Source organism: Eschrichtius robustus, chromosome 7, assembly GCF_028021215.1.
Source record: "Eschrichtius robustus isolate mEscRob2 chromosome 7, mEscRob2.pri, whole genome shotgun sequence".
Lineage (NCBI taxonomy): Eukaryota > Metazoa > Chordata > Mammalia > Artiodactyla > Eschrichtiidae > Eschrichtius > Eschrichtius robustus.
In genome coordinates, this window is record NC_090830.1 from 3847830 (window position 1) to 3991061 (window position 143232).

At 44.0% G+C, this 143232-nt stretch overlaps 1 protein-coding gene across 1 annotated transcript; it reads left to right on the forward strand.

Moving 5' to 3' along the window:
* The first annotated feature begins 4822 nt into the window (after positions 1-4822).
* CCDC6 (coiled-coil domain containing 6) lies at positions 4823-114048 on the forward strand. The gene is made up of 9 exons (XM_068547496.1): positions 4823-5378; positions 60003-60152; positions 76294-76422; positions 91975-92078; positions 94014-94174; positions 98841-98997; positions 101886-101986; positions 112315-112439; positions 113516-114048. Exons 1-9 carry the CDS (start codon positions 5070-5072, stop codon positions 113708-113710), a joined length of 1431 nt encoding a protein of 476 aa, XP_068403597.1. The 5' UTR covers positions 4823-5069; the 3' UTR covers positions 113711-114048.
* Positions 114049-143232: the final 29184 nt, after the last annotated feature.

Sequence of the window (143232 nt, forward strand, 5' to 3'; positions counted from 1 at the left end):
TTGTTTATTCTCATTGTTGTATATTATTTCATTGCATGAATATAACAGGATTTATATTGTAGGTGGACATTTGGTTTGTTTCCAGCTTTCCTCTTTGCTTTTGGAGCCTGGGATTTCCCTTTCTTTCTTTCAAGCTCTGCTGTGTATTTAGTAGGATTTAAAAAGCATTTCCTGCTCTGCAGTTCTGTATGATCTGTGTCAAGACATGTTTTAGGTTTTGCAGACTGCCAAATTTTCAGACGTGTAAGTCATATATTTCATTTTTTGTTGAAAATCTTGATTCTCACTTGATTTACTGATGACAGTTCTTTAGACTGCTGTTGGTAGAAATGGTTTTGATTCCTGTAAACAAATAATGAGTAAACACAAGTGGGAGGGTAGAGATGAGATATGTAATTAATCTTGTAGTCTGTATCTCTTGCTGGGGTTGGATACTGCATATGCAAGGGTAGTTAAATGTTAATAAGTGTAAATATTGAAAAGGCATGTTAAAGAAATGGGTGATTGAAGACAAACAATAGTATGAAGTGTGAAGTGTGGATGTGACTGTTTGGGTCCAGGATCTCCTGGCTAGTTGACACTGGGAATTGGTTCGTGTTTTTTTTTTTTCCTGTAGCACCATGCGGCTTGTGGGATCTTAGTTCCCCGACCAGGGACTGAACCTGGGCCCTTGGCGGTGAGAGCACAGAGTCCTAACCACTGGACCGCCAGGGAATTCCCAGACACTGGGAATCTGAAATGAGAGGGAGCCTCTCTTAATGGCTCAGTGGTATGTTATCAATATGTTGCCTGAAGAGCCACTCCAAAGTGGGCTTGCTTTTGCCCTGCAAAAGTAATTGTTCTACTAGATCAGTGGTTCCCAACTTTGGGCAATTTTGCAACTTCTGGAGACACTTGGTTGGCACGCTATTGGTGTCTAGTGGGTAGAGGCTGGGAATGCTGGTAAACATCTTACAATGCACAGGACAGCCCCTCCACCCATGCCCCCAGTGAAGAATTTTCCAGTGGACCTAGAGATGATCATACTAAGTGAAGTAAGCCAGATGAAAAAAGACAAATATCATATGATATCACTTATATGTAGAATCTGAAGAAAAAAAAAAGATACAAATGAACTTATTTACGAAACAGAAATAGACTCACAGACATAGGAAACAAATTTATGGTAACTAAAGGGGAAGGTGGGGAGGGAGAAATTAGGAGGATGGGATTAACATATACACATTAGCATATGTAAAATAGATAACAAACAAGGACCTACTGTAGAGCATAGCACAGGGAACTATACTCAGTATTTTGTAATAACCCATATGGGAAAAGAATCTGAAAGAGAATATATATATATATATATATATACATATATATATATATATATATATATATATATATATATATATATATATATAACTGAATCACTGTGCTGTATACCTGAAAGTAACATGACATTGTAAATCAACTATACTTCAATTTAAAAAAAAAAAAAAAAAAGAATTTTCCAGCTCCAAATGTTAATAGTGCTGAGGGTGAGAAACTCTGCACCAGACTTAGGGACTAGACTTAGCCTCTAAATCAAGATATATTTAAATAAACACTATCAGGGCTTCCCTGGTGGCACAGTGGTTGAGAATCTGCCTGCCGATGCAGGGGACACGGGTTCGAGCCCTGGTCTGGGAAGATCCCACATGCCGCGGAGCAACTAGGCCCGTGAGCCACAACTACTGAGCCCGCGTCTGGAGCTTGTGCTCCGCAACAAGAGAGGCGGCGACAGTGAGAGGCCCGCGCACCGCGATGAAGAGTGGCCCCCGCTTGCCGCAACTAGAGAAAGCCCTCGCACAGAAACGAAGACCCAGCACAGCCAAAAATAAATAAATAAATAAATAAAATGTGGAACTCACACACACAAAAAACAAAACTATCAATTACCTTTCAAGAAATGATAGCACCTCAGTGGCACATTCTATGATTCTATCCAAATTCTGATAGTCTGTGATAACCATCTCATACTTGGCTCAGTCCAATTCATTTTAAAACTATAATGGTGGGTTCTGCAACCACCAAATCCATTCAGAGTTTGAATGAAATCACTTGTATCTCACACTAATGTAATTAGATACGTACAGCAATTTATTTATAGCCATTAAAAATTAAACAACAAAAGTCGCCTATGATTTATGCCCTTATTTTGACTTTGTTATTGAAAGTTCCAAGACCATGGAGTAAATCAGCTGCACAAATGGCATCAGCTGCACAAATGTGCTTTGTAATTAGACTATAGGTATTCTTTTTCTTTGTTGTCATATTTTTGCAGCTTGAATTTAGGACAAAAGAAAATTTTGTTATTTCTCCAATGGAAGTGACGATCTAAATTTGTCTCTTCTTCCTCCAGGCAACACAGACTACCATTTACTCTTCTGATTCATTTCCCCTGGAAAGCTGAGAAGAAGTTTTATAATGATATTATTGGTTTTGTAACTAGTGTTTTCATTGTAATGCTATAACTGAACCAGTGTTGTGATAAATGGTCTGTTTATAAGGGGAACCACTTTTACAAGAAGTAGAAAATTAGACACGCTTCTGCTTTGCAATAACAATAAAAAAACCACAGTGAAAAAATATTCTCCAGTTTATTCCCATCTGTATCAGCAGGGAAGCTTTAGAAGATGGCTTTCTCCCTAAAGTCTTCTAAACACAGTTACTGCCTGTGAGTACCATGTCAAAATGCTGTTTTCCTCCAAATCCTGTTCAAGACCAATCCATTTTAAGTTACCATAACCATGGGCCCTTTAAGAAAGTCAGGCACTTTAAACCCCACCCCTCCGCTGACTTGTAGCAGTAGGTCCTCTTTCTGAGGCAGTTGGTGATAAAGCTGAGAGTCAACTTGCCCCCTGCTTTGCCTGGGAGGAATGTTTCTAAGTAAGCTTGAAAAGTGGAAGCTTTAAGATACTGTGGGATAGGGAACAATGGAAACTTGTGAAGTACGGAAGCCAGACTGGCTCTTAAGATTCTATCACGGTGCTGGATAAAGTGGAAAGAATGCTGTTAAGTCTGAGTTTCGCCTTGTGGCACCGCTCCCTGCTAGCATTGCTCCTCCATTTCACCCAGCAAGTGAGTTTTCCAGAAGCCGTTTCCAATTTAACGAGCTGCTTGTCTCATGTAGCAGATCCCCAAAAGGAAAAGTCAGCGAGAGGAGTCAGTTTCAGTGAAAATTAAACTGGATCACTTCTAACAGAATTATTTACATTGGTTGTATGCTTCTGAAGAGTAAAGCCAGCTCTCTATTTTTTTTTTTTTTTTTTTGTTCCTGCTACAGCAACAGTGACTAAGTTCAGAAGTCCTCTAGTACTAAACTAAAAAATAATTAGGAGAAATTTGGGGTTTAATTGCAGTTGGCATTTTGGAGCTGTCTGCTAGAAGCAGCCATCTTGGTAGAAGACGATGTCATTTGGAACTCTTGGAGGTTTCAGTTTACTCCCGGTACCAGTTCTCATTAGCCATTGAATAACAGTGTAATCATTAAGTCAAGTTTAGGTTTAAAGATAATGGAGGAGTTGGAATAAAAATCATTAAAGCCACTTCTTTACCCTTCCTAACACTTTATAAACTTTCCCCAGAGTTCAAAGCAATAGAAAAAATTTTACACTTTTTTTTTCCTATTTTTTGTTTCCATGTGTTTGTTCTTCCGTTGGCTAAGCTTGGATAATAAAACTAGTCTGGTCAGTTTCATTTTCTGATTTTTATACATAAGTGAAAGCTGTTTTGTGTCAACCTTGTAAAGTGTTTAGAATCATCTCACCTGCTGGGCCAATTTCCTGTAAGCCTTTGTTTGGGAGGGGAGAGGGGAAATACAACTTTTGATTTTGAATTTCTTATGCTTTTCAAAACTAGAACCCTGAATTAGACCACAGTAGCATAATTACTGTTTTATTTTTGACCTACTAAACTTTCCTAGAAGTGGGCAAAATGATCGTAAAGAATGATGGTTATGTTGTATTCCCACTTAATTACCACTATTAGTATAGCCGAATGCTCTGTCTGCAGTTACTTTGGAAAATTGGCATTTAAAAGAGATGTTTTAATCCACAGAAAGTGTTTCTCTTTTTTTCTTTTGGGATTAGATTAATGTTACTGTCTTAATCCTATTGCGCGACAGGTCCTGGCATTGTCTGCAAGATACAGAGAAAAAAAAAGTTGCACCTTGTTTAAACAATTGAGCGCAGTGTGGTTTACGAGATTATGAGGAGGAGTAATGAGGGCGGTGTGTCTCTTCTGCAAATTTTTTCTTAACGAGGTTAACCTGTGGCTGCTGTCGCCTCGCCCTCCTCGGCTCCTTGCAGGGTAACTTTCTGTTCTGTGAGCGCTATCCGAAGCTTCCCAGGCAAGCTCACGGAGATCAAACTAAAAGAGCTGCGTGTATGTCTGAAACAGACAGAGGGAGACAGGAGCACACACTGTCGGCGGAAGATGGGGCCACGGGCTCGGCCGGGGCTGGATGCCGGAGCCGGGCTGACCTTTCCACGTGTCCCCAGCACCTGCGAGGCTAGTGGGGCGTTAGGTTTCCTTCTCCCAGGAGCGGGCCCGAGCCCGGAAGAGGCTGGGCGGCCTCGGGCTTAGGTCAGGGGGCTGGGAGGCCCACCTTCGGAACACTCGTGGCCGGCGAGCGGCTGGTGCGTAGGCTGGCCTGGCCTTCCCGCCCCGGCCGGGCCCGCGCTTCCCCAGCCGGCCGGCGCACGCCAGGAGGAGGGCGGCGGCGGCGGCTGCGGGCGGGTCTCGGAGCTTTCGGCCGGCTTTGCAGGGCGGCCTAGCGAGCGCGCCAGGCCTGGCTGGAGCGAGCCCCAGTGCAATACTGCCCGAGCCCGGGCGGGGTCTCTGTTCTCTGGCAGAGGAGGTCCCTTGGCAGCGGGAAGCTCCCTCTCTTTCTCTCGCAGCCGCTCCGAGTCTGCGCCCTGCTGCCAGGCTCCCAGCTCGGCGCTCCCCTGTGCTCGCCCGGCGCCCACTCATTCGCAGCCCAGCCTTCGCCGCCGCCGCCTCCCTGCTCCTCCTCCTCGTCGTCTCCCCAGCCCGCCGCGGCCATGGCGGACAGCGCCAGCGAGAGCGACACGGACGGGGCGGGGGGCAACAGCGGCAGCTCGGCCGCCATGCAGTCGTCTTGCTCGTCGACCTCGGGCGCCGGCAGCGGCGGTGGCGGCGGGGGAGGCGGCGGCGGTGGGAAGTCGGGGGGCATTGTCATCTCGCCGTTCCGCCTGGAGGAGCTCACCAACCGCCTGGCCTCGCTGCAGCAGGAGAACAAGGTGCTCAAGATCGAGCTGGAGACCTACAAACTCAAGTGCAAGGCGCTGCAGGAGGAGAACCGCGACCTGCGCAAAGCCAGCGTGACCATCGTGAGTGTCCCCCAGGGGCGCGCCGCAGCGCCGACCTCCGCCCGCCCCCGGGAGACGCTGCACCCAGACCCGGGCGGCCCCCGGGCTCCCCGAGGCTCCCGAGGACCCGCAGAGAGCACGCTCCCTGCCAAGCCCCGCCGGCCCCGGAGGGTGGGGGAGAGGGAGGTGTCCCTTCGGGGCCGCGCGGGTCTGCTCTTCCCGGGGTCCAGGGCCCTCGCGGGGTGCGGGGGGAGGCTGCTGGAACCACCACCCGCGTTTCCTTGTCGCCTCTGGGGAGGAGGCCCCTCCCGGGCGGAGCTGGAGGCTGGCGGCGTGGCTGGGGAGGCGGGGTGGGACTTTTTTCAGTCCTAGTTTGCTTGAGGGGTGCGTGCAGAACCCGGGAGCCCTAGGCAGAGGGAGAGTGAGGAAGCCGGGGCCTGTTCCGGGGGCCTGCGTTGGGGTTCGGGGGGTGCGCAGCTGGGCTGGGCACTTCGCTGGCATCAGGACGGCGCTATAGCTGGATCGCCCGGGGAGGGGGCGGGAGAGAGTGGCCGGGAATCCGGGAAGTGGAGTTTTTCTGGCCAGGATCGAGAGGGAAGGGCGGGTACCGGAGCTGATGCGCCCACCTCCGTCGGAAGCCCTTTCCTTGGGTGGGGGGTGGCGGCGGCGGTGTACAGCCGGGAGAATGCAGCATCTTATACCGGCCTGGACTGAGTGAAGGCTACGAAGCCTGAACCGGCCGAAACCTGGGTGAAGGGGATCGACTGACTCCCTCGCTGAGCACGATGTACGTGTGTTTGCTTCATTGGTGGTGGAGTGTCTAGGGATATTTTGCTTCGGAGTCCAGATACTTGACGGGAGAACGGGCTCTGTTCTGTTTCCACCTGGCCTCCAGAGGCGCCCCCGAAGAGGGGAAGATTAGGGGTGTAGGTCTCCCTTTTAGTGTAGCAGGCCTTTAGAAAGGCCACTATTAGCTATGATGAAGCGAAACATAACTGGAAAAGTACACTGTGTGCTCTCACCTACCATCCCTGCCAGCTAGCTGCATCATTAACTTGCAGGATCCCCATACAGACAGCCCTGTTGAGATCAAAACAGATTCCCAGCCAGGAGGAGAGAGGAAAGTGTCAAGAAACCAAGGGGATAAATTGCCATTGCTGCTGCACAATAGCTGATTAGGCTGAACCTTCAGATGGAGAAAAAGGCGTGAACTTGGGGACAGATCAAAGATCACAACCCTGGAAAGGAAATGGGGCAAGTTTAGGATGCCCCTGTGCCAGGAAAAAGTCTTCAGTGGAGGAGGGAGTGTGTGTATGCCCCGCCCCCCCCCAGTGCTAGCTCACACTTGGGAACTGGATGGCATTGTGAATTTGCTTAGAAAGCAGGTTTTCACCCCACTTTAAGTGTGATGGGCAGCCTAAATAGAAATTGGTTGTTGAGAAAGACACTCCGCATGCTCAAATCCAGCCCTGGTGAATGGCATTGGAGCCATATTCATGTGTCTGCAGACTGTGAAGTTCTTGAAGTGCTCTTTCGGTAGGAAGGGGGAGGAATTTGCAGAGGCAGCCACTTCCAAGCCTCTTGAGTAGCTTTCTTGGCTGAGAGAGATGTCTATGGTGAGTGGGGGTTTGAGAAGAGGGGGAAGCTGGTGGAAGCAATTTAGTTAAGGTTGGAGTGAGTAAATGAGAGGGTTCGTTGGTCTCTTGGAGAATGTGAACCACCAAAAGCAGTAACACTTACACGAAACAGAATCTCTGGCTTCTTGCGTACTGTGAGCAGTTCAGGCTGTTTTTGTTTGGGAGGTAGGATAAGGGGGGTGGAGAGACTAGGAAAGGGTTATCTGTTTGACACCTGGCCATATTAAAAAGTAGGTCTGTAAATTGTACACCACACGTTGGCTTTGCATGGACAAACATGTTCATTCCTGGTGTGTAAGATCAGAGGCCTCTGAATACTTGGCGTGAAGAGCGTGGTGGCTTCCTTGGCACTTCCCTCAACTAAAACTGACATTTCACTAAATACGCCTTGTGAAATGTTCTGTGGCCTCACTGAGTCAAATTTTAAAATTGTTTTAGATGACAGCCTATACGTACCAGAAGTCTCTCCGTGCTTCTTTAATCTCTGATTAATATATTCAGGGAAACAAATAAAGTGCTTGTGGTTTCCTGAGTTCCCTAGTACTTGGCAGGTGTTACTAAGGCAAATGCAGGGGAGAGATTCCTTTAAGCTTTTGAGAATTTTGTTAGAGTTAACTGACCTAGGACACAGATTGTGTTTGGTGGGTTTGACCTCTAGGGTGTGTAATTTGCGAGGAGAAATGTGTGCGACCACATGAAGTGGGTCTGTGGATGTAAGGATTCCATTGAAAAACGCTGTCATAGTCTATGTCAAGGTTAAGCTGCACAGCCTCTGACAACGCTAACTGAAATATAGCCCTTGCTGGTAGCTGCCCAGGAAGTTTTTTGACAAGGTCTAGATATTCAATTAAGTGACGGCTTTGCTAGATTTTTCACTATGTAGTTTATTTGAAGGGAAGATGGTACCAGAAGCCTATTACTACTTGCCTTCATGGCTCTTACTAGTTCCTCTAATTGTGATATTAACTTTCATGTTTTGAGCACAAAAGGCGATTATGGATGTCTTTTGATTTCCTTGAACGTATTCAGGAAGGTACCTTGCTAATCAGCCACACCCTGGGAAGACAGCAGCGTGCTTTTTTTAAAACTGTTTTTTAGAGTAGTTTTAGGTTTGCAGAAAACTGAAGCAGAGGGTGCAGAGATTCCCCCAATATTCCCTCCCCTTCCTCCCATCGTCCATTATCAGCATCCCCCATGTGAGTGGTACATTTGTTACAATCAATGACCCAACATTGAAACATCTTAATCACCCGAAGTCTGTAGTTTACATTAGGGTTCACTCTTGGTGTTGTACATTCCATGGGTCTGGGCAAGTGTAAAATGACATGTAGCACCGTAATAGTATATAGAGCAGATCCAGTGCCCTAAAAATCCCCTGTGCTCTGCTTTTTCATCCGTCCCTAACCCCTGGCCACCACTGATCTTTTTACTGTCTCCATAGTTTTGTCTTTTCCAGAAAGTCATATAGTTGGAATCATATAGTCTGTAGCCTTTTCACATTGACTTCTTTCACTTAGTAATATGCATTTAAGTTTCCTCCATGTTTTTTCATGGCTTGATAGCTCATTTCTTTTTGGTGTTGAATAATATTCCATTGTTTGGCTGTACCACAGCTTACTTATCCATTTACCTACTGAAGGACTTGGTTGCTTCCAAGTTTTGGCGATTATTAATGAAGCTGCAGTAAACATCTGTGTGCAAGTTTTTGGGTGGACAGAAGGTTTCAGCTCATTTGGGTAAATACTAAGGAGCACAATTACTGGATGGTATGGTGAGAGTGTTTTTATTTTGTTAAGAAACCGCCAGACAGGGCTTCCCTGGTGGCGCAGTGGTTGAGAATCTGCCTGCCAATGCAGGGGACACGGGTTCGAGCCCTGGTCTGGGAAGATCCCGCGGAGCAACTAGGCCCGTGAGCCACAACTACTGAGCCTGCGCATCTGGAGCCTGTGCTCCGCAACACGAGAGGCCGCGACAGTGAGAGGCCCGCGCACCGCGATGAAGAGTGGCCCCCGCTCGCCGCAACTAGAGAAAGCCCTCGCACAGAAACGAAGACCCAACACAGCCAAAAATAAATAAATAAATAAAATAGGTTGCAGTTTCTCTCGGTCTCAGATTACGTTAAAAAAAAAAAAAAAGAAAGAAACGGCCAGACAGTCTTTTTGAAGTGGCTGTAGCATTTTGCATTCCCACCAGCAATGAATGAGAGTTCCTGTTGCTCCACATCCTTGCTAGCACTCGGTGTTGTCTGTTTTGGATTTTGTCCATTCTAATAGGTGTGTAGTAATAGCTCATTATTGTGCCCGCTTTTTTTAAGCCAAGTCCAAAGACCAGTAGAAGTTCTTAACCAGTGGTCTTTTCTGTCTCTTTTGGTATGTAGGCGTTTATTCTGGTCAAGCTACCCATTTATTAAAGGACTCGTTTCATGGGTCTGTGTTCTCCGCATCTGTATGATAGAGGTAAACATCATCCGTGGGGAAGAACCAACTGTATGAGGCCCTTCATCCATGTCTGCAAGTGTCTGGTGTTACCACTTGCCCCCGGTGTGTTTTCTTTGGGTTAGAGGTGGAATGGAATGTTTTGAGTGATTATCTGATTTCTCCCAGTAAATCAGCAGTGGAACCAGACTGCTTATTATCGATCATAATTTCTTCTTTGGAGTGGAGAAAATAAACAACAAATGCTCAGTCACACTGTTGAGTAGCTTTTAGATGTTAGGCTAAGTCTGTCTGGCTTGTCCTGTGGGTTAAAGTGTAATCGGAGACTATCTGACTCAGTGTAGTGAGATGTGTCCAGGGGTCGCGGTCTCTGAGAAGATGAGGAAATGCAATTGTGGGCAGTAGTTGAATGGCTTCTAAGTTCTGGACTAGTTTCTCAGGGTATAAGCAGGGTCTCATACTTGGCGTGGCTAGTTCTCTAGTTCTCTAAGGTGTGTTTGCTATACCACTTCAGGCCTTCGCCATGTGTTTGGTTAGAAAATAAAGACCTATGATAAATCACTAGAATTTAGTTGTCTTTTTCTATCTATAAAATTAGTCTTTCATTATAGAAGTTTAGGGAAGTAGAGGAATACAAAGGCATTTTGAAGTTATAGTAGAAAAACATGTTGGTACGGCATGATTAGAAAACCTGGCTATTTTAAACATCAACAGTATAATGATTTCATTAACCAGTAAAAGCGACCGTATAGTTAATATTGTGGATTTTGGATTATTTGTTCTGGAAGCCTAATACATTATTTTCCATTTTTTAAGACTTTGTTTTGGCAGACTCTATGAAGCTATCAGATCAACATTGCCCTTATAAAAAGGTGTAGTGTGTGTCATTTTTTTTTTCCTGCTTTAAAACTTTTTTTCTTAGATTCTTATGGTAACACCCAACTTTAGACACAACTCTGGGAAAAGCATGACCTCACAGTTAGGTCTAATTATACACAAATCCAGTCTTCTTAAAGAGGCTATTCTTAGATTTCTTCTGTGTGTTTCATATAATCTCTTTGTATTTGATTAAAAAAAAAATCCCCACAAAACCGTAGAGGACAGTTGTGACAGTCTTTTCTAGTGCTTTTATTTATTTTGCTGAGGATGGGGAATAGTTCAGAGAATCACCAGTATCTAGTTTGTGGTGACTCTTGTTCAAGACCAGAGACACTGGTCTGAAGCAGAAATCCAAGTTGGCTGTTGCCTGCTCACAGATTTTCAGTGGCTTCCATTGCCCTCTGGATCCAGGTAAACTTTCTGTGGTTTACCAGGCTCTGTGTGCTCTGGCCCCTGCTTGCTTCACAGACACACCCTTCACATTCTCAAAACTCTCTCTCTGCTGAACTGCTGGTTCCTGGAATTTCAGTAGCTTTCTCTGGCTTCTCTAGGATGTACCTCCTGCCCTTAAATGTCCTTTCCTGCTCCTTCACCTAGTAAATGCAAGTAGACTATACTTTCTCCCTGACCCCAGCGTGCGCTAGTGCTGCCTGTTTGCTAGCTACACGCTGGGTTAGGTGCCCATTCATGAGACTGCCCCCCTCTCCAGGCTCCCAACACATAGGTCTCCCCTTTGGGAGATGGGAGATGTGTTCATTCCTTCAGGAGCAGACTTTGCCTTGTTCACTTCCGTTCCTCAGTGCTTGGCATGCAGTAGACACTCAAGGGGATGTTGGGTTGACCGCAGAGGCATCGGGTGATGAGGTATTTTGTTTTGTTTTGTTTTTTACTGGGCAAGGGCACCAAGGCTGTCTCCTGACCTTGTGCTCATAGAGCCGCTCTCCTACCTGCATCCGGAACAACAGCAAACGGCATCTTCACCATCGTTGGATGGATGAATAGATACATTGTATACTTTGGCAGAACACTACAATCAGTGAGTGTCCCAAGCCTTTGCCTTCTAACTATGGATGATGTTGTAGGCTACCTTGTAGCATATACCTAGGCGTTCATGATACATTTCACCTCTAAAAGGGGACAAAGTGTCTTTGGGTTCACCTTTCCAAGGGCTTTGCTGGAAGCGTTCAGATTTGCCACCTCAGTTTTGGTGATGGTGGCAGGTCACTGCAGGCGTTTCTTATAACCTTATTTAATGTTGAAATGCCCCACAGCGGCTTCTGGGAAACAAGCATGGCCATCAAGGGCGGGGAGGCATCAGGGCAGGTACCAGGCACCTGAATCTCCACACTGGGGAAGTTGCTGCAAACAGGATGGGGAGACTTGCTGAATTCTTGTGGACTTCCGCATGAGGCTTGCAGAGTGGAGTTTGGGGGGTCGATAGAGTGTCACACCCAGTGTGTACTTGCATTCTTTTTTTTTTTTTTCCTCTTCTTTTTCCTCAAATTATGCCTTGCAGCGTATACACCTAGAAATGCTAATCTGAGCTTTTAGACTCACACAGCCAGGTTGAGCAAGGAGTAACAGTCATCTTCCTTGTTCCCTCAGTGGGTAGGCATTTCATTTTGTTTTCAATCACCGTGCAGTTGCTTTTAGATTGATTGATCATCAAAGCTGGCGGAGTAAATGTTCACAGGTTCAGGGTGTTCTTTCTTGGTGGTGGTTGAAATTTTCTTGACAGGGGAACGAATGTTCTGGAAAATATTTCTAATCATCAGGATCTTGGAGTGGGGTTAACTTGCAGACTCTTCCTATTTTCCTTCCGCAAGGCTGTCAGATTTTCTTATCTTTGATGCTTCTCAAGCCCACAGCTGTGGATTTTATCCCAGTGCTCCTACCAGTAAATTGCAAATGTCACACTGTGTAGGCCTTCTCTTTTAGGGAGAGTATTAAACAAAGGGTTAATAGTTTGATGGTTATTTAGAATGAACTCACCTCCTTACTTATTATTAGTCCCTAGAGCCGATGCATGGGGTGCAGTTTGGTGATTAAAATTCATTGTAATACTCGTTTAATGCTGGGAAATTTTCACCTCTTCAGTAAGGCACAGAATGGTGTGTGATAAATACAGCCTGAAATAGGATTCAACCTACAAGTACTTGGGAACTGCCTACTGTGTGCCAAATACTCTGAAATACCCAGAAGGAATGTAAGGGCTTCTCCAGCAGGATTGCACTTGACTTGTGTTCGGCTTGGCCCCAGCTGGGTGCTGTAGGGAATTCAGAGCGGAGGCAATGGCCCTTCCCTCTCCAGCACTTTGCAGCCCAGAGAGTTGTGAAGTGCAGAAATAACCAACATACAAGTGGAAACAAGAAAGGTAGTTCAGGCAGACTGGTGCCAGGGTTCCAGGGAGGGCTGGCTTACCTTCCACCTTCCAAAATGAAGTTCATCTAATACGGTGAATACATCTAAGGGAAACAATGTGTCATATTCACTCACAGTTTAATTAGCTTGGAGTTTATTTTTATTTTGTAAGGCAGAGATGGGGAGAGCTGTTGCTCAATTTGTCTGTCCAGGTGGCACCGAAAGGCTTTTTGTTTGTTTTTAATTTTCTTTGTATGTGGTGATGATTGAAAAGAAATGTCATTGATGTTTTTAATTTCATAATTTACATCTGCCTGTAGATCAAAATTATGTAGGTGGTTTTTTCATCTGTTCCTGTTACACTCTGGGGCCCACCCACTTTCCTTACATGGAAATTGTTGGATGGACCAAATTTCTTAAGTCTTTAATGGGAAACTGTGTTTACATTAAAGTTAATTAGAGATACTAGTTTATGGACAATTTCAAACTCCAGTTTTTTAGAAAAGCGGTGTTGATTGATGGTATAATCTTCCATGCATCTGTTCCAAATCAAACCAGCCTCTGTGGGTGCCAGGTTTGTGTCACCAGTGAGCTGGTTAATACCCTCCAGGGCGTCTCAGCGCACTTGGGATCAAATGAGGCCATTCGGTACTGAGGAGCAGAGTTGGAATATTCAGCCAGACAGACGTAGGTCATAATTCAAAAAAGTTTTCCATAGAAGGAAAGAGGAAAGTGAAAGAATGAAAACAACATGGAGTATGGGTGAGCTAAGGAAAGTTCTTAGAAATCTAGTACCTGCATTAAACCCTTCATGTGTTTCTTTCTTTAGTGAACAGTCTTGTGCAGTCAAGGTTTTTGAGACTGAATTAGAAGGGCTAAAATAGTCTTGAGAGAAAAATTATTTAGTGTTTAATTATAGGAAGAGCTTCTCAACTCATGAAATTATTTGCATGTAAGCAGTGGGTATTTTTTTTTCAATTATCCCAATATACCAACTCAAATAATAACTTTTATTCTATTGAGATTTTTGGTTTTGTTTGGGGTTTTTTTTTTTTTTTTTTTTTGGTTCTTCACTAGGCAGGCCTTAATTTATCTAAACAAAGACATTTGCTAAGAGTCAAAACATTGTGTCTCTGCTTCGTTTAGTAGCTCCTGATTATAGAAACACAAAAATTTGAGAAAAAAAATCGGCTAGATGATTTTAACGTCTTTGCTAATCAAAGAATACAGTTTTGAGTATATGTGCCATAAAGCAGAGGTTTGGACTTCTTTAGGTCCAAATCACTACCTGGTAAGGTGCCATGTCCTTTGAAAAATATATTAAGTATTTCACATCATTTTAAACCTTGAGTGCGTGTAGCTTATTATTGAGAAATGCCCTAAGTACCCAGAGAAGAGGGCCAGTGACTTTTTTTTTTTTTTTTTTTTGGTAATTTTTCTTTTTTTTGCTGGTAATATATACATGACATAAAAGTTACCCTTTTAACCATTTTTAAGTGTACAATTCAGTGGCGTTAGTTATATTCACAGTGTTGTGCAACCATCACTACTATCTCTCTCCAGGACTTTTTCATCATCCCAAGCAGAAACTCTGTTTACAATAAACAGTAGCTCTCCATTTCTCCTTTACCTCCAGCTCCTGGTAACCTCTATTTCTAGTGACTTTAAAATTTGTGTATTTTTTATAGGAAAAATTTAGTCTGATCTACAAAAGCGGCTAGCTGCTTTTTCTTGTCTTGGTGTTGAAGTTGTGAATTAGGACCCAAAGCATTTTAATTAAAGTGCTGTTGATATCTTGCTCCGACTTCAATTTTTATTGCCTGTTGGCTATCCCACATCTGGTTCTTTTCTGTCATTCAGCAAACATATGGCACCCCAGCTCTGGGCTCCGCACCATTGCTCTGAATTTGCCTTTAGAGTGAGCACCCAGATGTGGAGAACCTGGGGAGGGACTAACCCACAGTGAAAGCTTGTCCTCTGGGAAAGAGAAAGGACTGGGAAAGGAAAGAAACCTTGTAGTAGATGATGGTTGCCCTTTTTTTTTTTTTTTTTAATGAAATGTCTCATGTTTAATTTCCTTGATGGCATTTCGAATAAACCATAATTTAAGGAAGTCTGAAAAAGAAAAAAAAGCTTGAGATTCTTCCTTACCAGCATTGCTCTACTTGCAAGTCGTTTTGTGCTGCTGTGACGACAGCTAATGTTTACCCAGTGCTTTTACTATGGCAAAGGTGCTGTCGGGAGGGCTTGCATATATCCTCTCATTTAATCTGCACCACTGATGGGTAGCCTGCAAATTTGCAAATTTAGGCCCAGAGAGGTTATGTAACTTGCCTGAAGACCCAAGGCTATGGGGGGGGGGCTGGAATTTGAACTCTCAGTCTGGCCTCAGAGTTTAAGCACAAGGCTACCCATAAATTATGAACAGTTTTATTTTTTTCCTGTTGGGGGCGTTTTCCTCTTGGTTGTTCCCACACTGTTGTATTCCTTCATTTAGAGTAGTGAGGGCTGCCGCATTAGCACAGCAAATTCCCAGGATGCCAACCTAGGCCTCAGGGAGTGTATCCAGGGTAGCAGACTCCCTGCTTTGGAAAAGAAACAATGATAAAGAGGGTGCCTTCAGTGGGTAGGGGGGCAGTTTGCGAGCACCTTTCTGGCTGTCTTGCCCTCCAGTATTGGGCCTTGGTCTGTTCCATCCCTGACCCTGTCTAATGTACCCCAGTAAGTGCCACCTCTGCTGATAGCTCAGCCATCTGGGCGCCTCTCCCCCCTCCTCTCCCCCCACCCCATCCCAGGTTGGAAGAAGTCTCTCTGTACTTCTGTTATAACCTCTACTTAAAAATAGTCTGACTAGCACAGTAAGAGTGGATTGTTTTTCAAGCACTGTATTGATCACCTGCTGTATGCCAGGCAGTGTGCCACAGATAGCAGCTGGGAGGAGACTGCACTCGGAGCTGGTGGAGGGCCCCTGACTTAGGCCGGGAGTGGGAACCACAGGCAAGGAGGGCTTTCCCTCTCTCGGGAGGTGATGCTGAAGCTAAAAGCTGAAGGATAAATGGAAGTTCGTCTAGGTGTGGGCAGGGGTGGTGGCCGGAGGAGGCATTCCATGACTGTGGGGAAAGAAAGGAAACTGGGGAGCAGAGCAGGGCCGGCGTGGGCTCTTTTCCTGGGTCGCATGCAGGGGCTAATAACAGAAGCGGGCAGGGAGGGGGGAACAGTAGGAGCGTTTCTGCATTTTCATAATCTGCTCTGGCTGCTTAGTGCAGACATTGGTGTTTTCCTTCTAAACTACTGGGAGACAGGTACTTTGTCATTTGTCATCTATAAGATGATCTGTCTTATTCCATGATAATAATAGCCACGTATTATGGTCTCACTCTGTGCCCGGTGCATATCTGAACACCTTACTTTCAGGGACTCACTTCATTCTCATAGCAACGTTTTGCTGTCTCTGTGTCCCAGGATTTGAACTGGGCAGTCCGATGGTACCTTGGTCGGCGCATTAAACCCTGCCATTTGAAGCATCATTTGCATTTCTCCACAGCCTTAGCACAGCAGCTGCTCAGTAAAGTTTGTGGAACTTATTTTGCGGGGTGCCCAGGTTTACTTCATTCATTCATTCATTTATGGCTGCGTTGGGTCTTTGTTGCTGCACACGGGCTTTCTCTAGTTGCGGCGAGCGGGGGCTACTCTTCATTGTGGTGTGCGGGCTTCTCATTGTGGTGGCTTCTCTTGTTGCGGAGCACAGGCTCTAGGAGTGCAGGCTTCAGTAGTTGTGGCTCGTGGGCTCAGTAGTTGTGGCTCACGGGCTTCAGTAGTTGTGGCTCGTGGGCTCTAGAGCCCAGGCTCAGTAGTTGTGGCGCACGGGCTTAGTTGCTTCGCGGCATGTGGGATCTTCCCGGACCAGGGCTCGAACTTGTGTCCCCTGCATTGGCAGGCGGACTCCCAACCACTGCACCACCAGGGAAGTCCCCCAGGTTTACTTCTTATAAACTCTAATGGAGTTAAACATACAGTAAAGTACCCAAGCTTTGAATGTACAAATTTATGGAAAAGTGCTCAATGAGTTTACAAATGAATTCACCAGTGTAAAATCATTACCCCGATCAAAATGCATGCTGGTATCAGCACCCCCCGAAGTTCCCTTGTGCTCTGTTCCACTCATCACCCCTCCAGAAGTAACCTTGTTCTGACTTCTATCACTATAGATTAATTTTGCTTCTTTCTGAACTTCATATGATAAGTGACTTTATACAGAATGTATTTTGTATGTGCGTAAATTCTTTGATTTCTTATCCTAGTTCCTACACTGACGAATTAGTCAGCATCCGTGTTACCTGCAGCGGTGGTTCTTTGCCACTGCTATGCAGTATTCCACTGTGTGAGTATCTGTGGAATTGTTTTCCATTTAGCTCTGCCCCCTGGGTAGCCCCACCCACTTCCCTAGTGTTGATCACTGGGCACTGGGAGGGGACACAGGCCCTGAAGAACGTGTCTCCCAGTTAGTTGAGGTTCTAGCTACCTTGCTAGTTATGTTATGCTGCCCTCAGAGCCTTTGAGCCTTGGTGGACTTACTTGGTTAAACCAGAGTCTTTAGGGTTAGTACCTGTCTTGCTTCCACCCACTGTCGTTATGAGGATCAGAGGAAACAGTGCACATCAAAGTGTTTTGGTCATTTGTGAATTATTATTCTTGTAGAAAATGATATTAAAGATGATTAGTAACACCCCCCGCCCAAACACACTTTCTCTTGTTCTCCAAAATGTGTTTCAAGATCAAAACTGTTCTTGTTAATCCCATATATAACATGATGGTGCAAAGCAGTGTCCGGCAAGCTGAGAGGCGACGGTTTGAGGCAGCAAGAACCAAGCTCTGCAGAGACCTCAGGCTGGGGAGCTCTGCAGCCTGGCTTCTCAGGGCCTGTGTTTTTCTGGCACTTGGGGCTGCCTGGGAACTCGGCCAATTTCCTAGGGTTTGGTGAGTCAGGATGAAGCCAGCCTGTGTGGCCGTGTAAAAGTAACAGGACAGCAGGAGGCAAACGCGTTTCCTAAAAGATCCATTTTTTCTTATAGGCCAGTTGTCGGGCTCCTTCCATTATTTCATGAAAAAAGACCCAGCGCGTGCCTTTGCCCGGTTTTCTGCCTTTAGCGCTGTGGGCAGCAGGCAGTCGTCCTGCTTCTCTGTCGTGTGACTTTTGACCCTGTTTCATGGGGATGTGGGTTCTAGAGGGTGCACTTTGATGGCTGAGACACGAATGCCACTCCTGCTTAGCGGCTGGTCTGAAGAACAGAAAGCAAAACAGGACTCTTTGAAACTGCCCAACTTTGCAGGCTTGCAGTGCCCACGTGCTGGAGGGACCGCCCGGCCTGTGAGCCCTGAGTGGGTCTGTGGAGGCCAGCAGTTTGTTCGCTGGGGACTCCTCAAGGGACTGGTTTTCTTTCTGTTGCCTCTGGCTCTCTCTCTAGCAGTAGAAATGGTAGCCTGGGGACTTCGTGAAGGTTGAAGGAGCGTGCTTTTCACCAGGGCACCGTTGGGGTTTTACTGTCCTGCTATGAAGGCTTTTGGTGTGATGAGAGGGGGCAAGGAGGACAGACAGACAGGCAGGCAGTCGGTGTAATTCAGGGACTCAGCTGGCATTGTCAGTAAACGAGTTGCAGTAAGCCGTCTGGGACCCAGGAATGCCCGTCCCGCCTTCGCTGTCATCTGTCTGCTCTAGCCAAGGCCGTTAGGGTCTTCTGGTTTCTCCCTGCCTTGCTCTTGGGCTACTTGGAGCGCCTGCCCATCGAACCCTTTGAGGTGAGGGAGAGAGCAGCACTGATCACTTGAACGCCTGATTTGTTTGGTTCTTCCTTGACCCCGTGCCTTGCAGCTCTGGGTCCTTGGTACCTGATGGGTGACGTGAAAAGGCACCTGGAATCCACCCGTCAGCCCACACGCGGAAGCCAGTAGGCTGTGCTGATTTTCATGAGTACATTCTTTCTCTTGTTCTCCAATTCCCGTGGGTTCCACCGCTCACATTTTTTGTTCTTAGGCTTTGACGTGTTGTAGATGAGCATTCTCCGTGAGGCCGTCTGTGTGAATCATCCCTTCTTTCCTTTTATTCATTAACTCCTTTCTGTTTTTCCACCCCTGGGTTCTTGGAGAGAACTTGGTGTAATGGAGAGAGACGCGGAAACCAGGTAGGGGTGCCAGATTCGGCAAAAACAAACCCAGCATGAGGAGGTGCACTTAAATTCCAGGGAAACAATGAATAGTTTTTTAGTGTCTGTACGTCCCCACTGTGGCATGGAACATACGTGTGCTAAAAAATTATTCGTTGTTTATTTGAAATGCGGATTTAACTGGGCATCCTCTATTTTATCTGGCAATCCTAAAACCCATAGGACTTAAAAAATAAACAAACAAACAACTCAGTTCTGCTCCTGCCTCCCTCTGTGATCATATGGCCTCTTACCTGACCCCTAAGCCACTGTGCCTTCTCTAAAAAGGGCTCATGCTGTCTTAGCTCTCAGGTTTGGGGGATAACTGATGAGACTCACAGAAGCCCTCAGGACGCATTCAGTATCTTCCTTTTCTGTCTTTATGTGGTGATGGTGGATTTGCTTCTTGCCCTTCCTTTTCCTCCTCTCCTCCTCTGTGAAGCCAGCCCACACTGTCATCTCCTTTAGTGTGGCTCCTTTTTTTTTTTTTTTTTTTTTGGCTACACGGAGTGGCTTGCAGGATCTTAGCTCCCCGACCAGGGATGGAACCCATGCCCCCTGCAGTGGAAGCGCGGAGTCTTAACCACTGGACCGCCAGGGAAGTCCCTAGTGTGGCTCTTCGGGGTCTTCTCGGGGCGTCACCTCCTCTTCTTCCTCAAGCTGCTCTCAGTTTGCTTTCACTTTTTCTGTCCTTCCTCCACCAGCTTCCTTATTTCTTCCTCCCTGCAAGCTGTCTTTGACTGTATGTCTCCCTTTATTTGGCCACATGTTACCAGCCCTCTTGTTTCATTTCTCCTTTCCTTCTGAGCCTGCAGTGGCACAGGGAGAACAGGGCCTTTCAGCCTCTCGCTGTAGGGCCAGGCACAGATCACAAATACTTTTGGGGCCCCTGTCTTCTCCTCGGTTCACTGAGAAGGCTTGTTGAGAATTCAGGGATTGCAAACGGGCAGGCTGCTTTTGGCCCACAGTTGAGTGGTTTGGCTTCAGAGTTTGGAAAGCCCTTGGAAAGAGAGGTCTTAGGACAGGAAAGGCACGGATGCTCTCGTTTGCCTTGGGCATCATCTCTCAGCTTCACAGGCTGGTTCATTTTGCATCCTGCTGGCAGTCGGGTTTGAATCCCCGGAGCTATGTTTCAGGTAATGGCTAATGAAGCCAGCATGCACTGTTTCTTTGAGCTCTTGAAACTAAACCACAGAGCACAGTTGGTGCAGATTTACAGATCGAGAGAGCCGAAGTACAGAGAGGTTACCTTGCCAGAGTCATTGGATTGGCAGCCCGGCTCTGCAGCCCCCATTCTTAACCACCGTGTTGTATTTCTGTGACCACTTGCAGCTGTGAGGTTCCGTGAAATTCCTTGTAGGAGTTCAGAGTAGAGCAAAGTTTGTCTTTTACATTCATAATCTTAAGTCCTTGTCCTGTCGTCTGGGCAGTTGCTCTATATTCTTGGGTAGTGAATCCTTAGACTCAGTTTCCCCTCAAGGCTCCTTCTTTCCCTTTGTTACCTGAAAACTGGGTTTGCCTCTTGGTGGGTTTCGGGCCAAAAGACACAACCAAGCCAAAGAGCGGGAGAAGGAAGGATTTATTACTTGCGGCAAGTAAGGAGGACACCGGGGATCTTTCCCCAAAGCAGTGTCTCCCCAACAGCAAAATTGGGGTTAGGGTTAGGGTTAGCTGAGGGTACATGCATATTCGTGAAGTGGCTTGAGCAGAGACTTCAGCATAGAATTGGGGCAAAGTTTGACAGAGTCCAAGCTTTAGCTTATTGAAGTCACGAGGGTCAGAAAAGGTCAGTATCATTCCATCCCCCACCTGGGTGGGGACCTTTGTCCCTGCGGGACTCAAAGATAAGTATCAGATTATATATCCCTTGAGGAGGAAGTAGGACTCTGTTTTATTGCTCAGCTGTTGTTTCCGGGCTGCTTTTCCTTTGTTTCTGTGTTCCCTCACTTCCCTTAAGATCGTTAATTACTGAGACCTGTTCAAGGGCAAGCACTGTGGCTAGGCTTTGATCACAGGATGGCTTAGGCCCAAAATGGCTTCCCTTATGTCAAGAAAGCCACGCCTGGTTCTCTTTCTCCAGGGACCCCCTACCCTATCTGCTTCCACCGTAAAGATGTTTCCAAAAGTTTTCTCTTCCTGCGGCCTGCCTCTAGCTCTTAGAGATGATCAAGTATCCTTGGCGTTCATTTAACTCAGTTTAGTTTTTGGACACCTACTAAGTGCCGGCTGTATGCTTGAGATGTCCTTTTAGGAGCAAGGCAGGGCATCCAGAGCTCAAGAAGACTTTGTGAAGGAGCTCGGAGGCTGCTAGGAGACAGGTGAGAAAGCAGTGACCACAGCATGGTTGAAGGAAGATGGAACCCATTTAGGGTTCACACAGGAAAACAGACCCTGCAGAGTAGGAGGGGGAGAATTTAATCCCGGGAGTTGGTTATCGCAATGATAGAGTCGCTGAGAATACAACTCACCGGGAGGTGCAGTGAGACAGGCCAGGGGTTTGGAGTAGCAGGACAGCCCTCCCATACCTCCTCCTCCAGAGGGCAAAGGGTAGAGGTGGTGTTATCAGAGCCCAGGGCAGGGGTCACTCAGGGAGAGGGCTGGAGCCATGGGGGCCTTGAGACAGGAATGCTGCCCAAGGTGGAGAGGAGAGGGGAGAAACACCCCCACCCTCCCTCCTTCCACCCTTCCAGCCTCTGGCCTGTGCTTCTCATTGGCTGAATTGGCTGGAAGATCTCCGATTTCAGGGAACAGGGAGATGCAGCCTGCAGAGGTTCCCCCTCCCCCGCTGAGCAGGAGAAGGGCAGGCAGTGCAGGGCTCTTGCGCCAGACACACCCAGGACTGGCTCGGGCAGAAATGAAAATGGAGTGAGTGGCGTCGGCCTGGGGGCCTGGGTGGTCGCTGAACGCTTCACAGATAACAGAATGTTGGAGGACTTGTAGGTTTTCATGGCGAAGGGCATTCCAGGGAGGAGGACCTGCAGGGACCAAGGCACAGCAGCCGGAAACAGCGGGCTCCCCTTGCCGCATCGCAGGTGCCTCCAAATGGCTGAATTGGTACCTGCGGTCTTGTTCTGTCCCTCTTTCTTCTGCCTCAGAAGCCCCTTTCCCAGAGTGCTTTCTCTTGTCCGTGTTCTCATTTATGGCTGAAGTGAGTTCCCACGGGGGAGGCGGAGTGGGGAGCTCTGCACCTTGCTCCCTCCTTCACAGAGCACGTGTCCTCTCACGGTGCTCAACAGCTGGGGTGCCTCCCAGCCCAGAAAGCAGTTTATGGCCAATGCCAGTTACATATGGTGCCTGGGACCCTTCCCGCCCCAGGGCTCTGATGAGGGTGCTGATGCCTTGGGACGAGACAGAGCTGCTCACATGAGTGACTTTTAGCGGCTTGTCCCCTAGCCCCGAACGTCTGGCACTCGATCGCGCTGTTAGAATCCATTTCTCACTTTCGCCTGCTGTGAAATCTGTTTTTATGACGATGGAGGATTTTGTTTAAACTTTTTTTATGATGGAAATTTTCAAGCGTGCACAAAAGTGGAGTGAATGTACAAACCGCTTAGCTTCACCAGTGATCAACAGATGGTCAGTCTTGAAGCGGTTTCACCCAGAAATGGTTCAGTTTGCATCTCTGATAAGGATTTTATAACCACCATACCATTATCACGTTTAAAAAAAAACAGTGGTATTTACTGTAGTAAATTTGTGTTTGAAAGGTAAACAGCAGAGGCTTTTCTGGAATTAAATGTGTTATCCTTGCGTGCTCTCTGCTGTTATGCTTTACCCCTGTGCCCTGAGGCACAGATGGAAATCTCTTCCTCGCCAGTGTGCTGACCCAAGGCTCTGGGACCTCTTACCTGCTGCCCTGTTTCCCAGTCATGCTAGATCCGCCTGTCCTCAGGAAAGTATGCAGACTGGCTTCCCAGCCCCCACGGCACACAGCGGTCCGAGTCTCAGGTCACCACCTTGTGCATGTAGGGCGGGACTCGTGGCGTCTGCAGCTCTGCTGCGAGGAAATCCCCTTTGCAGTCTACCCTGGAAGCCGGGAAGTGTCTGCTGAGCTTCCTGGAGGAATCATGCCATAGCAAGGTGGGCAGGCATCTAGAAAGTCTGGCGCAGTGTTGTGTGTGAAGCCACGCCGGGCTCGAGAGCAGCAGACAGGAAGCTATGGGCAGCGTGTGCAGACAGGTGGCTTCTGGACAGGTAGAAAATGAGCATCTTTGCGCAGAATCTCCAGCTGTGAAATCTGCAGCTTGTGCAACATCCACAGAATGGTTTCGACTCACCTATTTCACTGGAATCTCACAGCAAGTCTGTGGGGGAGGTAGTGGGAACCTCACCTGGAAAACAAAGGATCTGGGGCTCAGGTGAAACGCTCAGGGAGGAGTACTGGTAAATGGGACAGTGGGCTTGCAAGGTAAGGACCTGACTCCCAGGCCAGGATGCTTTCCACCTGGCTAGCTCTTCAGCAGAAAAGGAAAAGAAGGGACTGGTCGTTCCACACTTAGAAACAAGGGGGACTGACTGTAGCTTTGACGGTAATGCATGAAGGAGAGTGAGGTGACAGGTAGCAAGTGTCCTTTTACCGGAAGTTATCCAGATCCTTGCCAGACCTCTGCCAGGTGGGGCCAGTCCATGTGGGTAATGAAGCCTCACGGGGGTTGGGGCAGGACGGCCAGGCCTTTGACTTCTGTGAGTCTAGGAAAAGAAACGGTGCGCGGTCCAGCTGTTGAAATGACCTCCAAGGGACGGTCCGGATTATTTGACTTTGCTCTCGTTTGCCTGTGTCAGCTAGTGTTTAAAGTGGGCCACTGGCTTGGGGGCTTGGGCCTTTGGTTACTTCTGGAGCCGTTGCTCTTTGTGGGAATAATTTGACCTCTGTAGGCAGTAGCCTTTCACCTTTCACTGTGTGGTTCCTGGACTTCGCTCTCCATCTGAATCCCCTGGAGAACTTCAGAAGTCATGATACCTGGTGTCACGTCCTTCAAATTCTGGGGACAGGAGCCAGGCATTAGTTTTTTTTTTTCTTTTTTTAAAGGTTCCTAGGTAATACATTTTTGAGTACATATTAATCTCACCTGAGGCTAGAGAAAAACTACTGCCCCTTTAAACTGTTCTTCTGTGGTTTTTTTCCCATTAGTTATTTTTCCCCAGCTTTATTGAGATATAGGTGACATAAAACATTGTGTAGGTTGGAGGTGTTGATTTGATAGACTCTTATATTGGAAAATGATTAACTACTATAGCATCAGCTAACCACCTGCATTGCGTCAGTCATGTAATTACCTAAAATGTTCTTTTATTTTTTAATTGCGTTTTCTGAATAGCAGAGGCAGCTCATGATATGCTTTCTCCTTCCCTTTTACACAAAAGGTGGTGTAAATGATTCTTTGTTCTGTGCCTCTCCCACTTAATTATATTTTGGAGATTTTTTGGTAACGGTCCACTGATTGCTTCCTCATTCTTTTTTACAGTTGCATAGTGATCCGTTGTATGGCTGGGTGTTACCATTGGGCATCTCATTTGTTTTCAGTCTTTGGTCTCACAATGTTACTGTAACCTTGAACATGGACAATTTTGTCTGTGGGTGAGTATATCGAAGGGGATACTTTGCATTTGTTAACGCTTACCTAGCGCATATTACGTACTGGCTATTCTTTTAAACCATTTCCTTCTATTGGCTCAATCCTCACATTAGTCTGTGAGGTAGCCAGTATTATTACCTCTGTTTTACAGATGAGGAAACTGAGGCTTAGAGAGACTTGGGTGATTTGCCCAAAGTTAACACCCCAGAGAGTGGCAGAGCCGGAATTCACACCTAGTCAGGCTGATGCCAGAGGAGTCCCTGCACTCTGAGATATACTGCCTTTCTGGGTAAATTCCCAGACATGTCACTGTGGGGTCAGATGCCCTATGCATGGGTAATCTGAATAGATGTTACCAAATTGCCCTCCACAGGGCTTGTACTGATTTATTTATGCTTCCATGTGCAGGATGTGAGAGAGAGTATGTGTGACCTCCTACCACGTTTTTATCAAACTTGGATTTTGCCAGTCTGGTAAGATCAAAAATGTCAAGTTGATGTAGTCTCTCAAGGGGTTGGGTAAGCATCTCTTCATATGTGTGTAAGAGCATTTGGATTTCCTTTTCTGTCAATGCCTAGTTCATAGTTTTCTCATTTGTCTTTTGGGACGTTGGTCTTTCTCTTACCCATTTTTCTCAGCACTCTCCATATTACAGAGAATTGCCCTTTTTTCTAATTTTGATTTGCAAAAACATTTCCCACTTGTCATTTATCTTTTGACTTGGCTTTAGTGTTTTTTTGTTTTTAAAGCCACAGTGAAATTTCTTTATGCTTTCTTAATGCCATTTATAATCTACAGGAATTACTGTTATGATAAAACTGGGTATTTACACTTTTGAAAAAAAAACGTAGGACAGACTTCTGTTGCAATTTTGTTTCAATGGTAAACAATGCATTTAAGAGAGACTCAGAAGAAATCATAGAAGTAAAGATGCTAGATACTCTTTTAAGTTGCATTAAACTTCTTGAATTCATAGCTGAATAATAGAGGCACGTCTCCTGGTGTCTTTCCCCCTCATCTTTGTCTGCAGTATCACTTTATATTTCATATAAGATCTTGAATTAGGATAAATCCCCTCCTGTGAGGAACTGATCAATTCCTGAATTATGTGCATTTTGGATATTATTACTGTAGCCTTTTCCGCTCTCCAGAACCTTCTTAAATGACCTTCCATTTAATTGGCATTATTTCTCTCTCCTGGTCAGTTTCAGACTGTTTATCTGGTGGTTTTATTTTACTCTGCAGTATTTTCCATTTCCCCTGCTTAAAGAAAGGTTTGAAGCTCTGGACGTTAAATTTAATTATCTTCCATATTGACCAATTAACCAGTCATCTTTGTTCATCTTTCAAATATTTCTGAGGATATTGTGTGTGCCAGCTGCTGTGCTAGGGTTTAGGGGACAGTCCCTGCATCTCGGAGCTTATATTCTAAGGGGGGGGACAGGGTGGGTAGGAGGGAATAGACATCAGACAACTGATTTCAAGTTACAGAATTAAAATTGTGATAGATGCTTTGAAAGATATGCATGTGGTTCTCAGAGGATATGATGGGGGAACTGAACTAGTCTGGGGCAGCCCGGGAGAGCTCCCCAGAGACGCCATGTAGGCTGCCATCATCTGAAAGGTGAGTAAAAGTTAGCCACGCAGAGGATTGGTAAAACACGTTCTGGGCCAAGATAACAGGCCATGCAAAAATCCTGAAAGCAACAGAAGCATGGCAAGTTTTGAGGAACTGAAAGATGTGGTCAGAGTACGATCTGGATGTGGCCTGAGGAAGGATCTGGAAGTAGGTGGGGCCACTTTTGACAGGGGCGGTAGTCTATCTTCTGACACTACCGAGTATTCCTTTGCGTAAACCTTGAACCCTTAGTGAAATCTGTAAGATGTCCATTTGAAGGGAAGAGACCTACTCGTTAGCTTTGTCTCTGGCTGTCTTCGAATTTCTGAGCTGAGAATACCTTAAGTGTTGCTTATTGCTAGTCTGATGTTCACTTTTACAGAACACAGACTAGGGAAATCAAATGGCACGAGTCCACGCTTTTAGCCAGTGTCAGAACTTGAACCTTGGTCTCCTGGTTTGTAGACGGTGTTCTTTGTACTTTGCACTTCCTCTTCCCTCAGAGAATATGTGTTCTAAAAATGGAAGTGTCTTTTGATGTGTAGTTTTTCCCTGATTTGTATGAGAACTCTTACGAAGGTATAAAAATTAAATCATTTAAGAATTTTGTTGAGTAACATTTATTAAAAACACCACACAGGGAATTCTCTGGCGGTCCAATGGTTAGGACGCAGCACTTTCACTGCTGAGGGCCTGGGTTTGGTCCCTGGTCGGGGAAATAAGATCCCACAAGCCGCATGGCGCGGCCAAAAAAAAAACAAAAACAAAACAAAACAACCCCCCCCCCCACACCATACAAAAGGGAAGAGAATGTCTTCTAGAAGGTGGGATCTGCTGAGACCACTTCCGTGCCTCTAATCCTACAGCTTCTGTACACCCTTTAGTATCTAGAGCATCTAATTCAAGGAGCAATGCTGGCATGTATGTCTTTTAAATTAGGAATAGGTGTTTATTCCAGTGTCTGTGCCAATCTAGAACATTCTTCAGATGAATAAATTTGGCCGGCAAAAGTGGCATTTAAATCCATCCCTTTTTAGTTTTTCTTTAGGATGTGTTTTTGCCAATAGTCTTCCTGTTTCAAAACCCGTATGTGGCAAAAAGATTTACTGCTTGTTAAGCAAACCTCCACTTGGCTGGAGGATTGAAGAAGGAATAAAGATGGGAGGACTGCTGATATATAGTAAATGTGTCCAAAAATGGGTTTCTCCCTTCCTCGCCCTTGGTTCACACTTTACTCTGTGCCCGTTTGAAGTTGAAAGATGAGTAGCCCGCTCTGGGCTTTCTTTGTACGAGGGAAGAAAAAAAGGGAAGTGGTCGAGGGTTATGATCTTTCTACATCTGTTAGAGTCTTAGATCCTTAGGTGGTGGAGGGCTCTTCCCTGTCCTCAGTGGGATTTCTTGGCATCTTACTAATGAGTTGAGGAGTCCTGCAACCTGTATCTGGGTGAGTCAAAGCCTCGAGACCTTCCCTTACTGGAGCCTGTACATTTCTGTGCTGTGGTTGTCTCTCTAATGTCTCAGGTACACATTTTAGATCTTGGCTGCTTATGTGAGCGATGGAAAGGAAACCTGGAAGAAAAGGTGGATTCAGTGGTATTACCAATGAGGTGGGTGGGCCAGAGGGGAGGTTAAAGTGAGTGGGGAGGAACAGTAAATCTTAGGGTCTTAGATAGGCAGGGATCAGATGTAGGAAGGCTCCCTCCTGCCTGGATCAGCTGCCTGGGGAGATGACTGGAGAAGAATCAGGTTATTTAGGGGGTGGTCTGGTCGGCAGAGGGCACCAGGAACCTGAACAGGGCTTGCTCAGCAAGGTGGTAAGGTAGAGAGCTGCTCTTCTGTGTTTTCTGCCCAAGGTTGTCACATCTCTGCTTGCTGGTGGGTTTCAGTCTATAGATGAAGACAGTCAGGAAAGTTCTACTGGCATTTTCCCATTCTGTATTCTGTGTTCTTTCTTAACGCCCTTCCATCATTAAATATTATTAACTGTTTCTGTTTTGCCCCCAGCGCTGAGCCCTCTACTGCTATTTACTTTGCAGAGATCATCTGGGACTCCTCTTTCACGGATAAAAAATGCATAGGCTCCATGTTAAAACTGAAAAAACGAATAGTTTTATATTTTTAGGAAAGGTAGGTTTAAAAAATTACGTAATTGGTGCCTTTGGAATTCAAGCCACACAAATATGAAAGTTAGGTCTCTCTTGTCCTGGACCCTGGTTTGTCCTCATAGCCATAGCCGCTGTCACTAGTTTCTTAGGCAGTTTCTTAAGGGTTTTTTCTGGATATATTTTATGCAGATGCACTTGTGGGCCTCTGTTGTCCCCCTTAAAACATACACAGAAATGGGAGCTCATTGTGCATGCTGTTCTGGCTCTTGCTTTTTTCACTTAGCAGTATATGTCATGAGTTCATTCCTGTCGGGCCTAGAGCTGCCTCATTCTGTAAAGGGCCCCCTATAAAGTACTTCGTGAAATGGGATTCCATGAAATGGGAGCTCTCTATTTTTGTAACTCTTTCTCTATTAATTGTTTCCAGTCTTTTGCTTTTTACAGACAAAGCCAAAGTAAACATTCGTTTTTTGTTTTTGACACCTGCAGCAACTATTTATTTATTTATTTGGCCGCACTGCACAGCTTGTGGGATCTTAGTTCCCCAACCAGGGATTAAACCCGGGTCCACAGCAGTGAAAGCCCTAGTCTTAACCACTGGACCGCCAGGAAATTCCCTACAGTAAACATTCTTTAAAAAAAATTTTAGCATAAAACTTAGTGATAGTTGGTGAGGATTATCTATGGGATAAATATCTAAGAGTGGAATTACGGGTTTCAAAGTATATGTGTTCTTAATGTTCTTGTTTATATTCACGTGGGCGGTATTGAGTCATGTTTTGCTTATTGTCATCTCTCTCTGCACTTGTAATCCTTTCTTCTTTTTACTCTCTTGTCTGTTTCGGCCTTTTCTTTATCCCTTAGGTGGAAATATTTTTTATTCTTTATCGAGTTTTGGAGGCATTGGCTTTCCTTAGAAATAACTGCCATGTTGTTTACCCTCCTACCTGCCCCTGAACTTAGTCAACTTTCTTAGCTTTGAAAACTCCTTTCGTCTGCATGTTGATAACTTAGAAGTCAGTGAGAGAACAAAGGTACATGGCTTTTATGACCAAACTCTCCTTTTACTAAGAATCTGAATTGGTAGATGTTGGGAGTTCAAAACTGTTTTTGGAGTACCACTAAGACCTGTCACTAGCATGGCCCACTCCCTCAGGTGACAGAAGGAGGTGATGGTCTTTGTAAGATGCTAGGAAGTGTTAGGAAATTCGTTCGGAGTTTGGGGCTCTCCGTTGAGGGTTTTGAACTCTGACAACAACACATCAAACTTTACCTGGTGTGCGCTGTGTACAAAGTTCAGTTTCGTAAAACAGGTTCTGTCCTGATCTCCATCAGTTCACTAACATGGTAGGAATCTTAGCCCCATGTTCTCAAAGATATTTTAGGGAGTTTTAGAGTAAAGTGGATTTCCCCATTAAGTACATAATCAATTGAATTCACTCCAATTTATGTAAGTTGAACTGATAAAAGGAACACAAGCTTTTAATATTATGGTTCAGTTGGACAGGATATATAATTTGAGCAACGTTGCAATAAAACTTACTAATTAGTTAATGATAGTTTTCCTGTCATTGACTCGTGCTTACATGGGTTCAGTTGATAGAATAGGAAAGTGCAAAGAGAAGGAAAAGGACAGCCTGGATTTCTAAATACAGAGCTGCGCAGGTGGTGGCTCCCATGGAAGGGACTAGCACAGCTTCTGGTGTCACTTGTGACAGCTGGGTCATTGGCTACCTCTGAGTGTGTCTTAGTTTTTGAACCTTTCATCCTTTGCAAGGTGTTGATGCCATCCTCTCACTTGGAGGTCACAAAAGGGCGCGTTCATTTCCCTTCCTGGTTTCCGGTCCTCCAACTTCACTGTCATGTTTCCTTCATCGCTAAACTTTAGTCTTTTGCAGAACTGATGTGCTTTGCAGAACTGGAGAGACACATGGTGTTTGAACTCAAAGACTAGGATCCTGAAGGCATCGCTAGTACAGAGAAATGGAGAGAGAAAGAGCGCCGTGGGCAGCGAACCCAGCTGATACTAACTTGAGATGACCCTTCAGAATCCCTGTTACTCACTGTACTTTGGGGGTAACAGTATATCCCTTTTTTTTTTTTTCCTACTGAGTTAAATATTTTTTTCACTTAAAATGTAGACAGGTCAGGGGATTGATTCCCTGGCGGTCCAGTGGTTAAGACTTGGTGCTTTCACTGCTGTGGGCCCAGGTTCAGTCTCTGGTCGGGGAGCTAAGATCCCGCAAGCTGTGTGGCGCAGTGCGGCTGAAAAAAAAAGAACGTAGACAGATCAGTACAGCAAAGACCCTTATACTCCTCACCTAAACTCACCAATTTTAACATCATTCGATTCCATCACATACATCTCTCCCTTCCTCTCTCTGTCTCTGTCTCCTTTTGCCCAACCCTCTGAAAGTCAGTCTCAGATATCAGGCCACTTCATTCCTAAGTACTCAGTGTGCATCTCCCAGGAGCGGGACATGAGAGTGAGAATATTTTTGAGGCTGCCATCCACCCTGTCCCACAGTGTCCCCATTATGGGAACTCACAGAAGAAATTGTTTTCTTAGGTCTTAATACCAAGTAAAGCTCCTCAGCTTTTGGGCAACACAAACTGCTAGGCTGCTAGGACACTCAGAACTAGATTTTCAAAATGCATGGGACCTGTTGATTAGCACCTCTGTAACTTTTAGCTTTATTTGGCTATTAGACTTTTTTCCCCCCTGTGACCATTCATACGTCTTTCCCTTTTAAAATCTTATATATTTATGCAGAGAACCCCCATCAACTTGAGAATGAATTGATGTATAAAAATTAACTCGGGAATTCCCTGGCGGTCCAGTGGTTAGGACTCAGCGCTTTCACTGCTGAGGACCCGGGTTCAATCCCTGGTTGGGGAACTAAGATCCTGCAAGCCACGCAGTGAGGCCCCCAAAAAATTAACTCAGAGTGAATCTGAAATTGCAGTGTGCCCTCCGCTGACCCTTCAGAGAGGAGCAGGGCATCATTATCCAGCCTTCTCATGCTCCTTCTGGGTCATCAAGACAAAGCAGGTGGAATTCCCCCCACCTAAAGTCCCACTACTTTCTTTTTCCTTTTGAATATACTGCCTCGATGCTCATCTTAAGGGCATTCTCATCTTAAGTCTGACAGGACGTGTCACACTCCGGCGCACGCCCGCCTCTCAGAGAAATCCCCAGGTCTCACGGTCTCTTTGGGAGCGCTCTGCCCACTCAGACCTTGGGTGACTTCGGTACCATCGGCCCCTGACCCTGGTGGGAAGTGAGCGCCCTTTTGATGGTTACGTCTGTGAGAACAAAGTGAAGACAGTGGGAAGGGTCTGGATTGAATGGTACAGACAGTGCTGTGGGGTTTTGAGACAGGATGGGTATTACCTGAATTAGCAGAGGACGTGGAGGTGGTCAGAAGGCACCAGGGGCTGGAGGAGGAGCCTGGTGAGACCTGCTGAACAGGACGAGAAGCCCAGGTCGGTGGAGGAGGAGATAAAGGGAGTGCGGATGGGGTCAGACGTCAGTCTGCTCTGTGCCGTCTCCTCGGATCATGCCGGAGATGACCACTCCTCCCCGAGGTGTAGGGAGGGGACCCTGGGTGGAGACAGGATGTTGGGATATCCAGTTGGTGGAATCACCATGTTGTGAGCACTAGTTACCAGGCTATGTACAAGTGTTATGTCATGTAGCCCTCAGAGGAACCCCGTGAAGTTTAAGCAGTTCTCCTCATTTACCGACGGAAAAGTTTAGGCTCAGAGAGTTTTAAGAAACTGGCCTTAAATGTGGACCTGTGTTACCTCCAGATTCTCAGTTAACTGGAGGCTGCCCTGTGCCATGCTGCTACTTCATCCCCTACCCCCCCCCTTTTTAAAAATATATTCATTTATCTGGCTGTTCCGGGTCTTAGTTGCATCAAGTGGGATCTTCGTTGCAGCATGAGGGATCTTTTTTAGTTGTGACATGCGGACTTCTTAGTTGCGGCATGCGGACTGTTAGTTGTGGCATGCAGGATCTAGTTCCCCGACCAGGGAACGAACCTGGGCCCCCTGCATTGGGAGCGCGGAGTCTTAACCACTGGACCACCAGGGAAGTCCCCCACGCCTATTTTTTAAACTTATTTTGAAGTATAACTTAAGTAATTTACACATATGCTAAACTTATGGCTGGATGAATTTTCACAGATTGAAGGCACTTGTATAACTTGCACCTGATCAAGATACAGGAGAAACGCCCTGGACCCTGCTTTCCTCCCTTCAGTCACTATCACTCCGAGAGTTACCACTGGCCTGAGTTTGAACTCTATCTAACTGGAATGTTACAGTATATATTCTTTAGTGTTTGACTTTCTCCCAACATTATGTCTGTGAAGATTCATCCATGTTATTGCCCTCTTCCTTTTTGAGATTGGGTCTTGGGACTTAGAGTATCTAGAAAAGCCATTTATACTCCAGGGCTATACAATTCCCTTAGTATACAGTTAGAACTTTCAAAACTTGTAAATTTGGAAAATGTAGTCAATTAGGTGTCACCACAGTTTGCTGTCCTTTGAACTTTAGAAGAAAAAGCTTTCTGGATCTTCAGGGTCCTTGGTGTAAAGGTTTCCCTGTATATTCAGGGAAATGCCTTTTGGTATTTTTAAAAGAACGAAGTAAAAATCTTGATGCATTCAGGGGTCTCCGTCAGAGACATTTTCTCTTACAGAGGGCATGTGCTTTTATGCAATAGCTAGGATCCTGAAAAGTTTGTTTGTAAATGAAATAAAATTTGGTTTTATCAAACGGTAAGCATTATGTGGGATCTTGATGGGAGAAGAAATTAGAAATCTGCAAAGTGAAAGTTGTGCCCTTTTACAAAAGACCACCAGGAACACACCTGTCGCTGAACAAACTGAGTATATTCCTCACTGCAGTGAAGAACATTGGCTGGAGTAAGAGTGGGTAGAAAGCATATCTACTCTAGGATTTGGGCTTGGGTTGGCTCATCTTGGGAGGGTCTGCAAAAGCACAGGTTCCTTCTAGATTGGGTGTTTCCAAAAAGCGGGGACAGTTCTCTGATGGGGTATCTCAATAAATCTTATCTAGAGCGAGGGCAGAGTAGAGTCAGATGAAAGCTGTAACTGGTTAATTGGTAAAGAAGCAGCAGTCACTGATTTTAGCTGAGAGAGGGGATGTTAGGTATTTTGTGGGTTTCACAGTGATCTTGTTTTGTCTCATCTTGTCGTGGTCTCAGAGTGACCGTGTTTTGACGTGGACCTTCTGTGAGATTGTTTATGTCCTACGGGAGAACATCACGGCTTAGCTGTGTCACATCACTTGGTAATGTTGAGCTTTAGGGGTTAGCCTTGGATCAGCTCCTGGATATCAGGGGCTGCTGCTGTTTGTTTTGTTTTGTTTTTCCTTTCTTTCTCAGGGAAAACTTCCAGGCTTTTGTTTCCCATAAATCTACACTTTATGAGTGTTCTTAAAATAGGATTGACCTTTAGTAGATACCTATGCCTTAAGATACTAAATAAGAATTCCAAACAGAAAGTATATTTAGAACATGACCCTTTAGATCCTTGTTTCCAGGCTTCTTAAGTGACTGGGTTGCCCCGTGTGGACTGGTTTTCAGTGGTTTTAGGTAATCCTTGTGAAGTCACATGGGCCTTTGGCAATTGCTCATTCACGCCAGACCCTTCTCTCCTTACCTGTTGAGTGAGGGTAATTATAACAGTGACCCCAATTTTTTTTTTAATACATTTATTTATTTATTTTTGGCTGTGTTGGGTCTTCACTGCTGTGCGTGGGCTTTCTCTAGTGGTGAGCGGAGCGGGGGCTACTCTTCGTTGTGGTGTGCAAGCTTCTCATTGCGGTGGCTTCTCTTGTTGTGGAGCACGGGCTCTAGGCACGCAGGCTTCAGTAGTTGTGGCAGGCGGGCTCAGTAGTTGTGGCTCACGGGCTCCAGAGCACGGGCTCAGTAGTTGTGGCGCACGGGCTCAGCTGCTCCGTGGCATGTGGGATCTTCCTAGACCAGGGCTCGAACCCGTGTCCCCTGCATTGGCAGGCGGATTCTTAACCACTGCGCCCCCCAGGGAAGCCCAGTGACCCAGATTTTTTAATGGCCTCTTGTGATCTAATGGTTCGATCTCAGGACGAGATGATACCTGCTAATTCACATCGCACTTGCTTCCAGAAGGGATTCGAGGTGGACAAGGTGATATGCATTCCCCTTTGAGCAGTCCAACCTCATCTGGTACCTGTTTTTTCTTTCCTTTCCCTCCCCTCATGGCCTGGCCTAAATGAGCAGTCACAGTTGTGAGACAACTCTTTGCCCACAAAGAAAAAAAATGTCTCTGAAAGCGGCGGGGGGTCGGGAGTGGTTCTTCACCTAAGCAAGCTACATCTAAGGATGCCCCAGGGAGGTGCTGAAATACCTCTTGACTGCGTTAAAACCTTTTTCATAATTTTTTTTTTACTTTTTAAAAATTGAGGTGTATTTGTTTTACAGTATTATATATTTCAGGTGTACAGCATAGTGGGTCACAATTTCTAAAGGTTATACTCCATTTTTAGCTGTTATAAAATATTGGCTGGGGGCTTCCCTGGTGGCGCAGTGGTTGAGAGTCCGCCTGCCAGTGCAGGGAACACGGGTTTGATTCCTGGTCCGGGAGGATCCCACATGCCGCGCAGCAACTAGGCTCCTGCTGCCACAGCTGCTGAGCCTGTGCTCTGGAGTCCGTGAGCCACAACTACTGAGACCACATGCTGCAACTGCTGAAGCCCACGCGCCTAGAGCCCGTGCTCTGCAGCAAGAGAGGCCACCGCAATGGGGGGCCCACGCACTGCAGTGAAGAGTGGCCCCCGCTTGCCGCAATTAGAGAAAGCCCGCGCGCAGCAACACAGACCCAACACAGCCAAAATAAATAAATAAAATAAACAAATAAAATATTGGCTGTATTCCCTGTGCTGTGTCATATATCCTCGTAGCTTATTTATTTTACACATTGTAGTTTGTGTCTCTTACTCCCCTGCCCCTCACTTGGCCCTCCCTCTGCCCTCCCCCCCCACTAGTAACCACTAGTTGGTTCTCTGTATGTGTTCTCCCTCATTGCTTTCTAAAGTAGGGTGTGATCGGAGGGCTCGCATTGGGCTGGCCCAAAAGTTCGTTCGGGTTTTTCTGTAAGATGTTATGGAAAATCCCGAACGAACTTTTGGGCCAACCCAGTACTTTGGTGAGCCCTGCATTCTGGTCGCTTATGAAGAGTTAGGGGCTTGTGTGTCACATGCGGGTCACCTTAGACTCCTGCCCTTTTCACAGGGGCCGGGGATGGGGCTTGATCACATGCTTTTCTAATTTTCTTGTCTGACAGAGCATTTAACCTTCTGATTTCTGGCCCCTCCTTTTTGCTGCTTGTAAACGTAGCCTTCTTTGTGAGCTGCAGCTGTGTATGAATTCTCATCCGGTTTCGTGGACCGGGATGGGAAACTGGCTAGTGAGAGTGGTGTTTTACCTTGCATCATCCAGCCTGACGATACTTAAGGAAAGGAAGGGAAAAGGATGAAGAGAGGAGGGTTTGGAGCAATTGAATAAGAGCTTCAAGCCAATGCAAGGAGGTGAAAGAAACAAGAGAGGAGCTAGAAAGTAGATATTTTGGGGGTTGTATAGCACTTTTTGTGCATGTTTCGATGTACTGTCTAATTTCATTTTTGTCTAAATCTATGGCTACTTATCCCATTGAAATACCTTGAAATGGCATCTAAATTCATAAATACCCAGCTTTAGTTACGTACGCTGTTTTCTGATTTTTTAATCTCTGTATTCCTGTGTGAATAACTCTATTTTGATTCTTATAACTGTATAGTAGTTTTTACTCTGCCCTGCGGCCAGTTCTGACACATTGTTTTCAGTATTGTCCCGGCTGTGATGACTTCCGCCTCCGTGTCTCGGCCCTTAAGTCCTGTGGAGGTTTTAGTTTGGGGAGAATTAACATCTTAAAAAAGAAAACCATAATTCAAAAAGAGTCATGTACCAAAATGTTCATTGCAGCTCTATTTACAATAGCCAGGACATGGAAGCAACCTAAATGTCCATCAACAGATGAATGGATAAAGAAGATGTGGCACATATATACAATGGAATATTACTCAGCCATAAAAAGAAATGAAATGGAGGTATTTGTAATGAGGTGGATGGAGTTAGAGTCTGTCATACAGAGTGAAGTAAGTCAGAAAGAGAAAAACAAATACAGTATGCTAACACATATATACGGAATCTAAGGAAAAAAAAAAAAAAAGCCATGAAGAACCTAGTGGCAAGACGGGAATAAAGACACAGACCTACTAGAGAATGGACTTGAGGATATGGGGAGGGGGTGGGGTGAGATGTGACAGGGTAAGAGAGTGTCATGGACATATATACACTACCAAATGTAAAATAGATAACTAGCGGGAAGCAGCCACATAGCACAGGGAGATCAGCTCGGTGCTTTGTGACCACCTAGAGGGGTGGGATGGGGAGGGTGGGAGGGAGGGAGATGCAAGAGGGAAGAGATATGGGAACATACTGTATGTGTATAACTGATTCACTTTATTATAAAGCAGAAGCTAACACACCATTGTAAGGCAATTATACTTCAATAAAGATGTTTAAAAAAAAAAATCTCCTGTTTATCCATTGATTGAGGTTCGTATTTCTTTATTTTAACCCTCTAGTGAGGCTTTTAAAACTACTCTCCTTCATGTAGGTTCTGTGGGCTCTCTATCTTTTTTTCTTGTATCTTGTTCTTGCCATTATGAATAGGAATTTTTCTGTTTTACTTTCTCATATTTAGGCATGATTATTGTGTATGTGTGTTTTTAATATATTGCTTGGCTTCTGGTTATGTTACTCAACAATTATTGGTTGGTTCCCTTAGACTTTCTAGGTGGATGACATCTGGAATGACAGACTTGTGTTCCCTCCTTTCTAGCGTCTTCTCATCCCTTACCGTAGAATCAGGTCATACGTTTAATTTAACATGTTCAGCTATTTATACCTAGTAAACAGAAGAGAGTACTAATTTAAACAGTGTTGGCCTCTCTCTCTTATTCCGTGAGCGTTTGTAGGCCCTGGGTCCGTCTCTCCTTGCCTTGGTTGGCTACTGCTGTTTCCTTGTACCTTTCCACTGGTGCGTGTGTTTTTTTTGGTTTTGGTTTTTCGTTTTAAAGCAGAACAGGATGCCCTACCCCTATCCCAACCATATCATAATCAAAGGAAAACTGACTTTATGCTGTTTCCCACTTACAAGCTGACCTTGAAAGCTAACCCAAACATAAGAAGCCCCTCCACCATATTTCCTGTTGATTGCGTTAAGATGTTCTGTATGGCGTTGAATAATATTGATGAGAGCAGGTGTCCTTCTCTTGTTCCCAGCTTTAATGGGAATGCTTCTAGAGCTTTATTCATAAAGATGTTGTCTGACGAAAGCATTTGGTAGAAGCCTGGACATAGGGTTTTGCTTTGTTTTGTTTGCTGTCACGAGTGAGCAGAGTTTTTGGCAAATGTTTTGCATCTGTTAATATCTTAAAAATCTTAATGTAATGAAATACAATAATACATCATCTCATGTTGAACTATCCACTTACTCTTGAGATCAACCTTACTAAGTAATATTTTTAATTTTAATACATTGCTGCATTCATATTCATTCCGCTAATATTTTAGTCAAGATTTCTATACATATATTATGCAAAAGTGGCCTTTGGATTTTGTGTTGTACAGGTTGGGAAGCAAGGTCACTTTTGGGTAGCTTTCCTTGATTTATTTATTTATTTTAATATTTATATAACATGGCAGTTATCTTTATCTTAACAATTTGGTGGAACTTACTGTAAAAAAAAAAACCTCTGGCATGGTATCTTTTCTAGATAGGGAAGGCTTTCTAAAGTGTCAGAAGCTTTCGTGGTAGGAGAATAGTGGTGGCGAGTAACCTATTCAGTGGGGCAGCTGGGCACGTCACACATCAGTGATGATGCTTTTTAAAAAATGACAGGTGTGTCCGCACATTCTTGTCTGTGTGCATGCATGTCACTCACACACATGGCTTGGCATTGTGAAATCGCTCCTCAAGGCTTTTTTAGCAACCACTATTTTTTCAGGATTGCAGAACTTACTTTAGTGTTTTGGTATGAGTAAATAGTACCAAATTATATCCACATATCAATGTTCTTTGCATAATTATCAGACACATTCGGAATGCCATTTGGCAGGTCTGGAGTGGTCAGCGCTTTTGGTTTGGTCAGTTTCAGCCAGTTCAGTGCCTATGTAGGTCTTAAAATATCAAATTGAGTATAGGGGTTTCTGCCCTCACATGATCTGTGTGTTCCTGAAAAATGTTGCATTCTGCAAAATCACACACTACAAACATCAGAGCTTGAGGGAACACCAGTGTTGAGGCAGACCACTCACTACATGATGTTGTAACTGGAGAACTAACCACGTGGGTTTTGGTAACTTGGGAGATACAGCTTGGACTTGTGGAGTAGTTTTCAGTAGATCAGCAACTTTCAAATGAGCTGCCAATGCTTGCTGTTCCCACTGTGTGGTCAGATAGAGAGATAAAAAAGTTCTTTGTCCTTGAAGTTCACCTGGACAAGAATCTTTGAACTTCTATAGTTTACTAACCCCTTGCATGTTCTTCGTCACCCCTTATAAAGAGTTTGTCCATCCCATTCCTTCCCTGGTTCAGTCATGAAGGAAGCTGTCACAGTCAACCTAGATGAGCAGATCTCCACCAGATTTTAAGTATTTTTTTCTGGAAGGTAAATAATTATTTATTGCAGAAACTTTGAAAAACAGGTTCACTGTACAAAGACTGTGTCATCAGTGCCATCCCTCAAAAGCCCCTCTATTGCTCTGGTTTGTGTGCTTCTATCATTTCTAATGCATCCGAGGGTTGGTGTGGATCTTTCCAGCAAGCAGAATTGGGATCGTGTTGTTCATCCCACCCTGTTCTTTTCCTATTGAATGCATGTGACAATCGTTGCTTGTTCTTAATTATGGCAGCATAATTATTCCATCGTTAGAATAAACTAACATTTATCGGTGCCTGCTTCTGCAGCAACAAATTACACACATGTAGTGGCTTGGGACAACATAAATTTATTATCTTACAGTTCTGTAGAAGTCCAGCACAGGTCTCCCTGAGCTAAAGTCAAGGCGCGGCAGGGCCGCCTTACATTCTGGATGCTCGAGAGGAAAATCCATTTCTTTGCCTCATCCATCTTGTAGAGGCTGCCTCTATTCTTTGGCTGGTGGTCCCTCCTCCATCTTCCAAGCCAGCTATGGCAGAACGAGTCCCTCTCACTTGGCCTCACTCTGACCTCCTCTCTGCCTTTATTTACCGTTTTAAAGGACCCCTGTGATTACATGAACTCACCCAGATATTCCAGGATAATCTTATCTTAAGGTCAGTTGTTTAGCAACCTGAATTCCATCTCTTCCCTCAATTCCCCTTTGCCATGTAAGTTATATACTCACAGGCTCTCAGATTTAGGATGTCAGGATCTTTGGGGCGGGGCGGGGCGGGGGGCATTATTCTGCCCATGCTCATCTCCTGGTTGATGAATTAATTGGTTGTTTGCATTAGTGTGGATGACAATTCAGTGAACGCCTTCATACGTTGATCTCTGTGGATCTCTGGTTAATCCATGGACCACCTTTCTGTAAATGGAATATTTCAAAGTGATCATTTTCATATGCTTGACAAAAAAAAAAATGATCAAAGTACTGAAACTCCAGTCTTGGTTGGGTAGGAGAACAGGAGGCGAGTTTAGTGCCGAAGAGAAATGTTCAGAACCCGGAGGAGATCATTCTGTCCCTCTGTTGCATCCCAGTTGGAGTGTTCGGTTCTGTCTCTCATTAGAGCGTTATTATGTTCCCTGTGCCTTCTCATGTATGTCACATGCGTTTCCTTGGTATCTATTGGCTGGATAAACGAGTAAGGAAGTTACATACACATGCACGCATACACGCTTCACCATTAAACTCCTCTTTCACTCTGTTTCTTTTCCAGTATTAAATCTTAGTAGATAATCGGTCTGAATTACTAGCCATGGTTAATTTTGCAGCATTTTGGATGTTGACACCTGTTTTGTGATTAAATGTAATACTGCCTGGACACCACTGAAATGGGGGACGTTGATTCTCACATCGAGCATTTAAGATGTACTTGGATAGTTTTAACTGTTCTGTCTTGCTAATTTTTACTGTTTATAAATTTTTTTTATTTTTTATTTTTGGCTGCGTTGGGTCTGTGTAGCTGTGTGTGGGCTTTCTCTAGTTGCAGCGAGCGGGGGCTACTCTTTGTTGCGATGTGCGGGCTTCTCATTGGGTGGCCTCTCCTGTTGCAGAGCACGGGCTGTAGGCGTGCGTGCTCCAGTAGTTGCGGCACTCAGGCTCAGTAGTTGTGGTGCACGGGCTCAGTTGCTCCGTGGCACGTGGGATCTTCCCAGACCAGGGCTCGAACCCGTGTCCCCTGCATCGGCAGGCAGATTCCTAACCACCGTGCCACCAGGGAAGACCCCCGTCTTGCTAATTTTAAAGGCTAAGTATGTGTCCTGTGTTCTCTGTCTTTGTCCTTCCTTCCTTTTTCTTTTTTAATACGAAAAGTTTATTATAAAATCTTCACAGATTTATATAAATACCAGTTGCCAGAAAGAGTGAATGAAACCGAGAGTGACTTTGGAATAAGCAGAATCAGATGACGCTTGAAATGACTGTTCTGCAGTCCCTTATCCATGGGGCCAGATGTGTTTGAGAATTAAGGGTTTTGGGTGGGGGGATGGGGGTGTATGTGTCTCCCAGGGCTTCCGTAACGAAGCACCGCAAGTTTGGTGGCTTAAAACAGCAGAAATTTATTCTCCCACAGTTCTGGAGGCTAAAGGTCTGAAATCAAGGCGTTGGCAGGGCCGTGCTCACCGGGAAGCCTTGAGGGGAGGATCCTTCCTTGCCTCTGCCGGCTTCTGGCAGTTCCAGGCGTTCCTGGGCTTGCAGCTGCAGCGTTTCAGTCTCTGCCTCTGCAGTCACATGGCAGTGTCCCTGTGTGTCTGTTTCCCCTTCTTATAAGGACACCAGTCATATTGGATTAGAGCCGATCCTAATGACCTCATCTTAATTTGATTGCATCTGCAGAGGCCCTACTTCCAAATAAGGCCACATCCACGGGCACTGTTGGGGTTAGGACTTCAGCGTATCTTTTGACGGGGGAGACACGCGCATTTGGACCCATAACCGGGCGGGGTGTGGGGAGGTCGTACTGAGCACGTGCACGTGTAACACAGCGCCTCCCGCGGGGTTGGAGCAGCAGCCAATCGTCAGACGCACCGGCAGCCGCCCTAAGGCTGCTACTAAAGCTGCAGACAGCCTCAGGTCCCCTCAGATCAGGCTTTGCCACCACGTGAATGCAGGCCAGGCTGGTTGGCTCCCCGCCAGATGGCTGTAGCTTTCTGTTTTCAAAAGCTCTTGGATCTGGAGTTGTGTGTAAAGGATTGAGGACCTGTGCTAGCTAGGTTTTCACCTTGATTCCTAACAGCCGGTTAGTGAGCTTTCTTGGCAGTTCTGTCAGGGGAGAATTGCTGCACGTGTGCTGTATAATGTTGCCGTCTTCTTCTTTTTCCTTTTTCCCTATCTAAGGCAGTCCCTCAGCCCTGGGTATCAAGGAGCTGATGTAGTTTGACCCCCATATCCTCGTGTCCAGCCAGAATAGAAACTTTGTTCGGAAAGTTAAACCCTTGCTCGAGGTTCAGACTTCTCTCCCTCCTCCCTGAGCATCTCCAGACACCAACAACCCCCAAGTCACGAAGCCAGTCTTCTGTTTAACCAAAGCATTGTGCCTTTCCCCTCTTCAGAGGGGTTGGCGTCCACAGAAAGTCAGCGTAGAGGCCAAACCCCTAGACACCTTGGAAGGAGCAAGCGGAGGGTGAGTGGAAAGTCGATTGGCTGCCATCTCCTCGCCTGCAACTGCACAGGAAACAGATTCAGCTTTATAGCTGCCAAAGTAGGAAGCGGTTTGCTTACATCCCCACATCTAAACTGCATACGGAAACGTGCTGGAAGGAATATCCAGCCAGAACAGTATTAGGCATTGTTGAAGCATGTTCATTGTAACAGTCCTTATGGCAGAAGTATTGGAAGCATCTGGGATGTCAGGGAGATGCCCATCAGTGAGATAGGACATTCGTGACATGAAAAATTATTAGAGGAACATTTAGTCACAGAGAATTCTTACAATATAACAAGTGAGGTGAAGGGATACAGTTTACCTGTAATGGGAACCAATTTTGTCAAATATGTAAACATAGGGTCTAGAAAGCATGGAAAAGCATGGATAGCAGTGTGTTTGCTAATAGACTACTTACTTGCTTTGTACTTGGGACTTTTCTACTTTGCTGTAATCTCTTCTTTTACTTTTTTTCCCCTTCCTCCCTTCCTCCCTTCCTCCCCTCTAAGTCCTTTGGTCTAGGGGCCTGTTACTTTGTAACAGAGAATTGTATTCTCTTATATTTAATCACAGCACTATCCTCATTGCTGCCAGTTGTCAGCTGAGTTTGGGGGATGCCATAGGGGTTACTGTTCCAAGCCGGGTCGGATGCCCAGCACCCCCAGGGCAGGATGGTGATGAAGGAAGAGGGATATTTGCCTCTGGTTCTCGCTTCCCTACTGACCAGCCCAATTGCTTGGCCTCAGTTCCTCCGATGACAACAGGTTTTCCCTAGAGTCCCTCTTGAGTAGGTGACTGTTTTTTCTCAGCTGCTGTGTCATAAGGGATTGTCTCACATTTTACAGAGGGCGGAGTGTAGGCTTAGGGGAGAAGGAAGTTTGCGGGAGGTTCATTAGACATTAACAGCAAAGCCAGGACCAGAGCCAGGACGAGGGCTGACGTCTCCCCGGGGCTGCTGCAGTGTCCGGCCATCTGCTGCTGGTTGGAACCCCTGGGGCCCACCCCTCGCAGCTGGCCCAGTGTGCCGGGAGAGGGGCTGGGCGTCAGTAGTGTAACTCCCACTCCCACCCCGTTTTTGTTTTTGTTTTTGTTTTTGTTTTTGTTTTTGTTTTTTTCCCCTGTGAATAGAGGACCTTCAATATTTCTGTGCTGGTCAAACAGAACACAGGTGGGGAGCACATAGGGGAGGGGTGCCTTGTGAAGGGGTGTATGTGGGGCTTTCCTGGGAAATAGTCCAAGGAGTCTTCTCGGCAGAGGGGCCTGGCCTGGGGTGTCATAAGCATCACACACACCCAGTCCTTGGCCTTAAGTTGGGGTCCCCCATAGGGGGTCTGTGGAGAGTCTCACTTTTTTTCCAGCTCCTTCGCTGGAATCCACCCTCCCAGTGCGATGGGGGACTTGGTGCTGGAGAGAGGGGTCTGGAGAGCCCCCAGTACGCAGCCCAGGGTTGGGAAGAGGGCTCCCGTGCCCACCGCCCAAGGGGCCGAGGACCCCGCGGGGTGCCGAGGGCTGCCCATCTCCTCCCCTCTGCCTGCTTTCCTTCCCCCAGGCCGGGCAAGAGTAGAGGGGAGGTGAGCAGGGCCGCCAACCTCTACTGAGTCCCAGGGTCCTCAGGGTGGGGTGGAGGGAGGGTGGAGAGAGAGGGTCTCGGCCACCAACAGACACTGTAAAGGTTGGTTTAAAACAATAACTTAAGTTGGGGAGGGCTTCCCGCCTGGGGCCGGGATGGGGAACGGAATGAGCAGGGAGTACGGGAGGCGACAAAGGAAAAAGCCAGCAGAAAGTTTTGGCTTTTGCTTCCAGCATTAGAGAGGTCTTTGGTCACCTGTGTAAGTGGCGGGGACGGGGAAGGGGTGCTGGGGGCGGGTGAGGGAAGACGGTGATGCGCGGGACCCGAAGGCTGGGGTGGGAGTCCTGTCGGGTCACGGCAGCCACCGTATTCATCCCACCCGCCCCTCAAGCCTGGTTTCAGCCTGGCCTTTCCCCCGGGACACAGGCAGATGCTCCCCGCGGTCCTGGCGCCACCCGGGGCCCCAACTCCAGCCTCAAGGGCAGCTCGGCCGCCTTCAGCGGCTCCACCTCCGCGAGGCCACCGGGCGCAGGCCTCTTCCTCTGCTCCCTGGCCTGGGGGGCAGCACCCAGCAGATGGGGGTGGGGGCCCAGCTCAGCCTGCGGGGAGACCCGGAAGCAGGCAGCCCTGCTCCCACGGACCCCCCCAGGGCACTCCGCTTGTCCGCCCCTCACCCGCTGTGGCTTTTGAATGGGCACGGCTGAGGGGGCAGGTTTTTCCTGCGGCTGCTCTAGACTTTAGCTCCCCCCATCCCAGGCCAGGGCCGGGGTAGGAGCGGGGGTGGAGTTATTTCGTCACAGTACAGGAAGGTGGAAGGGAGCACAAATTCCCCACCCCGCTTTTTAAAGTGAGTATTAGGTGATGCAAATGCAGTCTTGGTACTGGATTTTGGAAACCCTTTGCCTACAAGGCAGTCCCTCCCGGGTGTGTGTGGGGGTGTGTACACGTGTGTGTGTGTACACACATAGAAATGCAAGGTGAGTATTCATTTTTATAGTACTTGAGTGCCTAGTATGTACAAGGCAATGCCGTCTGCCTTGTGGATGTCGTGTGACAAATTAGTCACTTAACTCTGGAGGCACTGTTAACATTTCTGGGGTGCAGTTCTATTAATTTTTAAAATATTTATGATGGTTTAGATACTTGATACTTACATGCATTTATATAATATAGTAAACTTTTATAATTTATATTTATTATTAAATAAATGCGTTTTATATACCCTTGTTAAATAAAACTTTATTCATGGTGGGATCATAATACACATGCTCTAGCCTTTTGCCTTTTTAATTTCCTACATCTTGTGGGAGCTTTTCATTTCTAAACTTAGATCTGCCTCTCCTCTTGTACTGATGAGCTTTCATTTCAGGAATTGTATTAGTTAAAGTTGACGCTAAACTGCTGAAAGGGAGACACCAAAATCCAGTGGCTTCGAGTTTCTTTTGCACCCACTTAACAGCCCAGGGCTCGGTGAGGTTGTTCACTGGCCGGGGGGTAGCCCTGGCCTCTGGGGTGGGAGCTGGCTCCTGACCGCCAGGTCTGCTTCCAGCCTGTGGGATGCAGGAATGAGCCCGGATGACACCCGCTTCCTTCTTGAAGAAAGATGTGACTCCTGGGTCGTTGCCCGTCACTTCCATTCGCCTCCTGCTGACCAGAAGTTAGTCTCGTGGCCGCACCTAGCTGACGGAGAGGCTGGGAGATGTAGTCCAGTGGGTGGACATGTGTCCAGCTAGGGCGTGGGAGGGTCCTGTTAGCACAAGGAGGAAGGAGTGAGTTAATGCTGGGGGTCCATCGCTCACCGTCTGCTGCCCCTCGAGCATTGGCCAGCAGCGGTGACAGGCTGGCAGGAGGCAAGTTAGAGCTGCCGAGTACCGGGCCGTGATTTGGCAGTGACAGTGTCTGTGAAAGCAGATGTTGGGGTGTGAAAGGCTCTGAAGGGTCTGGAATGGCTGAACTGTGAGTTCCTCCAAGAGCAGTGACAGTGCCGTCATCATTTTTTCTGTCATGAGAACCCTACTTGATGCTTTGACCATCAGCTAGCCAGCAGAGGAGGGGAGGGAGAAAAGGTCCAGAGATCAAGAAAAGGTTTTTCCCGCATCTTAGCGTGCGCCTGTTGACGCAGCGTTTGTGCACTTGCCCTATGCCAGGTGCCGTTCTGGGCTCTGAGGCCGCATCAGTCCCCAGCAGACCCAGCTCTGCACCCTAAGCCCACGTTCTGGTGAGGAGTGGCAGGATGGCAAACAAGAAAGGGGGGGAAAATTCCAGTAGCAGTGGATGCGCCGATGAAAAGAAAGCAAGGTCATGGGATGGCAAGCAGCTGGGGGCTGACTTTAGGTTGGGTGCAGGGACGGCCCCTTTGGGGAGGTGGGAGATGACAGGTAGCCAGCCTGTGTGGCAGAGGGTCTAGCTAGTGCCCAAGTCCCACCACAGGAATTGTGAGCATGGCGTGTGTGGGAACAGATTTGCTGGTGTGGCCCGAGCATCGTGAGCTTGGCTGGGAGAGGCAGGCGGGGGCTGCATCACGGGAGGGCTGGCGGATTATGGGAGGGAACCGCTATTCCTGAGGATGGCGAGAAGCCTTTGGAGGGCTTGAAGCAGGGCAATGAAGTGATCAGTTTTCTGCCTCTAAAAACACTATGGATGTAGGATGGAGCGTAGACTGTATGAGAGGAAGAGTGGGAAGAGTCAGCAGGGCCAGCTAGGCGGCTGTTGGAAACCTGAAGAGAGGTGGTGGCGGCTAGACCAAAGAAGAAGAGAACGGAACATTCTGGATCTGTTTCAGTTAGAAACGGGGCTTTCTGGTGGATTGAATGGGCACAAGGCAGCGAAGGAGAGAAAAACCAAGGTTCACTCGAGATGTGCTGGGGATTGGTTGTTTGAGGTGCCTTTATGATCTCCAGTGGGAGCTGGTGAGTAGGGAGTCGATTAAGCGTCTAGAGATCTGGGGAGATTTTTCTGGCTAAATGGTCTCAGGTCCATCTTAGGTTGCACTTGAATTCCGGACTTTGGGTTATAGCTTGTGCCACTCCACTCTGCAAGAAACCAGGCACAGGCTTCCAAGAGTGCTCTCCCAGTGGAGTCATCCAGGATGTACTTAAGTCCCCCAGCAACAAGTTTTGACAGCACATGTGAAATGCTGTCTACCAGGGAAGCTCATTAGAGACACAGCACCCAGACTCTTTCACTGGGGACTGGTCCTGTAGGCACCCTCTGCCTAACATGTACCAGAATTGTACCATGTACCTGGTACATGTACATGTACCAGGAGTCCTTTAGACTCCTAAAGGAAAGCAGGTGTTCATCACAAACCATTTGGTTTGTAAAGTTTTGACACAGTGAACCACTTTTATCAGGGTGGTGGGAACCCTTCCCAAATCCAAGTGCTGAGTCACCAGCCAAGGGCCGCCTTGTAAACAGGCTTTCAAAGGATAGAAGTTCGGCCTGCTACATTAACTCTTTTCTACACATGGAGAGTGTGACTTTCCTTATCCTGCAGTAGACTTCTTTGTAGACCTGAATCCATATCCTCCCTGACCTGCCTAAGGCAGACCTGTTTCCCTGGGCTCTTTGACATGTCTCTCCTTACCCCCCAACAACTACACCTTTATTCACTGGCTGAAGGAGGAGGGGAGAAGAGCTTGCTGTCAACACACAGGAATGATACATAGACGTACACATATGCTGTGTGTGCCACCAGGAAATATGTGGTCTCCTTCTTGTAGCAGCAATGGTAGCAGTAGCAAAAAGTGGCTCTTTTGCAGTTCTTAAAGATTATCTGTCATTCACCTAACATTTACTTACTTTGTTCAGGCAAGGAAATTACAGGGTATCTCCTTGCAAAGATGAACTGCTTTGTGATGCTCAGTCACTGTGTGACAGCACAAATGATGTTGGCTTTAGTAGCAAGTTAGTGGGTTTGGCTTCTGGAGCTTGGTTCTACAGCCCTTGTCCCAGTGGAAGACATTGTTCCTGGATGGTGGGGTAGGACATAGAAGGACTAGGCACTTTGGAACCAGTCCATGGTTGAGGATTGTAGCCCTGATACTTAGTAGCTTGGATCCTTGGGCAAGTTGCTTTACCATTCTCAGCCCCTGTTTCCCCATATATGATATGGGGCTAAAATGTGTGGAGCCAGTGTGTGGATGAAATGAGAGCCCATATGGAAGAGGCTGCTACAGTGCCAGAAATATAATCAATTCTTTAACGTTGACTGCCTTTATCATTTATTATAGGAAGAGAGTCCAAAGAGTTAAATATTCATTTATAAATAAATATATATACACATACATACACACATAATATAAAGTTTGTATATTTGCATACGATTACGCTCCTCATTATTCAACAGGTGTATGAGTGCTTATGTGCCAGACCATTTCTTCTGGTACCGTGGTGGATACAATACTTAGCTTTTTCTTTTGTGCATCTTAATCTCGTTTTAAATCCCTTGGTTCTTCAGGCTATTTTATAGAGCCAAGATCATTCCAAGGCCAATTGCTGTATGTATGGATTAAAACATTACTTTTCTTTAATTGCTAGAAGAATTATATACCCCTTCAGGGCGGGGGCAATGTCTGTTATTCACTGCCATGTCCACACAGTGGTTACCATGTACGAGATACTCTGTCATGCGTGTTGAATTAAATTTAAAAAATCTAACGACTGTAGTTTGCTCTTACTTGTCAGCGGTTCTGGTTGGGAACTTATTATTGGGGGGGGGGGAGCATATGGGGGCGATGCCTCTGGGAGTAGCAATGAGGCTGACCCCTACCGTGTCAGAAACAGTGGAGATGTGGTTAGAAGCACAGGTTTCCTGATATAGGGAAGCTTCAAGTTAGGCATATGATGAATCGTGCGTGACCAGTATTCAATCTGGAATCATTCATTTGCAGTCAACTTTACCTTCAGGGTGAAATTGACTGCCAGTGAGTTCATTCTTTGCTTGAAATTTTGTTTTGTTTTGTCGTTTTTCATTTCCTTCACCATTTCTTATTTTTGGGGACTGTCTTGTATGAGGGGAAGAGTGGAGGAGGGGCGGATCCCTCAGTCTTTCTGTCTGGAATTGGCCTGCCTTCCTGTTCCGTAGAGGTCACTTGCCCACAGCTCCCCCTATTGATTCTTCGGCGTAGAGCTTGCTTGACTCTGCACAAGTGGCAACGGAGAAGCAACACGCATTTCCCAAGAATGTCGAGCTGTAGACACTTCATATCCCTGTTCTCCGGGTCTCCGTCACTGCCCTGGCGCCAGGTTGAGAAACCTCAGGGTGTTTGGGTGGAGGTAGAGGTATGGAGGGTGTGGCATTGGTGGTTTACTTGTGAAAGAGAATGATAGAGACCTCAGTTTGTTTGTTTTTTAAGATTAATTAATTAATTAATTTGGCTGCGTCAGGTCTTAGTTGCAGCACGAGGGATCTTTGTTGCGGTGCACTGGCCTCTCTCCAGTTGTGGCCTGCGGGCTTAGCTGCTCTGCGGCATGTGGGATGTTAGTTCCCCCACCACGGATCGAACCCGTGTCCCCTGCACTGGAAGGCGGATTCTTAACCACTGGACCACCAGGGAAGCCCCAAGACCTGTTTTAAGGACACATCTTCCAAGGGCAATGCATAACTTCCCCCATGGCTTTTGAGCCAAAATAAGCCCTGGGGATTATTTACCTGTTAAATGTTACCTGTTTCCGTGGAGCTCTTTATTTTTTTATTATTTTTATTTTTAATATATTTATTTATTTATTTTTGGATGCGTTGGGTCTTCGTTGCTGCGTATGGACTTGGCTTTCTCTAGTTGCGGTGAGCGGGGGCTACTCTTCGTTGCAGTGCGCGGGCTTCTCATTGCGGTGGCTCCACTTGTTGCGGAGCACGGGCTCTAGGCATGCGGGCTTCAGTAGTTGCAGCATGCAGGCTCAGTAGTTGTGGCTCATGGGCTCTAGAGCGCAGGCTCAGTAGTTGTGGCGCACGGGCTTGGTTGCTCTGCGGCATGTGGGATCTTCCCGGACCAGGGCTCGAACCCATGTCCCCTGCACTGGCAGGCGGATTCTTAACCACTTTGCCACCAGGGAAGCCCCGTGGAGCTCTTTAAATGTGATAAAAGAAAAGCCTTCAACGCAGACGTAGAGAATGGACTTGAGGACACGAGGAGGGGGAAGGGTAGGCAGAGATGAAGTGAGAGAGTGGCATTGACATATATACACTACCAAATGTAAAATAGATAGCTAGTAGGAAGCAGCCGCGTAGCACAGGGAGACCAGCTCGGTGCTTTGTGACCACCTAGAGGGGTGGGATAGAGAGGGTGGGAGGGAGACGCAAGAGGGAGGGGATATGGGGACATATGTTTCTGTATAGCTGATTCACTTTGTGATACAGCAGAAACTAACACACCGTTGTAAAGCAATTATACTCCAATAAAGATGTTAAAAAAAAAAAAAGTCCTTTTGCATGTGGGTGTGACAAGTAGAAAAGATTTTAGGAGTGGAAGCATAGGTTTCACTATTATTTTTAATGCCTTTTGAAGACCGTGTTTTAAGGATGGTAGGAGAAAAGAAACTGCATGGAAAATAAAATAGATTTCTATATTTCTTTTAAAAAAAGTTGGTCCACGCAATGTTCATTGCAGCTTTATTTACAATAGCCAGGACATGGAAGCAACCTAAGTGTCCATCGACAGATGAATGGATAAAGAAGATGTGGCACATATATACAATGGAATATTACTCGGCCATAAAAAGAAACGAAATTGAGTTATTAGTAGTGAGATGGATGGACCTAGGGTCTGTCATACAGAGTGAAGTAAGTCAGAAAGAGAAAAACAAATACCGTATGCTAACACATATATATGGAATCTAAAAAAAAAATGGTCATGAAGAACCTAGGGGCAGGATGGGAATAAAGACACAGACATAGTAGAGAATGGACTTGAGGACACAGGGATGGGGAAGGGTAAGCTGGGACAAAGTGAGAGAGTGGCATGTACATATATACGCTACCAAATGTAAAATAGATAGCTAGTGGGAAACAGCTGCATCGCACAGGGAGATCAGCTCGGTGCTTTGTGACCACCTAGAGGGGTGGGATAGGGAGGGTGGGAGGGAGATGCAGGAGGGAGGAGATATGGGGAGATATATATACATATAGCTGATTCACTTTGTTATACAACAGCAACTAACACAATACTGTAAAGCAACTATACTCCAATAAAGACGTTAAAAAAAAAAAAGGAAAGCCTTCCGTTAATTTTTTTTTTTAATCGACGTGAAGATCATGGATTTAAGTTATTCAGTGATGTGAATCATAAACACAACACTGATGTGGTCCTTTCTCCCTTTGCATTTCTGTCCATATATCTCTGCATCTGTCTAGCTTGTGAGCCCTGTTCTTACAAATCTGTGTGGCTTGAGACAGGCACCGATATTTTTTGTCTGATCTCTTTTTACTTATTGCTGATAGATCTGAGATTACCCATGATAATACTGCAGGACCCGTTCCTGTGTTGATAATTGGGAAAATGGGTTGTTACTTCGCCAGGAGACTGCATTCTCTAGTGCTGTCAGCAAGAGAGGAATTGAGTTTAGAGAGCAAGTATATCATGTAAGCTTAACAAGAAAAAGGCTTCTGACTGTACTGAATTTGGTGGTCATTACCAGTGCAGATAGTCTTCCCACTTAGATCTGACTGCACACACTAACCAGATTCTAGAGTTGCTCCTTTCCCGTTCTAATCCGTTACCAAAAAACCTTGAGAGATTTTAGGAAATCTGTGCCTTCAAAAGAAAGGAAGAAACTGTGAAAAAGGGAAGTATTCTGGCTGAGTGTGGTCACTTGAAAATCACCAGCGCAGTATGTGACGGCTCCTCCCATTAAGACGTGGAGTCTATTTGAATCTATTTCCTACCCCTTGATCTTGGATCATCTCGCTCAGCTGAACCTCCAGCTGAATTCAGCCTCGTGAGTGAGCGCCATGAAACCAACCAAGGAATCACCCACCCATCAACCTATAGAATAATGACAAATAATACGTATGTTTGGGGATGGTCTGTTACATAGCAATAGGTAACTGATAGAACGAACTTGTTCTGAACGAAAATACTCAGGCAGGGATCCTATTATGCCCTCCTGTCTTCTCAGGAAAAAAAAAAAAAAAATCATCAGGGTTAGGAAAAAAGTCTTTCACATTTTAGTATAATTTAGCAATCAATCTGATTGCTTTCTTCAGCAAAGAAAGGGCTGCTAGGTGCTCACAGCTTTGTTTTGTAATGGAAAGAAGGTCGCTGATTTGGGGGCATGATTCATTTTGGGGAAAGGGTTGTTTGGGAGTTATACTGGAGTGGGGACTTAACAGCAGTTTGAGTATACTATGGATCTGGTAACTGTTGCAGTAGGAGAGGAAGAATTTTGAGAGGAAAAATGAGAAAATACCAAAGAAACTTTTTGAAAACTGTCTCGAACAGCAGTCTGTTGCTAAAGAAGGGGCAAGGGTGTGAGTATTGTGCTCTATCCACAAAGCTGAACTTGGTGTAATGGTGAGAGACGCGGAAACCAGATAGGGTTGGCAGATTCGGCAAAAACAAACACAGGATGAGGAGCTGCGTTTATTTATTTATTTTTGGCTGCACCCTGAGGCTTTTGGGATCTTAGTTCCCCGACCAGTGACCTGGCAGTGAAAGCACCGAGTCCTAACCACTGGACCGCCAGGTCTTTCATTAGATTAGTTTTGGGATATTCTCAGATTGCATATGTTTGTAGAGTTGAAGCCACCATCTCTTCAAATATGCTCCCTCTCTTTTTCTCTACTGTTACTCATCCTAGTCTTTAGTTAGTTGTGTGTTACATCTTTTCATTTTCCTTCCTGTGTCGATTGATGTCTTTCACATTTGCGATCCTCTTATTTCTTTGTGCATGTTTTAGGTAAAATTATTTTATAGTTTATGAGACTTTGAATGTCTGAAGCCTTTGCTTATCGTGAGGATAGGGTAGTTGGTGTCTGCGCGTGGAATCGTAAACAGATAGTTTCTGTTAACTGATGCGTAGTGGTTTGTGTCCCTGATGTGTGGTTTTTGTTTGGGAACTCAACATGGGGCCCTTCCACCTTTGCCTTCGCTATTTCACTTGGCCATTTCTTGCTAGACGTCTTTTTATGACAGTACATACAAACCATATTTTTTTAAAAAATGGTTCCACTATGTTCCCCCTCCCCCCCCGCCCCGTGGATGTGCCATAATTCTGTCCATTTCTCCTTTTAGCTAAATGGAGATTCTGTAAGATTTCACTGTTTTCTCATGAATCATCCTGTACATGCCCCCTCCTCAAGCTTTTTTGTAAATATCTCTTGAGTGCTTACTCATGTGAGGTACTAAGATAAGCTCTTGATGTGAATTATGTTACTTTATCTTCATAACCAACCCAGAAGGAGGTGCCATTATTTTCACTTTAGGGAGGAGAAAGCAATGGCTCAGAGAGGTCCCATGGCTCCCCTGGGGGTCACACAGCTGGAGGTGGCCATAGGCACCTTGCAGACCAGGCGGCCTGACCCCAGAGTCTGATGGTGTATATGCAGCCGCCCCCGCCAGCCACACTCTTCAGAGTTTGGCCTGTGGACCTGTACTCTTTGTCACCGGGAGATAAATTCTTAATCCATAATCCATGCAAACATTTAGCAGCTTCTCTAGCAATTTCTCATTGCTCTGTATCCAGGCACGTGACCAGTGGACTTATCTTCCTGAGCCAGGCGTGGACCAGTTTGGGTGTTGTTGAATTCATGGGGCGAGGCATGTCTGTGGAGCTGTGTTCTGGTCATGTCTAATAGGACGTGCACAGAGGGATGTGTTGTTCCCTGCAGATTGGTGGTGAGGACTGGTCTGTCACTGAAGCTGGTTTGAGAGGCGCTGTAGCTTGATGAAACTCGGTAACCATTAGGGTCCTTTTTTTTTTTTTTTTTAGATTTTTTTTAAAATTTTTATTTATTTTTTTATTTATTTATTTTTAATTTATGGCTATGTTGGGTCCCCGTCTCTGTGTGAGGGCTCCCTCCAGTCGCGGCAAGCGGGGGCCACTCTTCATCGCTGTGCGCGGGCCTCTCACCATCGCGGCCTCTCCCGCTGCGGAGCACAGGCTCCAGACACGCAGGCTCAGTAATTGTGGCTCACGGGCCCAGCCGCTCCGCGGCATGTGGGATCTTCCCAGAGCAGGGCTCGAACCCGTGTCCCCTGCACTAGCAGGCAGACTCCCAACCACTGCGCCACCAGGGAAGCCCAGGGTCCTTTTTAACATCGAGATTCTCTGAGTTTTTCTTGTCCTGAAAGTCACCCTTTGTTGCCGTTTGCTCTCTTGCCCTCCAGCCCTGGAACAGTGGCCTGGGCGTAGTGTCTGGGGCAGAACAGCCCAGTTGTGAGGGCTAATAATGATTCTTTTCTGGCCCCTGTGTACTTAGTGATTTGCTGGCAATACTGGAAGGAAATAAATAATATAAGTGCCTTCATCCATCAGCTATTAATTGCTTTTACTGCAGGCTGGTACGCAGTGTGAAGGAAGCACAAAATTACCTGGTGCTTTCACACACGAAATAGAGAGCTGTAATACTTAGGCATGTAATTGACATCACCTCCCTAGTTCTTTTTTTTTTTTTTTTTTTAAGTCACATTTTTGCTGTTTTATTTCCCTAGTTCTTCTAATAGAAGAAACGTAGGTGTGCACTTTGGGCTTGTCACATGTATCACTTGTCACCCACCCCTGCAGTACTGGCACTTAAAGTGTTAGCCAGTGCAGGACCACTGCACCATAGTGGTTTGTGTTGATAAACCCAGGGGTATGACCGATGTTCAAGCGAATCCTACAAGAGGTGCCAGCCATCAGTCATGAGCTCTACTGAACGCCGAGCATCTCCCAGAACAATTGATGTGGGCAGTGATGCAATTAATAAATATGACAGCAGAGAAAAGAACCAAATGTTACTCGGTTGCCTGGCTTGGTGCTGGGTGGTTTCTGCTATCCTGACAGTTTGGTTTCAGATGCTCTTTCAAACTGAGGTGTTAAGATCGTTAAAATTTGTATTGTAAGCGACTAAGCAACAGGATAATAAGTTTAAATAATTAGAATAATACATTTAAATAGGTTCCTAAATTTAAGGAATTTAAATAATTAAAATAATAAATAGAGCCTGCCTGGATTCTTAAGCATTAGAGCTTCAAGGTATCTTATTATTTATTATGATTTTTTGTTATTAAAGCAAGTCAGCATTCAACTTAAAAGTAATTTTTTAAAACAAATGCAAATGTGTTATCTTGGTAGGCACTTGAACTTTCTCTTGATTATATCCTTTACCCACGCCTGCTATGAAATAGTGCCTATATTTTTTTGCTTTGGAAACTGTCCTTTTTTTTATTCTTGACAGATGATGAGTTGCATCATTTTACATAATTTTGGTCTTGGGTACTTGAATTTTCAGCAGTGCTATTGTTGAGAGTTTTTGAATTCTCCTTTCTGTACTAACCCTTGATCTCCAAAATACCACTGGTAAAGAACAGAAGCACTAAACAATCACATGGGAATCTCCTATCAAATTTGTGCCCCAGTCATGATAGCAGTGGGTGAGAATGATTTCCGCATCAAAATTGTGCTCACCTAGAGTATGGTTGCCTCAATATGTGGTGACTCAAGAGAAAAGAATTTTTTCTAAGTGTGTGTGTGTGTGTGTGTGTGTGTGTGTGTTTCCCAGAGGACTTGGTAAATTGCTCCTGTCTCTCTCCACTCTCCCTTTCCTTTTTTTTTTTTTAATTGGACTCTTGGAGGATCGGGGAAGAGTGATGGAGACTTGCTTTGTACTCTAGGCCTCACATCACTCTAGACATCAAGTGATCCCTGCTGGATGAGGGTCAAAGTAGCAGACACTGATAAGTGAATAAGGTTATACCAACATTCACTCTGCTTCTGAACATAGCAGTTAGAACCTTATTGAATATGAAAATATAATCACATTTTTAATTGAACTATAGTTGCTGTTCAATATTATATAAGTTACAGGTGTACAATATAGTAATTCACAATTTAAAAAAGTTATACTCCATTTATAGTTATTATAAAATATTGGCTATATTCCCCATGTTGTACAATACATCCTTGTAGCTTATTTTATATCTAATTGTTTGTACCTCTTACTTCCCTACTCCTCTAATACCCCTTCCCCCTTTCCCTCTCCCCACTGGTAACCACTAGTTTGTTCTCTATATCTGTAATCACAGGTTTTTAAAAATTTCCCCCCAGATTTTCCCAATCTTCAACTCTACAAACATATGCAAAACAAAGAGTTCCTAATTTTTTGGTTCACATTTTCTTTTGAGAGTTTATGGAATTACAGGCAAACCTTGATTTTAAATTTTAAAATAAATTTTAGCTTTGGAAATATAGTTTTATTTTTGCGTTTGTTTAGGTATGCTGAGATTTTAAAGCATTGCAGATAAAAGGGAAATAGATTGATAAAACTGATGAGATTCCATGTTAGCCTGTTTTATCTTTGCTCTGTCTACCTGCCTGACCCCTAGTTCCTTGCAAATGGCACGTGGCCTGTTTTGCTCCTAGGCCGTTGTCTACCTAGCTCTTGGCTTGGGGGAAATAAATTGGGAAGGTAATTTGTTTTACGGCCTAAATAAAAAGGCCTGTTTTGGAGTTTAGGGGAAGAAAAAGCCAGGATTTAAGATTAAGATTGAGAAGATAATGCACAAAGAATGGGAAGAAATCTGCAGGAGAATTCCAAATGGATGCTTCCTGCTTGTCTGTGATGCATGGTGCCTACTCTGATGATCACGTTTACCCACGGTTGTCAGTACACTAGAGCTGGTCTTTTAAAGATTTAATTTTTTAATTTATTTTTGGCTGCATTGGGTCTTCGTTGCTGCGCTTGGGCTTTCTAGTTGCAGCAGGCAGGGGCTACTCTTCGTTGTGGTGCACGGGCTTCTCATTGCAGTGGCTTCTCTTGTTGCAGAGCACGGGCTCTAGGCACGCGGGCTTCAGTAGTTGTGGCTCACGGGCTCTAGAGCACAGGCTCAGTAGTTGTGGCGCACAGGCTTCGTTGCTCCGAGGCGTGTGGGATCTTCCCGGACTAGGGATCAAACCTGTGTCCCCTGCATTGGCAGGCGGATTCTTAACCACTGCGCCACCAGGGAAGCCCCTGGAGCTGGTCTTTTAAGCAATTTTCTCTGGGGCTGTATTGGATACAGCACCTTGTATTTTGTCCTCATTTACGTGTTAATTTCTAACAGTGCCCCGTGACCAGTTGGAAAAAGGGTGAACTGGGCTTATATGTTTCGGGGGCCTGGAGTCTTGCCCTCCAGATGTGTGGTTTTTCTCTGGGATGACAGTGGGAGCCAGAGTGACAGTCCCCATGCTAAACCTTAGCAAAGGAAGCCTTGAACAAAATCTGTGCCAGGCCTGCTTAACCCCTTGTTAAGCTAGAGAGGCTTTAACTAGCTTCCACAGAGCAGTTCCTCACGCTGGTGGTGGGTCCTGAGAGTGGAGTTTTCTATGAATGGGCTTTGCCTGGAAATAAGTGGCTACTCTAAAATGGTGAAGAATTTTGTTGGCTAAAGCTTGAGTCTCTCACACCATCACTCACTTTGGAAGGCACTTTCAGAGCAGATCTAGCTCGAACATCACCCTCTCCGAATCCTTTTTATTTTATTTATTTTATTTTTTGGCCGGGCCGCGAGGCATGTATGTGGGACCTTAGTTCCCTGACCAGGGATCGAACCCACGCCCCCTGCAGTGGAAGCGTGGAGTCTCAACCACTGGCCCACCAGGGAAGTCCTCCCAATTCTTTTTATAATAAATTTGCTACTTTCCCTGGGAAGAACTGCAAAGGAAACCCAGTGCTCTGTGAAATACAGGACCCTGTTAAGTATTAGAGTTTTTTCCCTTAATCTAGTTATAATTCACATACCATAAAATTCACCCTTTTCAAGTGTACAGTTTGCTGGCTTTTAGTATATTCACCAGGTTATATATCCTGTTAGCACTGTCTAATTCCACACCATTTTTGACACCCCAGAAGAATCCCTGTACTCAGAAGCAGTCATTCCCGGTTCTCCCACCTCCACCCCTCCCAGCCCCTGGCAGCCACTAATCTATTTTCTGTCACAGAGTTTTGTTTTATATTACACCGAAACCTGTTGCTCCTGTAACTTAATGATTGGATGAAATATGGGAAGGGTGAGGGGCCAAGGTGGAAGATTCATGAGTAAACTCTTAGGGCCTGGCCTCTTATTCTCAGCTTCTCACTTCTGGGTCCTTGTGCACAGCGGGAGGTAGTCTGCTGGGCCTCTGAGTCTGGTTCTCTGTTACTGCCTGTGGGTAAATTTCCCAGTCATTGAAAATAGGGAATGCCTGGTAATACGCAAGAAGCTGAGTCTGACTTGGTAATGAAATGAATTTATGGCAAACCTTTTGAAATCTAAGTGCACAGTCACCTGCAAAGGCATTCCAGTTCCCCTCTCTACCTTTTTTGTCCTGTAGCTTTTAGAATAATCAGAATTCAAATCATATAGAAGTTTGTCAGTCAAAACCAGAAAAACAGGTAGCTCAAACAGATTGCGGGCTTGGATATGTGTGTCAGATATGCCTGAAAGAAATGCTTTGGATTCCTGCCCATTGCACTAGGATGAGATCTTGAGGCCTGAGAGTTTTGAAGCCGAGTTGGAGGTTAATTTAAAGTTGGAGGGGAAGTGCCAGTCCTGGGCAGTGTTCCCTTGACCATGGAGTAAAGGGTATGACCTTGAGAAGTGCTAATGAATTACAGAGTGTGTAAGGGCCTGGGAACCTAGGGCCTGCTCCCCGGATGTGCTTGGCTGGTCATAAAACCTTATTAGCTGAGTGAGGTGTTCTTCCGTATTCTTCGCTGTTCACGTCTCCCGGCCTATCCCAAATGCTGTCTTAAAGGACTGGACTGCAACACTTCCTCCTGAAGTTTCCATTTTCTTCGTCGCTCTGTTTTTCAGTCTAAGAACTACGTACACGTGGCTTTCTTTGGTAGATTTGCTTGGCAGGCAGTTCCAGGCCCTGGCATCCTTCTCTCTGCTGCTGTGGTGGGGAGCAGGGAGGATGGGCTCCCCAGAAATCAGGGCTCTCAGGGGGGCCTGGGTGTCGGGGAAGTCAGTGCGTGTGTACAGAAATCCAAACCAGCTGAGTTGGGAGTGGTTGTCAGACCTTTTTCAATAAAAGGTGGTAACTGTATAATGTAGGTGCCCTTTTGTCTCCTGCCCTCTAGCTCTCTTGTATTATTATAAGTGACAGGTACTGGAGGCTTGGAATTGATGCAGTTCTCCCTTCCTGGACTTGGCAGATGAAACAGGAATGCATTATTGGGGATTAACACATCAAAATGTTGCAGTTTAAAAAGTACTTTAAATAGAGTTGAGTCCATTTGAAAGAAGTACCCTTTCTCTGAAAAGATTAATTTCCTTCAAGGATGGCTGGTTTTTCTGTTTATTCTGTTAGAACATGGGTGGAGGAAGGGATCTGAAGAAAAATATTTTCATCTCCATTGAATTACGCCTGACCCCCTTTTCTTCTGTTTTTAATGCTCAGTAATGCCTGTCCGTGCCCTCACCTCCAGAAAATTCCCAGTAGGGAAATAAATAAGTGAAAAATGACACTCTCATACATCCTTACCCTTCACTCCCTGGATTCTTGCTGCTTTGCAATTAACTACTTTTTAGCCGTTTGCTGTATTTCCTTCCAGCAACTATTCAATGAACATGTAAATTAATCTATGTCTATCTGTATTGCTTTTTGAATTGCATATCGAAACCCTTTCAGTAACATCTTAAAGAGGTGACATGATTTTACGATTTCACTTTTAAGCGAGAGGTACTTCTCTGCTTCAGTAAAAATGTTGCCTAGATATTTGAACTCTGAACCTTTGGGATGCGGAGAGTTGTAGAGAGTTGTCATGAATTGATGCATATACCCCAGTACTGGACCCGTCTGCCCTATACGAGAAGAAGCTTTCTGTATTCTGGTGATTGACTTGCGATGGCTTCTAAAAATTGCAAAACAATCTTTGTTAATTTCTTTGGAATATCTCTTTAAGAAGAGGGGCCATGCATAATACAGGGAGGCCCTTTGGGGTAACAGATTTACTTTTATGGTTGCTACTCAGTTCCTCTGTTTTGTGCTTCTTGGGGTATATTGGTTCACAGTTAAAAATAGAGCTCTAATTAAAATGGGTGCCCTCTCTAGAAATAAGAACTATATTTCAATTAGTAAATTCCTGTTTCCTTAACATATTTTTTTGTTCTCTTTTATTTTTTTATTTTAACAGCAAGCCCGTGCTGAGCAGGAAGAAGAATTCATCAGTAACACTTTATTCAAGAAAATTCAGGCTTTGCAGAAGGAGAAAGAAACCCTTGCTGTAAATTACGAGAAGGAAGAAGAGTTCCTCACTAATGAGCTCTCCAGAAAATTGATGCAGGTAAATTACTTTTTCTCCCCTCTCATCTTCCCTGCCTGTTTTCTTCTCCAGGAAAAAAATGACTTTGATACAGCACTTCGCTTGAAACGTTTGCTGATGAGATTGTAGCTAAAATTCTTTAGAGATTAAAAATACCTGGTAAATATGGCAGCAGTGTAATACTCAAGACTGTGGTTCTGTGGTTCCTAGCTCATCTGCTTAGGTAAGATATTTTATACCCTGAGCATTTCAAGAAATTGCTGATAAGCCTGAAGCCTTAGCACAGGAGTAAGTGCTGTATGCATTATTTTGGAATTATGAGGATTAACACCAAATATGAGATTTCTTTTCCTTTAATGTTGAATCTGTAATGAATACATAAACATTTTTGGCAAGCAGAAGTGGATCTTTTGCACGAATATATGAGGACACAAAGGGAAATGTCAGTTTGGGGGGAGAAAAAGATATGTATCTGTGATAGTTAAAATTTTACACAATCGTGTTCAGATGGGTGAGTAATATGTTACTGAACAAATAACAAATGTTGAAACTTAACATTTATCACTAATGGTGTATAGAAGACAACACACAAAACATATAGAAGTTTTGATTTTTCTAGTTCAGAGATTCTCCTCCTCCCCTTCCTGTTTAGTTTGGTTTGGTTTGGTTTTCCTCGAAGCTTACTAGTAAAGTACAAAAGTAAAATTTGTTTAGGGCAAATATTTTGCGGTTTATTTAATATGAACTTGAGAATAAGTAGGACATTGAGTTTTCATTTTTTAACAAAGCGTGTCCAAAACAGTGGGCAGGTATAAAATTTTCCAAGGAGGACCACTATTACCATTTTGTCAGATGGCTGTAAAAGGTAGGAATACGTCCTTGTATTTTTCTTTTCACTGGTATTACTAACAATTTCACTCATTAATTTGATTGAAATACATATTTTAGTGAGATTACAACAAAAGGATATTTGGGGCTTTTAAAAAACTTCCTAAATTCTTCTCTTACCTTCTAACATATGAAATGTTAGAAGAGAAGACCAGAAACCTTAGGGTTAAGACCATGCAATGGTCCAGGCAACTTTTACCCCATCTTTCTTTCCTTCTCATTTTCTTACCTAATTACTGAATAAAGATACCATTGCAGTCTTGTACAAAATTTGATTTATATGGTAGCTGATGGAATGTGAGGGATAGAAGTACCCAGGCATTATTGTCTAGCAGAGATTTATGGTGAAATTTCTGCATTGAAACTTCTCCTTTATTCCTGTGTATTCTGATTTAGACAAAAAACGAGGAAGAAGGTTAGTTTGACCTTTGACTCTACCTCACCTTGGCAGCATTAGATGAATTATTCTGCATGTTGCTTCTAGAAATATAAGGATGCAATCGATTATGGTTTGCTTTTCTGAGTTTAGTGTGTAATCAGGTGTCCTAATTTTTAACACTTCAAGAAACATTTTTTGGTTTTCAACTTGCATAGTCGTTGGTATTTGGAGTCTGATTAAAGTACATTATAAAGCAGTCAAAGCCTAGCCAGATTATACTCCTTTTCTCTGTAAAGACTCATTTTCATTCTGAGTGGTCTGTAGAGTGTAGTTGATAACTAATCTCTCATTCGCTTATTATCATGACCCACCTACTTTCCAAGGACGTGGACGTCCCTTAAAATAAGCTGCTGAATAGAGTGAAAGCACAAGAGACGTGTGCAACAGAAAAGGAGGTTAGTTATAGAAATGTACTTGGCATAAGGACGTTTGAACTTAAAATTTAAGCTCTGAGCATCCTACAAATAAAGCTATAACTTGGAAAAACATAGTGATTTTTTTCACAATTCTTACATTAAAAGAAATTGGTTTTACTTGGTCAAGAGAAAAAATTTTTCATATATTAGAAACTTAAATCTTTTTGAGGGGCATGGATCTTTCTAAAGATACTGAATAATAAACAAACTGAACAACACAAGAAACTGTTCTTGCCCAAAGTAGCCTGTCATGTGGAGCGCTGGCGTTCACATGGCCGGGTCTTATGTTTGCCCTCAGTCAAAACAAAGCGTCCGGTACGAGGGTGCGAGTCTGTTGTTTCGGGAGCTCTAGGTGGGCCTGTAGCTCATCAGTGGTCTCACCTGTCGAATCTGGACAGATGGGTGGTCAGCATGTCTCTGAGACAATCTCTCATGAAGCTCAGCTTGGTGCTTACGCCGTATATATATTTTGTTTTTGTAGTAAAATATAAATAACATAAACAAACAAAACAAGATTTGCCTTCTCCACCATTTTTGAGTGTATAATTCAGTGGCATTAAGGATTGTACATTCACATTGTTGTGCAACGATCACCAGCATCCATCCCCAGAACTTTTTCAGACTGAAACTCTGAACCCATTAAAAAGTAACTCCTCATTCCCCACTCCTGGTCCTTCCTTTTCAAAGGACACGGTTGGCAGGTAGTTTGAGGTTGAGGTCTCTGGCAAGTTCTGGAGCTATGTCTATTCTGTGGCATGGTAGGTGATCTCTCACTTTAGACGCCAGATATCACAGCATGCCACTTTATGGTAAATACCCGAAATCCCTCTTACTGTTGGCCAGTTGGAAGGATCTTGTATAGGTGCAGGGAAGAAGAGCTGTAGGCCTACTGTACCCATCCCCCAGGCTTTCCTGAAGGATTTCAGCCAGTCCTTTGTTGAAGGCTCACATCTTCTGCCACCCAGTATGGTAGAACTAACCTCCATCTGGAAGATTTTTAGAGTAATTGGTATCAGTAGACTTTTCCAACTGTGTAATTACTTCAATAAGACTCTCTAGGATGCTTGTTTCTGGATAAGACCTTGTTACGATAACCTACTAAGAGAACCTGTGTTGCAGGTGATACTGATGGACAAAGAAGTAAATTGACCTGTTCACCAGGGAAGTGTTTAGCATTTTTCACCCAAAGGCTGCTTAGAGGCTATCTATGAAACAATTTTGGTTTTGTCATTTGTTCTATGGCTGTTTTCTCTGATAGTGATTGAACAGTGCTTTTATGTGCATTTCAAAGGAATTCTTTGGTCCTGAGAACAAAACGAGATTATTACTATAGAGGAGATACCTCCCTTCCCATCTGCTATGATAGAGGTGGTATCTAATACCTTTAAAAACTGAATCAAGTTTATTTAAGTGTAGATGAGTGGAAATCCCTTTGCCCTTTTAGAAAATCAAGTTTGGAAGATAGCTTAAATGTCTCCAAATATGTTAAGCCCACCTGAAACAAACAAAAACACACACACAAAAGCATGCAGCTTTCCTCCCTTGTTTTTGTATATATCTGCAAGATAGTTACCTTGATTTTGTGAACAGTCTTGTCTGAAAGATCTGCATCCTTCTGAGCCCAGACCATGGGATTGATTGACCTGATTGGTGAAAATTGTCTGAAAAAGCCTTCTAGTCTAATGCCAAGCCTATATTAGAACTAAATTCAGCCCTGGAATGCCTTGAAGAGAGGTTTTAGTTTAATCATAATTTGTAATTAAAATTTGTAAGAAATGTTTTATGAGCAAACTCTTCAGAAGAATTTGATATATAATATCTATGTTAGAAAAAAAGTGTAAAAGACTATTCTCTGAAACGTTAGCTGTAATTATACTTGGGTGCTGAGCTTATAGGTTATGTTAATTTTCTTTTTTTTTGGTCTATAAAACTTTTTTTATACAGCAGGTTTTTATTAGTTATCTATTTTATACATATTAGTGTATAGGTGTCAATCCCAATCTCCCAGTTCATCCCACCACCCCCCCATGTTAATTTTCTTATGCTCCTTTCCTTCTCATTTTGTAGAAAGCAATGTGCGTTACTTTTGTAATCGGAAAATATCTTACTTCCTAAAAAGGAAACTTAAAAATTCTGATGCCTGTTTTGTCCTTACCTTTTTTTTTTCCATAAATTTATTTATTTAATTTATTTATTTTTGGCTGCGTTGGGTCTTCGTTACTGCGCGTGGGCTTTCTCTAGTTGAGGCGAGCAGGGGCCACTCCTTGTTGCGGTGTGCAGGCTTCTCATTGCGGTGGCTTCTCTTGTTGCAGAGCACGGGCTCTAGGTGCACAGGGTTCGGTAGTTGTGGCACGTGGGCTCAGTAGTTGTGGCTCACGGGCTCTAGAGCGCAGGCTCAGTACTTGTGGCGCGTGGGCTTAGTTGCTCCACGGCATATGGGATCTTCCCGGACCAGGGCTCGAACCCATGTCCCCTGCATTGGCAGGTGGATTCCCAACCACTGCGCCACCAGGGAAGCCCTGTCCTTACCTTTTAAAACCTCCTTCTGTGTCACTCACTTTTAGAGCTCACAGTCCTGCAGTTGCTACTGAACCAAACTTTAGTCTGCTTACCTGATGCACAAAAAAGCTAGTCCACTGATACCGGGTTGTGGTGAAGGAAAGTACAGCGTTTATTGTAGGGCACCAAGCAAGGAGAACAGGCAGCTTATGCTCAAAAGACCTGAACTCCCCGATGGCTTTTAGGGAAGGGTTTTTAAAGACAATGTGAAGGGAGAGGGTTACAAGGTGCATGATCAGCTTGTGCACAATTCTCTGGTTGGTTGATGGTGAGGTAATGGTGATGTTTCAGGAATCTCAGTCATCAACCTTCTGGTTCCAACCGGTCTGGGGTCTATGTGTGCTGGTGGTCAGCATGCAGCTAACGTCTTCTACCTGGTGGGGGTTTTAGTATCTGCAAAACAACTCAAGGATATGGCTTAGGATATTATTTATAGCCCTTGAAGAGGAACTAAAGGTCCTTGACTTTGTTTTATGGCTAAACTATTATTATTCTGTCTTGCTTGACTGTTTTCTCACTTCTCTGATTAAATTTGCTCTTTGGAACTCAGAGAAGGCCAAGGAGGCTAAAGCTTTTCTACAAACCAAGAGGCAGGGGTTGCAACAGGGACAGGGGTAGGATGGCGTTCTCTCCCTGGTAAGGCCCTGAAGGGTCCTACTCGGTTTCATTATCATAGTTGCATCTGTTTGTCATGGACAGCAATGCACGGGAGCTCCTTGCAAAGTCAGGCTCATTTTGCAGTGATGGAAGATTCTGGACTGCCCAAATCGTTAAGAGCTAGCATAAACAGAATGCTCTAATGATTGGCTTAACTGTCTTGTCACTCTTGATATGATTCATTCCATTGGCCCCTCAGTCTTAAAACTTAAAAAAAAAAAATCCTTAATTCCGCTGCCTAACTGTTAACCACTAACCACCCATCACCAGTGCCAACTGGAAGATCTGTTGTTGCTGAGATTGATAGTGGTTTTAGCACTCGTGGATTTTCTCCTCAGTTTTTTGTAAGCCCAAGGCATCAGGTTCACTTCCTGCTCTTGGGAAGCCCTGTTCAGTTGTGGCCTACACTCTTCTCAACCAATAGCACTGCCAAAAGGTAATGAATGTTTTTTTTTAATCTTTTTTTTAAAAGGCAGGAACAGGAGTGAGATAAGAGTACTAGGTATTATATGTATCTCTGAATCTTTTCACTCTAATCCAGTATTCAAATTTTAGACCTTAAAATAACAGATAGGTTTGTAGTTTTGTTCTTTTGATTCACACTTGAAATTGGATCTGGTCCTCAGAAAATAATGCCACTATAGCTATAATAGAAATTATTGTACTCATTTTCTTATGGGGGAGGCACATTCTTATTGATGATTGAAAGCACTTACGAATAAAGGTTTTCTGGATTTCTTGTTAAGTGGCATGACTTATTTTTACTGTTATTGACTTGGTCCCTGAGGTGAAAATGCCTCCTGGAATTAAAGTAGTTGCAGTTTCCTAGCATCTATGGAAAGATGATATATGGAGGGAAGGAAGGAAGTTGTGGGCAGAAACCACTGCTGAAGCCGCCAGTACCAAATGATGTATTGCCGAGCAGTTCGGAATGAAACTGAGAGGAAAGATTTCAGTAAGCCCCCAAATCTGCCTGTTCATCTAGGCAAAGGCTTACCTTCATTTTCCTTCTCCCTCTCCTGCCCTCAGTCTGGAGAAGTAGTTTCTTCTTCCAATACCAAGTGAATGGATGCAGGATTTTTCTGCAGCGTGCACTTCCCTAGCCCCTGCAAGGCTGTGTCTCTGGGCAGCAGGAGTGTCCGCAGGCATTAGAAGTGAGTGTAGACCCCCTGTTCCCTTCTCAAGCCTGTACACCAGAATCTGAGGCTGCCTTTTTTTTGTTTGTTTAATATCTTTATTGGCGTATAATTGCTTTACAGTGTTGTGTTAGTTTCTGCCTTATAACAGTGAATCAGCTATACGTATACATATATCCCCATATCTCCTCCCTCTTGCGTCTCCCTCCCACCCTCCCTGTCCCCCCACTCTGTGTCGTCACAAAGCACCGAGCTGATCTCCCTGTGCTATGTGGCTGCTTCCCACTAGCTATCTGTTTTACATTTGGTAGTGTATATATATCAATGCTACTCTCTCACTTCATCGCAGCTTCCCCTGTGTCCTCAAGTCCATTCTCTACGTCTGTGTCTGTATTCCTGTCCGGCCACTAGGTTCATCAGTACCGTTTTTTTAGATTCCATATATGTGTGTTAGCATACGGTATTTGTTTTTCTCTTGCTGACTTACTTCACTCTATATGACAGACTCTAGGTCCATCCGTGAGGCTCCCTTTTTTTACCTCAAGTTCTCCAAGTCACTAAGACGGCAGTGCAGTGATTTTGTTTGTTCAGGCAGCAAAATCACATGTCAGGGTGATAAATATGTATGAAACTCTGTTTAGTTCATTTTAAAGGCACCAAGGCTAACACTGCCGTTGCATCCATTCAGGTGAAAACTTGTTCCCTGATGGCAGGGGAGAAGAGACCTTGAGATACGTTCTTCATTAAGCTGGCTCGACCAGTGGCCCTCTTGGCTTTTAGTTTCTCAGGGCTATTAATGCTGAGCAGAAAAATTGGCTATCACCTAATAGCTAACAGACATTTGGGGCAAAGTTGGGTTTTCTTCTTGTTGTTGTTTTTCATTCCAAATTATCTGAACCTCAGCTTTGTGTGTTCTTTGTTTCTTTTCACGGAGCAAGGGGCTTATACATTGTGTTCATAATACATCTGCAAAGCGCTTCTGGGATGTTTTCATTGCATTTTAAATGCTGCAACCGCCAGAGGGCAAATTATAAGCCAAAACTTTCCTGTTAGCAGCATGCCAGAAATCTCTCAGTCTAACATAATTTGCGTTGTGATTAGAAAATACACTAAATTTGATGCAGTTCTTTAGTCTGCAGAAATCACTGAGTTTTTTTTCAAAGTGTGTGCATGTGTGTTGTCGTTACGGCCGGAGTTAATGTGCCAACCTCCGCAAAGTGTAAGGGCAAGGGCAAGGGCAAGGGCTTAGAAGCCTCCCAGGCTGACTTCTTTGACGAAATACGGGAAAGCGCGGGTAGGAAATAAAGGTAGAAGGAAAAGGAAATTAAAAATAATGAGGTGAAGCTGGGTGAGAGGTTGCTTTCTTCACCAGGGTAGGGGTAAGCATTGTTATTTCTAATTGCAAAGGTGAATCTTGGTGTTTGAAGGATACTTGGCTCCACTGTAGATGGACTTGAGCGATCACTGGAAACACTTTTCAAATGATTTCAAAATTTTACAGTTATAAATGTTGCAACGTTTTGCATTTCTTGGGTAAATTTTTTTTCATTTTCAAAACAGTTTACACTCAGCCCAGTTAGTAATTACCTTAAAATACAGAGTTATATCCTGCTGCTAATTATCTTTACTTTCCTTTTTCCTCTTTATTCATAAGCTGGATAAGAAAGATGGGGCTTTTTACTTTAATTTACAGTAAGGTCTCAGCTTAGAGTGACTTCTTTCTTTGGGCTAAATACTCCCTATTCCTCAAAGAAGAAAAAGCTAGTTTTTACGAAACGGATTTTTTTTTTTGCAGGTTAACTCTAGAGGCTAAAGGACTTCTTTATCTTATTTGTGGAGCATGTTTTTTAAACCTCCCTCCTAACCAGATTTCTTTAAAGGTGTTAATGCTGTAAGCAGCATGATGCTACTGGGAATCTAGGAAACTCAGACTTAGCCCCTTAGGTATTGTGAGTGGACGGGAAGCCCCGTGTACTGGAGCCCTCCGCTCAGAGGTGAGAGCTTGTCCTTGGTGTCGAGGATGCTGACAAGAAAATAACATAAAATAATTAATTTTCTGGAAGGGCCTACCTATTTTTTTCCCTTGCAAAAGTTATATATGCCTTTCCCTTTAGAAAATGACAGGTTCGACAGTTCAGGCAAACCTCACCGAGGATAAATGAAAGAACTAACAAGATCGTGAAGAACTGTTGGAGGTCTGGGGAGGGTAGGAATTGAGAGGAGACCCAGCACCCAAGGCTCCTTTTGTCCTGAGCACATTTGCTATTTATTCGTTACAGAACAGCCAAGAAACTGAATTGTGCTTTTGACAGTTGTGTGGAGCTGGGGTTACAGAAGTCAGAGCTCGGGGCTGGCCAAAGGTGAGGACAAAGAAAAATCACCCCCACTTTAAGCTGGAATCATGAAGAGCTACACACTCAGGACAAGAGTGAACCAGTTTTGCATCATCTGGGTGAGCTAGAGAGCTAGCTTTGGTTTTGGCTTAAGGTAGACCCAGACTTCTGGTGCCTGGCAGAAGAAAATGGAATTTTCTGGAGGAAGGTACCATCACCCTAGGCCACAAGTTTCACCTACAAATAAAATTTTATTGAATTTTGGGTGCATTTTGAGGGACTATCCTACGGGATTTTAGGAGAGATTAGAAGTGGGTGTGAGTCAAAGACAGGATCATGGAAGACTTTGGTTTTGGCCTCAGTGACTGGAAGAATAGAGTTCTTTCCCACCATTTAAGGTGGAAAAGATGGCAAGTGGAGTAGACTTGGAGTGGCAAGGTCAGAAGTGCAGTTGAGATGTCTAGACATCCAAATGTAGGTAACAAATAGGCAGGTTCTCTCAACAAGAGAAGTCTGGGCTAAAGATATAAATTTGAGAGTGTTGTTATTAATTAATTAATGCCTGGAGAAGAAGACCAAAGACACAGGAAATCACGTAGAGAGAATGCAAGGACAAGCCACAGAGTGGAGGAAGGTATTTTCAACGTGTGTAACCAACACAAAACTACAAATCAGCAAGAAAAACAGACAACCCCAAGGAGAAATGGCTAGAGACTTGAACTGGCTCTTCATATAAACAGGTAGCTAAACGGCCAGTAACCATATGGAAAGGTACACAACCCAATTAGTAATCAGGAAAGGTGAAATAAACCACAGAAAGAAAGATATTACTAGAGAATCCCCCATGCATTCTGTCAGAGAATGGAAATGGTTTCAACCATTTTAAAAATAATTTGGCATTACCTAATGGAGTTGGAAATACTCATTGTCTTTAACCCAGCAGTTCCACCCCTAGGTATATCTTCTAATGTTTGCACGTGTGCACCAGATGTGTAGAAGAATGTTCTTTGTGACATTGTTCATAATAGTGAAAAACTAGAAATGACCTAAATATCCATCATCTGTAGAGTGGATAAATTTTGACATACTCATCCAATGGGATATTATCAGGCAATAAAAATACACACCTCAGTTATACTCAATAACAGGGGTGAATGAAATCACAATTTCATTTAGCAGAAGGTGCTAGACAAAAAAGAATATAAAATCAAGCAAAAACTAATGTTTAGAAATAATAGTAAAATCTTTTAAGACAAAAGATGCAAAGAAGTGAATACCATAAGAATCAGGAGAGCGGTTACCTCTAGGGGATAGAGGGTGTGATCTGGAAGGGATGCACTGGGCTTTGGGGTGCTGGCGATGTTATATTTCTTGATTTGGGGCCATGTATATATATATATATATATATATATATATATATATATACACACCAGTGGTATCCTTTCTACTTGCCTGGTTATTTTGCTCATCCTGAGGCTTAATCTAGGGGGAAAGAGTCTGTAGGAAGTGAGGTCATTACCATTCATCCAGTCAGTATTTGCATAGATAAGACATTTTTCTAGATGCTCTGGGGTAGAGTTGAGCCAGTCCTGGTCACTGCTGTTCATAGAGCTCACAGTGCTGTAAGGGTGATTGAGAGTGTACCCAGGCGCTCAAGGGTGGCAGCACATGTCAGGGATAAGAATAGAGGCTTTGAAGCCAGAAGCCTGTATTTTAAGCCAGGATCTACCTGTTAACCAGCTGTGTGACTCTGGGCAGCTTACCTCATTTCTCTAAGCTGTGGCTTCATAATGTGTAAAATGCAGATGGTAGTATGTACCACAGAGTTAGGAATATTAAGTGCACTGATGTGCATAAAGGGCTTGCTACATAGTAACTAGTGCCTTGAAGTATTGGCTGCTTTTTGAAGTAACTCATAGAAAGGATGCGAAACCACCATGAACAAGATGTGGAGATGCACCGGAAGTACACTGCCCTCATCCCAGCTGAAGAACGGGGAGTATACATTGATGCTGAGGACGTATGTGGACGAGCTGTGGGAGTTTCAGAAAGTTGGAGGGAGGGGTCCAGGTACTGTAGGCAGAGGGCAGTGTGACCAGGGCTGTGGGCTCGGGGGGGCAGCGGCTTGTGTTAGCGTAGTCCTGTGTGACCGGTGGGACTTGCGGTCTGGAAGCCCCCGGGCTGGAGTGGTCTGCACACACGTTTGCCTGGGATGATAGGCTTCATTTTTTAAAATGTGTTTTTCCAGGGAAAGAGTCTTTAGAAAAAGACACGAGCTGTGCCTCTAACTGCAGTTACCACCACTCTCTGTGCCGAGACCCATCATTCTTTGTTTGCCAGATACCTGGACCCTGAAGGCATTGATGTTTATAAACCTTAGACTGTCACTTGGGCTGAGTGTGAAAGTAGCTTGAGGAAAGCATGGGAAACTTGCACGGGGACTGGATCATGGGAGGAGTTGAACGTCATACCAGTGAGTTTGGACTTACTCTGCAGGTAGTAGGGAGCTATTGCAAGGTTTTGAGCGGGTGTTGAATAAATAGAAAACTCTATTAGTTTAGTCTAGCATGATCTACACTGGACCTGGGGGGATCCATTAGGAGGCTTTGGCGGTGGCCCGGTGAAAAGGAATAAAAGACTTGAACTAGAGCACAGAAAGCACAGGGTATATTTGACAGCTGTTCTGGAGGCTGACTTAATGCCATTTGGTAACTGATGAGATGTGTGTTGAATGAGAATAATAGTACCAGTAACAGAAGGGGGAAGGAGGTGGGCATAAGTGTGGGCCCAGGAGGCATTTAGTGGTGAGGCACTGAGATTGAGGTGGGAGGCTGGCTTTCTGCTCAGCAGAACGGTTCAGAGTTGGTTAAGAGACTCAGTGTTGTGAGAGAAGAGTTCTGAACTTTTTTTCAAAGGCCATGTTAACTGCGTGATACAGTAGGTCCTCTACATACAAACGAGTTCTGTTCCGAGAGCGCGTCTGTAAGTCCAATTTGTTCGTTAGTCCAACATAGTTAGCCTAGGTACCCAACTAACACAATCATCTATATAGTACTGTCACACAAATAATATTAATACATAAAAAACAAACACAAAAAAGAAAACATTTTTAATCTTACAGTTCAGTACCTTGAAAAGTACAGTAGTACTAGCTACATCACTACTGCTTTTACACTTGCTTCCGGACATCCTGGGCTTGAAATAAAGATACTGTACTACTGCACGCTATACAGTACTTACAATAAAGTACACAAAAGCACAACCACTCGTAGAGGATGCACACACATGACAATGTACGCCAGACACATGAACTAACGTACGTGATTGGATGTGTCGAACGCACGTTCGCATCTTTGAAAGCTTGCAGCTTGAAGGTTCGTGTGTAGGGGATTTACTGTAATTGTTTTTGACAGTCCAATGACTTAATGTGGTCAGTGTCCTATGGTGGGCTTTACTTGGTCCAGTGCAAATGGCTCTAGTCCTTGGTGGTTGTCAATAAACCAGGGATGTTGGTTGCAGAACTGTGGGTCGTACACAGAGAGAATGATTAGTGTTGACTAGTGAAAACAGAGGTGGGGGCATCTTGGGTTTATCCTCAAGTTGCACTGAGAAAGCTGGGTCCCGGGGCTGGTGGCCAGAAGGCATGCCTCATTTGGCACTTGCTGGATTGACAACAGGCCCAGACACACTTGCAAACACACTTCGCCCAGCCTGGGATTTGGCACGCCTGCTGTGTGCTGGGTGGGCGGCCTGACTCATCCATGTGCACCTGCGGTGGTGCCTTTACCTGCTGGAGAGAATTTTGCCCAGAAGAAAAGCCATTCAGTGAAGAGTCCTTGAATCTCTGATATAAGAAGCCTGGTTTACTGAAGTGGCTCCAGAAAGCTTTTGTAAATTATGAGAAAGACAACAATTATTGGTAATTCACTGATGCTTAAGGCTTGCCTGTTTTTAGATCAGCTTAACGCTATACTTGCGGTTTTTAATGGGCTGGAAATTGGCTTTGGGACTCCATATGTGAGTGGATACAGTCAAAAAATGCTCATGTTTGAGTACTTGGAATTTTACAGGTTTGTAGTTGTATTTTTGCTTATAGCTTTTTCACTTATGTTAATATATTTTTCGTGCTGAATCCTGAGGAACAAATCTTTATTTACGTAACCCTAATTCCATTGAAAATGTGCTGCCAGTGGATCATCGGTTATATAATATAATTTCCATTCTATAAGGTTTTTTGTCGTTAATGTTAACAATATATTGCACAGGTAAGAGTTCCAAAACTCTTCCATAATCTTTGAGATTGACTTTATAAGAAGTATACTTACAGAAAATTCTGATTTTGGAAACAAATTTTAATCTACTTAAGCATTTTGCTTTAGATATTTTGAAGGCAAACACATGAATTTTTTTCAAACACACTAATAGAATTTGCTTGACTATTTACTTCTTAGGTTGAGTGACTTTTGTTCTAGTTCAGGATCTCTGACCTAATTGAAAGATTAAAAATTGTTCATAAAGTGTTAAGACCTTTGGTTAGAAATTTAAAATCATGTCTTGAATTTTATGCCCATGTTGAAGATGCTACTCAGAGATGAAACTGGAGTTTAGTTCTTTTGATAGGTCCTGGGTCAGCCGAAACCAGGCTTCCTTTTAGGGTTTTTGTTTATGGTGTCATGGGCTACAGCTTTAAAATAGGCAGGTGGAGGGAATTCCCTGGCGGTCCAGTGGTTAGGACGCCGTGCTTCCACCGAAGGGGGCACGGTTGGATCCCTGGTCAGGGAACTAAGATCCCGCGTGCTGTAAGGCGCGGCCAAATGCAGAAAATAATAAAATAAAATAGGCAGGTGGATTCAGGGTGTTGGTTCCAGTCCTATGGGGGCCAGATGGCTTGAAAATATACATGGTATCTATTTAAAACAGAAACGGTTTCTGAATTTTTCTCAGGCAAACTGTTATGAGGCAAACGCTATGGCTATTAGTTCCTCAAGTTCTCTTGCCCTGCTCTGCCCCCTTCTCCTTGCCCATCTTAATTCTCATCTCATAATTGCTTTGGCGGGGGTTGTTTCTGTATTTTTCTCTGTGCTTTTCTTATTATTGGTGGTTCCTTTGTTCCAAGGAAGAACCAGATTTTCTATTTCCAGTATTCTGTTCAGAAACTCCATGCCCTGCCCCTAGATTGCCTGTCGCCCGAGAGATGGCAGAACAAAGCAGGCAGCAGAGCCATTTGTTCCAGGTCTGTCTTTGGGGGATGATGAAAGCTGTGAGTCTTTGGCAGAGTTAGAGCTCAGGATGGCTTGACATTTTCCCAATGGGTTAGCATAACCCAGGGACCTCGCTTGAGTTCTGGTAACGACAGCTTTAACCATCAAATTTTCCTTAGGGTATGGCTCTTGAGAGGAAAAAGCCTTTTCAAATTGAGAGCTTTTCATAGATTTCATTACTAGTTGAATCTGTATTCTTATAGGAAATACCTAATCAGATATTGACGGTGTTAGGCCATCTGTCTGTATATGAGTATTTTCCTCTAAGCCAATGAGAACCTTACCTTTGCTCAGATTGATATTCTGCGACAACTGCTGCTCGGGGGGCAAGAGGTTTTTCAACATTAGATTGCATCCTTTATTGTTTTAATTTGCTTCAAGGCAGAAGCATAACGCTAAAAAAAGGCCGAAGGGGGCTCTTTCAAATAAAAAAGACAGCAATTGAAAACAGAGGAAAACACAGCTAATATTTTTAAAAAGCTATGCAAGTGGTTTAAAGGTTTTAAGACTGCAGTTCATTTTTCTAAAACCAGTAGATGTCATTTAAGCTTCGTGTTCATAAACTATTTTAGGGCAAGGATAATGTCTTAACCGTAGATTGTACTCCCTCTAACACAATACGTTCAGGTAGAAGACATGCCACACAGGTAATGTTTATAGAATACAGGTGTTAGTTGAATATGTACATGTTTTGCTATTTTTTCCTCGTAAGTGATGCTTTTCCCACTGAGGTCTTTGTGTCCGAAATGCTGGAAACTCTCCTCATTCTCTGTGCGTTACTCTTCGTTCTTTCAATTACTGCTTGGTCTTGCAGAACCTGAGTTTTAAAGGGTTAGCTAAAAATGGACTCGTCGCTGTAAGCACCTCTTCACATCTGCTTTCTTTCTCGGTCCCTGCAAGGTTGACCAGTTTTTTTGGAGTTGGGCATCGAAAACAGTTGGAGGGAAAACAGCATCTGTTTAGTCAACATTTCCAGGGTTGGAAGAAGATGTCAGATTTTAAACTTTTTTCGTTTCCTTTTTAAACACCAAGTATGGTGCTTTCAGAGCAATGGAAATTGTTTCAAACGTGGAGATGGTTAGGTGTAGCCTCTTGAGGTCCATCAGGCCCACTGAGCTCTCTGTTGTCCGTCTCACCCTGTGCAAGGTTTACAAAGAGATATAGCGTCCACTGGGCGAGCGTATATGGCTCACTGTTTTCTGTGTTTAGTCAGTTGACCTTCCGAATGCCAAGGGCGCGCTAGGCGCTTGTGGATGGAGGAGTGTGAAGCCAGCCCCTCTGAAGTTTGCTCAGGATCCGGTGGGAGAACTCTGCTTTAGAGTTCAGAGCGGGGTTTGGGCCCCAAGCTCTGCCGCCTTCCAGATGAATTACCTTGGTCCAGTAACCTGTTTCGTCACACGCGAAATGGGGGTGATCATGCCTGCCTCACGCATGTGATGAGCCTGGTACACACTGCCTGCCTGAAGAAATGGTTTCGAAGGTAGAATTAGGGAGTGGTGTCATCTTAGACCCCACAATCAAACTACGTGTGCTTCATTGTTTTTAGTAGTTTTTGCTTAATCTGCCCACGGTTCTGAAAATACCAGGCCCTGTGGCTCTCATTCCCTTCACGCCCTACCATGAATCAACAGCCCCTCCCAGCTGAGAACATTAGAAATAATGCACAGTGATTCATGAGAACCCCAGTCGTTGTGTGTCCACTGAATTTCTTCTGTTCTCTTTTGGTGTTGAAGGTTGGGGTACATTTTTTAAAAAATTTCTTTTGCAGCAACACCATAACCTTATCTTTTAATTTCATAAATAAGAGGCCTTGCCTCTTGGTTTTTTAGGAAAGATGTAGGAGGAGTGATGTTTGGTCTCATTACAGAAAGTTAATTATTTGTACTTATTTTTGCCAAGCATGCTTACCTAGTACATTGGGAAACAGCATTCAGAATAATGTACTAAGTATTTTTTGTGATTGTAGCATCTCTTCCCTCTCTCCACACATTGCATAAATGCAAGTAAACTGTAATTCATTCAATAAAAACCGACAGTTGCAAAATTTCTATTTTTTTAATAATTTTTATGCTCCTGGTATAAAAATTTAAGAGTACCAAAAGGTTATATATATGCTGGAAAGTAAGTTTTCTTCCTTTCCTCATCCCCAGTTGTTCCCTACAGAGATAACCACTTACATGTTCTTAAAAATTGAAATCGGTGTTTAATCATGGTTTGATGCTCTGATATATTTCCCCTATCATTTCTTGGCCTTTTGACTAAAATCAAGTGCCTCTGACTATGCACTATAATTTTTGGTTATAAGTTAGAGGAATCAGGAGCAAGTTACTAGGTGTACACTTGGACATATGAGCAGAAATGACTAATGTAACTTTTATGATATCTTATACTCGGTTTAACTAGCTTTTGGAGCCATTGTTCCCATGGCTTTTGAGTGTCTTGATTTCCACATCTGTGTTTTTTCGTTTTCCAGTTGCAGCATGAGAAAGCTGAACTAGAACAGCATCTCGAGCAGGAGCAGGAATTCCAGGTCAACAAACTGATGAAGAAAATTAAAAAACTGGAGAACGATACCATTTCTAAGCAGCTTACGTTAGAACAGGTAAAAATGTATGGTTCTCTCTGTACCCTTTTTAGGATAGTTATAGTTATATATATATATATATATTTCTCATATCATCAACTGTTCTTTCAAGCTTTAAGAGGTCCTGAGGAATATCAGTGAAAAATATTTTTCAACTTTTTCTTCCCACAGTGGCGACTTCCTATCTGAAGTACACATTGGCAGATCTGCATAGCACCTGCTCACTCTTTCACACACTTTTGCTTTTTTTAACCACAGTTAATAAAGTCTCAGGGGATACGTTGTGATGTACTGATTTATAGGCAGGAAATGTTAGGTTCCTTTTGCAAAAGGGGGAAGAATATGTTTTTAACCACAGGATCGTTTCTGTGAAAGTTCCTGAGACAGTGTGGCTATGGAACTAAAACTTTTCTTTCAAGGGTTCTTCAGAACAATTAGCATTTTTTGTCTTTGAATTATTAGCAACCTTATATGAACCCTGTCTTTTCCCACCTAGATTTGTTGATACAGGTATGGAGTCCTAGACTTAGTTGCTCATCCTGGTTCAGCCACTAATGAGTTTTGTGACCTTGCATTAACTTCATCAACTTCTCTGGGCCCAGGTTTTCCATTTGCAAGCAGAGAAGCACAAACTAAAGCCAGGAGTGGCAAGCTTAAAAAGGTACAGAAGGCGGAAGGTGATAGTGCACAGTTTCCTTGGCCATTGCCCTTGGTAGATGTTGGTATTTGAGCACAGGTCTTGCCTTAGGAGGCCAGGCTGGTCCTTATCTGCCAACACACAGAATCGTGGGCCACCGTTATCAGTCCTTCCAAGTTGGGGTGTCAGACAGAAGCTCCTAGTGCTTTTCCCCATGCTAATTTATTTTCCCAAAGTTAGAAGAGGCTGACCGTAGTCTACTGCCACCTGGTTTCCATGTCAAATTCGGTGTATTCACATTTTCTAGCTCTTTGCGATGTGGATCCCAGTTACCACTTTGATGATTTGGCCAAGCCCTTCGTGCAAAGTTGTCTGATTTTCCCCAATTTTAGGATCTTTCTGTGCATCTTAATCCATGCTGACTGGTTCTTGAATCACCCTCAGGACCATTCTCATTTCATCGTTGTACTTGAGACTGAAACGGTGACGGGAATGTCAGGCTTGAGAGGAAGTCAGGGTTTGTTTTAAACTAATTGGACTGACTTTTGGTTTTTGTGTTATTCTTGTGTCTCCCTATATCAAAGGGTGGAACGTCACTGGGTTTTCTAAGACTATGAATAATGGCCTTGGAAATTTTTCCGTTCCTTCTAGGTTAAAGAACAAAAACGTTTCATTTCCAAGGGTTGGCTGTTTTTACACATATCCAGAGTAATCTATTCTTACCCGTCCTCTTTGGAATTCAGATGCAATTTCTAAATTTAGAAAACTCCTCCACGTCCCCCCGGCCCTGCCCCCAGCTTAAAGCATTTTGTTCCAAAGTTCACCTGTTTAATTTCCAGGGTAGGCAATAGCCAGTTCTTTTCAAGTTAAAGTTTTGAAGATTCTTGTTTAAGTCCCTGACATACCAAGAACTCGTTACTGGTACTTGTTAATCAAGAGTTAACCAAGTGGCCAGGTGAAATTTTCACAGTGGTTGGTATTGTGAGAACTTCACTTGGTCAATACCTTCCCTGTGATGGCTGCCAATAACGGAAGTAGCTTCTATCTTGTATTTGTTTACAGGCTCCTTGAGGAGACTTTGGAGCGCTGACCCCCAGAGTTTAGTTGTGGCCACAAGGTGGAGGTAGTGGCCTAGAGTCAGAAAGAGAAGGGGGCTGGCTGGCTGATCCTACCGTCCCTGGGAGAGAGGATGGATGGCTGCACCGTCTTAAGGCTCTTTGGAAACTTTAGTAACTAAATGCTTTTAAAATGAGGCCCAAGGCATACATTCTCCCAAAGTTAATGATTTAGTCCGCTGTAAGGCTTATTTCAGACCTCAGCACTAAAGAAATGGATTTCCATAATGGAATGTGTGCATTGCAAAGCCCTAAACTAGAAATTATCCTCAGATCTGGGATATCAAGTCCTTATTTTATTTTACTTTTTTAATTTTAATTTTTAAAAATTTTTATTGGAGTATAGTTGATTTACAATGTTGTGTTAGTTGCAGGTGTACAGTGAAGTGAATCAGTTATACATATACATATATCCACTCTTTTTTGGATTCTTTTCCCATATAGGCCATTACAAGTCCTCATTTTAAATAAGATGGAGAAAAGTAACACCATCCTAAAACTTTCCCCTCTTTCTTTTGGGTATGTCTAGGATGATTATATGTTGGGGAATTTATTTGTTTTAGCTACAAGTAATTTTAGTCGGTGTTTAGGGGGGAATGTTTGTTTTTTTTCTACTGTAGAAATAAATGTCTTCCATGTTTCCATGGATGTGATCTGATCCTCTCTTGTGGCCATCTCTTGGGATTATCATCTGTATTATAATATTTACGATAGGTCATAGTCTGTATAATATAATATATCCTATACTGAAATTATTATCAGAAGAGCCAAGGCATGTGCTGCAGTATGCATTATAACAATATATCTGTGTAGTACATGCCTTTACTCTTCTATCTGACAATAAACATATTTTTAAAACTAAAAGCTGTTTGAAGGCAATTATCCTATGTGTCCCGTGCCTTGCCGCTGCTTTGTTGGAAGAGTTTAAATAAAGTGTGGATTTAGACAGGTGCCTGGAGAGCTGTCATTTGTACTTTGAAAGGCGGTGTAGGGTAGGTTCAGGGCCTGGGTACTGGACTTGAATGGAACCAGATGTGAACCTCTTTCCTCTGCTAAATATCTTAATTTATTTATTTTTTTGCTAGCAGCTTTATTGAGATATAATTCACATACCATTAAAATCATCCGTTTAAAGCATAGAATGCAGTGGTTTTTAGTATATTTAGTGTTGTGTAACCATAACCAAAATCAATTTTAGAACATTTTCATCACCTCAGAAGAAACCTTGTCACTCAATCCCCTAATCCCCTTAAGCAACCACTACTCTACTTTCTGTCTCTGTGTATTTGCTTATTCTGGACACTTCCTATAAACGGAATCATATAGTGTGTGGTCTTTTGTGACTGCCTTCTTTCACTTACCATGATATTTTTATCCATGGTGTAGCATATATCAGTACTTCATTCCTTTTCCTGGCTAAGCAATAATCCATTATATGGATGTACCACATTTTGTTTATCCATTCATCATTTGCTGGACATTCAGGTTGTTTCAGCCTTTTGGTTATTATGAGTAATGTGAACATTCATGTACGATTTTTTGTGTGGACACGTGTTTTAATTTTTCTTGGAAATTAGAATGGAATTGCAGGGTCACATGCCAACTCTCTGTTTATCGTTTGGAGGAAACGCCAGACAGTTTTCAAAATGGCTGCACCATGTTATTGCAGCCATCCTGGTGGATGTGAAGTGGCATCACATTGTGGTTTTGTATTTCCCTGAGGCTAATGATGTCGAGTATATTTTCAGATGCTTCTTGGCCATTTGTATATCTTCTTTGGAGAAATGTCTATTCAAGGTCTTTTTATTATGGAATTATAACAGTTCCTTATATATTCTTATACATATAATATATGTATTTTGTAAGATACAAGTCCCTTATGAGATACATCGTTGCAAATATTTTCTCATTTTCTGTGGGTGTTCTTTTCACTTTCTTGAGTGTGTTCTTTGAAGCATAGAGGTTTTTTAATTCTGGTGAAGTCCAATTATTAATTTTTTTCTTTGGTTGCTGTGTTTTGGTATCATATCTTAGAATGCAAAGTCACGAAGATTTACCCCTGTTGTCTTTTTTGGGTTCTTACATTTAGGTCTTTGATTCCTTTTGAGTTAATTTTTATATGTGGTGTAAAATAGGGTCCAAATTCATTCTTTTGGTTGTGACTATCTAGTTGTCTCAACCAGTTCATTTCTGAGCCTCAGTTTCCTTATCTGTAAAATGGCAATAATAGCAAACCTGTGTCAGGTACAATGAATGAGAGAGAGTATAAGGTGATTTGCATAATGCCTGCTACATAAGCGCTCAACATAAGGTAGCTGCTGCTGTTAATTTTTAAATAAGCATATATATGTGTGTGTGTAACTGAATCACTTTGCTGTACACTTGAAACAAACACATCTTTAATTAACTATACTTGAATTAAAAAAAAAATCGTCTATAGTTTGAACCTAATGGGTTGAACCTGCAGAAGGGGTATTGGAAGGCCTCTGCCAGGGATTCGTGTTGGCCATAACATGTTTGTTTTGAAGGTGTAGCTTAGGTTGTAACTGTTTTTAAGAGGGCACCTGGGGACTTCCCTGGTGGCGCAGTGGTTAAGAATCCGCCTGCCAATACAGGGGACGCGGGTTCGAGCCCTGGTCTGGGAAGATCCCATGTGCCGCGGAGCAACTAAGCCCATGAGCCACAACTACTGAGCCCGTGTGCCACAACTACTGAAACCTGCGTGCCTAGAGCCCACGCTCCGCGACAAAAGAAGCCACCTCAGTGAGAAGCCTGCACACTGCTACAAAGAGTAGCCCCCGCTCGCTGCAACTAAAGAAAGCCCGCACACAGCAACGAAGACCCAACGCAGCCAAAAATAAGTGAATTAATTAATTAATTTAAAAAGAAAAGAAAGAAAGAAAAAGAAGGCACTCTGCCTATTCTCTGTAAAGCAGAACTTATCTGGTTTTGGGACTAAGTCTTAGACTCCTTGCAAGGTGGGCTCCAAGTAACTCACGTGCTGGAGGCCTAATTTTAAGTTAATCTCACCAAAAGTCAGGCCTTCAGCATGGACCCTCGAATTAGTCAGATAGCATTTGTTCTTCTCTTAGAATCTGAGATCTTTTCATTCTTTAAAAAGGGAATGTTAACCAGCTTGATCATCAAGGGCTCTGGGCTATCAATGGTTCTGTCGTTGTTTTGCAGGATGAGAATTCATAGAATTGTAGAGCTGGAAGGCCACATTGCAGGGGAAGACTACCTCTGTCGTTACTTTGTCCCCAGCCCCTCATGGGGATGTGAGAAAGTGGGGAAATCATGAGGAAATCCAGGGGCAGGGGCATCAGATCTGCCCAGGCTTTGGAACCACAGCTACCTGCACCTGTTTCCTCTTCCTGCAGAACTTGCTGCCTAGGAAGCAGGCTTGGGAGGAAAATGGACCAGCTTGGCCTGTAGGTGGCCCCGCCTGCTCACACCTGCTCACACTTTTTCAGAGAAGGAAACCCAGAGGGAGATCGAGGCTTTCTTCAAGTCACACAACCTAGCATTCTGAATGTCTAACTCCAAAAGATACTTTATAAGCAGATGTAAAAAAGCATGTTCAGAAAAATGTAACATTAGGAGGTCTTTGCAGCACTAATAATTAGTTTATTAGTCTAATAAACTGGATTACTTTAGTCAATATGACTTTAGTACTCTTAAGGGCTCTTTTTAGCACACACTGGTGGGCACTGCCTATAAATCTTTATTTGAAGACTTTTGTTCCAGCATGTGGTCACTGTTACATTTAGGTGATAAGAACGTTTCGAACTTAAAATATTCTCTAAGTGTCAAGAGCTCTTCATCAGAATGTGTTCTGTCAACTAGGAAGGATTTTCCTTCTCCAGAGGATAACTAGGATGAAAAGGCACAAATTAGCTTATTTATTAAGTGAAGTTCAGCTTAGCAGATGTGAGGACCTTCTGTGCACTTTGCACAGAAAATTATAGGAAGGAAGAAAACAGCAGCCATAAACAGGTGGATTTGACACTTAAATATTATTAGCTAGTACAGTAGAAAAATCTGGAATAAATTAGTTGGAGAATTAGTCATGTAATTCAGCTAACACTTAATGACGAACCGGGATGCCTGTCATGTACTAGACCTCTTACTCTTTTCTCCTGTGGTTGGCCCAGTAAAGTTGTCTCAGTTATTTCTAGAATTTGGGGTGTATTTTCTTATCAGAGATGTTCTTTCTTCCCAAAGCACAGACACCCATTTCTCAAGGTAGGCTTTAGGATTGGAATAGTCATTTTATTTATTAGCGCCTACGTGTAATTACAGTATCTTAGCCCCTGTAGTTTCGGGACGCTCTTGGGTTCATATCTCCCTTTCACCGGAATAAGCTGTGTGACTTCAGGCCAGCAATTTGACCTCTTCTGTGAAACAGACATACTCTCTAACTTGTAGGTTTGTTGGGGGGATAAATCTTCCATTCTGCCTCTCCTCACGCTCCATCCTTATTGAAGTTCTTTCATTTCTCTTGTCGGGGAAGGAGAAATTATCCTCTTCCCTTCTAGGTTTTTCTGGCAGGTTGAAGAATGATATTGACATGAGACAGAGAAAATCAACAGAACTTTAATGACATGTATACATGGGAGAGAAAATTCGCCAAAATTGTCGAAACCCGCACTTTAATACTGTCTTCAGCACTAAAGACAAAAGAGGTTGTTGTGGGCAGAGGTTTGGAACTTCAGAGGATGGGAGGAAGGCAATTGACATGAAGAGGGAAAAGCAAACGTTGGGCAAACAAATGTTTGCTAGGCAGAGACGGTGGGACACAGAGAGGAATTTTAACAAACAGGCTTTGCTGGATTCCTCCCACTCTACAAACCTAGGTCATGCTACCGTTATCATGGTGATAGCTCCCTTTCTGGAACAGGTCCTCTACCTACATTCTTGTAGGCAGTTAGGGGGAAGGTCAGAGGTTCCTCCTGATTCTTTGGGGCCTTAAAAAGAATCCGCCTGAATCATTTATTTGTTTATTTATTTAAAAATTGAAGTATAGTTGATTTACAATGTTGTATTAATTACTTCTGTGCAGCAAAGTGACTCAGTTATACATACATATACACTCTTTTTCATATTCTTTTCCATTATAGTTTGTCACAGGATATTGAATACAGTTCCCTGTGCTGTACAGTAGGACCTGGTTGTTTATCCATCCTCGATATATAATAGTTTGCATCTGCTAATCCCAAACTCCCAATCCTTCCCTCTCCACCCCTCCCCCACCTTGGCAACCCCCAGTCTGTTCTCTATGTCACAATCAGCCTAAATTAATCCTCGTACCAAATAGACCTATTTTGGGCTGGCAGATTTTGTTCCCCTGCACAGAATTGTTCCCATGTGGATTGCACAGCAGTAAATAAGTTTACACGGTAACCCAGTACACTGATGTTTTTGTAACTGTATTTATGACTGGGACAAGTTTTGTGAAACACTTGCTTATGTGCTTTGCATTGATTTTCTGTTCAATCCTATTTCGTTTTTAGCCAAAATGTAGGTGACAACTGACTTGAACTAATTTCCTAATCCAATAGTGGGTCACAACCTGCAGTTTAAAAATCATGCTCTGATGTGCCCAGTGCTTTCCTGCCCCCAGGTTTCCATGGATCTGTGTCCTCTGCCTGGCCCATCTTCTCCCTCCCCTGCCCCATCCCTATTTAACTGTTACCCAGGTTGCTCCTCTAGTCACTTTGGGGCCTGTGCTCCAAAGTGTTTCCATAACGTTCAGTCCTTTTCCTGTACCACTTGGTACACAAACAGCAATTAACAGTTAAATCATTTCTTTTCTGTGAGCTCCTCAGAAGGTAAAGGAGGGAAGGTACAATGTTAACCTCACCCTGTATCCCTGGTGACTCCCATATAGTAAGCGCTCCAAAAATTGTATGTGCTGCCATTAATAATCAAAGTTTTCATCTAATTTCTGTGGTACTTTGCCCTCCCCTTTTTCCGGGAATATGAGCATGCATATTATTTGAGCCTCAAACGTCTCACCACCTTCCTTGATCTGGTTACCCATCTCTTTAATCCATGCATCTGTGTGACTGTCTTTTTTGTCCATGCTGCCCTTGTGTGGCACACATTCTGTGTTAATTCAACACACCTTTATTAACACGCCTGCCGTCTGCCACAGACTCTACTGAGAAAGCTGACGTCAGGTCCCTGGCCCCGTGGGGCCTGGTCCAGGGAGGCCAGTGGACCTGGGGACAGTGACGAGGGATGCTGTGTGCCGTGCTGTGCTTAGGGGAACAGCATTACTGCTGCAGCAGGCTTCCCCCCTCCCGCGTAACCGCCGGAGAAGGACCTGAAGCTCCTTGGCACTTGGTTTAATTGTTTGTTAATTAACACACATGGGCTGGATAAATCTAAATCGAGCCTTGTTGCAGGGAAGCAGGGATGTGAGAGGGGACAGAGATGGGAGAGAAGATAATGCAGTAAAATGTAGATACAGGTTGCATGGAGTAGAGACGCTGAGAACACAGAAGAGAGCTCCTGCAGAAGACGTGAAGTTGAATCCCTCTTCTTTGTTACCGGGAAGGGGAAGAGTAGGGGTTTTGGCAGTCGGCATGTGTGGTGTCTTTGAGGACATAAGCTAGTCTTTCCAGTGAGTGTCTTGGAGAAGGCAGCCACGTGGCTGTACTAGGACTCACGAAGGCTTCGGTGCTGGCACGTGCCCAGCGGTTACCTTCAGCCACTAGCCAACATCAGGTGACTACGGAGACTTGACAAGACCCCAGCTTCCAGGGGCGTTGCAGGGGTGACACCCACTTCTCCCAGTGTCCCTCACCATCTACAACTGTAGCAAAGCACAGGGGCTGGGATTTAGAATGAATTTCAATCCTCGGCACAAAATTTTCTTTTTTTTGTTCAATTTCTAAAAATGAAATAAGGAAACCTTTAGCGTATTTTAAGTTCTATAAAGAAGAAAGGAACGTTTTAGGTTTCCAGCTCTTAGAACAATGGTTCTAAGTTAAGGAAACACGGTGGCCTTTCTGCCTCTTTTGTTTAGAAGGTAATATAAGCCAACTGACGTCACAATCAGTCCACATACAATTCTGATGCTACTTATTTGTAGTAGCTACAATGCCTGACCCTAGTGAGTTACACAGATCATCTGTGTGACCTTGTGACTTAGCAGTGAATTGAGTGGCTAGTGGCTCATGTTCAGGTTTGCATCCTTGATTGATTTTTTAGTTGGAATAGGTATTTCCTTCAGTCCACGGGTAGTGTGGCCTTACTGGGTTTTATTAGAATTCCATTCATGCCAGCGGCTGCCCTTGCAGATTCTGGCAGTGGGAGGGCTCTTGTGGCAGTAGCTCTGGGGACCACCTGCTGGTTCCAAAGAACTACCAAGTTCCTTGAGGGTTCATTTGCATTAAGGAGCTGAAATTTAGTGACCCCTATGCATCCTTTGAAGTTTGATTTCAAATACTAATCTCAAATTATGGAAGTCTTGAAAACTTCTTTAATCAAGCATTTGCACTGTAAAAGTAATCCATTGCTCTCTCAAGAAAATGTGGAAAATGTAAACATAGAAGTACAAACATGAAAAAACATTACCTAGACTACAGCCCTCCCCAAACAACTGCCACTGATATTTTTTCTTGATGTGATAGTGTATTTGCAACATGCACTATGGTATGTGTTCTTTCCCCAGGATTTCTCCACTGGGCTCTTGATGTAGCAAAAGAGTTTACACCCCAGACTTTGAAACCTGCTTTCCACCGATGGTAATTATTTGGTAAAAGAGTCCCCTGGAATTATGAACCCATTATGCACATTTGTATAATACTGTGCTGATGTCAAAGTGATAAAAACTTAAGCTCAGAAACCATATAAATCTGACTAATAATATGTGTATCTATTTCATAAAAGACCTTCATTTTCAGTATCATTGAACAAAAGCAAAATTTATTGAGCTGGTAAACTATGAAAGTGTTATTTTCACATATTAAATATTAATGGGGTATTAATATTATCCTGAAGTTCTGTCCATTTCAAAGAACAAATCTAATTTTTATAGGAACACAGTGTTTGAGAAGAAAAAAGTTATAAGCTATGGTAAAGAAGGTTAACTCTTGGCTATCTGGAAAATTCTGTCTTCAGATAGCTAAGCCTTCACTATCATTTCTCCTCTGAGAGTTTATTGGTTCACTCTGTATTTTAGATATGTGAATTAATATCCTAAATTAATGGATGTACTATTAGGAAATTGTTAATTTTTAAGATTAGATGTCTTTAAATTTTTTTGTTATAAAAATAGTAAATGTTCATTAAAAAATTGGGTGGGAGCCAGAAAAGGTAGGAAGGTAAATTACCACCAACATTACTTTCACCCAAGGGCCGACCCTATTTATCTTGCTGTATAGTTCTTCATGATTTTTTTTTTGCATCTTTTTCTGTTCTCTATCAGTATATATATTTTTTTTTTTCATTTTTTGGCCATGCCGCTTGGCTTGTGGGATCTTAGTTCCCAGAGCAGGGCTGGAACCTGGGCCCTCAGCAGTGAAAGTGCAGAGTCCTAACTACTGTACCACCAGGGAATTCCTTCTATCAGTATATTTCTTTTTCTTTTTAAAAATTTATTTATTTATTTGGTTGCACCAGGTCTTAGTTGCAGCAGGCAGGCTCCTTAGTTGTGGCCTGCGAACTCTTAGTTGTGGCATGCATGTGGGATCTAGTTCCCTGACCAGGGCTCGAACCCTGGCCCCTGCACTGGGAGCTCAGAATCTTATCTACTGTGCCACCAGGGAAGTCCCCCTATCAGTATGTTTCTGATGCACATAGATAAATTTCTTTTCAACTGTAATTTTTGACCACCTAGACTTGAAAGTGATCATCCTTTCTCTCCTTTTGTCTTGCTCCTTACTGATGAACTTCCATTGGCTCTTTCTGGGCTCAACATTACACAAGCCAGTGGTGATGAACTAGAACTTGTTTTTAATTATGAAACCAGCTGCAGCTTGATTAATCAAATAGGTACCTTGGGAGCTCTGTAGTCTATGAACACCTGTCTTATCTATAACACAAATTGGCTGCTTGATTTCTTAAAGATATATATATGTTTTCCAGAAGGCAAAGATCAGATGTCTTCCAGCCTAGGAAAACTGCCAGGGCTAAGCAAAATTCCACTGATAGCCACACCAACAGAGGCAGTGTTTAAGTTTTACTTTACTTGTCTCTGTTGCTTTAATTTGTGAGGGACCTTTGCCACAGAGCAAGGACCATTGTGCATGATTTCAGTGCTTTTCACATCATTTGCATGTGGTATGTTTTAATAGTCCCTTCATGAATCCTATTAGTCACTTCTTTCCTATATATAAGTAAAACTATGACTAACTCAAATGTATTGGCAAGGTAGGATGGAATGAGGTAATATCTTTTACTGTCTCTACTCTTGCAGTATAAACAAAACTGTCTTAGCTCATTTGGGCTGTTATAACAAATAACACAGACTGGCTTATGAACAACAGAAATTTATTTCTCACAGTTCTGGAGGCTGGAGGTCAAGGATCAGGGAGCTTGATGGAGTTCTGCTGACTGCTGGCTGCATGTGTCCTCAATTGGTAGAGAGCAGAGAGCAGCAAGCTGCAAGGTCGCTCCTGACTAGAAAGGACACTAATCCCATCATGGGAGTCCCACCCTCCTGACCTCAGCTAAACCTAATTACCTCCCAAAGGCCTCACCTCCGAATACCATCACACTGGGGATTTAGGCTTCAACATGTGACTTTGGACAAAAACATTCAGTCCATTGCAGAAACTGCATTCATTTTTCTGACTTTGATTTAGTCATGTTTTGAACCTTGTACGTTTTATTTTCCCAGGTGATTCTGATATACCTCCAAGGTCCCCACTTTGAACATCTACGGTATTATGTAACAAATTGCTAGGAAATCGAGCTGAACTGTTAATGGCTCTCAGATGCTACCTAACTTGGAAAGTTTTGGGGGATTGTGTTAATCCCCCACACAAATTGTGTGTTTGTTTTCTTAGGATTTACCCCTAGCTCTTTAAAAAAACAAAAAACAGAAAAACAGCCAACTAATAAAAGAGTTTGGTCAATGTAGGTCTTAGAGTACTCTGCTATTTCTTACATCTGGTATACACCTCTTGTGGCACCATCATTCTAAGTACTTTTTGCCGTACGTTGTAACAAAGTTTGTGTCTGTGTTCCGTGTATATGGTAGCCCTTACATGGATTAGTTGTCATGGGCTGCCTTCCAAAATTCGTTTTTTCAGTCAGATGTTTGGGGTTCAAAATATATTTTCCCATAGAAATGATGATAATATGGCGGTTAGACTAAAACAAAGTAGCTTGAAAAGGTGCACTAAAACCTTCCAGAATTCTGTCGTTGAGCGCAGTGGTCATGCTAAAGTTCTCATCAGGCTTTTTTTTGGCCAAGTACTCCTTTCCGCCACTTCTCCCTCCACCCCAGCATCATGGTTCTCTTTAAATGGGAAAATGCTACGCTGAGAGAGAAGTGCGATGGTGTTGGGAGCCGTCTCTTGGCTGCCCCTTTTTTCTGCTTTTTTAGTGGTGAGTGTCTGCCCACTGCAAAGACGCAGCTAGGGTGGGCTGTGAATTCAGACGAGCCAGCTCTATTTTTACACTCTAAGTTTATCCATTGAAGACGTTGTGTATTTATTTGGGGAATGTAATAAGAACTCTTGGTGCCACGTTAATTTACTTTCAGTGGGAGGAAGGGCTCCTGAAGAGGAGTAAAGAGTTTGGCCGGGAGGCCACTGACCTGACTTAATTACAAAGCAGCCTTTCAAATAAATATTCTACGAACTGGCTGTATCCGTTGCTGCCGCGTGCTCACAGACTGTGCAGTCAGAAGGGGCTTGGGTTAGCCTGAGAATTTGATGTCTGGCAATGGAAGAGAGTAGGTGCCTGTTGCGTGAACACTGAACTAAAAAGGCTGTTAGCTATTATGAGGAAGGAGATGGGGGAGAGTATTACAGATGGAGACCAGCACAGAAAAAATCATCTGCACAGGCAAGGAATGCAGCCCTGGGCTGATATTTCCATTCCAGCAAGAATTTCTGACTTTGTACGCTGTAAATTTAACGTATACCGTCAGATTTGAGGGTTGCTTGATCTCAGGGCAATGCAAGCACTGAAAATCTACTTCTGTCCGAATTGGCAGTACTGGTGTGGACTCTTTATAGGCTGTGGGATTAGATGCACAGGAGATGGAAGGGCAGCTCTGATAAAGAACTTCAGGGGGAATTAATCATGATCCTAATTGGTACCATTTCCTCGAACTTCTCTGGTCTTTAGTGTAAGAGCGCCTCAGCGATGCTGAAAAGATAAGATTTTTTTTAGTTGAAAAAACAAGACTGGAAGCCCTGTTCTTTCTAAGGCCAGAGAGAATATGGACTCCCATAGCACTGTCAGCCTGTGTAATGAAACACCCAAATCCATCCTGTGTTGCCTGCTTCATGGAAACAAATTAGTAGAGCAAACTGGTACAGCAAACCCAAGTTGCACCCCCAGGAGGCCTTGGTTCACTGAAGTGGGCAGCAAATTGATAGCTGGTAGCTCTACCAATAGGTACCAAAAAGAAGCTGAGATTCGTGTTTGTTTTCAACTCCTGTTTTTCCTGCTCTCTTATTTGCTTCTGCGTACTCTCAGACTCACGAAGCTACCCCTACTCGGCTCCTCCCAAGTATTATTGGATAATTTACCCCAAATCCTACTTGCCCTTCAAGATGCTCTGAACTCGCTGGTTGGATGGGACCCAGCTCTTTTGGTCACCATGGTGACTGCTACCCATTCCTCTCCTGGCAGCATCCATCACTTTTCCTGAGTCACACCAGCTCCCAGGCCAGTGGTTTCCTCAGCTCTAAAATGAAAGGGTGCATTTAGATGATTTCTCTTGCTGCTTCTGGCTCTAAAAATCTCTTATAGAGCTAGTTCAGACTGAAGACAGCTGCCCTCTTGAGATTGACAGAGAATGATAGAGTGAGTGGCCCTGGAAGGGACCTTGGCCGTCATCAAGGCCAGCGTAGATGAGGGCAGGTGAGTACCTACTCAAAGCCACATGCCAAGTCAGTTATACGTGGGCAAAGAGAGCTTTGTCTTGACTTGGCTTTTCAGAGTTACTGATCAGCATGGTGCATGATTACTCTAAAATTAAAAGTCGTTGTGCATAAGTTTGTATCAGGCATCTCTACTACGAAACGATGCCTTGCTTGAATTTTTTTCTCACCTACCAAGTACCCCGTATCATGTTTTAGTTAAACCTGGGAATAGAGTCCTTAAAGGGTAAATGCCTTGGCATTTTGTTTCTTTAAATAAATGGCTGTGAATTGTACTTCAAAGCTTGACCCAAAATGTGGTCAGAGGATCACCAAGGTTCTTAGGAGTTCTGCGAGGTGTTCCTGGGTTTCTCCTCCTCACTGCGGGTAGGAACTGTTTAATACCTTGAGGAGCATTTGTGCATTAGGCGGCTCTAAGCTTCAGCACAGATCGCTTCCGACTCAGTGTGACTCCTCTGCCTTTCCCCATGCAAAGAAAGTATACCGAGACTATGTTTCCAGTTGACTCTGTGTGATCTTGGCTCATTCACTTGTGGAGTAAGGTCTGTCTGCTTTGGTTGCTTTAAAAGACTACCTTTTGTCCATGGAATTGGTCTCACTTTACTGTATATATAGGGATCTTTGATCAAAGAGAGGCTTGCCTCTAACCTGCTAAAAAGATACGAACTCTGCTACTTTGACGTCTTTACAGCTGTGCAATCAAAAATAATTTGTTGAGCCTGTGATTGAAAAGGTAAATTGCTATTGGTTGAAGAGACAGCATGGGGCAGTAACACAACCTTTTCCCCCTTTTACAAAAGATTTCTGTTAAAATTACTTAATATCTCAAGCATATAGACAAATACAAAGAATGATACCACACATTCCCTCAACCCGGCTCTGTGAAATCTGTTCATTGTGGCACTTTCTTCCCCCCTCACTAGCCCTCTTTTTCTTCGTCTCTTTCTCACCCTCTACCAAAGTCTATAATTTGTTTCGTTTACTGTCTTGGCCCCCACTACAATGTAAGGTCCCTGAGGGCAGACATTTCTGACTCCTTAGTTCCCTGTTACATCATCTCTATTAACCAATGTCTGACATTGTTCTCTGTATTTGCATATTGCTCTTTATTAATGAATTAAATTAATTGCTTCCACGTATTGCTTCTTTTTATGACGTAGAATGCAGTTTGGGGTTCCCTCTGCAACTGCCCACGCCCCCCAAATCAAATTTTCCTTCTTCCCTACCTCACCATAGGTAACCTGTATTGTGAATTCGGCATTTATCCTTTTTGCATATGCTTTTTATATCTTAGGACATATTTATGTGTACCCATTAACCACTACGTAGAATTGTCTTCAGGTATTTGAGTTATTTATATAAATAGTAATATAACCTTTCTGGTTTAATGTTGAACTACATGCAGGACTGTGAGGACAAACCCAGTTAAGTCCTGGGACAACTAGTAAGCAGAACTCCTCAAACCCTCTTTAAGGAAGACTTTCCATGTGCTTTGAATAAATGCTGAAGCAACCACTGTGATTCACGTACCAGATAGCAATTAAGCTTTAACATCAAAGAATGAACCTGTCTCGATGTTCTCAAAGTTTAAGAACTAGATGCGCTTAATGTGTCTGTGCCAGAAAATTGGCCATTCCTTTGCAGTTTTCTCCGTGAAATGGGGTCCTAATGGTCCAATCAAAAAAAATCTAATTAACAAAGTTTAAGTGGTCTACAATTCTCAGTAAAACTGTTTTCCTTCCTTCAGCTGAGACGAGAGAAGATTGACCTTGAAAATACTTTGGAACAAGAACAAGAGGCACTAGTGAATCGTCTCTGGAAAAGGATGGATAAACTTGAAGCTGAAAAGCGGTTTGTTTAGTCTTGCTGTTTGGTATTCTGTATGTATGTGTGTGTTGGAGGAGTGGGGTAGCTTGCTGGGTGTGACCGAGGAATGACAATGGGACATTTTAATTCCTTGGTTGATGCACTCATTTTAATTTGACAATTGGGAAAAATGTTGATAGCCTATCCTCCTGTTGGTCACTTCTTTATACTTCTCCCTCACTGACCCGGTAGAATTTCTTTTCATTTGGTATTAAAGCCTATGAAGAAATTCACTAAGGAGCTGTTGTTCACCTCTGTTGTTCTAGAGGAAGGTTGCAGTTCCAGCTTTTTACCTAATTGAACCGGCTTCCCCCTTCATTTTCTGAAGTGCTTAGGATATGTGCTATGTACTGTGAATTATCACACATTTCTAGAAGGTACTTCATTAGGGAGGCTGAGATTGATAGAAAAATGATCATCTCTGTGTTTAAGACTTGCTATAAAGAAATACTGGTACATATTTAAGGTTAGGGTTCTTGGTGTTGAATGTATGTACATGGATATGGAATACTCAGCAGCACGTATTTCTTGAACCCCTGTGTGCGAGGTCCGGTTCGGCCCTTAGATTCAAGTACTGTGTGCTTTGGGGTGGGTGGAGCAGAGCTTGAATAATGGCAGGAGGTTCTGTGGGTGGGATGTGTGTCTGGGTGTCGAAAGGGAGCTCCTTGAAAATATTCATTCATCTACTTCACCACGATCTTTTGTTTGCTAACCAGAGACATTTTCCATAAGTACTTTGGATGAACATCCATAAATTGAGTTCATCTCAAGATTTGCAACATAGAGCCATACCCCACCCAGGCTTTAAGAAAACTGACAATCTGAGGTGTATCTATAGGGAATTATTCAAGCAGTAGTTGAATCAGCTGTGTTTTGCCTTATTACAGTAGTGCTAATAAATTGAAGCTTGAAAAATTATTTCATATAATAGATGGAGGGACCATTACAATATTTTACCTACTAGTTTTCTCAGCAAGGCTAGGCCTGAAGGTAATTCACAGTTTGCACTTGGGTAAACTCAGTGGTAGAAAGGTGAAAACCAAACTAAACCAGAAACTTCCCAGCAGCTTATAAAAGGGGCAGAGAGGTCTGTTGCCAGTCTGTCTTCCTTTGCCAAAAGCAGTGGGAGGTTTTATGTATATAAGTACCAAGTTATTGCATCGAACATTATGAAATTGTCATTTTGTAGAATATTCATGTTTTATGTGCTTCAAAATAATGATAATTGGTAGAGAAGGTGGCACCACCAGTTATTAACCCAGTACATTTTGTTTTTGTTTTTTTAACTCTTTTTACCTTTGCTGTGCCCAGAAGCAAAGGGCCTTCAGTGCAGTTTGCCATACCCTCAGGATTGGTTTTTCAGGAGGGGAGTTGAGAAGTCAGTCTCTTTACCTGATGTCACTCTCCAAGGAGATTCATAGTCTGTAGTTTGTAAGTTTCAACTGAAAGCCTTGAGAGGAAATTCCTCCAGTGTCGCCGTTCCCTCCAACCCAGCATGTGGACCATTTAGTCAGCGGATCATTCTGATTGCCCAGTGTATTCCGGCATGATAATCAGAAGCCAGTGTTACAGACGTTTTTTTCAGTAAGGCTTAATTACCAGTGGCCATTTGAAAGGAGAAAAAGGAAGGTGGCTCCTTCAGCTCTGCCCTTTGACTTGACTGTCAGGTAAGGGCGACCAGAAGTTGATGGAAAATGGGCACAGGGGTTAAACAATTCAGTGAATTTTGGCAATTAACATGAGCATGCTGTTAAAACTCCCGGCTAGAATTTGTTGTTTTTGTCTTTTATTTATTTATTTTTCTGATTGCTGAGAACTTATTTGTGTATTTTTTAAATAGACAACGGTGAGCGTCAAATCAGCGTTTTGTGTTTTAAAGGCAAACTGTTTTTCATTGTTGGAATTTTCTTTTCAATGAAGAATCCTGCAGGAGAAATTAGACCAGCCGGTGTCTGCTCCCCCATCGCCTAGAGACATCTCCATGGAGATCGACTCTCCAGAAAACATGATGCGACACATCAGGTTTTTAAAGAATGAAGTGGAGAGGCTGAAGAAGCAACTGAGAGCTGCCCAGTTACAGCGTACGTAGCCTTGGTGTCGCTGGTCATCTGTCCACAGAATTAATCCACTTACCAAGTAGGGAGTTTTACCTATATTTACTATTGAATTTGTATAAATCAAATTCATATTGTGTTTCATTGCTAGTACATATTCATGTGTCTGTCATCCTGGAATAGATTATTTAAAAAAAAAATTACAGTAGGGCAGGGCAAATAGTTTAGAATACTTCTAGAAAATCACATAATTTCAGGATGGTCCAGAATCAGAGGTACTATTTCTTTCTTTTTTTTTTTTTAATTAATTTTTATTGGAGTATAGTTGATTTACAGTGTTGTGTTAGTTTCTGCGGTACAGCAAAGTGAATCAGTTATACATACACATATATCCACTCTTTTTTTTGGATTCTTTTCCTGTATAAGGTCGTTACATAATATTGAGTAGAGTTCCCTGTGCTATACAGTAGGTCCCCATTAGTTATCTATTTTATATCAGAGGTACTATTTCTAACCTTCCCCCTGGTGTTCATCTCTCGGATGGTGCTAACAGAAGCAGTGCAGGAGACCTCAGTGTACTTTGGGGGCATTAGGCAGAGAATAGTGTTTATCTTCTTTACTATCGAAACTTGGCCTCAGTTAACGATTGTTCATGGTGGTTGAGGAATAAATGCTTTTGAAATTTCTCCTTTTTATTTTTGGAAATCAAAGGAACTAATTTCTGGACACTTGATTACATCACTGTGCATTCACTTGGGTTTCTTCTGTTTTGGTTTTTAGGCCGTTCAACTTATTTGAATAGATAATACAGTGAAAGGTATGCAGGGGAAAGATAAGTCTCCCTTTCACCTCGATCCCCAGCTGCCCAGTTCTCACAACTAACACATTTTTAATATATTCTTCAGGTGTGTGTGTGTATAGACTTCTTTTATATAAATAGTAGCACAATGAACATACCCTTTTGCATTTTTCTTTTCACTTACTATGTCTTACAGTTTTTTCTCTGCCAATATATACAGAGCTGCCTTACTCCCCCTGCCCCCCCCCCTTTTTTAATCTTTTGGCCGCACCGTGCGGCATGTGGGATCCTAGTTCCCCGACCAGGGATCGAACCCGCGCCCCGTGCTTTGGAAGCGCGGAGTCTTAACCGCTGGACCGCCAGGGGAGTCCCCTCCCCCCTGTTAAAGGCTGTGTAGTATTTGAGTGTATGGATACACTGTAACTTATTTAACTCATCCCTTACCAACAGACCCGTTTGGGTGGTGATGCTACAACCATAGTGAACATCTCCGTACAGACGTTTGATACCTGTGCACGAACACCTTCAGGGTAAATTCCACGGCGTGGATTTGCTGAGTCAGATGAAATGTGCATTTCAGATTTCAGTGCTTCTTATCTTTACGTTTTCTTCTCCGAAGTTGATTTCAAGTCCTAGTCCAGTAGCGCATCTGGGATGGGTGCATCAGGGTTATCGTGGGAGCCTTTAAGAAGTACAGTGTGTTCAGTTTCCTGTTGCCGCTGTTAACAAGCGAGCACAAACTTAGTAATTTAAAACAACACAAATTTTATTATATCACGTTTTTTGGAGGCCTGGGTTCAAAATAGGTCTCACCGGGCTAAAATCAAGGTGTCAGCAGGGCTGGTTCCTTGTAAAAGGCTCTAAGGGAGAATCCGTTTCCTTGCTTGTTCCAGCTTCTGGAGGTTGTCTGCATTCTTTGGCTCATGACTCCTTTGCATTGGTACCACTCCCACCTCTGCTTCTTGTCACATCTTTTCACTCTGACCCTCCTGCCTTCCCTGTATAAGGACTCTGATTGCGTCGGGCCCAGCCAGATAATCCAGGATGAGTTCCCATCTCAAGGTCCTTAATTTAATCACACCTGCAAGTCTCTTTTACCATGGAAGGCAACATGGACTCGGGCTCCAGGGATTAGGATGCGGACATCTTTGGGAGTCCACTGTCCTGTCTGACCCCATCCAGGGTGCTGGGCTTTTACTCTAGGGGTGAAGTCTGGTCCTCTGTATTTTTTTAAATAGAGGTGATTCTGATATGTACCCCTGCTTGAGAACCATAATGGATGTGTATTCTGTGAAAACACATCAAGGAGTTCTCAAATATTAGTTGCTTTAGGTTAGGATATTTTTTGAGCTTTTGCTGTGTTGGACAGACACAGGTCTTGTAGCAGCTTTCTGAACTCTTTCCACGGCTGTCAGTTTATATTTTTCTTTCTTGTATATACTTGCCTTGTTGTTCCCCAGACAATATTTTGAGAAGAAATTTGGGAAGAATATCTTATCTCCTCTACTTCCTTCCTACTGCACTGTTTGGTCTCTGGAGAGACTGCGGATATCAACAGAGGCTTCTGTAAAGTGCTGTTTGGATTTTGTGAGGACAGGGAAAGCCGTGGCACTTAGCGGCACGCAGTCGGTTTGGGTTGGGAGTAGAGTATGAGTTAATGACTTTCCTCATCCACCTGCCTCTGCCTCCTTAGGTTGGATAACTTTGTCCACTGTGAAAGCTCCTGGGGCACTTGGTCCCTCTCCCCCAAGTCCAGCTGTGTCTGAACTTGAACTGCTCTCCCAGTAGCTCTCAACTGACATGAGAGTCCCCTGGGGAGTTTTTGGTAGACCAGTGGAGAGGATTCATCCTCGGGGATTCTGATTTAAGTGGTTTGGATGGGGTCTGGGCACCCCATCCAATATGGCTAGTATTTTCTATCCATAAACCTGAAAGGGAATTTAAAAGGTACAGGACACCTTGGGATCAGGTAGGACTCATCTCGGGAGACTGTCTGTAAGTCACCCTCAGTTGACACTATCTTTGACTAACTGCTGTGAGATGGCTGAAGGTGGGGGCAACATAACCTCTGGCCCCTAAGTCCTAGGGAGCTCTTCGTGGGAGAAAGAGGAGGACTCCTGAGAGTAAATCTAGTCCTTTGAAGTCAGGTGTGCGGTAGCCAGCAGAGGGCACCCAAGGAATGCCACGGCGTCAGCCATCTGTGCCTGGGTCTCTCACTCCCAGAGGCTGTGGGCCTGGTGCCTTCTCCGTGCCTCCAGCTTCTGGGTTAACTGCCAGACTGCCAGGAGGTCTTTTCAGCCATCACTCCTGGTGACTGATGTTCTTGTCGGTAGCTTATTGTTTAAGGATCCCCCTGCTGGTTTCCCCAGATGCTAGAGGATTGCCATTTTCTTTGAAAGACAGTGTTTCCTCTTCAGTAATTATCCTCAAAGCCTCATGAATCCTCAGTTCTGTGAAGCTTTCCTATTTATGGAAAAGAAAGGCAACCTCCTCCGACAACTGTCCCTCTAGTCTAGAAACAGTAGATACTCCAAGAGGCCAATGTAGCGATGCCTGTAGAGCAAGTGAAAAATTCCGTCTGCTGACATATTTGGGATGAAATAGCTTAAATCATTTATATGAAAAGTGTACTTTGTAAATATTTTCCCAGCATGCCTTCCATTAAAGAGATTTTTGCATCTGGATTAGACAGCAGGGTTTCTGGGTAGATTGAAAACGGCCCAGGGATTTGGTGTTTAGTGCACATAATAGTGTTTAATAGTTTTGGTATTTTCATTTGAATTTCTGAAATAAGGATATTCAAGATATCAAGATAAGTATTCAAGATACTTAGTAACAACATATTGTGTCTGAGGTAAACCAGGAAAGCGGGGAGGGTCATGTTTTCCCTTTTCCTGGAAGGACGCTGGAGCGTGCCACAGAATCCTGCACAGTCACTCAGAAGGGCAGGGGTTACAGTGGGTCCAGGCAACTCAGCAGAACGAGATTCCAGAGCCCCAGGAAGGTATCAGTTCCACATTTCAGATTCGAAGGAAGGATGATCTGGCTGGCTTAGCCTGGGCCCAGCGTCTCGCCCTGGGGCTGGTTAGCTCTGGCCGGCACTGTAGCAGAGACCTCTCTGCATATGGGGCAGCTCCCAAGGAAGGGGTATTTGTCATAAGCATGGTGCCATCCCAAGATCCTGGCTGCATGTAGGTCTTTACCTGCTGTTTGACTCTGAAAGGCTGTACGTAAGTCAGGAAACAGTAACACAAACACCAAAAACTAGACTGATTTGAAATATTGATGATCTAAAGTTGCTTATTCTGTCAGTTTCTAGTTTTATAAAAAGATTTATAACTGTTACCTAGCACGTTGAGTACACTGGTTCTCCGTGTGCAAACCTCTCCCCCCTCACCTCCCAGTGCACTGGGGGGTGTGCTAACAAGTGTGACCTATGGGTGTGCTCCCATCGGTGACCTACCCCGCTGTGTCTGGAGTTGACAGGCAGCAGAACTGGTGCCTGGAGGGGAGCCCATGGGCTGAGTCTGCTTCCCCAGCTGGACCCCCTTCCCTCTCCGCTCCAGCAGTATAGAGGGAGCTCTGGGAGCTGCTCAGGCCACACGTAGCTCCAGCATTCCTTCCTCTACATAAAGCTCTTTAGAAGGCAGGGAAGCAGGATGGAAGATGCCTAACCTGACAGCACTGCTTTTCGTCTGTTTTTCTAAATGCAAATCGTGGGTCAACCTTGGTACTTGGGATAAACTTGAAATCCAGATCTCGTCTGTGTGTGGGAGAGTGAGAATGGCTGTCTTTCAGCCCTTCTTGGTCTGTGGCGCAGGAGCTGGACCACCGTCTTTCTGAAGAGTGGAATATGCACGGACCGTGGTTTAATTGAGAACTCTGGCTTTTCAGATTCCGAGAAAATGGCTCAGTATCTGGAGGAGGAACGTCACATGAGGGAAGAGAACCTGAGGCTGCAGAGGAAGCTGCAGAGGGAGATGGAGAGAAGAGAGGCCCTCTGTCGACAGCTCTCCGAGAGCGAGTCCAGCTTAGAGATGGATGATGAAAGGTGCGTGCATGTCTCACGAGCCTCGGGAAAACAACAGCAGCCCAGGCTGCAGCCCCTCTTCACCTCCTGTAAGATGAGGCAGCAGATGGCAGGCACGCTTATTTATTGTGATGATGAATACCGTGGCCTCAGTGCGGATGCTGGGAATGGGATAAATGAAGACGTTTGACCGTCCTCCTTAAACACAAAAAGACAAAAAAAAAATGGCCTTTCCCAAATTACTCAATGGGACAGACATGGAGGCGGGTTTTGTGTCGGGAGGCAGCGTTTGCAGGTGTTGTTGAATCGCCTCATCCTGGGCCACGTCTCTTTAGAGCATGGGCGCATATCTTAATCCCTGGGTACAGGTGAGCAGGTGGTGCGCGGTACAGCCTGAGGAAGCGAATACATCCAGGGGGCGAAAGAGTCCACGGGGGTGGGTGGAAGTTGCTGAAAGCCAGAGGCTTTGTTCTAACACACTTGGTAACTTTTCAACCTCTTTGCAGCTACTTTTCAAAAATAGAACTCACGCAGTGCATTTATCTGCTCAGGTCTCAATATCAAGTCCCCCCACTGTCCCACTGGGAAATGGGCCGGAATAAGAGAGGCATCCTTTGGTTAACTAGAGGGCATGTCTCAGTTCTCCTTGCTCACCCAGATTTTCCTTTCCTTCCCCACCTGCCCGCCTCCTCTGCACTTGGGAGTGAGGTGATCGTTAAGATAAGCAGCATGGGGCTTCCCTGGTGGCGCAGTGGTTGAGAATCTGCCTGCCAATGCAGGAGACACGGGTTCGCGCCCTGGTCTGGGAAGATCCCACATGCCGCGGAGCGACTGGGCCCGTGAGCCACAATTACTGAGCCTGCGCGTCTGGAGCCTGTGCTCAGCAACAAGAGAGGCCGCGACAGTGAGAGGCCCGCGCACCGCGATGAAGAATGGCCCCCACTTGCCGCAACTGGAGAGAGCCCTCACACAGAAACGAAGGCCCAACACAGTCATAAATAAATAAATAAATAAATAAAATATTAAAAAAAAAAAAAAAAAGATAAGCAGCATGCACCTGGGCTGGGCAGCTGTTGATGCCAGAGCATGTTGTTTGGACACATGTGGGCGGTGTTAGCAGATCAGCACTCTCTTTCTCTTATTGAATAGATCCAGAGGGCTAACGAGGCTTTTGATTAATTTGCTGTGGACAGTGGTATTATCGTTTCATGAAAAATGTAAATTTTTCTATAATGAAGATCTACTTTTTTTTTTTGGCCGCACTGCACAGCTTGCAAGGTCTTAGTTCCCCGACCAGGGATGGAACCCAGGCCCTCAGCAGTGAGAGCACAGCGTCCTAACCACTGGACCGCCAGGGAATTCCTGATCTACTTTTATAATTTAAAAAACTTTATAAAAAACAGACTTAAATCTGTTTTTTAAAAAAATATCTTCCTCATTTGAAAAGAATAAAGAGGATTCTTTCTCAGAAGTTTATATTATAAAACTATCAGCCTTAACTGTGAATTTCACTAATCTGCTTCAGACAGTGTCTCATTCTTTCTGAAACTCTTATCCTCTGAAAACATAAGCTACAATAGTAGATAACTTATTAACTACTTTTTTAACTACCTTAAGACATGGAGCAGAGCATGTATTAACACACACAGTACCCTGTGCTTGATTTTGAGTACGACATACTCTGAGGGACAATTCCTCCGACTGTGGTGACAACACTGAAGCTACTTCAGGCTTTCCAGATACATTTTTTTTTTCCAGAATTGGTATTCACTCCAGAAGGTTTGCCTTACCTTTTTAGGTCAGATTATCCCAGGTAGAGTACAGCTGTTGAATAAAGACATATGCGCTCTCTACTGGGAATGATGATGTCCTATTTGGGAGAAAGAAAATAGTCAGACACTTGAGACGTCTACAAGTGTGCTTAATTCCTTAAAGACCAAGAGGCGGTCTTAGCCACCTCACTGGCTGTAGAATACAAGAGGTCCAGCCTGGTGGCACTATGGTGGGCCGTGCTAAAGAGAGTAGGAAGAATTGGTGGTAGGTAGCTCCTTGAGAGGTGCATGCCGAACTTGGGAGTCTGGTTTTCTTCGAGTTGAATAAACTAGCATAGAAATACCTATGTTAAAGTTCCTCACGTGAACTGGTTGTATATCAGGGCTGAGACGTTTCCTGGGATAGAAACACCTGCACACGTGGCCGTTCCTTCCTTTGGCCAGAAGGCCTGGGAAGGAGCGCTTATTAGGGAGTCTCTCAAGCGGAAATTCCTCCTCATCAGCTCTCTGTGCTTGTTCACAAAGTGAGGCCTGATGTGACTTCCGAATCCAGTAATAAGTCAGACCCGGCACGGTGTGACCTGCAGAGGTGCTCAGCCCACGTGTCATTTATTACATTCCACGCTCTGCATTTGAACACGTGACTGTTTGTTAAACAAGGCCTGCCTTGTAGACAATTGACATCCATTTCACGGGATCACATATCTCTAATTCGATGATATGCGTCTCAGAGGGCTTGTCTGGTTTTGCCTTTCAAGTAACAGTTTACAGGTAGCCACTAGAACGTGGATTTGTCTAATTCTTGGGACAGCGGTGCTGAATTTCTACATAGCCATAGTGTGATGGAGAAAAGCCTGGTCCTCTCTGTTACATGACGCAGCTCTGTCACCAGGCCTCCATCCTGAGCGAAAACACCCTGGATTCCCTCACCTGTGCCCCTGGGGAGAGAGCTTTGCCAAGCAGTGGAACAGCATGGCTCCGGAGTCCCTATGATACATGTCTCCTCACTACAGCATTGATTTCTAAACATTCAGGAGTTTGACCGCAAGATGTGAACCCCAAACATTTTCTCACAGGAGCTTTCTTAGGAACTACTGGAATGCAGGCGGCTCTAACCATCTCCTCCACTCCTCTTAGGTATTTTAACGAGATGTCTGCACAAGGATTAAGACCTCGCACTGTGTCCAGCCCGATCCCTTACACACCTTCTCCCAGTTCTAGCCGGCCGATATCACCTGGTGAGTACGTGTTCTCAGCTACCTCTGTTTCTGCTGTATTTAACGTAGCCCTGAATACATTCCCTTCTAGCATATGAAAATCTTGTGAACAGAGAGTGGTCATGTGTTGTCTAAAAACATCAGAAACGATCAGTGCTATCACAACTGAGTCTTAGCTTGCAATTTTGAAACAGTGTCAGCTGGTGGTTTTCTGGAACCAAAAAAGTAATTTAACTCTAAAAAACCTTTTTAAAAAGACTGTCTTTGACTATGATTTTAAGTGCCGGTGGTTTGACAGAAACCTTGGGCAGATTTCTGAGATGCATCATAGCATATCTTTTATGGATTCTCTCATTATGGTCTACATACCTCATCTCCTTTTTATCCTCAGAATAATTAACGCAGGCGTCGTGTTAAAATTGAGGAAGCAGTCATTTGGTGGTTCTGTAGCTACTGGTCACGTGGCCAGGAAGTGGCAGTGGCCAGGCAGGGCATGTCTCGCTTCACACAAAGCCTGTGTTCTTTCGAGCACGAGCTGCCTCCTGCTATTTCCACTGATGGGGGAGTGGGCCTCGGCCCTAGCAGGCAGGCCGTGCAAGGAGGAACTGGCTTTGCTTCTGCCTCTGGCTTTGCTCCTCAGAAGCCTTTCCCTCAAAGGCATGCTTGTCTTCATCTGACCCTGAAAAACTCTCTCCCCAGGGTCTCTGGCTCGGTACCCGCACAGCATGGGGCTTTCGGACCAGGAGGGCAAGTAAATGATCCAGCAGGGAAGAAAGAGGAAGCAGGGGGCCGGAGGCGGGGGTTGGCAAGTGGGGTGGAGGGAGGAAAGAAAAGGTAGTCGGCCAAGGGATTGTGTCTTGTGACTGAAGTGTCCAGGCTGATCTTCTTGTGCTCACTGGTAAACAGATTTTCAACAGAGTTGGGGAAAAAAGTGTGTGGGGAGGGGGGAAGGGAGGTGGGGGAGCAGTTTCACACAGAGTAAAGTGAGGTGACGGCTTAGAAGGGTGGCAGCAGTAAAGGTTTCGTGGGTTTGGACAGTAAAACAGCTTCAGGTTAGGATGACATCTCATTTTGTCTGTTGTAATAACTAAACACCAGGGACGCCCTTCAGGTTGACAAAGGGGAAATGGCTGCAGCCTCGCAGGTGGCCGTGGATGGTGGCAGGCAGAAGAGGCTTGGTTTTGTGAGTTGAGGATCCAACCCAAGCACTGTGCTGCTGTGACTTTTTCTTTTTGTAAGAGGGGTGATCTTTAAAAAGTCCAACGCAAAGCGTGGCAGCTTTTGTCCGCTTGGGGCCGGCACGCTCTCTGGCATCTGACCGGGGGAAGACGGGCTGTTTGCGAATCAAAAGGGCTTTCTGTTGTAGATCCACAGCACGGTCCTCCTCGGCTGGTCTCGCCCAGAGGATGCTCCTGAATCTGTTTCTCCTGCTCTGCAGTGGCCTTGAGGTCTCTCCAGAAGCTTCTCTCCCTAGCCGCCTCTCAGTTTTCCCCAAATAGCACTTGGGTTTCGTTACCATCATAAAGGTTGTCTTTGCTTTCTGATTTATTGATATAAAAGGAAGTCATGAGTTAGGAAGAAGCAAGAAGGAGGGAGGCTTTTATAGTTGATCGTGATGCAGATTCATGCTGATACAAATTCATGTTCTCTTTGATTTATTTAAACCTACAGGCATGTAACTTCCAATTCATTAAATATAGTGTTGTGGTCATTGAAGAAAGAAAAAAACAAAAGTGAGGCCTCGGTTGGGAATATTAACTTCTATGGTAACAAATACTCTGCAGGAAGATTTTATTCCACGCACAGAATTTTGGCTTTCACTGCCCCTGTTCCTGTAATGTGGGGCTCGCTTGTATAGACGAGCTAGTTGGTTTTCCCTTAAACTACATCATAATAAGTAACACCTAGATTTTTCTTTTTTTTCTCTCAGCCATCCTTAGTGAGAACATTTGTACCATATTTTAAGTTCTATAATATCGTCAAAGTAGATTATGATCTCCTATTTGGCGGTAGCATTACTCCTATTCTAATCTAGTCCATTGGATACATAATACATTAGCAAAATCTGAATTTTCAAGTTTTCTTTTCACTTCATTTTTTATTGGAAGAATTTGTGGTTCTCAGTATTAAGAATATCTAATCACTTCTTTTAGTGGAATTATGCTGTTTGTATAGTTTTCATTTCCATTTTAAGCATTTTGGCTCTTCTTCCTCCCTTACCATTTCTGGTTAACATTGGCATTGGCAGTCTTGCATTTTCACTGACTTGGAATATTTTGAGGGCTATCTCACAATTTGATTGAAAGGTGCATTTCCCAGTACTTACGAAAAATCTTCTTGCTTATATGTGGATTTATATATGTGGATTATATAGAGGGACAGTATTATTTTTCCAACAATTTTTTTCAGGTTGTTCACTATTTTATGTAGCCTAAGAAAAAGACATTCCCAGTTAACATATTTTCATGTGCCTACATCAGCCATGGGGAATAATGAAGTTTTAAAAAGGATCTACACCCCACTAGCAACAGGCATACCCACCACCCAGATCTTGGTTTCTAATTCTATTCTCCAATGAAAAGAACTAGGGCTCCTTGAAGAAATGGCTGTTTCTAGGGCCTTGGGCAGGGAACATACAAGATGAACGTGGACAATCTGGTAATGCCAGAAAGTAAGGAGAAGCTCAAAAAACAAAAAGATGAGGATTGGTCCAAGAGACACAGGAGCTAACTGAAAGTGCTCCCAAAGGCCAAAACTGGAACTATTTGAGCAATAAAATAAATAATGTAATATTAGATTATAACCCAAACATAAAACAAATATGCATTGGTTCACACTGATATAAACAAATGACTGACTAAGTAAATAAACAAGGGAGAAGAGATAAATCACCTATACAGAAGAATTCCAAATAATTGACATAGAGACTCCATCCTCACGAAAGTGGAAATAGCTCCCTACTCTTTAAATGTGGGCTAAAGATAGGGACTTCCTTGCAAAGAATACAGTGTGAAAGGGAGGGGGGAAAAAAAGAGTACCTTGGGACTTCCCTGGTGGTCCAGTGGTAAAAAATCCACCTTAAAGTGAAGGGGACGCGAGTTCAATCCCTGGTCAGGGAACTAAGATCCCACATGCCGCGGGCCAGCTAAGCCTGTGTGCCACAACTACTGAGCTCGCGCACCTCAACTAGAGCCCACGTGCTGCAAACTACAGAGTCCACGCTTTCTGGAACCTGGCACCACAGCTACAGAGCCGGGCTCCCTGGGGCCTGTGTGCCACAACTAGAGAGAAGCCCTCGCACCACAACGAAGATCCCGTGTGCCGCAGCTAAGACCCAACACAGCCAAAAATAAATAAAATAACTAAATAAATAATTAAAAACTTCTTAGCTATTTTAAAAATAAAAAGTACCTTTACAGAGGAAAAACTTGACAGGCACTGCCTCATCTGGGAGATCAAGGTCAACATCGACAATGGTCAGTCATGTCAGTAGTATGTACCCTTGATACGATGTGATGAGAAGGGCCCTTTACGTCTGTAGTCTTCCTCCTCAAAACCAATCACCCCAGTCTAACCACGTGGAAAACATCAGACAGTAGGGGGACAGTCTGTCTATAAAATACCTGATCAATACACCTTAAAACTGACAAGGTCATCAAAAACAAGGAAGTTTGAGGAACTGCCTCAGCCAAGAGGTGCCTAAGGAGACATGAAAACTAAATAGCATGTGGTATCCTAAATGCGTTCCTGAAACAGGAAGAGGACATTAGGCAAAACCTCAGGAAATCCAGATAACGTATGGACCTGAGTTAATAATAATGTGTCAACATAGGTTTATTAGTTGTGATGAAGGTACCACACTGGCATAAGAAGTTAATAATAGGGAATCTGTTGGAATTCCCCAGTGGTCCAGTAGTTAGGACTCCGCACTTTCACTCCCGAGGACCTGGGTTCGATCCCTGGTTGGGGAACTAAGATTCCACAAGCCTCGGGGCACAGCCAAAAAATAAAAAATAAAAAATAAAAAAAAAATAATAATAATGGGGAATCTGAGAGTGTGAGATGCAGGAACTCTCTGTACTATTTTTGCCACTTTTCTGTAAACCTAAAACAATTCTAAAATAAAAAATTTATTTTAAAGAAAGCTACTAACATAGATGAAATCACCTAGTCGTGGAAGATGGAGGGAGAAGAGAAAAATCCTCCCATCTGATCCTGAAGGATGTAATATTTAGAGGTCAGGTGCAGGAGGAAACCTGGCGAAGGAGATTGGGAAGTTGCTACCAGGGAAGGGGAAGGGAAACTGGTATCCGATGTCACTGAGGTTAAGATAAAGCATTTCAGCAAGAAGAGAGGGGTCAGCTTTGTCCATCGTTGCCCCAGGGTCAAGTGCAATGAGGGGTGGAGAGTAGCAGTGCACCTGGCAGCACGGAAACACTGCTGGCCTTGGCAAGAGCAGCCTTGATGGAGTGATGGGGACAGAGCCAGATCAGAGAGCGTTAAAGAGGAAGTCGTATCTCTAGCGTACGAGTGTTAACAGAGACATGTCTGACTTGTAGAACTAAGATAAATTTCAAAGGAACAGAAGGTGTCTGCCTTTAGTTTGGTTTGACGATGTTTGTTTTTTCTTCCTTTAGCAAAGATTTATTAGAGGGAATTTGGGGGCAGTCGGAAGGGTATAAAGAAGCAGAAATAAACTCATCCAGAATCCTTTTATCCAAAGGCAGTGTTAATATTTTAGTGTTTTCAAGTGTCTCCTCTCCCTGTCCCCCTGACCTCTTGCAATTTTCCTTTAGGTAGTTGGTTTTCTATGGATTATACACTTTGGTATCTTGATTCATCTTGCTCAGTGGTTTTTGGTCATGAATTGCTTTTCATGAGTCATTTTTAAGATTTGTTGTCTTGAGCTTGTGGACAATGAAATAAATCTTAAAAATTTTTACTGTACTTAATGCATTTGTATAGCACAGCAAGAGCAATTTATTCCAGGAATAGCTTTATAAAGCCACAGTATTCTGTTTAGGAGATATTTTCTACCTAGGTTTTTTGGGATTCTTATCGTTTGTTGTATTCCTGGGCAAGAGGGTCAGATGCATGATGATTAAGGGAAAACAGAAACTAGTAAGACATGGTCTCTGGCCTCTAAGAGCTTATAGGACCTAGGCAAGTAGGGGGGCAAAACACAAGAAATAAGATAATCTTAATACAAGGCCAAGTATAATAAATTTTATTTTATATATATATATATATATATATATAGTTTGCTTGTTTTTTAACAAGCAATGCCTTTTTTATAGTTTTTTTTTAAAATTATTTAATTATTTTTGGCTGTGTTGGGTCTTCATTGCTGCACGCGGGCTCTCTCTTGTTGCGACAGGCGGGTGCTACTCTTCATTGTGGTGCGCGGGCTTCTCGTTGCGGTGGCTTCTCTTGTTGGTGGAGCACGGGCTGTAGAGCGCAGGCTCAGTAGTTGTGGCACACGGGCTCAGTAGTTGTGGCTCATGGGTTCTAGAGCGCAGGCTCGGTAGTTGTGGCGCACGGGCTTAGTTGCTCCGTGGCATGCGGGATCTTCCTGGACCAGGGCTTGAACCCACGTTCCCTGCATTGGCAGGCGGATTCTTAACCACTGCGCCACCAGGGAAGCCCGAATTTTATGTATTTTATATCCCCTAAAAAGTTAAGTTGTGGTACATCCACTCAATGACATACTACCCAGCACTAAAAAGGAATTAACTTGATACACACAATAACTTGTATGGATCACAGGGGCATTGTGATGAATGAAAAACTAATCTCAAAGGGTTATATACTATATGATTTCATATCTATAACATTCTCAAAGTGACAAAATTACAGTGATGGAGCACAGATCAGTCGTTGCCAGGGGTTAGGATTAGAGGGAAGGGGTGACTATAAAGGGACGACACAGGGAAGCTTGTTTGTGGTTTCGTAACAATTCTGTATCCTGATTGTGGTGATAATTACTTGGATCTACACAGGTGATAAAAATTACACCTGTACCCACATACACACGAAGAATGCATTAAAAATTGATGAAATCCAAATAAAGTCTGTACCTTAGTCACTCGTATTGGACCAGTGTCAGTTTTCTGGTTTTGACAGTGTGCTGTGGTTATGTAAGATATCACTGGGGGGAGCTGGGTGAAGGGTAGACAGGGGCCCTGTAGTATTTTTGCAACTTCTTATGAATCACAAACTATGTCAAAATAAGAAGTTAGGATAGAATTAAAAGGTATAATAGGGCTTCCCTGGTGGCGCAGTGGTTGAGAGTCTGCCTGCCAATGCAGGGGACACGGGTTCGAGCCCTGGTCTGGGAAGATCCCACATGCCGCGGAGCGACTAGGCCCGTGAGCCACAACTACTGAGCCTGCGCGTCTGGAGCCTGTGCTCCACAACAGGACAGGCCGCGACAGTGAGAGGCCCGCGCACCGCGATGAAGAGTGGCCCCCGCTTGCCACAACTAGAGAGGGCCCTCGCACAGAAACGAAGACCCAACACAGCCATAAATAAATAAATAAATAAATAAAATTGTTTTTTAAAAAGGTAAAGTAAAAAAAAAAAGCTAAATAAAGAGAGTTTCAAAGAAGAAAGAGCTACCAGCTTAGAGAGCTTTTGAGAAGAGCCCTGCAGGAGCGGTTAATGAGCCGAAACATGCTGAGCCCTTCCTTTGTGCCAGGCACTCATTTCATCCTCACAACAACCTTACGCAGTCACTGTGATAATCTCATTTCACAGTTGAGGGATCTAAAGTCCACTGTCGCTCAGCACCAAGTGGCAGAACTAGAGCCCGAGATAATATGGCAGTCAGCTCTGGAGTCTGGGCTCTCTGCCCCTCCAAAGGCTGAGTGAGGTCCTGATTGACAAGGGGAGAAGAAGGAACCGAGTCCTGCAGTAAAGAGAAGACATCCCAGGCAAAGGCCGTGGTGGGAACTGAGACGTGGAGGTCAGAATCAAAAGTGATCAGGTCACTGTGGGTCTTATCACCGGCTGCCCTGGGGCCGTGCTCCCCATAGATTCGGATTCACTTGATTTGGGGTCGGACGAGGGCTTTGATTCTCGGTATTGAGAACCACTGGCCTAGAACATCAGGAGATAGTTTGGAGCCAAAAGCAGGCCTTTCTAATAGCCAGAGAAGGGACTTTTTTTTTGGGTGGGGGCAGGCACTAGGCGGTCTTTGAAGATTCGTGATTAGCAGTTTAAGCTACTCATCATTAACCTTGTCATACTAGACAATGGGCTTGATCTTATTTATTTATTTCGTATTATGAATCAAACCCCCTGAGCTTCTCTATCTGGGGATAAGGACCTACTCTCAAAGCTTTTCTCTTCAATTTCATCACTTTCATAAGAAATGGAATTAGGGTTGTATTTCCCAAAGTTGTTTAAAGAAAACCTCTTCTTCCCTCCCCAAGCTGAACGAAGTTCTTGCGATACAAATACAAGTCACAGTAAATGACCACTGAGCTCCCAAAGACTTGTGCTTTACCCCAGACCTCCATTTTGTACATGCGAACCAAAAATCCACAATTGGAAATGGAAATATGTCAAATAGAAAGCAGCACACTAGTTGATAGTCAAAGCAAGAAATAAAATCCTTAACAATAGACGTTGAGGGCACAGACAAATTCTGGGACAGGACAACTAAAGATAGGCGTGATGGCTGCATGTCTCAACCGTGGAAGTCAAAAGACACTATAGAAGAGCGTCTTTAAGGACTTCCCTGGTGGTCCAGTCGTTAAGACTGCTCGACCACTACAGGGGTATGTGTTTGATCCCTGGTCAGGGAACTAAGATCTGGGCATTAAACTTTGGAGCTGATTCTGGGGTCCTAGATGAAGACTATGCAGAAGGTTATAGTGGGCTGGGGGTGTTTCTTCCTTAAGTATCAGTTTCTTTGGGGGGAACATTGGCATATATAGGGCTTTTTGTTTTCTTCAGTGAATATCCTGAAGTTGCCGAGTTCTCAGTGGTGATTTTTTTGTTTGCTTTGTGGCTGCTATACACACCCATTGGTTTTGTCTCGTTATTATTGGTATATCTTTTGACACTTACCCTTTTCTTGCATCTGATTTGTTTTTTTTAAATATTTATTTATTTATGGCTGTGTTGGGTCTTCGTTTCTGTGCGAGGGCTTTCTCCAGTTGCGGCGAGCGGGGGCCACTCTTCATCGCGGTGCGCGGGCCTCTCACTATCGCGGCCTCTCTTGTTGCGGAGCGCAGGCTCCAGATGCGCAGGCTCAGCTGTTGTGGCTCACGGGCCTAGTTGCTCCATGGCACGCGGGATCTTCCCAGACCAGGGATCGAACCTGTGTCCCCTGCATTAGCAGGCAGACTCTCAACCACTGCGCCACCAGGGAAGCCCTTGCATCTGATTTTTACCCCTTTGCTCTATTTTTTCCACTTTACTCTTGTTTCTTCTCATGTCTTCTACTTTTGTACATCTCAGTTGGACTCCTGTCAAGGCTTGACTTTGGTTTTTTTTAGTTGTCATAAGAACACTTTACATGAGATCTACCCTCTTAACACATTATTAACTGTACAGTACAGTATTGTTAAAAAAGCACAATGGGGTTTCCCTGGTGGCGCAGTGGTTAAGAATCCACCTGCCAATGCAGGGGACATGGGTTCGAGCCCTGTTCCGGAAAGATCCCACATGCCGCGGAGCAACTAAGCCCGTGCACCTCAACTACTGAGCCTGTGCTCTAGAGCCCACATGCCACAGCTAGTGAAGCCCGCACGCCTAGAGCCCGTGCTCCGCAACAAGAGAAGCCGCCGCAATGAGAAGCCCACACACCAGAACGAAGAGCCCGCTCGCCGCAACTAGAGAACGCCCACAAGCCCAACGCAACCAAAAATAAAATAAATTAAAAAAGAAAAAAAGCACAGTGTTGTGCAGTAGATCTCTACAACTTATTCTTCTTATAAAATTGAAACTTTGTGTCCATCGAACAACAGTCCCCCATTTCCTCTACCCCCAGCCCCTGGCCACCACTGTCGTGCTCTCTGCTTCTGTGAGTTTGACCTAGATCCCTCACGTATGTGGTATCATGCAGTATCTGTCCTTCTGTTACTGGCTTATATTAGCATAATGTCCTCCAGGTTCATCCATGTTCTTTTTAAAAGGCGTCTTCTTCTTTTTAAGGGCTAAATAATATTCCATTGTATGTATGTACCATGTATTCTTCATCCACTCATCTGTTGATGAACTTTTAGGTTGTTTCTACGTCTTGGCTACTGTGAATAGTGTTGTAACGAACACATGAGTGCAAATTTCTTTTCAAGATCCTGTTTTCAATCCTTGTGGATAAATAGCCGGAAGTGGGATTGCTGGATCACATGGTAGTTGTATTTTTAATTTTCTGAGGAACCTCCATACTGCTTTCCATAGTGGCTGCACCAGTTTACGTTCCCATTAGCAGTTCCCTTTTCTCCACATCCTTGCCAACACTTTAGAAATGTTTTTTATTTTCATTTTTTATAATAGCCATCCCAACAGATGTTAACGTGATATCCTATTATGGTTTCGATGTGCTTTTCCCTGATGATGAGTGAAGCTGAGCATCTTTTCATATACCTATTGTCCACTTGTATGTTGTCTTTGGAAAAATGTCTATTCAAGTCATTTGCCCATTTTAAAATCAGGTTATTTGTTTATTTGCTTTTGAGTTGTAGGCGTTCCTTACATATTTTGGATACTAACCCCTTATCTGATATATGGTTTGCAAGTATTTTCTCCCATTCCATAGGTTACCTTTCTGTTGATTATTTCCTTTGCTGAACAGAAGCTTTTTAGTATGCTGTAGTCCTACTGGGCTATTTTTGCTTTGCTGGCTGTGCTTTTGGTGTCATATTTAAGAAATCATTACTAAGACCAGTGTCATAAAGCTTTCCCCCTGTGTTTCCTTCTAGGAGTTTTATGGTTTCAGGTCTTATATTTAGGTCTTTAATTCATTTTGAGTTGATTTTTGTGTGTGGTGTAAGATAGGGCTCCACTTTTCATTGTTTTTGCACATGAATCTCCAGTTTTCCCAGCACCGTTTGTTGAAGAGACTACCCTTTCCGCATTGCATATTCCTGGCACCTTCACTGAAGATTATCTGACCATTTATGTGTGCACTTATTTCTGGGCTGTCGAGTCTGTTCCGGGGCTTGACTTTTATATCCCTTGTTATCCATCCAGCAGGCCATTTGGTGAGCCCACCACTCCTCGTATCTGTTTGCATTTTTGTGGGTGACTAAGAACTTCTGCATTTTAAAGCCTCCTAGATGCTTAAAGACACCAGATAGTTGAGTTTGTAATAATACTTACAAGTTGTTGTTATATTTCAGGTCTCTCGTATGCAAGTCACACAGTTGGTTTCACGCCACCAACTTCACTGACTAGAGCCGGAATGTCTTATTACAATTCCCCAGGTCTTCATGTGCAGCATATGGGAGCATCCCACGGTATCACAGTGAGTATCCATGGGGCAGGAAGCAGCGCTTTACTCCTGATGGTGGTAGCGACTGGTCCTCCGTGGGAGCCAACATTGATGTCCTCGGACATTTACCTTTCTTCTTCCTTCCTTCCTTCAGTTCACCTTAAACTTCTAGAGACCTCCCAACAGTTTGATGCTGCATTCTGGTGTTGAAACTAAAATCCTTCCCAGGAGGCAAAACTTCACCTTCATTTTCTATGAAATATTGCCCTTTGTGAAACGTAATTTGACCTCCGGCCTATGCCTCGTTTGAACTCTAGCCAGCTCCTTGCCATAGCGAATTATCGTTGGTCGCCATAATGTCTAAAATATTTATTGTCCGCACCTTCACAGTTCACTGACCCTCAGTATTCTTCCTGAAATTAGACTTGTTTCTAGTTTCATCCAGAATTTTCTTTCCTGGAATTAGAAGGAACCTTAAGTGTATCTGGTTCAAACTCTACTCAGGGGAGTGTTTTCATTAGAGCTGGCTAGTTAGTTGACTAATAGACCGGTTAGAAATGTCGCTAATAGGGATTTGAGAATAGGGTAGAACTGAGGGTATTCCCAATGAGGGAATCTTGAAAAGAAGAACCCCATTCTCTTAAAAAAGCATGTAAGATATTTCTGAATCTGTTTTGCTGGTTTGATGAGCTTTACATTAAAGCAGGAACGTTTTTGGTTGAGCTGTAGCTTTCAGGATATTGACAACTTGTTTGAGGGACGGAAGGAACTGGAGACATACAACGAACAGAAAAGGTTTAAGGGGAGGACGTGACAGCAGTTTTTTAATTTTAGGACTGTCTCATCGAAGGGCGAAAGTCCAGTCGTTCGGTCGATGCACGTGTCATAGTGACTTTGCATAGCTTTTTCATAGATGGCGGTGTAAACTCTACCTTGATGAAGTTTTCATGAAAACTGGTTCAGAAACCAGTAGGGATGGCCAAGGACCTCGCTGGTGTTTGGTCTCTGCTGGTCCGCTCTGGGGCAGCCTGGGCTCCGAGTCTTGCTGGGTTAGGGTTGAGCCAGCCGTCTGTGCCTCCTCTGACCTGCTGTTCCTGTCCTGTCTACAGAGGCCTTCACCGCGGAGGAGCAACAGCCCCGACAAATTCAAACGGCCCACGCCACCTCCATCTCCCAACACACAGACCCCCGTCCAGCCTCCGCCACCTCCACCTCCGCCACCCATGCAGCCCGCGGTCCCCTCGGCAGCCACCTCGCAGCCCGCCCCCTCGCAACATCCGGTGCACCCCTCCTCCCAGCCTTAATGCATGTGCGCAGTCCGAACCTCACGTTGGGACTCGTTCGTACAGTGGAGCCGTCGACTCAAGACGCCAAAGGCTTCCTTCCTTCCCTGGCATATTCATTCGGATCTGACTTATTTGCACTGAGGTTATCTAGGCTTCACTATTCATTGTGTTGTAAATGTGTGTCGGAAAAACGCAGCCAGTGTTGTGGGTCTACAACACTAAACAGACGACTTTCTCCATCGGTGTTTTACTTGAATCTTCATGTGCGTCCATTCCCTGGCTGGGACATTGGCTATTCGACTATTTGGTAGTTCAGCAGCGGTGTGCAATTTTTTGCTTGGCCCCAGAGCTTCATTTTCCTGGCTTTTAGGTTTGTAAAATAAAAAGGGATATCTTTTTTATATTTTTTTTCCCATGAATTTGCAGAAAATTACTGAGCTGTTATTACCCGCCCCCCCCGCCCCATTAGAATAGTGTTTACCAAGCATACCAGTAATTCAGCACTACAATTCAGACCTTTGAAAATCTAGCTCTCACTATAGAATGGGAAGTTGGATGCATCAGTGCCCAAGACAATGTTTAATAGAGCTTTCTACGGATACACTTTGTGTGGGTTATTTTCAGTATATCTCAACATCCATGTCTCTTGTAAAACAGATCTCCTGACGTATTGGATCACATGGCTGTACCTTTTCCACATACATGGGATAGATAATTATCGTATATCCGGGTGTGAGTCTTTCTTTATCCTTGATGTTACCCTACCCAAACTGGCCCTCTCACGTGAGTCGATAACTGTTGTCCTACCCGCCAGTGGTTGTGATGGCTGATTAGAACGTGCTGTGTGATTTCTGCTGCAGAAGGCAATGTGATGGTGACAGAAACGGCTGTTTTCCCTTTCCATTCTTTACTTGCGTTCCCCTAAAATAGAGTTCGAACAAATATTTTAAAGGTGCAGAGTACTATGAGAAAATACTATGTGAAATGAACATTATAGGAACATCTTGGCACAATGGCCAAAATACTTTATTGCTGGCAGGAAAGAGGCATAGAGGAAAGTAGCACATTAACATTGAGGACTGCTTAGTTCGCCCAGTAAAAGCAAGCGCGGTGTACAAAGAAGTATATCCTGAGTGCGTCATTTCCATTCATTTAGCACAAATAAATCGTTTGGTTTCACTTTAAAGTGGAACGCCGTGAGTCAGTCTTTTCTTAACCCTTGCAACACCTTTATTTTAGCTTTTCAGCAGTTAACTGTTTTGTACTTTGGTAGTAAAGTGATTTTTACCACCTGTGTTCGCATATTTATATATGCTGTGGACAAAAATAACTTACTAGAGAATGTATATTTTATGATGAGAATGTGTGTCTGTTGGATATAATCAGAGAACTGAAAATGAATTTATCCGTAATTTTTAAGAGTCCATGTTTTGTGACGCCCATCTCTAATAGCTAGCTCTCTATTGCACACTCTCCTAACCATTAGGAACCATGACATTGTAGATATTTAATATTGTACAGTAGAGAAACCTCCATGTTTGCCTTTGAATGCATATTTAAGAGTTACAGAATGAGAAATCGTCTCGCTGGCTAATAGTGTTTGACTAGCATCTTAAGAACTTGAGAGTAAAAGCAACAATAGGATTGTTTTTTTTGGCTCTTTCCGTTTCCACCTCCAAACTGAGAGTGTCACTCCTCGATCATTTGAAAGAAATCGTAGGTCTCTATAAATTTTATTTATCATGTGTAATATACATAATCATAGTACAGTTTTCAAACATGGGGAAGAAGTTTGGCATTTAATTATTGAGGCTTGAGGTTTTTAATTCAGTCAGATGGGGTTCTGTCCAACCCGGGGATTTCACCAACGACTCACCGTCCCTCCTGGCACCTGGCCATTGTGAGGAATTCTGAGAGCAGGCGAACAAATATTGCCCGCATCGTACAGTTCTCAGTTTTTCTTGTAGGAGACATGGTATATGTTTACAAGAAGCTTCTATGAGACTATAGATTTCAGTGCTGTTGGATAGTGTCTTGCACTCAAACAAGAAAGTCCAAAATGTAATGATCTTCCCTCCACTTGCTAGCAATTTAGTGACCTCCTGAAAGCACAAAAGTCAAAACATTGCCCTGTGGTGACTGAAAAAAGCACTTGGAGTGAGCAGACAGTTCTGATAAATGCCTTTTGGAGACAGGTTCCTGACATCCAGACTTCAACAGAAATGTAGCGCCGGTTTCCTTAGACTAGTCATTTCATTGTAAAATAAAACACAGCTCCTTCAAAACAGCACTTTTTCACCATAAATCTAGTTGCCTCTCCCGGTGGACATTCTGGATTGATAGAACAAACACTACTCTTTTGAAATGATGCTGTTTCATGTCCTGTTCGAATGTTTTATGACCCCGTCTGGAGCCTGTCACGCTTGGGCAGTACCTGCTAGGGCAGCTCCTTGGCCAATGGTTTAGCCCCCAGGGACCCCGAAGATTCCAAACCCCAGGCCACGAGAAGCTGACTTATCTGGGGCACTTCTCGTGGGGGCTGAACTTGGTTCCCGCTATTCCTGTTGCCCACCCGCCCAGGGCAACCTCCGGACTGACTCCCAGAGGCCCCAGAGGCCTTGGAAGGCAGGTGGGAGCCACAGCAGGTTCAGTAACTTCATTTTCCTGTCTTGCTGACAGAGACCCTTGGCTACCACTGTGCTGCTGATAGGATAAGTACTCCTCGCCAGATGACCATGCCTTTTATACAAAACCAAATTACTTTCCCTAGCACCTGAGGCCTCTCTGGGCTCTGAACTGCTCTCTCTCATCCAGCATGCTGGCATTCTAGACAGACTTCTAGAGATTTGGCAGATGGTGGAAGTATTTAAGATTTGATTTAACTTGCTCCTTTGTTAATTGAAAGGAGTTTTAAATTCTGAGCTCCTGAGGGACTGACCACAACCATGGAATGAATGTGTGACCAGAATGTGGCTTTGACACCAAGTGCTTGCTGCCCCTTTGTAATTGGCTTCTAACTGATTTGACCAGAAATAACGGATAATGTGAATTTTCGTTAACGGTTCAATCGTAGGAAGATAGAATATGTATTGCCCTTTGTTAGGTAGACGCGAACTTTTCCCGCACGAAGCCTTGCTTGTAGAGGATGCCCAATAAGGCAAGAAAAAGCATAGTAACTTGTGCTTGGAGAGCTTACTATTTTTATCTTATCAGTACAGAAGAAATATTTCTGCGTAACTTGATCTTCTATCTAGTACTTGTCTTATAGGTAACCAACACTGAAAACTTCGTAGTGATGACTACCAAAGAAATACATAGTAAAACAACCTTTTATTTCCAAATTACTAAAGATCCAGCCATTGACGCTGCTACGTGAGTTCCATGCTCAAGAGCCATTGTAAGAGATTAAGGGGTTTTTAGGTTTTGGGTTTTTTGTTCTTTGTTTTTTTTTCTTGTTGTTGTTTTTGTTTTTTTTTTTAGTTTTCTTTTTTCCTTTTTCTCTTTACTGTTTTTTTTTTTTTTTTTGATAAAACATACACACACAGCTGTTAGCATAAAATTATGGGGGGCATGCTTCAGTATGCTCGGCAGTTGTGGTTAACTGCCGAGCCCTGGTTGCCTCTCGCTAGGCAATGGAAGGAATCCTGTGTTCATGATAGCGTGGGTGCTGTGTGTGTGCACATGTGTGTGCATTCATGCCTTAACTCGGGTTACTGCTCAACTTTAGTTCTTCACTGAGTCTGCACCGTCATCTAGATTGTATTGTACATCTCGATCTGAACTTCATCCTGGCAAAAACAAAGTTGCAGGCACAACAGTTTGAGGATGCATTCCTCCAGCAGAGTGTTGGATCAGGTTGACCCTGAGCCTTCTTTGGACTTTATTTGGAACTAGGCATGGACAGCAAAAGTGGACTGTCCCATGGAAAGACATCAACAAGGAAGAGAGGAGAGCCAAGTGCTAGCATGTCTTTGGCCTCTGTATACGTTATCTGTGCACACTATACGTCGTTCATGATAGCTTGTCTACAACTTGACTAGGTTGGAGTTCTGGTAATAGTGGCAATCTTGACATTCTTGGTCAGAGTTTAGAGAGATGTAAGACTTCCAATTAATGTCTTATTTACTTCTTTATGTTGATTAGTCTTTGATACATGTGCTGAATCAGAAACCTAAATAAAGATAATTTTTTAAAATGAACCTCTTGAGCTTTATACCCTATCTCTTTCTTTCTGGTCTTTGAGTCGGAAAATGAACATTGTTTCCCTGTGATTTCTGATAGACATCCAGCTTAGATTCTGAATACTAAAGGCTGCGTTAGAAAGTGAATTTAAGATGAAGACACAAAAGGGATTGGTACTGCTCTGTTTCTTAACCAGGATGCTGGTTACCTGGATGTATTGAGTTTTTGAAAATTCATTGAGCTGTGCGTTTATGATCTGTGCACTGTTTCATAGCTGTGTTGTATTTCACTTGAAAGCCATAAACCTAGGAGATTATGAAAAGGAAAGGAAAACCACACTCATTCCCAAAATGTTATGTATAAACGATTAGATATATGTATATATACGCACATATATAGTCAGGCTTTGGAAATTACATTCAGTATATTAGCTTATTCTTAAATTTTTAAGTCTGTTTGTATGGCTTTCTCTTCCTACGTATAGGAAGCATGGCTTTAGAATGAGTTCTAGGTTTGAGTACCAGTTCCTTCACTGGCTCAGTTACTTAACCTCCCTGGAACTCAAGTTTCTTACCTGTAAAATAACAATACTATATGCCTTGCTAAGATGAGAAAATCAAGATGAAACCCTCTAGTACAGGCCTTCACATATACAATAAGACACAAGTCCTTTCCATGTCCATACCTTTAGGTAGAAAGGTAGAATGAATATTTGGGGTGATGTTTTATACACCTTGCGTTTTAGGAAGCCCCTAGCAGTTAGTCCCCGTTCGGTAGGGGAAAAGCACAGACTTAGGATCCTGCCTTAGGAGCATAGTCTTCAAGAACACTGTTGTGATATCGTCTTAGGAGTGCGAACTGTTTAAATCTAGGTCCTTTTCCATATTAAAGAGCTAAATAAACCTTGAGTGACTCTTGACTCACTCTGGCTTAAGCAAGATCTCATATTAACTATTAGTTAATGAAAAGAGTTTTTAATTTGATTTGTCATTTCAAAATGCCTCTGTTCTCATGGCAGCGAGGTTTTAGTTGTAACTTGATGAAAATGTTGACCAAGAAATTGCCCAGGACCTCTGAATTTAGGACTTGGCTGCATCTGCCAGCTTCAGTTTTCTAATCTATATAGTGGAGATAGCCACTCTTATTTCATGTAGAATTTGAAGAAAATGGGATTCAAAGCAAAGTGCTTTAACAACATGTAAGTTATGAAGTTTAAGCTATATGTGCACTTTTTTACTTTTAACACCTTTTAGAGGCTGTGTGTCCACGTGGTGCTTCTAAGATTGAAACGGTTGGTTTAGAAACTTTTTTTGTGTTTGCGTAAAACTCTGTAGGTAAATCTGGGTCCTTGTTTTAACGTATGGGCTATTTAAGTTAAAAAATACTTGGGGAAATTCAATTGTATTCACTCATGTGTAATTCACGCCCAAACTTTTAAACATTCTCTTTAGAAACAGAGGAAGACATCAGTGCGTGGTCAATATGGTTTGTGTCAAATGTTTCTGTCAACGTGAGATGTTGAATTTCTGTCCTTTAAAGTTTTTTTTTCTATCTTTCACATCACCCCCATTTCCATATTACATTGAATCCTTTTGAACTAAATGTATTTGGATCTTTTTCTAAAGATCGTATTTTCTGATACCCTACTAATGATTGAGTGCAACTTTCAAGATTACTAATTATCCCAAAAAGAGAGCTTAGTAATTAATCTGAAAATTTTTCATCTTAAAAATCAAGAGAAGGAAAAGCCAGACTCAGAAGTGAAACAAGATGATAGGATTAGTAGACAAGGATGTGAAAACAGCCATTATAAACATTCTTTGTGCATTCTAGAAGGCAGAAGAATACATGAGCATGATAAGGAAAATGAAACATAAAAAAGCCTCCAGTTGAACTTCTGGAGACAAAAAATACGGTATCTGAAATATGTAAAGCAACAAAAAACTTAAGTCTTTGGGGATTCGTATTTGTGCTCTTTAAATGTTGCTTTGAAAGGAAACTGCTGAAATTCAAGTTAAGCCCCCTTAACCTACTTTTCTCCCACCGCATCTCCCCAGGGATAGCTTTGTCTGGGTCCTGGTGAAACGCTGTTGGGAAATCATTAACCTGGGGAACTGACTGACTACTGCTATTTGTTACTTTAATGTTGGGCAGGCACGAAGCCTCAGATTTAAGGTAGCCAGGTACAGTAGAAAGTGTCCTGTGGGTTCAGGTCTGGCCTAAGTCCAGTTTTCTGGGCTTTGGTTTCCTCACCTACAAGATAAGAATGAGAATGTGTTACCAAGTCCAAGCCCGTACTGCTCACCAGGTGACAGGCCGGTACATCGAGAGATGAGGAGTTGGAGCAAGGAACGGCGACTTTATTTGGAAAGCCAGCCAACTGAGAAGGTGGTGGACTAGTGTCCCGAAGTACCATCTTACCAGGGATAGAATTCAGGCTTCTTTTATACTAAAAAGGGACGGGCGTTGGGGGGGTGGGGGGAGGCGGGATGGAGGTTGGTTGGTGCAGGCTTTGTGGCGCCGGGATGCTTTGTTCTTACAACGGGCCACATAGATCTGGTCACTGTGTTCCCTGTGAACCTCCAACCAGACAGATGTTATTCTCTGTTCTGCAACTTTGCATCTCTAAAGGTCAGAGCCTTGAGAGTCCTCCTGTGTATTTCAGGCTGTGGGCAACATTCTTTTCCAGAGGTGCAGAGCCAGCACGACTGAGTACAGGCCACAGAGCACAGGGGTTAGAGCTAAAGGAATAGATCTAATATGCGGTCACGTTTGTTCTTCTCTGTTACAAATGGGGTGGTTGGGATCCAATGAACATTGTTAAAACATGGGAGTATAAGAGTCTTCATAGTGTCACTTCTTAACTACTTCTAGTATCATTTCATTCACTCTACAGCTGTTTTAAAACTACTAGCCACGCCAGCTGTTGTGTGCCGTGCTGGGAATTCGGGGGATGGGGCGGGGGGAGAGGGGACACGAATACCGACTCCCTTCCCTTTTGGCGTTTCCCAGTGTGGTGGGTGCTGTGAGCGGGGCAACAGCACAGTGGGACCCCACGGCATTAGAAGAGAGGGAGGGTCAGAGAGGATTTCCAGAGGAGTCGATCTCTAAGCACATTCTTGAAGAACAGGTGGAAATTGGGCGAAGGGTGTTTGGGACAGAGGGAATAGCATGTGCGGAAACCTGCAGGTCCGAGCATGACACAAGTGGTGACTGTTCGGGTTCCCTGAAAGCAAACTGAGACAGGGACTTGGGTGCAGGGAGCTGCCTCGGAAGGAGAGTCCAGAAAGCGGAATGAGAACGTGGAGAAGGTGAGGCCAGTGAAGGGTGCGCGGGTGAGCCCGTTAGCACCGGGGGGCAACTGGAATTCAATCCCACTGGGTGTCCCCGAGGAAGAACTGAGAATGTGCCTCAGTATTATCCCACCAGAGGACAGGAATGCTGTCCAATGCACCTACTCCTTCCTCTAGGGGTTGAAGGTGACCCCGGGGAGAATGACCCCCACATTTGAATTTTCTCCATTGTGTGTGAGGCTTCCTGGAAACCCTTAGACAACAAAGCCGAGAGCGGCTGCCCCATAGTTTAGTTTGTTCGTTTGTTTAGCACTTAATCTGCAGTTTTGAAAATCCTGTGTCTGGGAATGGAGGTATCGATACCATAGTTCTGAAATGGTCATGTTTTGAAACTCAGAAGCAATGTTATATCTGAGTGGAATGCATATTTACAAACTCTCAGTGCTTAATAATCAGGATGCAGGGACATGCATACGTACAACACATGTTCATGGGAGAAAATTTACATCAGTGATGACAAGTTTTTAAAAAACATACACCAGCCCCCAAATAACCATGGGATTCTGTTGGCACCAATTATTTGGACCAAGCTTCTTCATCAGATCACCTTGTAGACACTAATTCAGGTACCGCTGTCCAGGATCTTGTGGTCAGAATTGTCCCAGAATAGGCAGCTGCTTGTGTGATGTGGCTTAAAGTATTGGACAGGTCCCTTCAACCAAAAAAGTATCTGTTCCTTACTCTCCCCCTGCCCATCACCCTCCTTCTAGGTGCTGGGATTCCCACAATTTTATTATAATCATTTACAGGCATGTTTGCTTGGGACCATGGTAAATAGTCAAGGATGTACTTCAATAAGAAGGATCCTTTATTGAGGCAAAATCTGTCAGTTACAAACAAGTCATGTAAGACCACAGTACCGCCTCCTCCCTCCAAAATAGAACACTGAAAATGAACACATAGCACCCTCTGTAAAACACGGCAATGCTTTCTTCTTAAGGAGAACCATATTTTAATCTATTTAAGGCCTTTCACAGGTATTTAAGAACCAGAGTTCAGCTTACAGGGTGTTCTCAGTCTTCTGCAGAATCTTGTGTTTACCAACTCCTCATGGATGGTCTAAAGAACATAGAAATGAATTAGTGCCGTTTGCCGAAGCCAAAGCCTGAGCAGTTGACCTGTTTCTCAAGACAACAGAACCATACTCTATGCTTTTTTTAAAAAAATAAATTTATTTATTTTTGGCTGCGTTGGGTCTTCATTGCTGCATGCAGGCTTTCTCTAGTTGTGGTGAACAGGAGCTACTCTTCGTTGCCGTGCACGGGCTTCTCATTGTGGTGGCTTCTCTTGTTGCGGAGCACGGGCTCTAGGCGCGTGGACTTCAGTAGTTGTGGCTCACGGGCTCTAGAGCGCAGGCTCAGTAGTTGTGGCGCACGGGCTTAGTTGCTCCGCGGCATGTGGGATCTTCTCGGACCAGGGCTCGAACCCGTGTCCCCTGCATTGGCAGGCGGATTCTTAACCACTGCGCCACCAGGGAAGTCCCAGAACCGTACTCTATGCTTAAAATGACCTTCCTACAGTGTCCTTTTGTCCCTTTCCACACCATCACCCAAGACCCAATAGTAGTTTTCTCTTTAATCTGTAGATCATTTTCATCACCCCCAGAAGTTTCCTCATTCCCTTTTGTATCCAGTCACCTCCTTCCGCCACCACGGGACAGCCACTGATCTGTTTTGTGTCCCTATGATGGTCACTCCGTGTTTGATGAGGGATGCTGGCCAGGTGCATGAGTGTTCACAGTGAAATCGGGTGGGCCGGGGGCGGGGGTGGGATGGATTGCATCAGCTCTGCTGCAGGTGGCCTGGGGGCTAAACACCTCCCACCATCATTTGGTTTGGCCTAAGTATGCATGAAAAACGTTTTTTCCCCAAAGGTAGAAAAATGTAATGTGTTTTATTTTCCTTTTTCCCCCCGCATCTTATTGAGAAATAACTGACATATAACATGGTGTAAGTTTAAGGTGTAATGTAATATTTGATACATAGATACTGCATAATGATGACCGCAATAAGGTTAGTGAACATATCTGTCACTTCCCATAGTTACAATTTATGAAAATTTGAAATACCTTTTGATTTGAAACGAGGGAGACTTTTATTTTTAAAAAAATCCAGATTTCTTGTTACTCTTAAAAAGTAAGAGCTCAGCAGGGCCTCGCCCTCCATTGCTCAGTCAGCAGGGGCTGAGCAGTAGCTATGCCCAGGGAGCAGAGGACACCTGCCCCTCCAGAGCCACGGTGGTCCCCCTGCCCACCACACAAGTTATTACAGTGTGGTCCCTGCGGGCTTTGAGTTCGTGGACCCCTGGTATAGGCTCCTTGAGAAGTGAAGGCTAGAGCTTGTGTGTGTGCATGAGAAAGAGAGAAGGGGGCAAAAGTAGGAGAGTGAGGGGTGAAAACTGAAGCCCTGTTTGGAAAGAGGCCTCTACCGGAAGCTCCCAGCACAAGTCCAGCTAATAAGAAAGTGGTTTGGGGACTTCCCTGGTGGTCCAGTGGCTAAGACTCCGCACTCCCAATGCAGGGGGCCCAGGTTCCATCCCTGGTCAGGAAACTAGGTCCCACGTGCATGCCGCAACTGAGACCCGGCGCAGCCAAATAAATAATCATTAAAAAAAAAAAAAAAAAAGGTGGCTTGTTGATGCACAGTGGGCTTCGGGAAATCAGTCTTTCTTGTGAGCCTCATAGGGAAGGTTGGCCAGGATTTGAGATGGGATTAAAGTGCTCCTGGACTCTCTTAGCTGTGATGCCATCTACTTTGCCCCTCGTTCTCCCCCAATTCAACAGACAGCGTGGTTTCAGCAGGCTGAGAGGCAGATGCACCTGTGGGTGGAGAACTGTAGAGGAGATGGGTCACACAGGGGTGTTGACAAGTGTCTGCCCTCTGGGAAAATAAACATTGCTTTGTATTGCTTATGGATGTTTGTGGTGTAAATACTCCCCACCGTGGCTGATTTCAACCCACCAATGTGAAGTCACTAAACTTGGAGTTGGAGAGAGAGGTGCAATAGTAACACCGTATATGGTATTTCTACCGTACAGATATATTAGGTATAAATAACCTTAAATGCATAGTAATAGTAAAATGTAGTCAAATAATTAGGAAGCGGGGTGGTTTGAGTATTTGTTACCTACGTGTTTTTTTAAACCTGTGGGGTTTTTTTGGCCACACTGCGAGGCATGCGGGATCTTAGTTCTCCCTCCAGGGATCAAACCCGTGGCCCCTGCGGTGGAAGCGTGGAGTCCTAACCACTGGACCACCAGGGAATTCCCTTCACCTGTATTTTCAATACAATCTTGTAAATTATCTTAAATAATTTAATTTTTAATAGTATCTGTGTTTCACAACCAGCTCACAAAATTCCTGGCAATTTAACAATCAGCTCTCTTGAGGCTTTTGAGCTTGTTCTAGGATACCTGAGGGCCAGAGGTCAGGGGAGGTTCCTCTATCAGAGGCCTCTGGTGTTTATACGTCCCATTGCAAGGGCAGTGGTGATGGTAGGGAGAGTGATTTACTGGAGGGCGCTTAAACCCCAAGCACAGGTGCAGGCTCTGAGCAAGGCTGGATCTGGACTTGGCAGAGGACAAAAGGTTGAGGGTGAGACTCCCTCAGGAATGTCAAGGCAGCTGAGGCAGCTGCTCTTGCGGGAAGGATCCCAGGACTGTTGCTTAGACGCAGGCACGCTCAGGCGGCACCGTTTCTGCAGTCACAGTTTTCCCCCTACTCTCCCTTTACCTCCCCTCCCCACCATCCTAGGTTTCAGCGGGACAGGAGGTTAGAGCTTCATTCTGCAGAAGCAAGGGCATTACCAGAGTGCTGGGGAGCTCTGCGGGGGGATGGGTTCTCCCTCGGCTGTCCTCCAGACGGGCTGCCTCTCGTCCCGTTCCTCTTTGTCTCGGTCGGACTATCAACTGAGCAAGACACGTAAAGTTTAAATAACTTGCCCAGAATCACGCAGTAAGTGGCAAGGCCAGACCGTCTGGCTCCAGAACGTGCAATCTTAACCACTTGATGGCAAAGAAATGTGGTAACGGGGTGGGTGTATCACCATGAGGCAGGCCTCACAGACTTAAGGAATTCTGGAGCGGTGGTCATTGGCAGCTGCCACAAAATCCTTAGGAAGATGTGTTGGGCTATGGGAGCAGAGGAGTGGGGTTGGAGGCGTTGGTTCAGAGTGGAAGGAAGGGAAGCCTGTGAACGTTGCTTGGAGAGGTGCCCCATTCATATGTGTGTTTAGGTGTGTGTTGGGGTACTGAGTGGGCTCTCAGAAGCGAAGAGGCTTCTTCTCTGCATGCCCGGTCCAGCCCCCGAGAGACCAGGGCCGCCTGGATCAAAGCGGAAATGGGTCCAACACCCCCCGGGTAGTTGGTATTAAAGAATTCTTGTTCATTTCTTTTCCAGCTGTGATAATGGTATTGTAACTGTTTCCTTTTTTTTTTTTTTTTTTTTAAGGTTTTTATTTTAGACAATGACTATTTCCCCTAGAACCTGGGCCCCAGATCCATGAGAAATATCAGGACCATGGAATGAAGGTGCTGGGGAAGGCTACAGAGATGGAAATCCATCCGGGGACGATTCCAGGTTGACCGTGAGACCTTTCTCATGGCTTTAGGCAGATTATTTACTTGGGGGAGCTTTGTCCTTAAACATGAGTTCAAACGCTTACTCAGCAGAGCCATCAGAGATAGGGTTGCCTGAGAGGTCACAGAGTATAACTGCAGAAGGACAGAATTCCAAGCGACAGAAGATGCAGGTTACAGATAGACTCACTCTTGCCTGGCTCATGACTTTATGGAAGTTCCATAAATCTCTCCAATTTTCCTTTTTTTTTTCTGTTTTTTATTGTTGTGTAAGATGCATTCATCCTATTGTTTCTCTGTAAATAAAAATAATATTTCTAAAAGATCTGTATCTTTTAGAAGTTCCTAAATAAAATACTTACTGATGCAATGATATGGTATTGTGGGTTCTCTTTAAAATGGTTCACTGAGGGGGCAGGTGGTGGGCAGGTGGATGTAGGTATAGAGAAAACAGGAGAACAGGATGGGGAGCATGTCGATTCCCTAAATTTGGTGATAGACGCCTGAGAGTTTGTCATACTATTCTCTACACTTGTATGTTTAAGATTTTCTTAGTAAATTTTTCAGAAATGGAAGGGAGGAGATCAAGAGATTTTTAAGGATGGAAAGGGAGAAGGGAGTCTTGGGAAAGTGGGAGAGATGCCGCCATAGAAGATTCTAATTTTTGCAGGAAAGCGGGAGCGTTCTGTACACCACCTTCCAACCTGAGAAACGTGGGGATAAGTTGCTCTGAAATGAGCATGCGTGTCTGGGTTTGGGAGTTGCGGACTCTGGGCAAATGGCTTGGAGTGACTGATAACCTGGTGAAGTTCATCACAAGAGAATGTCCTCTCCTTTTTTCCATTTTGTTCTCATACCCACATTTCCGCAGATAGCAGGGCTGGCTGGCGTGGGGGGGCTTCCCTTTCGCTTGGGAAAGGCCACTGCTTGCAGGTGTCCCATGGGGTTCTCATTTTTGAGTCGAGACGTGATGTCACTGTCACTAAGCTTTGGGTTGGCCTTATGGAACTTTGGGACCATAAGAGGCTTGGGGTGAATTCATACGGCTTGGAGTGAATTCGTACAGCTTGGGAGTCCTGAAGAAGGTAGTCAATCAGTAACGAGGTTTCTGAAAAAATAGTCTATACTTAACTGAGTATTGAGTGAGGCTCCCATTAGTATACCTGAGCTTACGACGAGATTAGGGAAAGAAAATCACATTGGCTTTTCAATCTCTTTGTGGGACTCTGAGGTTCAACTTGGGGATGCTTTTTATTTTATTTTATTTTATTTTTTAAGAAATCCAAGAAGAGTTCATTTTATTTCTTTTTATTTTAATTCACACTTTCTTTTTTTGAATTTATTTATTTATTTATTTTTGGCTGTGTTGGGTCTTCGTTGCTGCATGCGGGCTTTCTGTAGTTGCGGCGAGTGGGGGCTACTCTTCGTTGCAGTGCGCGGGCTTCTCACTGTGGTGGCTTCTCTTGTTACAGGGCATGGGCTCTAGGTGCGCAGGCTTCAGTAGTTGTGGCTCGTGGGCTCAGTAGTTGTGGCTTGCGGGCTCTAGGGCACAGGCTCAGTAGTTGTGGTGCACGGGCTCAGTTGCTCTGCGGCATGTGGGATCTTCCCAGACCAGGGTTTGAACCCGTGTCCCCTGCATTGGCAAGCGGATTCTTAACCACTGCACCACCAGGGAAGTCCCTGAGGGTGCTTTTTAAATTGCTGGACTTTCCCTGTGGGGAGTGTTCGTCACTCATTGTATTAGCCTTTCAGGTTGTATAACATGTAACCCCAGGTCGGGTAGCACAATTGGGCATAAATCAAGGTGAGATACAGAATAAGGGGTCAGTCCTCCAAGGGTCCAGCTCTGAAGTGTGCTTAATGTCCGGTTTGACCAATTTCAGACCTTGGGCGCAGCTTCTAACTGGCTTGTCTCACTAACCCTAGGTCAGTACTTAAGAATAGTAATTTTTAAAAAATTTAAATGGCCACATGGTTGTGGACAGCACGTTTCTGATACTCTGAGCTCCTTCTCTTAAAGGGGTCATCACATATTTCATGTTGGCTGTGAAAGTGAATGGTTTAATAAAACTAAATGTAAAGAAATGTTGGCTGGAGGAAAGCTCTTAAATTCTCTACTCTCCTCCTAGCTTCCCCCCAAGGGTAGAATTTGTTCATTTGACTGGGTGAGAGTTTGGGACAGTGACATTGTGAGCCATGGAACCAGCAAAAGTTTGATTAGATTCTGCCGGTCCCCAGATTTCCAGCCACCTTCCTCATCTGAGGAACCCTGTCTTAAATTCCATTCCCTCATCTGGAAAAGTTTGGTTTCGGATCCTTGGTTTCCTTGGTCCTAAAGAAAATACTTCAGAGACTAGTTCGGCTCAGTTCTCCAGAGCTGATTTACCAGATGGCAATTGTAGCAGCTTAAAGGGGAAAAGGAATGATTTTATTTGTAAAGCAATTAAAAACCAAGTGCTGTTTAATGTTACTATCTGTGTTTTAGGAAAGCAAATGCCTTAAATTGCAATTAAGATCCTCAATTGTTAAGTAAGTTTTATTACCATTTAGATAAAGTGCAGGTTACTCATGTTATTGGCTTTTTTTATGCATTCAGAGTCCCTTCAAAGGTTAGGTGGGAAATACCCACATTTCAGACTCTGAGCCAGGTTTGAAATGAAATATCCATGAACCAATACCCTGAGTTGCATTTTTGTTTGTTTTTGCGTGATAAATGGAATTCGCTATAAGCTGGATCGGCCTATTTATGTCTCTGAAGGAAAGTTCAGTCTGTATCTAAAGAGGGTGCTATGGACTTCCCTGGTGGCGCAGTGGTTAAGAATCCGCCTGCCAATGCAGGGGACACGGGTTCGATCCCTGGTCCAGGAAGATCCCACATGCTGCAGAGCAACTGAGCCGGTGCGCCACAACTACTGAGCCTGCACGCCTAGAGCCTGTGCTGTGCGGCAAGAGAAGCCACTGCAGTGAGAAGTGCACCACAATGAAGAGTAGCCTCTGCTCGCCACAGCTAGAGAAAGCCGGCATGCAGCAACGAAGACCCAAGGCAGCCAATCAATCAATCAATCAATCAATTTTTAAAAATTAAGAAAAAAAAATAAAGAGGGTGCTAGCACTCATCTGATTGACCTCTCTGATCAGCTGATATGAGGTGTGGCTCCCCCAACTTTTTTTCATTGCATCAAAACATATGCTTTTAGGGAATTCCCTGGCGGTCCAGTGGTTAGGACTCCCAGCTTTCGCTATGGTGGGTGCAGGTTCAATCCCTTGTCGGGGAACTAAGATCCCACAAGCTGCATGGCGTGGCCAAATTAAAAAACTAAAAAAATATATGCTTTTGTTGTAGCTACCCATGTATATTTTGAAAGCATAGGAGAGAGACTGGGCCTTGGGACCCGAGTGCCTGATTTTAGATATTGCCTCTGAAACTTAGATCCTTGGACAATTTGCATAACCACTCAGAGTCTGTTTTCTCATCTTCCTCATAGAGTTGTGTGGAATAAGCATGTTCCTACAGTACAGATGAAGCTCTTAGGACAGGAACCTAGAACTTAGGACAAGTTAAACCCTCAATATACAAGAACTATTATTATACATTTCTGTATTCCCTGGGTTTACCATTCCAGAATTGTCATAATATTAAGTTCTATTGATAGATGTCAACTTAGTTTCTCATACCTCTAAGTTTTTCTTTTTCTTTTTTAATGTTTACTTTCTGAAAATGCAATTAAAAAAAAAAAGACAGTTGCAGTCTTCAAAACTGACTGACTTTTCTTGCCGGTAGTGGTGTGTGAAAGGTGCATCCAAATATGTGAGATTACCTTACTGATTTTTTCTGAGTTTTGTTTAGTCTCCTTTGTAGTGTCTTAAGAATTACTTATGCGCTTAATCCTTATCAACTTCCCACCTGGAAAATGTGATAATGTTACCGAACCAAACTTGGGTCCACTCACCCGTGTACAGCAAAGCCAGTCTACTGACACCGGCTTGTGGTAAAGGAAAGTGCAGGGTTTATTTCAGGCACCAAGCAAGGAGTCCAGGGCAGCTAGTACTTAAAAGACCCAAACTCCCCAAAGGTTTCAGGGAAAGTTTGTTAAAGACAGGGCGAGGAAGGGGGTTATGGGATGTGTGGACAGCTCATGGACGTTCTTCTGATTGGTTGGTGGTGAGGTAATTGGGAGTCAGCACCATCAACCTGGTTCCAACCGGTCTGGGGTCTACGTGCCCGTGGGCAGCATCAGTTAACTTCTGCCACCCGGTGGGGCTTTCAGTATCTGCCAAACAGCTCAAAGACGTGGCTCAGAATATTATCTATAGCCCTTGAGGAGGAACTAAAGGTCCTTGGCTTTGCTTAATGGCTAAACTATTTTTATTATGTCTTGCTTGACTGTTTTCCTTTATTTCTGCATTTTCTCACTTCTCTGATTACATTTATTCTTTGACTAAAGTTTTTCTATAGACAAAAGGCAGGTGGAGGACATGATGGGGGCGGGGAGGTCCCGCTCGGTTACAATGACTTGCCTGTCAGTCCTGAAAACTGAGCAAAACTCTCTACCTCCGAGGTCCATGCCTGTATCAGCCACACAAGTTTCCCCAAACTTGCCCAGAAATTGAAACTGGGCCAAAGTTGAGCCAGTCTGTCAGGGCAGAGACACTAGGCAACAGCTTTTGATGACTGTTCTCTATCACTTCCTCTCCACTGCCCCCTACCATGCCCAAGCCATTCTCATCTCTTTAACAAACAGTGGGCTGATTAAGGACAGGAAGTTAATTTCCTGATAACTATCGAGGACTGAAGGGCAGTCCTTTAGTTGCCTGTTGCCAATTACCTTCGCTTGAATGAACCTTCCTGCCAGAAGCCAGTCCCCCTGGCGCAAACATCCTGTACCTTCCACTAAGCGAAAACACCCGCAGGCTCTATCTGATGTTAACAGTATTGTCGAGGGATGTTCAGAGCCCGGATTTGGATGTACGCTTTCTTCTGCTGCTCTGAGAGTGCTGGAAGGGGCCGTGGGCTTGTGAGAAGAGAGCGTGTTGGTCCTTGGCTCTTACCGATTGAGGATTCGCTGAGTTTTCGTACCAGCTTCACGGACACCTTCATTCAACACACATTTATCAAGCCAGGTTCTGCTTCATAACAAAAACCCAGGGAACTCCCTGGCGTTCCAGTGGTTAGGACTTTGCGCTTCCACGGCCGTGGGCCTGGGTTCTATCCCTGGTCGGGGGAAAAAAACCACACCAGCTTCTTGAGTTGAAGTTGGGGAAAAATACTTGAGAAACAGCTTGCATACATAATTCCGTAGGGTGTTTTTTTCACTTCTTATACTCACTGGCAGTTTTTAAATTACAGCCCTTTTCGAAATTTAAGAAATAAATGTGAGAGGTCTGCCTCCTGCAATAAGAATGGATGTTAGAGGCAAAGTATTTCAGTTTGTATAACATGGATTGCATCAAAATGAATGGAATAAAAGGAATTTGCCAAGGGGAGGTGGCTTGAGGTGCACTTTTATTTTATATATATATATTTGGTGTGGAAAGACCTAGCAATTCAAAAGTAGCCCCTCTCATCTCCCCCAGTGCCTGAATTTTCCTTGCTGGTTCTTCAGGGTTAAGAGCTGTGATGTGAGGCAGAAATCTTATCCCTGGAAAGGACCCAGTTCTCAAATTGGAGTGGGGTGTGTTGAAAAGTGCATAAACCGGGCGTCGGGAGACAGAGTTTCAAGTGTTCTTTGTTTTTTTTTAAAGTTTATTTATTTATTTTTGGCTGCGTTGGGTCTTCGTTGCTGCACGCAGGCTTTCTCTAGTTGCGGTGAGCGGGGGCTACTCTTCGTTGCGGTGCGCGGGCTTCTCATTGTGTTGGCTTCTCTTGTTGCGGAGCATGGGCTCTAGGCGCACGGGCTTCAGTCGTTGTGGCGCACAGGCTCAGTAGTTGTGGCTTGCAGGCTCTAGAGCACAGGCTCAGTAGTTGTGGCGCACGGGCTTAGTTGCTCCGCGGCATGTGGGATCTTCCTGGACCAGGGCTCGAACCCGTGTCCCCTGCATTGGCAGGCGGATTCTTAACCACTGTGCCGCCAAGGAAGTCCTTCAAGTCTTCTTCGGCCACTTGCTTGCTCTGGCCCTGGACCAGTTCCTCCGCATCTCTTGGCATCAAGCAGCTAGCTGCGTGCCTGGCACATAGGAAGTGCTCACAAACTCCTCGTCTTTCTGTATCTTACCCACTCAAATCGCCTAAACCACAGATCTGGCGCTGTCCTGGGCTTCTTGCAGTCTCTCCCACCCGGTTCTCACCAGGCAGTAAGTCTGGCCAGTTTTACCTGCTAAATGCTGCCGAATCCTGCTCATCCTCTGCACCCCTGCCCCAGGTCAGTTCGTCCTTATCGTTCATTGCACCCTTGTAGGAAATAGTTTCTCTGTTCTGGCCTCAGGTCCTGTTCCGCCAACCACATCTCACTCCTGATTAGAATAGAAGCATTAGCCCCATCTTGCCTGTAGAATGAAGTCTTCAACATGGTAAGAATAGCAAGCACTTTCATCGTTCTTACTGTGTGCTCTTCTACATGTTCCATGCATGTTAACTCACTTAATCCTTGCCACAGCTTTATGTGAGGATGACTGTTCTGATCTTCAGTTGACAGATGAGGAAACTACTGCGTAGAGAGGTGAAATAACTTGATTGGAGTTAAACTGCTAGTAAGTGAGGAAGCAGAACATTAAAATTTTATGTATCCCTGTTCAGTCTCAGTCTTGTCTCTGGCCACTTCTGCCTTGTTTTTTTGGTGTTTTTAAAAAAATATATTTACTTAATTATTTGGCTGTGCCGGATCTTCCTGGTAGCATGCAGGATCCTTCATTTGCGGCATGCAAACTCCTAGTTGCGATCCCTGACTAGGGATCGAACCCGGGCCCCCTGCGTTGGGAGCTTGGAGCCCTAGCCACTGGGCCACCAGGGAGGTCCCTGCCTTGTTCTTTATCCTCCAGCAATGCAGGCTCCATGCTGTTCTCATCCCACCCGTATCCATTCCTCGTCCTCCCATACTTTTGCTCCTGTTAATAGCTCTGCTTAGAATGCCTTTCCTGTTGATTCCTTGGCAAATTCCTACTTCTCCTTTCAGTCTTGACCCTGGCATCACCTCCTCCATCATTCAGTCCTCCCACCCGGTTGCCCTTGTTCTCCATGCACACCTCTGAATATCTGAGGCGCTGCCTTGTGTTAGGGATGAGACAGACGATGGAAACCCCGATCGAGAGGTGGTCTTCAGGATCTTAGGGCCCTTTGGGGAAAAGAGGCAAAAACCTTGGAGCAGAACAGCACGAGCGTCCCAGACAGATGATCACCCGGCACTCTGAGAGGACTCCAGCCTGGGGTGTGGGGAAATGAGAAACTCACAGATGGAAAGAAATTCACAGTGAGGAACTAGGGCAAGGAAAGGCTGTCTAGACAGAAGGGATGGCGTTTGCAAGCTAAGAGCCAAGACAACCCATGGTAGGTTTGGGGAAATAATTGAGCGTGTTCATCTATTTACTTGTCTCTCCCACTTGGCTGAGCCCCTCAAGGATGTCAGATCCCTTCTGCCTGCCTCACAGAGAGAGCTCAGTGGACATTAGACTAGAACCCAGACACCGGAATCTCTGGGATCCTGTCTCCGTCTCTTAAAGATAAGGGCCGCGTGAGGAGATAGCTAAAGTCCTTTAGATTTTCTGAGATTCTATGAACCACCTAAGGAAAAGAAGGCAAGCAAGAAGGCCTCCGTTTGGATAGCCTGAGAGTCCCGGGAAGCTGGAGGAGATGCTCAGGCCCTGATTTTCACCTACTGGTGAAAAAGGAGGGTTATGGGGGGATTGTAGTTGAGGCAAACTTAGCTGCTACATACTTTCCCTCCTACAGACGGAAAGCAGAAAGCGTTTTGCCAATATCCCTGGCCTGAGTGTGGAATCATCTGTGGGGCTAGTCAGATGTCTGAAAGCCTCTTCTAGATGCACGGTCCCTGTAGAGACTTGGAAGACCGAATACACAGTGGCCAGGATATAAATTAAAATGTAACCCTGGCCCACAGCTTGCTGCAATCCGCCCAGGAAGCCAGGCTACTAGCAACAGTAACTAGTCCAGAAAGCCAAATCATAACCCCCTGTGGCAGTTGGTCCCAAACAGCCAGGATTTGATTAATAATTGACAGCTTTGCTAACATTTGCACCCACTTCTAATTTAGGACAGACAGGAGAAAGCCAATATTTCCCCACAACCAATCACACAGGAGCCCCCGCGTCTAGCTGGCCTGTCTATTATTTCCCCGTGCTGACAGCCTCCAGTCAGGGCGTACCCGAAGCCTTTCCTTTTTTTTTCCAATAGAAAACTTTCACACTCTTCTGCCTGCTTTTGAGTTTTTGCCCAATGCAAGTGATGGTGGTCGACTCCTTTGCTAGAGCAAGCTTTGAATCAATAGACTTTGCTTGCTCTCATTTGAATGGTCTTCATTCATTTCCACAAATTAGAAGAAGTTCCCTGAAGCTCCGGGTATTCCATTTCTTTTTTTCACTCTTGGATCCAATTTCCCTTTCTTTGAACACTGGAGAATGTTTTTTGCCAAAGTTTTTCAATAATTTGCCCAGACCCACCCTAAACATTGACCAGGATTGGGCATGTTTGTGCTGGAAAGAGCACTGTTTTCTCTGAGATGAGAGATAGCCCCTGGATTCCCAGCTCTGCCCTTGGTGCTATGAGTCAGCAAGTCTGTTAGCCTTTTTATACCTACATCTCCTTACCTGTAAAATGGGACTAAGAAATGATTGCTTGCTTAAGTGTTGGACCGTACCCCATGGTCCTTAATGTTTACAACTAGAGGTACACCCCTCAGCACTTTCTTACAGTCAAATAAAAACAAATGTAGATGAAGGTATGGAGAGCCATTATTTGAAAAGACTATTGCAATGGGGGAGGGGCACTGTTGCAATAATAGGGAGAGCACAGGAGCCCAAGATCTGTAAGAGTCTCAAACGTTGCGTCAGACAGGTTTGGTCAGGAAGGGCTATTCAGTGTTCTGAGGCTGGCTCAGGTTGAAAGTGGGTCAAAGTTCAGGCGCCTGTGGGGAAGGAAGAAGCCAGAGTAAACTTAGGTCAAGTCACATTAGCAGGTATTTTGTCCCTATTGGTCAGTGGGGGTCGAACAATTCAGCTAATCATTGATGAGACAAAGAAGGGGAACTTGGAGCTTGTGTCTGGCTTCGTCCTAGGTAAATAAAGGGGTATCCATGAATCTTATCTAAGTTACACGAAGGGTGTTTTTTTTCTTCTGATTTTATTGAGATATAATTGACATACAGCACTGTATTAAGTTTTAGATGTACAGCATAATGATTTTTTAAAAATTTTTATGGGAGTATAGTTGCTTTACAGTGTTGTGTTAGTTACTGCCGTATAGCAAAGTGAATCAGCTATATACATATATCTCCTCTTTTCTGGATTTCCTTCCCATTTAGGTCACCACAGAGCATTGAGTAGAGTTCCATGTGCTATACAGTAGGTTCTCATTAGTTATGTATTTTATACATAGTAGTGTATATATATGTCAATCCCAATCTCCCAGTTCATCCCACCCCCCTTTCCCCCCTTGGTATCCATACGTTTGTTCTCTACATTGGTGTCTCTATTTCTGTTTTGCAAATAAGTTCGTCTGTACCATTTTCTAGATTCCACAGGTAAGAGAGATTATATGATATTTGTTTTTCTCTTTCTGACTTACTTCACTCTGTATGACAGTCTCTAGGTCCAGCCGCGTCTCTGCAGATGGCACGATTTCATTCCTTTTTGTGGCTGACAGCATAATGATTTGACTTACATACATCATGAGATGATTACCACAGTAAATTTTGTGACCACGCATCATCTTATGTAGACATAAAATGAAAGAAATAGAAAAAAATGTTTTTTCTTGTGATGAGAACTCTTTGGATTTATTCTCTTTACAACTTTCATATATAACATACAGCGTGTTAATTATATTTACCGTGTTGTACATTACATCCCCAGTACTTATTTATCTTCTGAAGGGTAGTTTTTTGCGGTAAGCCATTTTGATGCATAAAAGCATAGGGGGGTTTCTTGACTGCTATTTTCTAGGAACATAGGGCTCAGGTGATGAATGCATGAATGGATGGATGAATGGATAAACGACATGTGGTATATGTACGCAACAGAATATTATTCAGCCTTAAAAAAGGAAGGAAATTCTGACACACGCTGCAACATGGATGAATCCTTTTTTTTTTTACATCTTTATTGGAGTATAATTGCTTTACAACGGTGTGTTAGTTTCTGCTGTATAACAAAGTGAATCAGCTATACATATACATATATCCCCATATCTCCTCCCTCTTGCGTCTAGCCTCCCACCCTCGCTATCCCACCCCTCTAGGTGGTCACAAAGCACCGAGCTGATCTCCCTGTGCTATGCGGCTGCTTCCCATTAGCCACCATGTATGAATCTTGAGGGCATTATGAGAAGTGAAATAAGCCAGTCACAAAAAGACAACTACCGCATGATTCCACTTATATGAGGTATCTAGAGAAGCCAAATTCATAGAAACAGAAGGTAGAGGGGTGGTGCCAGGGGCTGAGGGAGGGGAGAGTGGGGAATTAGTGTTTAATGGGTATAGAGTTTCAGTTTTGCAAGATGAAAACCATTCTGGAGATTGGTTGCACCACCATGTGAATGTACTTAACACTACTGAACTGCACTTACACTTAAAAATACTTAAGATGGTAAATGTAATGTTGTGCGTATTTTACCACAATTAAACGTTTTTTTAAATTCAACATTGTCAGTCCCTCCTTTTGCTCAAGATGAATAAATATCATTCATCACTGAACAGCTCAGAGGTGATCTTAAATCTCCTGAGTGGGCAGAAGCATCTAAGAATTAGTCTCCTGAGGACTCTTGTTGGTGCTGTTCTTGCAAAATCAATTGAACCATCTATGGAGAGATGGCGGCTAAGATCATTTTTTTAGTCTTACTGATCAGGCACCTTATGAGAGGGATAACTAGAATGAAAAAGAGAAATATTAACATAAATAGTTATATTAAAGTAAAGAGCCAGGAGGTGGACCCTGGGGATATCCAATCCAGTGGATACCAAGAGGTAGGTGGATGGAAGTCTTTTGGTAATGCAACGCTGCTCATTGAGCTTGTTGTAGCCAAGCTGTCAGGGCGCTTGGCAATGCTGTTCATGGTCTTGGTTACCTCTCTTGTAAGGGCGTGCATGACCTGAGCATTTTACTAGACTTTTTTTTGGTAGCCGAGACAGTCCCTTTTCCAGGGAGAAATCTGTCCCCTGCATAGGCTGCTGTAGGGATAAGTCCTTCAAGGTATATATCAAGTCAACAGGGCTTTAAACTGTAGTATTTCCTCAGATGCTGGCGAGGTTTGGGGGGGTGTGGGAACGCCAGCTGCAAGGCAACGTAGAGTTCCAGTAAGAATCTGGGCAGTCATATTTTAGTTTCTGGTGATGCCAAGGCAACAGGGAGGGAAGAACATTGAAAATGTTAGTTTGTATGGTTGTCGGCAGCTTCGGAAGGAAAACAAAGGAACTGAAAATTTAATAAGGTTTGACAATGCATGCAAGATGATAGGATCTAGTCTAGTTTACAGGTGCTCATATCTGTCAGTTACCTGCAGTTTACAAAGGCTTAAACTAGTTCAAAAACAATGACCAGGGCCAGAATTTGGTAATCCACAGGGTGTGCTATAGTTTTCCATTGAAACACAAAAATTCTCTTCATAGTTACCTCTGTTTTGATCAAAGATAATCTCAAAGGAAGATTATTCTTTTTTTTTTTTAGAAAGATTATTCTTGATCATAAAATAAAGCTCATCTCACTAGATATGGCCTGATTATTTACCCAGGCATAGCAAGAGTGGTGCTTAATGTATAGACCTTTTAAAGTTTGCTTTGCTGGAAGTCTTCATAACAAGTCTTAGAATGGACTTTTAAAATCTTCTTGAGGCTGGGAAGCCAAGCCAAGAACTAACCATGAGGTTTCACCTGCATTACCCATAAATTTGGGTGTATTCCTCTCTCTCAAGGTCCTTCAGATAGCCCAGCTTTCCTGGGCCCACCAGCAAGAGTTCATCTCACTCACTTTTAAGCTGGGAACCCTATAAGCCACGTACCACACTGCTTTTCCCAAGAGAGCTTTGTAAACACTACCCCCATAAAGTCAACCCTAGTTCCTTAAAACTGACTGGTCTTATCTAATTCATTCTCAAATATAACATTCTGGACAAAGCCTTTGTTGTATAATCAATGTTTTCTATCATATCCTGTTAATAAGCAGGTCAGATTCTTATTGAACTGATGCAATTAATTATATTACCATGAAAATAAGAATATTCCATAGGAGTTTCTGAATTTTGGAGGAGCCAGACAGGGAGAAAAAGGTAAATGTTTCATTTCTATTTTTCAAAAATATAGTCACCAAAATTGTTACAGACAGTTTAAGGGAAAAGAGGAAGGAGCTCCCTATATACAGAGAGTAGAATATTAAAGCATCAGCAACATTCCAAACCATCCCTCATTAGCTCACTCACTTTTCTGTGTGATTCTTTTTCTGCTCCATCTTGGTTTAGCAGCCTCAGGAACCCATGATAGAGTGCTGGGAATCCTGACTCAGTCCAGTGGTATGGTCTCAAAGTTGTTTAAGCAATACCATCAGAAGCCTGTGCTCAAGGGTACTTGGCTTAGCCCTTTCCCATGTGGCTCTGAGACCATTCTTTGTTAAAGTCAAGACATTCTGGGCTGTAGCTGATTGGCAAACATGTTCAGGAAACCAACAGCGTAAATTAAAAAACTCTGTAGATGGTAAAAGACAAAATGGCCATGGTTAGCTTATTAAAGATAATTTTCAAAACTGAAAGATCTGATAAAAGTTTATTACAAGTTTGGGATTAACATATACGAACCACTATATATAAAATGACTCTACTATTTATAAACTAGATAACCAACAAGGACCTGTGGTATAGCACAGGAAACTATATTCAATATTTTGTAATAACCTATAAGAGAAAAGAATCTGAAAAATAATATATTAATATATGTATATACGTGTGTGTGTGTGTGTATGTGTGTAATCCCTTTGCTGTACACCTGAAACTAACACAACGTTGTAAATCACCTATACTTCAACTAAAAAAAAAAAGAGTTTATTACAAAAACAAGGCAATTGACAAGGAAATTTGGTTGTTTCTGGGCATATGCAAAACAAAATAAAATCAATCTGAAATCAAAGTGGCCAAAAATATTTTTATTTTTAAAAATATTTTTAAAAATAGGAGATGGCATGATTGTTAAGAACCTTAGCTCTTCCAAAAGTGAGAAAACTTTGTTCCTTTAAGTCATCAAGGACATGATAAAGTCAAAATAAAGCACAGAAAAGTATTCTTGTAAGATACAGGATCTTTGCCTTTTAGGCAGATTTCTCAGAAGGTAAACAGAAACCTTTTATAACCTCTTAAGAGGCAGATCAATAATCCAAGAAAATTTTGTCATTTAGCAAAGAGTAAATAAAATTTCAGTTTTGCATCAGTATAATATTTGATACTAACAATCTTTTAAAGAAAATCTTATAATAAGCCCATCAAACCTTAGCTAACATTGACCATGACAAATACAATTCCCTTTCTATAAACCTTCTATGACTTTCTATATCCATTCAGATTTTGTCCTCCGCATTCCTATTCCTCGTTCTGGAGCAACCAATCATTTTACTTTAGGACAAAGCCACTCTTCTTTCCCTTACCAAAAGCACATCCTGAATACCTTGCATACAAAGTTATTTTACTATGCAATTATTTCTCCCAGAGAGTCTCATTCACATATATTGATCATAACTTTTAACCACAGTAACTTTTATTTCACAGAAATAACTATGAGGTGGATAATTGTGAACTGTGTGTCACACAGCAATGTTTTGTAGCAGAGCTTATGACTCACAACTTTTTATAGCCATATACATCTTTACAGTACAACTTCTCAATGTGGCAAAAACGAACACATTCATTAACAGACCAGAATATATAGTCTTAAAATTATGCTTAGTAGTTAATATTTCAGTATTTTATCTTATTAGAAATGATGTCAATAATCTAGCATACGTTTTTAAGTTACCAAAAGATCTTAGAGACTATCCTCAAGCTGACACATACTAGAAAACATAATTACTGTTAAAATAAAGTATGTCTGAATAATGATAAACTTGGTTAAACCCAAATTTACAGCTTTCATCATCTCAAACACCTGGTTGATATAATGCTAATTTATTCAATCAATACACCTGTGTAAGTTCAGGAAGAACATGCCCAAATAGAGTAAAAATGTATGCTTGTATTATACTTAACTCTGATAACCGAGAAGACATCTGTTTTTATTAAATCAATAATATTAAACTAGTCTTATTTGTGAAAGATTAAACTTTGTGAACTTGAATTCTTAATGCATTTGGGTTACTTTTTATAAGAATACTTTTTAAAATATTAGAAGTTAAATTTTCTTAGTTTCTAGAAATTTTAGGAATATTTAATTTATGTAAGGGCTTATTTAACTTCAATCAAAATAAAGCTCCTTCAGAGGTTTTTATAATCTAACTTGGTAATGTCATCTGAAGGTAGGAAAATTTTACACATATATAATGTACCTACATTACATACATGTAAACAGAGAGGCAGATACAAATATGGGGGCTTATAGCTTCAATTATAAAATTTCAATTCACTGGTTCATATGAAAATGTGGGCTCTTGTCCTTATCCCACCGTAATATTTTTACCAGGATTATGTTTCTGGCAGATAGGGTAAGTTGAGGTTATCTGCTCAACATGAGGGCTGAAGTGTCCGCCAATGTGGAGGAGATCCCTTAAGATTTCCTTTGCCTTGATGTGTGATCTTATGGAAGCTAAATTATGCACTAAATTTGGGGCAAGGGGCTGAGCAGGACCAAGTGTCTATCCAGGTGTCTCCAAAGCTCATCCTTGTGGATAAAATATCCAGCCTGCTTCCAGGTAGTTTTTTCAGCCTCAGATGATTGCTCCTGGGGTCCTTGAGCCCCTCTAGAACCCCTGATGGGGGGGGCCACCTAGACCTCTACTGACTGTGGGGAATTGAGGGGCCAGAGTGGGAAAGGGAGGGGAGAGAGGGGTGGAGCAGGTCAAGGTTTGGAAGGGGAGGAGATCAAGCAGTTCAAGGGAGTTTAAGGGATGGTCAGATTTAGTTAAAAGGAGGAAGAAGGAGCAGCGAGGGGCAGGGAGTGACGGGGAAGGAGGGGTTCTAGATGAGAGTCAGATGGGGGAGTTTCCTAGTTTCCAGAGAGGCCACTGAAGCTCCCAGTGGCCCTGAGTAAGATGTGGCCATTACTGAAGGTATTGAACTGAATTCATGCCATAAGGGCAAAGCATTTAGTGAGTGGCAGAAGAGGAGGGCAGACGCCAGATAGAGAATTACTGTTACGGGTCAAAGAGAAAAGACTTATAATATGGGCAAGGGGCCTATTGCAAAACATAAAACACATTGACCACAAGATCTGCAAGCATCTCAAAGATCAGGTGGAAAATGGCCTTTTCTTTTCTACAGGGGAGTAAACAAGGCCAGAAGGAACTGGATGTTGGCTGTGGGGTGAACAGGTTGATGGCTGGACCACTGCTCAGGGAAGGTCTTTCTTTGTCGTCAGCTTGTTTTGGAGGGAGAAGGGCTATTCTGAATTCCGATACTGGCTCAGGTTGAAGGTGGGTCAAAGGTCAGGGGCCTGCCTGGAGAGGAAAAGCCCAAGTTGAGTTTGGTCAAGACAACTAGCGGGTATCTTGTCCAGATTGGTCAGTGGGGACAGACAGTTCAGGTTATGACACAGAGAATGGAAACGGGAGAGTGTGTGTCTGGCCTTGTCCTCAGTAAACAAGGGAGCCTCCAGTCTTGTCTAAGTCATTTGAGGAAGGGTCGTTCTCGGCAGTGAGCATTTTCCTGGAGCATGGAGAGCGGGGAGCCTTGTGCAGGTCTGCTTTCCAGGAGCACAGGACTCAGGTGCTGTTCAACATCGTCAGCCCCCCGCAGCCGCTCTCCCTCTCTCCCCCAGTCCTCACCCTGCCAGCGAGTTTCTGAGTTGTGAGTTTTTGAGGGGATGCTCTGCCCAAGTTGGCTAGCCCCATCGTCATTGATGAAGGCCCAGTAAGTGTGAGCTATTGCTTGTATGCTCCTGGCACCCTGCTGAGGCCATGGCACTCCTTAGGGCACTTATTTCTCAAAATAACCTGATTAAGTGGGTGGATTTTAATTGCCATTTTACAGATGAAGAAACTGAGACACAAAGAGAGTAAATAACATGACTAATGTCACATTGCTAATGTCACATAGCTAATGTATTCTTTTCCTAAGGCTGCCATACAGATGACCACAAACTTGGTGGCTTTATACAGCAAAAATGTGTTGTCTTGGTTCTGGAAACCAGAAGTCCAAAATCCAGGAGTCAGCAAGGGGATCCTCTCTCTGAAGTCACTAGGGGACGATACTCCCCGGCCTTTTCCTAGCTTCTGATTGTTGCCACTCACCCTCAGCATACCTTGGCTTATAGACACATCATTGCAGAGTCTCTTACCTTTGTCACGTGGAGTTCTCTCTGTGTCCAAATATCCCTCTCCTATGAGGACACCAGGCATTGGATTAGGGCCCACCCTAATCCAGTATGACCGCAACTTCAGTTGATTACATCAGCCGGGCCCTATTTCCAAATAAGGCCACATTCACAGGTATAGGTACAGGTACGAAAAGATGGGACTCAAACCCATCTTTCTGAGGGACACAGTTCAACTCACAACAACTAGTAAGTGGTAGAGGGAGAGCTCTGAACCACACTCCCTAATCATCTGTAGTCCGGGGTGTTCATGCCCCAAGGACCAGTAAAAATGATTCATTGGGAGTGTTGAGAGTACTAGAATGTCTTTTAAAATTTCATCTTTTAAAAATTTCTATTTGTGGGACTTCCTGGTGGCACGGTGGTTAAGAATCCACCTGCCAATGCAGGGGACCGGGCTTCGAGCCCTGGTCCGGGAAGATCCCACATGCCACAGAGCAACTAAGCCCGTGCGCCACAACTACTGAGCCTGCGCTCTGGAGCCCGCGAGCCACAACTACTGAGCCCACATGCCATAACTACTGAGCCCACGAGCCACAACTACTGAGTCCGTGCGCCTAGAGCCTGTGCTCCGCAACAAGAGAAGCCACCGCAATGAAGAGAAGAGTAGCCCCCGCTCGCCCGCACGCAGCAACGAAGACCCAACGCAGCCATAAATAAATAAATAGATAGATAGATAGATAAATAAATAAATAAATAAATAAAAGAAATAACCAGCCCTAGGACAAAATCACCCTTTAAAAAAAAATTTCTACTTGTGTTTTG

Coding starts and splice junctions, on each gene's coding strand:
- CCDC6 (XM_068547496.1), top strand. CDS start 5,070: ATGGCGGACAGCGCCAGCGAGAGCGACACGGACGGGGCGGGGGGCAAC. Junction 60,153..76,293: donor TCTCCAGAAAATTGATGCAG/GTAAATTACTTT, acceptor TTCGTTTTCCAG/TTGCAGCATGAGAAAGCTGA. Junction 92,079..94,013: donor AAACTTGAAGCTGAAAAGCG/GTTTGTTTAGTC, acceptor TTTTCAATGAAG/AATCCTGCAGGAGAAATTAG.